Source organism: Mchenga conophoros, linkage group LG1 (genome assembly GCF_057382185.1).
Source record: "Mchenga conophoros isolate Kocher_MC1m ecotype Shallow Benthic linkage group LG1, M_conophoros_male_GT1.1, whole genome shotgun sequence".
NCBI lineage: Eukaryota > Metazoa > Chordata > Actinopteri > Cichliformes > Cichlidae > Mchenga > Mchenga conophoros.
In genome coordinates, this window is record NC_140526.1 from 2,912,842 (window position 1) to 3,053,742 (window position 140,901).

At 43.5% G+C, this 140,901-nt stretch overlaps 6 protein-coding genes and 4 long non-coding RNA genes across 28 annotated transcripts in view; 5 read left to right on the plus strand and 5 right to left on the minus strand.

Moving 5' to 3' along the window:
• The first annotated feature begins 3,335 nt into the window (after window positions 1–3,335).
• kifc3 (kinesin family member C3) lies at window positions 3,336–42,249 on the plus strand. 11 transcript variants are annotated; one of them, XM_085279990.1, is made up of 24 exons: window positions 3,336–3,594; window positions 24,380–24,500; window positions 28,332–28,474; window positions 28,926–28,961; window positions 29,157–29,313; window positions 29,428–29,513; window positions 30,202–30,267; window positions 31,124–31,267; window positions 31,349–31,630; window positions 31,791–31,964; window positions 32,346–32,432; window positions 33,855–34,002; window positions 34,523–34,653; window positions 34,845–34,956; window positions 35,477–35,658; window positions 35,832–35,936; window positions 36,073–36,203; window positions 36,752–36,875; window positions 37,115–37,244; window positions 37,661–37,890; window positions 37,982–38,128; window positions 38,265–38,394; window positions 38,956–39,113; window positions 41,147–42,249. In XM_085279990.1, the coding sequence occupies exons 2-24, from the start codon at window positions 24,419–24,421 to the stop codon at window positions 41,153–41,155; spliced, it is 2,994 nt and encodes a 997-aa protein (XP_085136116.1). In that variant the 5' UTR covers window positions 3,336–3,594; window positions 24,380–24,418; the 3' UTR covers window positions 41,156–42,249. The 11 variants fall into 11 exon arrangements, with proteins under 11 accessions (XP_085136116.1, XP_085135368.1, XP_085135587.1 ...); XM_085279242.1 differs by lacking the exon at window positions 3,336–3,594 and adding an exon at window positions 14,884–15,833; XM_085279461.1 differs by lacking the exon at window positions 3,336–3,594 and adding an exon at window positions 14,885–15,833 and having other exon boundaries at window positions 39,067–39,113.
• A 1,570-nt stretch (window positions 42,250–43,819) lies between these two features.
• On the minus strand, window positions 43,820–61,106 carry katnb1 (katanin p80 (WD repeat containing) subunit B 1). 3 transcript variants are annotated; one of them, XM_085280200.1, is made up of 22 exons: window positions 60,963–60,996; window positions 59,638–59,733; window positions 59,456–59,539; window positions 55,931–56,064; window positions 55,708–55,838; window positions 53,462–53,579; window positions 52,784–52,884; window positions 52,662–52,703; window positions 51,878–51,961; window positions 51,035–51,150; window positions 49,893–49,964; window positions 49,672–49,822; window positions 49,394–49,587; window positions 48,817–48,965; window positions 48,338–48,388; window positions 48,071–48,135; window positions 47,440–47,658; window positions 47,209–47,358; window positions 46,951–47,027; window positions 45,673–45,747; window positions 45,129–45,245; window positions 43,820–44,346 (listed from the first exon to the last, which is right to left on the minus strand). In XM_085280200.1, the coding sequence occupies exons 4-22, from the start codon at window positions 55,977–55,979 to the stop codon at window positions 44,205–44,207; spliced, it is 2,103 nt and encodes a 700-aa protein (XP_085136326.1). In that variant the 5' UTR covers window positions 55,980–56,064; window positions 59,456–59,539; window positions 59,638–59,733; window positions 60,963–60,996; the 3' UTR covers window positions 43,820–44,204. The 3 variants fall into 3 exon arrangements, with proteins under 3 accessions (XP_085136326.1, XP_085136243.1, XP_085136410.1); XM_085280117.1 differs by lacking the exons at window positions 59,456–59,539; window positions 59,638–59,733 and having other exon boundaries at window positions 60,963–61,106; XM_085280284.1 differs by lacking the exons at window positions 59,456–59,539; window positions 59,638–59,733; window positions 60,963–60,996 and adding an exon at window positions 60,574–60,592.
• LOC146582713 (conserved oligomeric Golgi complex subunit 8-like) lies at window positions 60,806–67,624 on the plus strand. 3 transcript variants are annotated; one of them, XM_085280403.1, is made up of 6 exons: window positions 60,806–61,004; window positions 63,577–64,019; window positions 64,474–64,681; window positions 65,218–66,042; window positions 66,129–66,297; window positions 66,832–67,624. In XM_085280403.1, exons 2-6 carry the CDS (start codon window positions 63,691–63,693, stop codon window positions 67,089–67,091), a joined length of 1,791 nt encoding a protein of 596 aa, XP_085136529.1. In that variant the 5' UTR covers window positions 60,806–61,004; window positions 63,577–63,690; the 3' UTR covers window positions 67,092–67,624. The 3 variants fall into 3 exon arrangements, with proteins under 3 accessions (XP_085136529.1, XP_085136610.1, XP_085136685.1); XM_085280484.1 differs by lacking the exon at window positions 63,577–64,019; XM_085280559.1 differs by lacking the exon at window positions 60,806–61,004 and having other exon boundaries at window positions 63,537–64,019.
• A 1,121-nt stretch (window positions 67,625–68,745) lies between these two features.
• Window positions 68,746–72,693, minus strand: LOC146582714 (RNA-binding protein NOB1-like). Its single transcript, XM_085280801.1, has 5 exons — window positions 71,535–72,693; window positions 70,694–70,933; window positions 70,454–70,551; window positions 69,501–69,645; window positions 68,746–69,361 (listed from the first exon to the last, which is right to left on the minus strand). Exons 1-5 carry the CDS (start codon window positions 71,766–71,768, stop codon window positions 69,092–69,094), a joined length of 987 nt encoding a protein of 328 aa, XP_085136927.1. The 5' UTR covers window positions 71,769–72,693; the 3' UTR covers window positions 68,746–69,091.
• Window positions 72,694–75,361: 2,668 nt separating this feature from the next.
• On the minus strand, window positions 75,362–78,067 carry LOC146582715 (uncharacterized). The gene has a single exon (XM_085280677.1). It carries the CDS (start codon window positions 78,013–78,015, stop codon window positions 76,453–76,455), a length of 1,563 nt encoding a protein of 520 aa, XP_085136803.1. The 5' UTR covers window positions 78,016–78,067; the 3' UTR covers window positions 75,362–76,452.
• A 12,650-nt stretch (window positions 78,068–90,717) lies between these two features.
• Window positions 90,718–99,285, minus strand: LOC146582716 (uncharacterized). Its single transcript, XR_014893267.1, has 2 exons — window positions 98,267–99,285; window positions 90,718–98,140 (listed from the first exon to the last, which is right to left on the minus strand). It is a non-coding gene; the product is annotated as an uncharacterized LOC146582716 (long non-coding RNA).
• A 9,911-nt stretch (window positions 99,286–109,196) lies between these two features.
• Window positions 109,197–140,901, minus strand: part of LOC146582717 (uncharacterized) — a 59,926-nt gene continuing 28,221 nt past the window's right edge. For 3 of the 5 annotated variants that reach the window (XM_085280914.1, XM_085280996.1, XM_085281073.1), the window contains 23 exons: window positions 138,440–138,523; window positions 137,597–137,712; window positions 136,450–136,521; window positions 136,229–136,379; window positions 135,951–136,144; window positions 135,439–135,587; window positions 134,961–135,011; window positions 134,694–134,758; window positions 124,800–124,883; window positions 123,957–124,072; window positions 122,810–122,881; window positions 122,589–122,739; window positions 122,311–122,504; window positions 121,764–121,912; window positions 121,285–121,335; window positions 121,018–121,082; window positions 113,286–113,369; window positions 112,443–112,558; window positions 111,296–111,367; window positions 111,075–111,225; window positions 110,797–110,990; window positions 110,227–110,375; window positions 109,566–109,798 (listed from right to left, as the gene is read on the minus strand). In XM_085280914.1, the coding sequence (XP_085137040.1) occupies window positions 109,566–109,798; window positions 110,227–110,375; window positions 110,797–110,990; window positions 111,075–111,225; window positions 111,296–111,367; window positions 112,443–112,558; window positions 113,286–113,369; window positions 121,018–121,082; window positions 121,285–121,335; window positions 121,764–121,912; window positions 122,311–122,504; window positions 122,589–122,739; window positions 122,810–122,881; window positions 123,957–124,072; window positions 124,800–124,883; window positions 134,694–134,758; window positions 134,961–135,011; window positions 135,439–135,587; window positions 135,951–136,144; window positions 136,229–136,379; window positions 136,450–136,521; window positions 137,597–137,712; window positions 138,440–138,523 (2,763 nt within the window). Of the gene's footprint in view, window positions 109,546–109,565; window positions 109,799–110,226; window positions 110,376–110,796; window positions 110,991–111,074; window positions 111,226–111,295; window positions 111,368–112,442; window positions 112,559–113,285; window positions 113,370–118,005; window positions 118,776–119,157; window positions 121,083–121,284; window positions 121,336–121,763; window positions 121,913–122,310; window positions 122,505–122,588; window positions 122,740–122,809; window positions 122,882–123,956; window positions 124,073–124,799; window positions 124,884–134,693; window positions 134,759–134,960; window positions 135,012–135,438; window positions 135,588–135,950; window positions 136,145–136,228; window positions 136,380–136,449; window positions 136,522–137,596; window positions 137,713–138,439; window positions 138,524–140,901 lie in introns of those variants that run through there. The other 2 variants (XM_085281135.1, XR_014893203.1) reach the window with 2 other exon arrangements.
• Window positions 109,788–110,475, plus strand: LOC146582718 (uncharacterized). Its single transcript, XR_014893341.1, has 2 exons — window positions 109,788–110,053; window positions 110,229–110,475. It is a non-coding gene; the product is annotated as an uncharacterized LOC146582718 (long non-coding RNA).
• LOC146582719 (uncharacterized) lies at window positions 129,576–135,687 on the plus strand. The gene is made up of 3 exons (XR_014893322.1): window positions 129,576–129,597; window positions 134,322–135,266; window positions 135,441–135,687. It is a non-coding gene; the product is annotated as an uncharacterized LOC146582719 (long non-coding RNA).
• Window positions 138,522–140,901, plus strand: part of LOC146582720 (uncharacterized) — a 6,490-nt gene continuing 4,110 nt past the window's right edge. Inside the window, exon 1 of the long non-coding RNA XR_014893293.1 lies at window positions 138,522–138,921. This is a non-coding gene — a long non-coding RNA (uncharacterized LOC146582720). The remainder of the gene's footprint in view (window positions 138,922–140,901) is intronic.

Here is a 140,901-nt window from a genome sequence, read left to right on the forward strand (position 1 = left end):
CAGCACTGATGGAAAAACTATGAAACCCTTCAGTTTACCTTTAAAGAGGCTGCTGTCTTTAACTGCTTCACTGTTTGAGGCCTTGATGTGTTTCACGTGTTTGTGTGAGGTAAGAGGTGCTGCCTTCAGGGTCCATGGGTAAACATAAACTCTCTTAACTGAAACTAAACTAAAAACTAAAACCAGATGTGAAAAAAATACTTTCTTAGTAGAAATAGAATATAAACTATACTTGCAAAGTAAAATGGGCGATCGTGGCTCAAGAGTTGGCAGTTCGTCTTGTAATTGGAAGGTTGCCGGTTCTGACAGTCTCAGTCGTTGTGTCCTTGGGCGAGACACTTCACCTACTGCCTACTGGTGGTGGTCAGAGGGCCCGGTGGCGCCAGTATCCGGCAGCCTCGCCTCTGTCAGTGCACCCCAGGGTGGCTGTGGCTACAATGTAGCTGCCATCACCTGTGTGTGGATGTGTGGATGACTGAATGTAGTGTAAAGTACTTTGGAGTCCTTAGGGAATAAGTAAAGCGCTATACAAATACAGGCCATTTACCAAAATCTAACATGTCAGTTTTAGTTTCTGTTAGTTTGATCAAACGTGAAGAAGCTGAAACTCAAAAATGAAACTGAAACAAACAAACCTGCACGTCCTCAAACCAAAGTGAACAAATGAACAATACAAACATAAAAAGCTTCCTTTAAACGTGGGTGTTGTGTGAAGTCTTTGGCTTCTTTAGACAGAAAACGCTGAGTTAGTTCAAAGGTTTAATTGTGCTTTGATTAAAATAAGACGATTTTAGATTTCAGACTTCTTGCTGGATCGCGGCAACTATTTCTAAGTGATTTTTGAAGCTTCCTGATGGATATCAGTGAGGAGACGAGGACAGGAAGTGGAAATGACTCTCAGCCCAAACACATGCGCTTCACATGTTCAGCTCTGACTGAGTAATGGTTTCATAACCTCAGAGAATATGGAATTTTTCTCACAGCAGAGACCTGCGGGTCATCCTCGCACGTCCTGATTGGCTGCAGTGTTTGAGACTCAGCCCTATAACAGACCCACAGGCCTCCAGCCTCCACGTCGCCGTCTTTTTCCACGAAGCCTGAGGTGGAAAATCACCAAAAGTCTGAAGCCACACAGACGTCTGTGGGATATGATGAAACTTCCACCACCAGTAAAATGAAATGCAGCAGCAGCAGAACAGACTGGGAGGCTTCCAGTTGCTGGATGAAACTGGTGGGAGGTGCATTGGAGAGCATTTTCATGTGTTCATCAGTTTTCCTGTGAATCTTGAAACCTGCAGCTCAGCAACAGATGTGCCTGCTGACAGATGCTGAAAGATTTTTACACAAAGCAGCGACTGAAATAGCCGCTGACAACATTTTAAAGGTTAGTCTGATAAAACAGAATATTCAGGAGGAGGCGTCACGCTGCTGTTTGCATCTTCTCCCTGTGCCTGTTTGGGCTGTTAGATAAACTGCTGCTGGATCCAGAGAACACGTGGGTCAGTTTGCTGCTCGCTCTGCCTCATGGATAACTGTGCGCTCACCTTGGTAATGACAGGTTTCTGCTGTGGCGACAGTCTGAGGACCAGCTGCTTGTTTCGGTGCACACACGATGCATTTCTTTCTCCGAGGCTTAAAGATGAAGCTCTGCGTGACCTCAGGTCCTTTCCGTTTACTTGCATGGACAGGAAGCGACACATCCAGATGTTCAGAATGAACGTTCTCCTGTTCTCCTTCATATTGATTTGGGGATTTCTGCATGAAGGTAAACCTGGCCTCCTCATAAACCCCATGGCAGCACTGAGCCAGAGGAGCAGCACTATGCAGCGCACCGTTGCAGGGCAGGTTCCTGCATCTTTTTTCAAATGGTTAACATAGTGCCAGTTCAGTTCAGTTTCATTTACACATCATCAAATCACAACAACAATCACCTCAAGGTGCTTTATATTGTAAGGTTAAGATGCTAATAATACAGAGAAGACCCCCAAACTCAAACATCCTCCTATGAGCAAGCAGGAAAAGCCCGATTTAAACGAGAATCCTAAATCTTTAAATCTGCTTCCTTCACCAAGATGAAGGATGAAGATCACTGTGTCACTTTTTTTCAAGTGAAGAAGTTAGAAACACTTTCTAAATTTGACTTTTTTGCATTTAGAATTATATATAAAATTCGATTTATCCTCAGCAGCAGAGGTGACTCCTGGTCTTCCCTTCCTGGGGCGGTCCTCATGTGAACCAGTTTCCTCGTAGTGCTTGATGGTTTTTGGGGACACATTCAAAGTTTTCTGGACTGACTGACCTTCAGTTCTTAAAGTAATGATGGGCTGTCGTTTCTCTTTACTTAGCTGATTGGTTCTTGCCATAATATGAATTCTAACAGTTGTCAAGTAGGGCTGTGAGCTGTGAACCAACCTGACTTCTGCACAACACAACTGATGGTCCCAACCAGATTAAGAAATTCCACAAATGAACCCTGACAGGCTCACCTGTGAAGTGAAACCATTCAGGTGACTACATCATGAAGCTCACTGAGAGAAGGCAGCGAGGTTTGCAGCGCTGCCAACAAAGCAAAGGGCGGCTACAGGAAACTAAAATCTAAAACATATTTAGAGTTAGTTGTCATTTTTTTCAGTTTGTGTTTACATTTTAGAGAGAAGTAAAAATAAAGAAAAACCATTCAATGAGAAGGTGTGTCCAAACATTGTGCTGGTGTGTACATTTACAGTGATGCATTCAGGAGGGTGGCACTGAGGTCCAAAGTCCGGATTAAGTCACACCCCCACACCTGTTATTTCTTCCTTTCTTCAAGCTTCCCTTAATGTGCCGCTCACCTGCATCTGCAAATACTGCATAAATAGATGCATTTATATAAAGTCTGAAGTCTTATTGTTGTGGTTTTATCTCACAAAGTGAAAACATGTCTCGCGCTCTCTTTGCAGGTTTTATGTAAAAATATGTCACATTTGCCCAAAAACACCAAGATGAGAGCTTCTGTTATGTAAACAGTTTCAGCTGCAGTGGGTCAACGTGACACACTGGCCACTTTGTACTGTCTGTAAAGATGTCTGTATCAGTCATATTACTGACATGTTGTCACCTGTTTGACTCTTTGCAGTGATACATACTGACACATGTGCGGGTCATGCTGATGTTTTAGAAAACAAAAAAGAATAATCATGAAATAAAGAAAAATCTAAATTTTAAAGAGCTCATCTGAGCTGATGACGTGTGTGTGCCAGATCTTAGCCTGATGTTTTTCACTGACAGTCTCACAGTCAGACCCGCCCTCCGTCTATAAAAGTGCCATTTTTTCCACTCCGCCCATGCGCGCTCAAACACACACGCAACCACAGAGTCACCGCATATCCCACAGTCCGTGAAGGCAGCAGCACCAAGCAAGCAGTCCGGAGTTTCCAGCGGCGCAGGGCAGGAGGCGCACACGGATTCGGGGCCTCGGAGATCCGCAGGTTTCACTTTGAATCCGCGTCTGGTTGCTGGAGAGTCTGCCCGAGTCTGCAGAAGACTTCACTGCGAGGAAGGAGCGGGAGAAGAGGAGGAGAAGGAGGGAGAGGAGGCGCTGCTCGGGACCGGGAGGTAAGGAGAAGTCTGCTTCCTCTAAACTTTTCCTTCCGTCGGGCTGTCAGCTGTTCAGAGTCTGGGTTCTGGGTGCTGTCCTTCACATGACCCGGGTCTGACCCGGCTCGGCCCGCCTGTTTCTGCCTCTTTTCATCCGGCCGTCCAGCAGCTTCCACCGCTTCAAAGCTCTTTTCTTTCTCAGCGGTTTTTACGCGGACAAAAGCCCCGCGGCCTCACCTGGCCAGCTCTCCACGTGTTAGTTTCCATGGTGATGATGACGACAGGCCCGCCGGCTGTCAATACCGCTCCATCAGTTCATGCCCTGATCGATGGCAGGGGTTCAGTTTGACCTGCAGCACAGAGGTCCGAAACCTGCGTTTACGCAATCCCGCTGATCAGAGCTCAGCTTCACCATCAGCAGACGACCAAGTTTCTGTCAGCAGCAGCTTCTTTACCTCACAGGAGCAGAAAGCAGCAGCTCTCTGCTTTACTGCTGGGAAAACACGTTTTCAGCTCATCGGAGTTTCAGTAAAAAGTCAGAAAAGTGAAATATTTGCACGCACGTGTTCTCGGACACTTTGTCCACATCACAGAAAACTTCTGCTTCGCGTCCGGTTTGTTTTTAGAGTTTATTCTCAGAGTGGCAGCAGATGCATGCTCGTGGAAATGACACAGACGGTGTCCACCTCATCGACTAATCGATTAATCGTCTGCCCTGCTGTTAGCTTTGATCAGCAGATCGCAGGTTTAGTCTGTGAGTGTACAAACGCTGAAGAGGGAGAGATGCAGGAGAACAAATATCTGGATTTTCTCCTTCAAAGATCTTAAACTTATTTTCAAACTTGATCTAAACGATCATCGGAGCAGAAAAATAAAAATGAATATTTGGTTCGGTTTGTCGTTGCTGTGGTTTCGTGTCCTTGAGCAGCAGCTGTGCAGAGCGGAGGAGGAACAGCGAGGAGTTTATTTACTGAAAGTTGCATTTAAACAGCAGCAGGAGAAACAGTCACATTTAAGGCAGTTTACAGACGGAGGGAATAAATTTGCCTTCTTTTATCTGATATCCATCAATAACTGGAGCAAGAATGAGCAAAATGGTCATAAGTCAGAACAACTTTAATTCATTTTTAAATATAGTGACGCGTTTAAAGAACTTCTGAGGAGAACAGTAGACCTACAACCTCACGTTTAGGACCATCAGGTCCGCCTGGGGTGGGATGGTGATCTATTTACATTTATTTCTGGAGAGCAGGAGTCTTCTGACTTCTGTTAAAAATGATCGATTATCGTTTTTGCTGAGACGCATCAATGAGAAATGTTCTGGATCTTCATCATTGATGTTCACAGTTAAGTCTTAGAAAGCAGAACCAATAAAGGTGTCACGTTTTCACATCTGAGCACCTGTAAACGCCGAGTCAGCTGACTGTTACCACTCTGTGGTCGTTGCTGTTGTTGCTTTGGTTGCCGTGGTTGCAGGAGTTGCTTCAGCGTGTTGGTCTTGCTTCCTGGTCTTTTGCGGGTTTCTTTCAGCTGAATAAACTGTTTAAACCTGAAGTCAAACATTCGCCGTCGCGGCGCTTTGAATCGGGCCGAGAGCTCGGCTCAGGAAAGATGCTGGAAACTTTTCAGCTGAGAGGAAGGTGTGTGTGTGTGTGTGTGTGTGTGTGTGTGTGTGTGTGTGTGTGTGTGTGTGTGTGTGGTCTGAAGCGAGCTGCACGAGAAGCTGCTGAAGTTTTTCCTCTGGAGTCAGACGCTTCCTGTTCCTGCAGCAGTGATGGAGGAGGTTGGCCTGCAGGGTGTGTCTGCACACGCTGACCACCGCAGCACAAAACCTTCTATAAATACAGTCTCCTCTCCGAAGAAGCCTCGTCACACTTCACTGGCGTGGACAGACTCCTTCTTTAACCCTTAAACTTCCAGGTTTCCAGAGTTCGGAGCTTCTTTCTCTCTCTGGAGCTTTCCGGTTTCTCCTGTGATAACTGAGAAAATGTCCTTTAACATGAGAGCAGGAGAAGCAGGAACCCCACACAGTGTCACCACAGGAGCCCGACTATGACCGGTCTCTTTTAATTTCACCAACAGCTCCAAATATTTCACGTAAAAGCAGGAAAAGGAACAAATTAAACCGTTTTGTTGTCGGGCGTCTTTCAGCACACGTTCTTCAGAAAACTGTGTTTTTCTGTTCTTAGTGTTCGATTCCCCGTCACGTCTGACGTGACGTGTTTTTAGTCTGCGGCGTACACACAGCACCGCTTTTATCCAGCCGGCTACGACCGAAGCGTGGCCTACAAAAGGTCGATTGTGAAAGCTTCGCCAGGTGTGCTGCGTCACTGTGCTGCCACAATTCAGACAAGAGTGACCACAAAGCTTTGTTGGGTTTTGTAGCTTCCAGGTAACAGGGAGTTGCACCTTGTTTACTGCACCGTTCCCAGGACGGCCTCTGCAGGCTCACATGTGTTTACGCCGACTTCCTGCATCAGCCTAACTTCCACGTTTCAGAGCGACCGTCTCTGCGTGGATCCTTTTACGGCGCCCGTCAGAGCCAAAAAAAAGAGCTCGTCATTTTCCTTCTTAAATCTGTTTTTATGTTTTACTTTGTTGCCTGAACTCGCCCGGCCTCACAGCTTGTGTGTCTTTCATATTCAGGCTGCTTACAGGACGAAATGATTGGGCGTGCATCAGAAGTTGGTGACGGTGAGCTCTGCCCGTGCAGCTACCCATCAAAACATCTGGAAACGATTCTAATGGTCATCAAAGCACAACTTTATTGATATACACAGAGGTGTCAAAACTCGTCATTGAGGGCACAGAGGAGTTGGTCAGATGTCGTCTTTTTGGGGTAGCAGGATAAAGGCGGGAGCTGCAGATGTGTCAGTGAACATGTTGGCAGGTCAGCAGTGATTTTACACTTCAGACTCTGAACTCAGCAAACAGCCGGTTAACCTTTAATGAGCCGAGCGGCTGAAGCTGGTTCCTGTAAAGCTGAGCAGCTGGAGTCAGAGCTAGTGTGATGCTCAGTTAAACCGGATACCAGCGAACGCCTCGTCTCAGCAGCTGTTAGCACATCTGCTTTATCAGGAAGATGACTTAAATGAAAGCTCACGTTTGCTCCTGTTTGGTGTCTTTCTATTGGTTTCTGCCGTCGCTGCTTCGGTTTGGTTCTAAATCTGATTTCTGACAGCAGAGATCACAGAGGAGTCGTGAAGGCAGCACGAGCTCTTCTGTTGTGTGAGGAAATTTAGTTTACTGCCGTTTGACTTGTTCGTGGACTCGATTTACTCGTCAGATGTGACGCTGCTGTGAGACGCCCGCGGGCCTGCAGGGAGGGTGTGGTGCTTAATGTGTAACGTCTTTTCAAGTATGGTGATGACGACGATGATGATGATAGTTATTATGTCATCTTGACTTCACGCTGAGAGACTGAACCCAGCATGAGAGGGGGAGTGTGTGCACTCACACACTCCCCCTCTTGTTTGTGTGTCTTAGTGGGGACTTGAATAAATTTGAGACATTTTGAGGACTTTTTGTTGAGCAAGACGGAGTCCAGATTCAAAAATGTAGTAGTTGTTTGTTTTTTTTTTTCTTGTCATTTCTAACTTTATGTGACTCCATCACTCTGTATGCATTGGGGTGTCTTGCTCTGCACTATGACCAAAATCTCATATCCCGATATAACACTTCTTATCCCGATAACGATATATATCGCACAAATTTTACATTTTTGGTAAATTCTGTGGATCTCGGGCAGCTCGACCTGTGTGAAGTGTTTTCAGCTGTGCGTCGTGTACCTGGAGTCGAGTGTTTTGTCTGATGCCTAAAGCAATACGTTTTTAGACAGAAGTTGTAACCGCCGTCATTTTCTTTGTATTTATTACATGGCGTGCGTCGGGGCAACGCCCGTTTTAACGTTTGAGTCTGAGGTTTATTTGGAGCACCTGACAGCTCGTTTTTGCTTTCATCCGTAAACTCTCTACAAACTCTTTCACGTGATTCTTGCGTCGGTGGTTGAAGAGGTTTGCCGTGTTTGAGTCTGTGGTGGGGGCCGGTTTGCGGCGTAATTTACGGAGTACAGTTTTCTGGTCCGTGTCAGACATTTCATAACCAACCCATGTCCGTGCTACAGAGGCAGCCCCTCGTTTAGGAATAAGGTCCTCGATTTGCTTGGACTGGTCCTTCTGTTTGGAGCTCCCTGGTTCTGCCTCGTCGTCACTGGCTATGCTGGGATTCTCTGTGCGTGCATCCACGTGGTGACTGTAAGCGCCATTTATAGTCACGTCATGTTTGTTTGTTTGATGCATATTCTGAAATTTGATGATTGAGAATAATGTATTTTTCTGTCATTTCAGTTTATTTTGAAAAGTCTCAACAGGATCTTGAGCTTTATTGTGAAGGGTTTATATGGAAAATAAACAAGCGGACTCCGGAGCCACACGATAGTCTTACTGTCATTGTTGCTAACGACAACGCGTAAAAACAGTTGCTTGTCTGTCTGTAATGTGGTTATTTAAATCTTAGAGCGAAGTTTAAGAAATGACCAAGCTGCTACAGTGACCATCAAAACCATGAAGCAATATTCTGTAAACAGTTTATTTTCTGACACCACGAAACAAACGGTCGCGTATAACATGAAACGATAGACGTTTTCATATCGTCGTATCGAACAGCGCTATGTCCTGCCTGTGAATGCTTCAACATGCAGACTGGAGGGATCATCCACCAGCCTTCTGATTGGTCAATGATCTGTTTGACATCCTGAGCCAGAGCCACTCTCCTACTGCTGGTTTGCAAAGTGCACACTGTCAGATTCAGCGACTTGAGTTTTTCTACTGCAAAGTTTAAACAGTTTATTTTGAAAAACTGAGAATCTGAAAGACATTTGTGCTTTCTTTCAGTCTTTGAGTTTGTATTTGTTTGTTATTCACCGTTGAAAATGTTGCTAACGTCTCGTTTAGTAAATGAAGTCACTCTGCAGGACTTGTTTTTGGATGCCGGGTCCCCCTAAGCAGATCAGCCACGAGGCCTGAGAATTATGTCAGCGGCAGTGCTCACAAAGATGTGTATACAGATGTGACTGTGTTATGTAAGGCGTGTGATTAAAACCAGACGGCTGTAGCCGGGCTGAGTCCAGCAGGCGGAGCAGCTGAGTCAGATCTCCCATGATGCCTTGGGGCATCTCTGCTGTACGTGTGATTGGGTCTGGGGACTTCATTTCCTGCTCAGTGGGATTCCAATAAAACAGAAAGCGAGTGGCTTCATGTCGGCCCTGCAGAGCTGCTGAAGCCAGCACGGGTTTATTGACTGAAAACAATGACAGGAAACACACACACACACACACACACACACACACACACACACACACACACACACACACTAGTTTAACAGTGATATTTGATCCAGATGTTATTTTTTTATTTAAGTGTGACGATTTGTTTTGCTGGTGTTTGGACTTTAAAGCGCAGCAGGTGGTTTGTGGGAGATTTGAGTCGTTTTTGTTTTTTCACTTCAGATTAAATACTCCAGCTAAAAGTTTCAGGCCTGGTGAGATGAAACTGAACCATCGCAGTAAGAAACGGTCGCTGTAGATCAAAGACAGAGCTGGGCATCGTCTGGATTTCTATAATCGATTCGATTTCTGACACAGTCAGAAATATTCTAATTTGTGCCGTCGGGTGAACGATCCGCGCTCTGTGTTTACGTCTTTCTGCTCTCATTTACTGTTTTAGCTGTTTGGCAGCTGTTGAAATAGTTCTGTGAGCTTAAACTGAGATTCTGGCGTTTCTGGCAAAATTCATTTATATTTAGAAATCGATTCAGGATTTAATTTATCGATATCGCGTTATTCAAGCTAAAATAGAGTTGTTGTTTTTAAACCCAGCCCTAGTTAAAGCGGTCTCAGAGCCGTTTCTCTTATTTAGCCTAAAAGGGATGGCCAAATCAGAAACCCCTCTGTCGGGGGTCTGCATGCTCCTGCCTGTCTTGAATGACTTCTAGCCTGTCATATCCGGCTTTATCTTCCTCTGATAATCAAAATAAAAATCAGGAACGGGGGCTCCGGTGAGAAAGGAGCCGACGCCACGTATCCTGGTCCTGTTCCCGGCCTACCTTCATCCATCCTCAGAAATCAGAAAGCTCGCTGCTGAGTGTCAAACGCCTGACGAGTCTCACAGAGGCGAGAGCTGCCGGCTGTCGCTTCAGCTGTGATTCTGTTACGAACCGTTTGTGCCGCGAGTCTGAACGTCGTTCCAAAGTCTCGTCTCTCTGTGAGGACGTGGGCTGTTGGATTCATTGTTTCATATTAAATATTTCAGTGGTTCTGCCCGTGTGAGAGGAGGGTCTGTGGTGAGCTTAACCTTTTTGTGCTGTTTGATTTTTGTCCTCTGGAGAAGAAAACATGACTGAGATGAAGTCATTGTTAAAAACGGGTTCTGATCCAGAAACAGTAGTTCAGTGACCGGTTAAAACTTTTAGACGCTCTGACAGGGCAGCACACCTCGTTTTAAGGATGTTGTGGGGACTCGGTGTCAAATAAAATGTGTTTGATCAGCCTGATCCGTGCACGTCGTTGTGCAGCGCGTGTGCAGCAGCGTTCAGTTCAAATACAGACAGATTCTCAGCTGCAGGACGATCCTGGCGTTTAATCAGGAGACCTCGCGCCGAGCTGACCGCTGTCTCACATGCCGATAAGAGCCTCCAGCTTACCCAGAATGCACTTCATCAAGTTCATCAGAAAACAAATGAAACATCTGGGACACCAACACTGTTAATTCAGACTGATGGATCCTTCACACTGATGATGAAGATGAGATTGTGACAAGAACAAACCAACGACAGTCTGAAAATGTTCAGAGTGTGAAGGTGAAGCTTTACTAAAATGTGCTGAAGTTACTGCAGAACAAAAATCACCCGACGTCCTTTACTGTCATAAAAGTCTGCTGCTCTGCGTCTCTGAGGGTTGAAGTGTTTGAAGCAGGAAACATGGAGTTTAGTCTGAGGTTTGGAGCTGAGGAGAAACTCCTCCTCCTCCTCCTCCTCCTCGCTGAGTTGTTTCCTTCTCTGTTAGCTCTTTCCTTCCCTCTCCTGTTTTCCTTTTTTCAGCTGGTTGATGTCACGGCTCCGTTACTCAGACTCTGTGTGTTTCCACCCGGCTGATCTCTCTGTAATTTCCTCCTGAAATAGCTCAGAGCAGAAGAGGGCGTAAACCACCAAGCCCAGCCGCCCCCTCCCCCCTCTAAGTGCTGCTGCAGTGGTGAAAAGAGCAAAAAGGTGGGATGAAGACGGAGGGTGGAGGGAGACAGGAAGTGCAGTTCATGTGCTGGTTTCTCTGGTTTTCCTGAAACGTGTCTGATTCCTGACACATGAATAAATCATAAATGAGAGCGCACGCGCTCGGTGACAACAACACAACCGTTACCAGCTCCGGGTCTCCATCCTGAACCGAGGCTCATCCCGGTAACTTCGGGGTTAACCCCTCTTACCGTCGTGATCACCGCCGCTGCAGACCAACCTGTACGTTGTGTTTAAGGTCGCTTTGGTCCTGCTTTTGTTGCTTTAAAGCTTTAATAAGATTTAAAAAGGAGCAAAGCTGAGCGTCCTGCACACGTCTAAGGTTAATTTGAGACGATATGTAACTGCTCAGCATTCAGATCCTCCCTCTGCTTAATGACAGAGCTGTGATGGCGGGAAGGCCGTTATCTTCAGAGTCAGGTTTTTTTGGTTTTCCATCTTTTCTTTAAATAAACTGTTTATATCGTCTTTTTCTTCTTCACGCAGCTCTGTCCTCTCTCTGCAGCAGCTGTGCAGGGTGTTTATTCTCTTCATAGTTTCTAATCCTGAGACTTCGTCAGTGAATCTGTTTGTGGAAAGTCCGCCTCTCAGAGCTGAACTGATATTTCTGGGTCAGACTTCTCCGGCCGATAAGCCCGATAAGGAAAAATATCCTGGATGTGTTGAACTGGTTTCAGAATGAAGCCCATAAACCATTTATTAAAAAACTTTGCTGAAGGATTGATGTGATTGGTTCAGCTGTGTTTGTTAGGATTACTCTGAGACTTCTGGACAGATGTGCTTCAAAGTTGTCACACAAATGTCTTCCTTTAAATACTAACTGGGAGGTTTCATCTGATGTCTTCAAGAAAATATCAAACTAAACGTCACAAAAAACAAACAAACGTTATTATTTTAAGCTGAGTTTAGAAAGTCTGTGACGGGCAGATGAGCCTCCAAAGGAAAAAGCTCCTTAAATAAAAACAGCAGGTTTCCAGTAATCTGCAGCAGGTCTGAGCCTCTTACAGTCGCCGACACACCTGAGACATGAACGCATGCCTGCACTGCCCCCTACAGGACCAACACAGTAACTACATGTGTGAATCCTTTCACTCTGACCTCGCTGTTATCTGTAAAACATTCCTGTGATTCACTTGATATAAACATTACGTCTGAGCTTGATGTGGAGGGAGGGTGTGAGAATGAAACACCGGATTATTTATCCACGTTTATCTAATCAGCTGATCATGTTGCAACAGTTTGGTGTGTAAACATTTTCCATTTCCATCGTGTGTGTGTGTGTGTGTGTGTGTGTGTGTGTGTGTGTGTGTGTGTGTGTGTGAATAAAGGAGAGTCCGATCTGATAACTGACACTCCTCCGTGTTGGGGTCATTAACTCGCCACAGCCCGCTTTCTCTGGAAGACTTTATACCTCTGATTTGATCAGTTATTGTTTGATGGCGCGTTCAGGTCACCTGAAGAACAGGAAGTGGTTTCAGAGGAGCGCTGGAGGCGCGAGGCCGGGATCTCCTTCTGTAGTTTTCTCCTGTTTCTGTGACACGTCGTTTTCTCCCTCAGGCTCTGACTGAAGTTTAGAGAAAACGGCTAAAGGAAAATCCGCTCATCTCTAACACAGTTTGAGCACAATTAAATCACAATAAATATACATAAAAGCAGTCAGCCTGGTTTAAAGCCAGAGAATAAAAACTGGCTTTCAAACAGGTGTTACAAGTGTCGGCTGATGGATCGGCGGTTAGTTCTGATTTACTGCGGCGGGTATGAGATTTTGGTCATATCCAAAATCTCATATCCCGATATAAGAATTCTATCGTCCCAATAACGATATAAATCACAAAAACTTAACATTTTCTGTAAATTCTGTGAATCTCGGGCAGCTCGACTTGCGGGAAGTGTTTCCAGCTGGGCGTCGTGTAGCTGGAGTCGAGTGTTTTAACCGATGCATTAAAATATACATTTTTAGACATAAGTTGAAACGGCGCCGTTTTCTTTGAGTATTTATTACACGGCGTGCTGCGGGGAAAAGCCTGTTCTAACGTTCGAGTCTAAGGTTTATTTTTTAGCACCTGGCGGCTCTTTTCTACTTCTCATCTGTAAATAATCTGAATCACGTGAAAGAGTATGCAGTTTATTTTGAAAAGTCTCAAAAGGATCTTGAGCTTTATTGTGAAAGGTTTATGTGGAAAATAAATAAGCGGACATGCGATGGTAAAACCATCGTTGTTGGTAACGACAACGCATAAAAACAGGCGCTGGTCCGTCCGTAGTGTGGTTATATTAAAGAGAAAGAGAGAACTTTAAGAAATGAATATAGCCACTACAGTGACATCAAAACCATGAACAAACAGTTTATTTTGCGACACCACGAAACAAACGATAGCGTAAAATGAAACGATAGATGTTTTTATATGGTCATCAGATATATATGGTTATATCGAACAGCCCTAGTCTACTGTACAGTATAAAGCACCTTGAGGCGACTGTTGTTGTGATTTGGCGCTGTATAAATAAAATTGTTCAGAGGTTTTGTAAGTCTGAGATTTAAAAACTACAAACATACAAGAAAGAAAATCTGCTGATTTTCTAACTAACGGCAGAATGTTGTTTTGGAGCCGCTGTGAGTTTAAAATAAAACTACGGGTTACAAGAAGAAAGTCGTGAAAGTAACGAAGCCAATAAAAATGTGTTAAATCTGAGTGGGTTTCATCTAAATTTACAATTAAATGTCAGGATGGCATTTAAGAGTGCATGTTTTCCCAGGCTGCCTCATTAGCACAGAGCCCTGAAATCCAGGGTTTGAGTCAAGCCCTCGTTCTTTGTTTACCATCAGCTGTAGAATAAACTGCGTGTCTGCGGAGCACGTTTGGACAGTTAGAAATTAAAACTAAAGTCCTCCTTGGCTCATTGAACTTCTGCAGGAACTCTTAAAACTCTCTGAGATCTCGATGACCCCTGGGTCTTCCTCGTGAGGTTTTTTTTTTTTAACGTGTGACCCTGAGTTTGGACCGCAGCCCCGCCCTCCCCTCATTAGCGCCCTGAAAGGGGTCGGTGGACCGGAAACGCCCCCCTTTTGTTCTTGCAGGAACGTTTCCAGAAAAGGTCCCGGCTCTGTTTACAGTGAGCTGCAGGATGGATCGCTGCTATATGCAGTGAGGTCTGCAACCAATCAGAGGCGAGCATCAGGATTGGCTGGCTGTGATTCAGACCGTCAGCTCCCACTGGGTCAAAGTCCCAGCATGCCCGGCTCTGCCACATATATGGCACATATTTGGGAGAGGTGGTCGAGGTCCCCACGACATGAAAGAACGAGGTCACTCTGACCCTAAAACCCTTCACTTTACCAAAATAAAAGCCTTTGTGCCTCATCTACTTTCCCAATCAGCAGGTCGTTGTTCCCACAATAAAAGCCTTTTATGATTTTCCAATCTGCACATTCAGAATGAGACGGTGATGTCAATCAGATTGTCCCTGTCACTAAAATAAAAGCCTGTTCTGATCTAAAATTATACTTGGACATCGGGGTTTTTTTTTTTTCAAAATTAAACTTTTCTGGACTATTCTACCAACTAGAACATCACTGCTGTCAAAATAAAAGTCTTCTGTCATCTAAAATTATAGTTGGGACAGCACTTTCCAAAATAAATTCTTTTCCTCACTCTAAAAATCAGCCTTTACTGATCTTTATGACCAGTGTGCTGCAGTTATGTTTACTGTTCTCTACTTTATTTCTACTCTCTCTTTATTGAATAAAAGTGCTCCAGTAAAGTGAAAGTTAGAGATGTGATCAGTTTAAGCAATGACTGCAAACGGATCAGTGATCAAAGAACTGGAAGTAATCCCGACTGTTATTAAACGTGAAAACCGGCACGTAGCTTATCCTGAAGATATTAACATAAATCCATCGTTTAGTGTCGTGCTGTTACGTCACCGCCGATCCTCTGCAGTTTTATCCTGCAGCAATAACAACAGATGGTCCCGGGACGGCAGAGAGAGAGGAGGGAGAGGAGGCCCCTCGAGCTCTTTCTCTGATCCACTCAGTCTGATGGAGGTGAAGACGCGACCTGCCACAGTGCTAATCTGTTCCATTCACAGAGCAAGCAGTTTGCTGCACCTGCTGCTCATCCACAAACTCTGTGAGGAGAAGTTCTTGGACTCCACGCAGGAGCTGGATTCGTGCTTTTCTTGCAGGTCTGCACAACAAACTTTGTTTTTTCTTGCAGTGGAGCTCAAGGTCAGAATATCACTGCAGGGAAAACTCTGCTGAAACTTTGCATCTTGCTCTGCGTCCATGTTGCACTTCGAATCACTTTTCTCTTATCTGGGGGTTTTTGTTTTTGGTGCACGGCTCTGCAGCCTCGCTTCAGAGCAGGAGGCGTTTGCACAGTCTTGAGTTTCACTGAGAAACTGAAGCTGGCGGCTGCAGGCTCTGGTTACCTGTCTTGATAACCGTTGGCGTGACAGCAGAGAGGAGGACGGGACAAGGTTCAGAAGTTTTTATCGTCTGTGGATGTTGGCGGGGCGGGGTTCGGGACAGAGGTGAACAAACACAGCAGGATTTAAACAGCTGATCCTTTTTAGAGGAAACATTCAGAGCGAGGATCGTCAACCTCAGCGGGACCCAAACGAGACGCCTGTGAGCTCCCACCTGGGCTGGAACAACCCTGTGATGAAACCAAACACCCACCCGAAGCACCCTAGAGTCTGAGGGGTGGGGGGAGGGGGTCATGTATGTCCTGTGCACCCTGGCGGTTCTGACGCTCCACAACCTGATTAAGAACCGGAACAAACCGGAGCAAAGCCAGTCCACCGAGGCTGCGGGACTGGAAGGTCGTCGGAAGGATGGGGGCGCCGGCGACGGGTGCTGGGGGACGTCCGGGCCCCGGGATCGAGTGGATGGATCAATGAACCGCAGAGCTGAGGGGAGGAGGAGGCGAGGGGACATACGCAACCTCCCTAACGGCAGGAGGCATGTCCAGGTGAGGAGGAGGTCGGGTTCAGGCAGCGTGAGGTTTCAATTCTTGAAAATATTAAAACATAAAAACTTTAAAACAAGTTTGGGAAACGGGGGACTCACTCCTAATTTTAGAAGGAAATACAAACTTTTAGTTACTTTTAGTTACATTTTCGGTGAGTGTGAGTCTGCACTTATTAAGGATTGACCCCCTGATTTGATCTGAAGCGCGCTCGATCAGTAAAGCTCGGAGTGTAAAGCTGAACCCTTGTTTACCAAACGGGTGACGTGCAGCCTGAGAGACTTCACAAAAATGAGCATCAGGATCTTTGCAAAGGTCTTTAAAGTATTTTTATTTGACTGATTATTGTTTTTAGACTGATTTGTTTACATGTAGAAATATTTTTACTTCATTTCAGTATCGTTGGCCTCACTTCAGCTGGACCATCAGGTGCACTGGACCATTTGTAGCCTGAAGCTTTTACACCTTTAATTTGGTCAAATTACTTATACAATAGATTATAACACTGCGTTTAAACAAGTAAATCTTTTTTAAATTATGATTTTGTTTCCATGAAAACGTGATCAGTCTATTTTTAAATCAAAGAAGTAAATGTTGTTAAAACTGTAACCGTGATGATCACAGCAGCAGTTATGAGAGCTCGGTGTGTTTTTTGTCCTCGACGTTTCGGTGTTTGTGAAATCTGCTTTGGTGATTTATTATTATTATTATTTTTTTTTTAATTTGTATTTTATTAGTGAACAAGCTGCTCTTATTTTGAAAAGTCAGCCACTGCTAACCAGTTAGAGGTTAAACATTTGAAATCCACTGAGGAGAACATGATGCACAGGATGCTTGAATCTAACGCGACTTCATTTGTGAGTGCCGGTGTTGTGCCAAAAAAAGGTCGTCTACCAAAAACTGACTGCTTGTATTTAAACTGCTATAAATAACTGGTTGGACTATAATATGTGAAACATATGTCAAATGTATCCCTCATGAATGATATCAAGTCATTTTGAGCCACAAACAACATTCCTGTAACAAAGTAGAAGCTGGATCAGTTTTTGGCAGTCACTTATATATATGCTTTATTTATCCAGTTAAAAAATATCTTGTTGTTATTAAAAATTTGTTTTTTTAAGAGTAATCTGCCCAAGAGGACAGCTGACAGTGCAACAAATATACCAACAGTTATGTAAACATATTTTAAGTGGACAAGAAGGACTGGATTAGTTACAATGTAAGTAACACAGTTATAAAGAGAAACGGGTCATTTTTAAATGTTATATTCAACCCCTTTGTGAACCTGTTCACTGAAGTCTATTTACAAACACATGTTAAGATATTACACATAAAAAACACACAAACATTGGAAATCACTGTTTGACACAACACCGGCTCGGAGGCCCTGCAGGCACCAAAATGGAACGAGTCCTTTCTTTGAAGCGTCAGGTCTCGCTCATCTTTGCATTTCCTGATTAATCCTGCAAACAGTAAAACAGACATGGCTCAAACCCCACAGAGGGATTATACAACACTTACACTAACACTGCTAAAGTACGAGTTAGACTCCCGGCCGACTGTTTGGTGAGGACTTCAGTTTTCGTAATGAGCGACTCGTTGCACACGTACACAAACTGAAGGCGCTGACACACATTCACAGACGGGACTGTGATTGGCTTAAAAATCACCTGTCTGATACGAGAGGTCAGCTCAGCAGGGTTTACGCGGTCAGTGACTCAGACTTGGTGGAGCTCTGATACAAACGCAGATAACACTTGATTGTGGAAAAAGCCATTAAATGATAGCAGGGCAAACTTTTACTGCGGAGTTTATTTTGTGATGGACCGATGTGACGCATGTTTGGGTCTCATTGTCAGATTTGTGGTGTTGTGCGGTTTCTGTGAAGTTTGCTGCTATAAAAACTATAAGTGCACTTGTTTTACACTCAGGTCAGCTGGTGTGAAATATTTCACAGGTGATCAACCTGTGAGTTCACATTTATGTGTCGGCTGTCAGAAACGGCGCCACCTGCTGGTCGTGTAAACTGATTGCACTTGTGTAGACGGAGGTGAATGATGAGCTCGGGATGAACAGATGTGGAGTCTGAGCTGGAGGACGGACTGTAAGGATGATCTCAGGTCTCACTTCAGCTTCTTTGTCCCACCCTCGGGAGGCGCTAGAGAACATGGAGCAAATATGTGACTTGAACTGCCTGTGAACATGCGAACTGTGTGCGTTTATTTTAGTCCCCCTGCTTTACTGTAAGTAATAATTAACCCCAGGAGGCATATTTGTATAGTCTGAATGCAGGGACAGGCGGGCACAGTGTTGTTCAGATATGGTCACTTTTTAAATGTTTTCCCTGTAACTCTCTAACACTCTGAACATGATGAAAACCTGCATCAACAGTAGCCGCTGGGACCCATCAGAGGCTTCATGCTTCCAGTTAAATCTGATGTTTGTTTGTTTGTCACAGGACATTTGATCGCATGATATAAATGTCTGAAATCCTCTGCCTCCTTATAGAGAGACGGCATTCAGGGTCGAGCGCGTTGGTCACATCAGTTATGTAACCAAATATTCATCAGCATCCTCTGATGGTATAATCTGTGAGCTCCCGTCCTGCAGGACAGGACAAGCTTCGTTTTCCCAGAAGTTTGTATAACATATTCTGCAAAGTTCCCCAAAGATTATACTTTATGAAAGGCACAAACAGGATGTGTAATGTGTTAGTGGAATAAAAAAAGTAAAGATTTTACAGTTTAAGATGCGAATGACTTAAACAAAAACAAAAAAACAACCTAATTTGATATCAGTTAGACAAACGTCATCAAATACATTTAATAAAAGAAACTTAAAAGCATGATTTTTTTTTTTTTTTTCCTTTCTTAATTTTGATTGGGTCCTTGAGCTGAAACCCTCACCTTCCCCTCACGTAAAGCCAACCTTGTGCATTGTGGAGTCCTCGCATCTTAACTGTAAACTTCACGTCCCCACAATCTGAGTAATACGAGTACACACAGTGCTGAATATTTGAGGTGGGGGAGGAGCAGCCGCTCTCGCTTCAGTGGAGGCTCAAATATTCATCCGCTGCTGGGATGGAGCGAGGAGGAGGAGGGGCTACAGGAGGTGTGATGCTGCTGTGCTGTTGCTAAGGAAACGGAGGGAGGAAGCTGTGTGTGTGTGTGTGTGTGTGTGTGTGTGTGTGTGTGTGTGTGTGTGTGTGGTTAGGGGGGTTGGTGGGTGTCTTTGACTCTGATCCTGCTGCTGTGTGTCGGCGCGAAGCTGCAGCAGTCTGGGCGATGCGGCGATGATGATGTGGACGGAGAGGCCGCAGGGAGGTAAGAGCCGGGCGGATGGTGCAGAGAGGGAGGTGGGGAGGGATGGAGGCGCTGCAGGAGGAGGCGGACATGTTGAGCAGACATGGAGGTCTGGCTGTAACCTGATGCAGAGCAGACGCTCGTGTTTCATGACCTGAATACGAGCCGTCGGTGGCACAAAGCTTCATCCTCATTCATCTGGTTCCTCTCCTCCTCCTCGCTTTCACGCCGTTTTATCTCGCCACAAACCTCTTCCTGTCCATGGAGAGTTTACCAAGGGACCCGTAGATTGTCCTAATTGAAGCGCACGTCTGCTTTCACGCATTGTGTCCTTGCAGCATGTGTAGGCGGAGCCACTGCCAGGTATTTTTAGCCTCTTCATAATGACTTCAGCAGTTTGTAAAAATAAGTGGGTCAAAAACGTGAAGCGTCTGTGGGACGGAGCAGGTGCGAGCGTCCTGATGATGATGTCACTCATTTATCTGCCTGTTGTCTGAAGCTTTATTTAATCCCGTTTAGACACCTGTGAGCTGAAACAGCAGCTAAGGTTGTGCAGGGAGTCTGCCTCTGCTTGCAGAGAACATCCAGATGTTTCCTGCTGTTGTTCAGCTTGCTGCCTGGAACAGATAAACGCTCTTATTTTGTTTGTTCTGCTCTTTTCTGAGAGCTCACAGATGCAGATGAACAGGGACTCAAAGGGCTGCGTTTAGATGCCAAAACAAAGCAGGTTGGATACAGATGTCTTTATCATGCCATCCTCTTTGTGAGACATGAAAAATAATTTCAGGGCATCAAAGATGTTGTTGTTGTTTTCAGTTGTAGGAAATGGTAAGATTATTTGAGAGGTTATAGTCTGAACTTTGACCCTGCAGTTTTGCTCTGTGGGGCAGACTGGCTCTAAAGATGAGTGTGTGCAGCCAACGGAGAACAAGCTGACCAGACGTCCCCATCAGCAGCGTAAAATTCCCCACACAGCTAACCACAGTGAACACAGGTTAACATGGTGTTGTTAAATGTCGGGTTCCCTTTTAGCTGCTTCAGCTTCAGGTTTGAAAAAATGAAAGATGTACTTCCTGTGTAGAATGTGTGTTTGTGGGGTAGCGATGATGATGATGAATGATAATGAGATCTGAGTCTGAGTACAGGGAGAGAAACGTAAAGATTTGACCCAGTTTGGAGGAGGCGGCTCTTAAAGTCTCTCCAGGAGGTAAACTGAGCAGGATGCTCACTTTGTTACTGTGACACTGAAGAGAAGCCGAGGATGCCATCCTTCTCCTTCATGCTTATTTCTTTCTAAGGATGTAAACGTTTGCAGCATAAGAGGATAGAAAGTAATTCAGAGGTTACAGTTGACAGAAACTGTATCTGCACGGTGAAATCTGAGGGTTAAATTACAGGTTTATCATTTTTTGTCTCCGTTATGACAGGATCAGTGTAAAAGCTGAGAAACGTGAAGATTTTCTTTCTGCTTTTGTCCAGTTTAATTACAAACTTTTTTAAAATCACGTCTGAATCTTAGATTAAGGATTTTTATTTCCCGTCTAATTCGGTTCACTGTGAATTTGTTTTTTTAGAGCCAAAAGTGAACGTGAGGTATCAGCCGATGAGGGAACGTTCACATTTTAAGAAGGTGCCTTGGTTAACATAACCATAAAGTGGCATTAGCCTAAGGTTATATTAGCACATTGTGGTTAAAGTAAGGTTAAAAGTGTGTGTGTGTGTGTGTGTGTGTGTGTGTGTGTGTGTGTGTGTGCGCGTGTGCGTGCGTGTGCGTGTGTGTGTGCTCATTGTGATAACTGGCAGTGTGAGAGGTGAACGTGAGCTCTGCTGTGTGCAGGGAAAAATGTGTCAGCAGCTGTCAGCATTAATAAAGCTTTGATATACTGTGTGTGTGTGTGTGTGTGTGTGTGTGTGTGTGTGTGTGTGTGTGTGTGTGTGTGCGTGTGTGCGCGCGCACACGCGCTAATCTGCACTTTCACCATACATTGCATGAGTCAGCAGCTCCAGCCGTGTAATTCCTTCCTAACTTGTAGGTTTGAAATATCAGCTCCACACACCAGGCAGCTGGAACATCTGTCTGTACGTGCTCTGCTGCTCTCTGTGAGCGGGAAAGCGTCGGCCTGGCTGCTGTCAGGAAACGGAGCTGTGGCCGGCTCTGGATTGGTCAGCCGCACGCCGGGATGAGTAAAACGCTCTCGGCCTAAGTGCTCGTTTATCGACCGCGTTTCCGCTCCGAGCGTCTCCTGCTGGCCTTTGTCCTGCAGTTTAACTTCATGTGTCCGAACATATGCTCCTGCCCAGATGGTTTCCATGTTCTTTTTGTTTTGTGTCTTTTCTATTCTTGGCGTTGATTTCTGGTTCGTGATCGCCTCTCTCTCCTCTGTCTTCACTTGGCTCGATTTACCTTCGAAAGGATCCTGTGATCATCAGCCTCTGTTTTCTCTGGACTTTCAGGCCTCTTCGTGCTGCTGAGCCTCTCTGTGACGATCAGCTGTGGTCCTGCTAACGTTCACGTCTCCTTTGGTTGCATGTTGTGGGTTCAGAGAACCATTACCAAATCTAAATGCCACAGTCCAAATCCCCTTCATACGGTTTACCTGCTCAAATGATGAAGAAATAACAAAAGCAATGAAGCCCACCTGTGCAGGTTTTTGGGATCCTGCCCAGCTTTCTTTTGTGTAATGCCCTCAAATTAAAGCGGATAATCTGCACTGCGAGCCCACGTATCTGTAACTTAAATATATTTTTAGCAGTTTTACTCTGATGACCTTCCAGAGATGGGATTTGTGTCTGGCTGGAATCGATCCAGCGGCCTTTTGCTTTCCAAGAAGGTGTGCTAGCCGCTGCCAAAATATTATTTTTTAATATTGTACATAATTGTAATAAAGATCTGTTAGTGATACCAGGTGCATCTAACCTTCCCCATGGTAGAATTAATCCATCACAGTGACCTTGGGCTATGAACGGATTACTGAGCAGGGTCAGAGGACCTGTGGACTACAGCAAGGGGTCCTGTAGAGTCTGTGCTGGAGACGGCAGGTAGTTTGTAGTTTAAGTGGACTTGAGTCCATTGAGTGGATGAAGTTTCTCCTGATAATGTTCGTCATCTCTTCATTCCTTGTAAGCAGACAATGTCGTCCACTCGATACTGAATCCAGCTGGATCCACATTAGTTTGTTTTCTTTAAACTTTTCCTTTCGATGCATTTGTGGTGAAAAAGAATGAAAAAGCTCGGCTATAACGTTCATGTAGAACTTTATGTTTAACTGCAGGATTCTCAATCAGGTAATAATCACAGAACCGGTTTGTGAGGTGGAGGCAAACCTGTGGTGTAAAATTTCTCCTGGAAGTTTAACGTAAACGAGCTGAGGTGTGATTGGTGCTAACGACGTGTGAGTCGCGGTCACTCGAGGGTTAACGAGGCCATCTGCTCTCAGGATTAACAGATTACGCTCACGCTTGGCTCATCCTGACCAGAGAGACTCCCGATCAGCTGTTCTGGGATCAGCTGCTGGTAATCCTGCAGGTGATGTGGCGGTGAGGCTGTAGGTGGGTTAACTGACCGCCGTGCAGCAGGAAGCTCTGACCACCTGTCTCACATGTCCCACCTGAGACTGCGGCCGGTCGCTGGTGCAGAGTGAATGGGTGACTGGGACCAGCTGTGCGGAGTGGCAGCATGCTGGGCTGGGTGGGAATGCTGATCAACAAGAGCTGGCTGGACCGACAGCGCTACATCCAGCCTTCAGAGAGAAGAGCTCGCTGTGGACCGGAGGCTGTTAGAGAGGGAGGCTGTCGGCTGATTGGTGGAGTGCTGCAGGTGAGACGGGACGGGACACCGACGGGCTGTGATGTCGAGGTCTGAACTGAGAATGCTAATGTAAGCAACTTAGCTTAAGCCTCAGGATGTTACCTAAACGAGTCAGCCAGGTGTGTGTTCGTCGTGTGTCGGCATCGCTGATATTTCCAGGAAGGATTCACTCAAAGACGTTTCCTGCTCGGCTCTGTGGAAGTTGCCAGGTGTGTTTCTGCTTTAGTGGTCATGACCCACTACACGTGCTCATTAGTCTTTTCTGGTGTTCATCCTGTACTGACGTCCGGATCGGCTGCTATCCGGCAAAGATGAAGTAAACTGACGTCACAGCTGCTGTTGTTAGCCACCTTTTCTGCTCGTCGTGCAGATTCTCGATTCTTGTCGCTGCAGCTGGATCGACGACACGAGTGCACGGCTGTCGGATTTTACTGCAATTCAGTGATCATTAAAGAAGTTCGGAGATTCACAGATCAGTGTTTCAACAGTTTGAAAAGATGAGACTTTGTGGAAAACTCCCTGCAATTTCTGTACTTCCTGTTTCTGATGAATCCTCATCCTATATCAGCACTGATATAGATTTTGTCTGAGTGGCGACACCTACTGTTCAGGAGAATACTGCAGCTGTAACAGCAAGCATAAATGGAGGTGGCTGTGCGATGGCGGCAGGTTTAGTCAGACCTTCAGTATTGGGTTAGTTTGGTTACTTTGGAGTTTTCCACAACTTTTCAGTGGTTGGTGCCACTTGTGAACCCAAATACGCCACGAGTCACGCCACGCTGGTGAAGACTCAGGTGGGTGGTGATTGGTGACACAATGAGAGTCTCCACCTGTTGTTACAACCAGGTACTACAGCCAACCGGCAACTGCCGTCTGTTTGGCTCTCACACATAAACAGACGATTAAAGTCCGCCTACCTGCTGCCGTTTCTTGAAACGTCTGGTTTTAATCCCAAAAAGTTGATTCTGTTCATCTGGACGTAGCGTTTCAGAAACGTTTCGTCACTCATCCAAGCGACTTCTTCAGATTCAGTTTCACAGTTTTGAGATATTCCTTGCCTGCATGGTTGCTCCTGCATCAAGACGTCTGGTTTTAACGTGTGTAATATTAAATAATATTTGCAAAGTTGTTTCACATAAACGTTCGTATCTACTAAAGCAGGAACGATGGAGCGTTTGATGGAGAGGCTCTGATGGTGAAGTGGCAACTAAAGCGCTTAACATGTGGAAACGATGTGTGAGAAACGTTATGTGAAAGTGTTTGGCTCATAACCTGTTGGGTCAAACAAAAGGGGGTGGGGCTTATCTCAACCAGCCACCAGAGGGCGCTGTAGTGTAATCCATCCATCAAGAATAAACTTCAGCAGCAGAAGCTGCTCTTTTTATCTTCACATCTTCTTGTTTTTAACCTTTCTGTTTGTCCCTCTGTGCTTCCAGCCGGTCCAGCGGTCCAGCGCTCTGGTCAACCCGGCGGTCATGTTCGGCACACGAAAGACCTGGGACCTCGGCCACGCCCCCTGCCTGCAGGATCTCTGGAAGAAAGACCTCTCATTGGATGGTGAGTCAGCCGCCTACCTCGGGAAAGAAACAGCAGCGTGGCTGCATATTTTCTGTGTGTGTGGAGGAGAGGTGAGTCATACCTGTGTGTATGATTGAAGCTCGGCGGTCAGAGGGATCCTGGGACTGTCAGTGGGGGGGACAGGTGAGCTGAAACCGTCACGTTTGCTTTATTGACTGCTGCTCGCTGTGTTTTTCTCAGCTGCTCGTTTCTCAGCGCGAGTCCCCGGAGAGCTGGATCAGGTTAACAAACACTGCAGCTATTGTTTCTCCTGTTCACTCGTCAGACTTTCATTCTGCCCCCTCAGCCACAGCCGTGTGTTTAAAGAGGCTCAGGGCTCCAGGTTTGTTTGAACGAGGGTTTAGGCGATTACAGGAAAGGGCAAACCTGCAGTTATTTTCATAATGTTGGTAAAACTTGTGTCTGAAACTTCAAGTTTCAGTTTATTGTGAGTGAAACCGGGTGAGCAGGTGGAAAAAGCTGAGGTAAGCTGCTTCACATTCCTGCTGCATAAAAACTTAAATGTCCTCTGGATTAAAATTAATATCAGCTTAAAACTTTTCATTCTACCTGCTCGCAAGTTTCATCACGTCCTTGGCACTGCTGCAAGAAAGTTTGGTGAATGACTTTTGAGTCATTATTGAACTGCTTAAAATAAAAGTGTGTGTGTGTGTGTACATTTCCTGCACTCTTCTGAATTGTTATGCACCATTTTGATTTGTATCCCTGCTGAGTCGACACATCCAGGCGCTTCATTCGTCTGTCGCCTCCTCTTTGTGATTTGCTGACTTGAGTGTAATGAGTTGATCATTTGCTCTGATATCGGGGCGATTTTCAGTCCTTTGTTCGGGGAATCTCAAATGAAGAAATATTCTGCACACAGCATACGTCACATATTTAAGACGTGCACATCTGAGCTCATTGAGACTTTAGAAGCCACTTCTTAGAGTTTTCTGTTTCATGGTTTGTGCAGTGCTTTCACTTTTAAAACTTTGAGAATCTTCATAAATTACTTTGGTGTCTGGGTTCTCCCTTAGAGATGTTACTCCTGCAGTTCAGTTGGTTGTTCTGAATGGGATGCTTCACGAGTGCCTCCTAGATGAGGTGTTTAACTGGCAGGAGACCTCAGGGCAGATCTATATCTTGGCTGGTCTGGGAACGCTTCAGTGTCCCTGCTGGAAAGCTGGAGGAGGTGGTGGTGGCTGAGGGGAGGCAGGTCTGGGCATCTCCACCCCTGAAAGCGTAAAAATGGATGGATGGATTTCTGTTGTTGTTTTTTTAAGGCTGGCTATGAAGACAGGGGAGGTATCATGTAAAGCACATCATACTTTTTTGGGGAGGGAGGCATTTTTACTTTAATGAGTCAGTAACTTCACCTTTTGTCATCTATTGAAAGATAAACCTGCAGTTTTTTCTCTCTCTGAAAGTCCCAAGGAAAGGAATCTCCTGGTGATGAAACTCTCTCCCCGGAGTTTCATTTGGACTGTGGGTTCCTCCTGTGGTGGAAATGCAGGTTGTCTGTTGCCAAACAACAAAGGCTTTAAACAAAGTGGTGACGAGCCGCCGTCTGTGAAATTCAGGGTGGATACTGACGTGGATTTGGTTACTGTGCAATGTCCTCTTCAAGGTCTCCATTAAAACTCTTTTGATTATTTAGCCAGAACAAAACTGGTCAGTGGGATCTTCTTTGCTGAAACGCTTTATAGAGGCTGAGGGATATTGAGGTGAAGGCAGTGACGCTGCAGTATTTCCCTGTCAAACTGGGTCATACTCAAAATCGCAACCAAGTGATGAAATATGAAAGTGTAACTGGAGGCCGGAGGAATGCGGACTGTCAGACATGTAATTTTCTAACACGTCAGCAGCGTGTTGGACCTGTGAGCTGAGGTTTCAGCATTTTTTTTTTCTTCCATGTGTAAACATTTACTGTGATGCAGGAAAAGCAAACGTGCAGTACTTCTGTGTAATCCTGTTTTCTAATCCGTCATTATTTGGTTTAAAGCAGGTTTTCTGCTCAGTTTGAGTCCACGATGCAGCTCTGAATGTTAAACTTGGACAAGAAAACACAAAAACAATGTCTGAAGGTCGGCGAACAGCTGACTTACAGAAGATAAGAATTAAACGGTTTTATGGGCCCTTTGTTCACCTGGAGCAAAAGCACAAATAAGAAAAACAATTCAAACAAAATCAGGGAAAAGAGACGAATAGCTCGAGACTTTAGTTTCTGTTGTTTTCTATTGTAATATTGGGCGTCACACTGACCATCAGTGCCCAATATTGCAATAAAGGAATACACAGTTTCAAATCAAATCAAATCACTTTTATTGTCACATCACATGTGCAGGCACACTGGCACAGCACATGCGAGTGAAATTCTTGTGTGCGAGCCCCACAAGCAACAGAGATGTGCAAACACAACAACACAAACGAGCAAAATACAAGAATGGCCAACCTGAAACTAATAAATATATGTACAATATATAATAGTGTATGCATTTCTGGATGTGTATACTAAATATTTTCGTGTGTGTGTGTGTGTGTGTGTGTGTGTGTGTGTGTGTGTGTGTGTGTGTGTGTGTGTATACACATTTTTACAAATTAAATAGTAAAAAAAAAAAAATAATAATAATAATAATAATAAAATATATAAAATATACAGAGTTGAATATGTGCAAAACAAGTGGCATTTATATACAGTGTGGAGTGCATAATGTTTCACAGCACACTTGTTTTCATGTCTGCCAGCTGGAGTCATGTGAGTGATGAGTGCCATTATATTGTCAGATGGAGGCGGTTTGAACATAGCTTTGCTTTGCAGTGAGCTCGGTTTTACTTCCTCACAAACGACGTTTGGTTAACACACCACGGGCGTATTGTACGAGGTGTTGCAGAATAAGCAGAAATCTTCTGTGTCTTTCATTAAATAAGCGGCACATAACTTAGTTGTTTAACTCAACCGTCTAGATGTGTGAAATTCTCATCCCTGAGGAGCGGCCAAGTCAAGGTGTGACTAAGGGTTCTCACAAAGATGGAAAAACGGGTTTGTGTGTATGTTTGTGTACCTGTTTAAACATATTTGTGGGGACCAACAGTCCTGTCCTCACAAGTTTTAAGGCATTTTTGAGGCTCAAAATGTGGTTTTACTTTCAGGGTTACACTAGGTTATGGTTAGGTTACGGCTGAGGGTTAGCGTTAGTGTTAGGCATTTGTTTTTGAGGGTTAGGAAAGCATTCTCCCCATTAGATGTCCTCACTAAGATATGAAAACGTGTGTGTGTGTGTGTGTGTGTGTGTGTGTGTGTGTGTGCGCACAGAGAGCGGATTGTTCTCAGGTTGATAAGATTTGAGGCCTCACACACTTAAAGAAACTTGTGGCGACGTGTACACACACACACCCCTCTGTGAGCAGGTTAATGTGTCAGTGGCTGTTATCAGTAGTTATCTGGTTGGACTGGTTTCCATGGAGCTGCAGGTTTACTCAGGAGGAGAACGGGAGCTGAGAGAGAGGAGCTCAGCTTGTTTCTCGCTGTGACCTCAATAATCACTGATCACTTACAATCTGCTTATAGATTACCTTACACCCACTCAGAAGGTGCTTTCTTCTGAGCTTATCAAGGTGGGCCCATAGTTTAATTTCACAATGAGGTTTTAACACGTGAACTTTAACAATCGAGCCATTGTTAGATTTTTCCACGTTCAGTCGGAGGATCCGTGTCTTCTTCTTTTGGAAGATGCACTTTTAATTTTAACTTTAAAAACATTACTAAATGGAAATGATGCTGAGTAACACGTGACGTCGTATAACTAAGCTGTGTCTCCCGTGTCTCCGCAGCGAGCTCAGTGGACTTCCTGATGAGTGATGGTGAAGACGACGGCTCCTTCCTTTCTCTGCCAAGCACCGCCTTCTCGCAGCGCCCCTCTCTGACCGCCGAGCTCAGTGAAACGAGCGCAACCAGCCAGCAGCTGATTATCCAGGTAAACGACCAGCACAGACAATCGACTAATCAGGAGACTTAAAACGACCGTAAAAGCATGAACTGAGGCTCGACTGAGCGCGCTCACTTCATGCTGCACGGCGGCATGTCTGCAGCGACGGCGCTGACTCGCAGCTGACATCAGCAGAAAGTGACAATGTTCAGCTGACCGAGCCTCTGTCTGTTTACGCCTCGGGGACGCTTCCTGCCGTCCTGCTCGTCACATCTGTGACACGACTGCTGACGCTCTCTGAGTGTTGTTGCTCCGTCAGGTGACGTTGGCGACACGCAAACGTTTGCAACAGACTGACGAATGAGGGCTGGAGGCCCAGACTATAAAAGATGTTCACTTTTATTCTTTGTCTTCCACCTGTCAGATTTCTGGTTTCCCTCGTTTATTGTCCGTCCATCATTCCCTCCGTTTTTGTTTTTCATGCCGTCTTCATCTGCAGAGGGTCACCTGGTCGTGCTGGTGGACTCCTGCCAACGTAAAAACCTTCACTGTCCTTGTTGCTCGCTGTAGATTCTTCTTCTTTTGTATTTTTCTGTAGCGTTTCCCTTTTTGTCTCTGACAGGCAGAGGTCGTAGTGACCGTGTAGACGTTGTTGTGAGCTTCTAGAATCAGTTGCACAGCCTGGATAATTGTTGCCGCTGATTGATTTGTGCTTCTCGTGTGTTTTCAGACCCTACAGGACAAAGTTTGCGAGTTTCAGGCTCGACTTCACTCTGAAGAAGTAGCCCGCCACCTGCTGGTCCAGCAGCTGCAGCAAAGTGTCAAAGAGAAGACGGGTGGAGGCGTTAAGACGCTACAGGAGGAGCAGACGTCAGAGACGCCCAACGGTCAGTGTTTGTAGAAAGACGATTCCATTCGATGCGACTGATCTTTCATTTTATTCCAAGATGGCAGGCCCTGCAGTCCTCTGCAGTGACGTAAACGCGTCTGTGTGTTTGTAGGTGTGAGGGTGGTGCAGCCCAGTGACCCTGCGGATCGTCTCAGCTGTCCAGAGGAAGAGCAGCTCGTTACTCGGCTGCGCACACAGGTACGTCTGCAGGAAACCCGCCGATCAAACAAGGCAGGCCTGACACTTCCCACAATGCTTTAGGGGGACACAAACATACGATATCAGCTAGCTTGTAGTCGTGAGTAACACGACGGTCTGCAGCTCTGATATTTGTTTAGAAGCTCCTGTTTGCAGGATTTGGTGGTGTTACAGACAGCTGTTAGTGAATCTGCTGCAATACTGAACACATGAACATGAATATTCAGGCGAAGGATCTTTAAGTTCTAATAGTTTATTCTGATCAGCGATGAGATTATTCTCAGGACAGTAAATCCAAAGCTGTGTGTTTCTGTGTGTTCAGACTCTGAACACTCGAAGGTGTGTAACTGAATATTTCTTTGTGTTTTCTTTGCTGTCGGGCTGACATCTGCACGTTGGCGTCAAACGTAAAGCGAGTCAGAAACGTTGACAGATTTGTTACATCAACAAAATGAAGCTGCCGGTCCGATCTGCAGCTTCATGCTCAGCGACACGTCACGGTGCAAACGCAAAGATCCCAACTATCGAATCAGTGTGGTGACATTCAGCAGAAAGCTGATCCGAATGCGATCTGCAGCTGAGCCGGCGCGTTTTGAAATGGACATGTTTAACTGAGACGTGCAAGATATAAAAACAGGGTTAAAAGTTTGTTTTTTACCTTTTTAATGATGTTCTTTGGCATCTGCAGGTGGAGGAGCTGGAGGAGAAGCTGTTGGATCAGACCCAGGAGGTGGAGAGACTTCGCTCTGAACTGGTGAGACCCTGCTGGACCATGTTGGACCATGTTCCTCAAAAACGCATGCGTCTTTGTTCTGTGTGGGGACACTTGCATGCTATAGTCGTAGGACCCACATCTTAAACTAACCTGACTCAAAACCTGAAGCTCGTCTGAAGGCTGTTCCAAAACGAGGGCTGGATGCAGTTTCCCTGTTGCTCCTGTTTGACAAAAACGACTCATTTTCAGTAAAATGTCCCAGTTTTGCAACAAAAGTGTTTGACTTTATGCAACAACATCCTGACTTTGGAAAAAATGTTCCTGCTTTGCAGAACAAATGTCCTCATTGTCCAGCCAGGAAAAGTGAGACAGCACTCGGTCATGTGGTCATGATGTTATCGATTAATGGGAAATTTCCCCTCCTGATTTATTTATTTATTTATTTATTTTAAAACTCTCCAACATTCAGGAGAATGTTTACTTCATACGTCTCAGTAAATGGAAGTGGAGCTTAATGAGAGAAACACTTTCCTAATAAAACAACTCAATAAGTGGTCAGCTTTAGAAGAAGGTCGGGTTTCACGTACAGGAAAAATGTTTTTCACTTGTTTCAAATCACTTTTATTGATTGCCAGGTTAATGCGTCCCTCCTGAGGACTCTGCAGTGCTGCAGACATGCAAACATCAAACAAACGTCCTACTACACAGCACCAGTTTCATTTTGCCCAAAAACAGTGGCCACAAACACACAACTTTATTTTTCACATTTTTACACCATTTCAAATTTTGCCAGGAGGCTGGGCTGGCCTTTGTGAGGACCCTAATGTGCAGCTGTGTTAAATGTTGGTACACTCTGACAGACATTAAGGTGTTTGTGTGTCTTTGTGTCCTTTAGGGGGCGACAGACCTGGAGAAGCAGCTGGAGCTGCTGGTGGTGGAGAATGAGCGTCTGAAGCAGGAGCTGAAGTCATGCAGGAGCTCAAAGCTTCAGAAGCTCGATGCTGCCGCAGAGACCTGCAGCCACTGCCCCCACAGCCAGGTAACGTGCATGTGCGCGGGCTCGCTCAGCAGCCTGCTCCAGGTGTGCTGACGAGTTTAAACTCCTCTCTGTGTGCTGCAGGATGCGGAGGCCCTGCAGAGGGAGGTGTCCCGCTGGGAGACCCAGGCCCGGCAGAGGGAGCGGCGGCTAGCTGAGCTGGAGAGAGAGCTGCTGGAGAAAAGCTCCAGGACGGAGGCCCTCCAACGGCAGCTGGACGACTCCACCCGGCAGCTGGACGACAGCCGCAGGCAGCTGGAGGAGTCGAGGCGGAGGCAGGGGGAGGCTGAGCAGAAACTCACCCTCCGGCTGCAGGAGTGCAAGGAGGAGCTCGCCAGACAGGCAGCGACGCCCCCCAGAGTCAAAGTGAGGATGCTGGTCAGGTTGAAGGAGATTAGATTCATGCCTTCAGTTTTTCAGGAGTTCCATTAGATCTGAAGTAGCTGAGTAACTCTACCATGAGAATGCAGCATCGTCTTGGGTGGAAACTAAATCTAATCGGCTCTAATTGTTTGGTGTTCCTCAGTATGTGACGCAGACGGTGGAGGTGGAGTCGGCGGACTCTCAGAAAGCTGTGGCCGAGTTGCAGGTGAAGAACAACGCCCTGCAGGAGCAGCTTTCCGCGCAGAGGCAGCTGCTGCGAGAGCTCGAGACGCAGCTGCACGAGTCGCAGAGGACCTGCGCTCAGCTCAGGACGCAGGTAAGTTCACCTGCAGCCGCACGTCAGCTCGTCCGGTTACCGTAGAGGCTCCAGAAGTGCTGCATGACCCAACCTGCAGAAGCCAGCTTTGCCTTTTCCTCGTCTTCCTCTTTAATGTCACCGGCAGCTCTATGAACGTGAAAGAGGAGACGAGCTGGAGAGGAGCTACGAGCAGAAGTCGTTTTTGTTCAGTGCTTTTCTAACTACGCATAGATGATGTTGGGTCAGAATAAATCATTTTGATGTGAACCAGACGTTTTCTTCACCTGTGGTGTGGTGAGGCAGGTGATGAGGTTCTCCTATGAGCAGACCTCAGATCAGCCAGTTTCCAGGTTAACCCCTACGCTTCACCTTTTCCTCTCCGCATGCATCCGGTTGCAGCTCCTTGCAGATCGAGGCCGTCTGTGCGGCCTCCTGTCCAAGGCCGGCGGCCGGCGCAACAGCGAGGTGGTTCGCAGGTTATCGAAGGTTGGCCACCCAGTCCTTTTCCCCGCCTACCCCGTGACATCATTAATGTTCAGAGAACAGAGGTCACAGCGAGCGACCGCCCCTGACCGAGAGCGCCGGCACTGAAGCTGCCAGATAAACCAGACACGTCAGCCACTGACGCCATCGTTTGTTACGATGCAAAGACACGATACACAAGTTTTATTAAAACATGATTACATGAGGGCAAAACGGCTGTGCAACGATGTGATGGCAGAAATAAAGATCTTGTTTAATTGGATAAAAATTTAAATATGAAGACAGTGTGTGTGTGTGTGTGTGTGTGTGTGTGTGTGTGTGTGTGTGTGTGTGTGTGTGTGTGTGTGTGTGTGTGTGTGGCAGCTTATGAGAGTTTCTCAAATCTGTGGTTTGAACTGGTTTAACTGGGACGCTTCAGAGCCTCAGACCCTGTGTGATCACCCAGTGTGTGATTTTTAAACCATCCCAGTAACTGTCCCAGTGCTCCCTGGTTATTGCAGGCTGTGTTCACATTAAAATACAAAGCTTTTATTTTGGTTGTTCTAGTTTAGCATAAAGAAAGCGTTAGCCCAGCTCCAGGTATCAGCCAACCTGGCGAGCAGCTGCTGGATGAACCATTAGTCATCAGTGTGAAGAAGCCTTCCCGTATGTTCCTGTTCCACCTGTGTGATACACCTGTGTGTTCTCCTGTGACACTAGCTTTTGTGTTAGCTGTTCGCTTTGACAGTGTGTTAAAAAAAAAAATTTACTAACTGCTGCTTAGCTAACCGATGTTAGCTGATGTTTGCTGGTGATCCTGAAGGTTTTTTTCTCCTCGCTGCATTTGAAGCGTCACTAAAGTCTGAGATGTTTCCGTGGTCTTGTTAGCTTTGTGATCAGCTGTGTCTGGTACAGCTGATGTAATGTTATTCTGAATATAACTTTAATTAAACATGAAAACAGTCTGCTAATGGAAGTTATCCTCTAAGAAATTCCATGTTTGAAATGTAAAATTAAATTCTGAGTTCTTGTGAATCCAATAATTTTAGCTGTAAATGTGAAATTATATTTAAAATTTGAGTTTCCAAGTAACATCTGTAAGTCATTTTAGTCCAATCCTAATTAAAGATGCCTACAGTTTATTTTTCACTAGCAAAAACATTCATTTCTTATTAGTGAAACTGTAGATCTGTAATTAATGTATTTATATTTTGAAATAACTAAATGTAATTTGGCCTTTTTGTAATTTATGTTGATATTATCTGCAGCAGTATCAACATTTCACATAATGTTTAACGTTATGGAAACAAGTCAAACTTGAATCGGGGATATTTAAAAGTTTTCCGTGAGGCTCGTCGTACAGATGAACGCAAAGGCAGAAACTCGATGATGTGCTCGGGTGTGTATTCTGACACTGGCCTCCACCTGTGTGCATCCGCCCTCCAGATCCTGGTCTATGAAGGAGAGATGGAGCGAGCTCAGGGTCAGCTGGAGGCGGAGATGCAGAACCTGGAGGAGGAGAAGAACCGTGTCATCGAGGAGGCGTTCATCCGAGCCGAGAGCGAGATGAAGGCCGTCCACGAGAACCTCGCAGGTCAGACGCAGTTTCCTGTTGGTCTGAACCGCAGACTGTGTATATGGACTCTGTGACCATTCCCATGTTGTGTGTATCCATCACAGAGACGCAGGTATCCTGTGTTCTTGGTAACATCCAAATAAAATCACTCGGACATCTTGGAGAGTCTGTTAGCACAGTAACCTCACTGCAGCCATATTGGTCACCTGAAGACATTAAAAATGCTCCAACAGCACAAACATGGTCCAGTTCAGGGACTCTGGTTAGTTGAGGTGAAGTCAGCAGAAAGCTACACAGGCCACACCCCTAATAATGCAAATTTTAATGCAGGCGACTTACCAGGCATTATAAAGGAGGAAATCATCTGCAGAGACCGAACAGTTTGTGTATCCGGCTGTAAACACGTTTATTTCTGCTGCAAAGTTTTAACTTGGGAGTCTATAGGGACCGACTCACTGCTGCCTCTGCTGGATGTTGGAGGAACTGCAGGTCTTGATGCTTCCTCGTTAGCTTCATTTGTTGTTGTTGTTGTTTACAGGTGTGCGTATGAACCTGCTGAGCCTGCAGCCGGCCCTCAGGACTCTCACCTCGGACTACAACTGTCTGAAGAGGCAGGTACAGGACTTCCCCTTCATGCTGGACAAAGCAATCACGGAGGCCAAGCAGGAGGTGAGTCAGAGCCCCGCCCTCATGGTTACGCTCAGAGATGGGTCGAGTCAAGACGCCCTTTAAATGGGAAAAAAAAAACTATAAGTGTTAATTCATACAAATGATTTTGCAGTCATTTTATAAATAGTGTGTGTGTGTGTGTGTGTGTGTGTGTGTGTGTGTGTGTGTGTGTGTGTGTGTGTGTGTCTCAGATCTGCCAGGTGATCAGTGAGGTGAGCAGCACCAACCAGGAGCTGCTGCGTAAATACAAGCGAGAGATGAACCTGAGGAAGAAATGCCACAACGAGCTGGTTCGACTCAAAGGTCTGAAACAAGCTTCGTGTTTTCTGTCCGAACGTTTCATAGCTCCCGCTCTCACCTGCTCGCTCACACACCTGATCACAGATTTTAATACTTTAGTAAAACAAAAATCTTCTATTAAAGAGCTTTAAAGAATCACATATTAGTCTGCAACATGGAGCATATTGCTGCATTTTATTTTGAAGGAGGTGAGAACCTGCTTTTCCTTGTTTCCTGTCATGTCTTACTGACGAGCTCATACCAAAAACTTAAGCATCAGGCTACTCAAAACATCAAACACAGGTACAGAGGGGCAGCCAATCAGAATAAAGTTGGCATAAAGAGGGCGGAGCTCTAAATCGGCTTGTTTCAGATGGAGAATGAACTCCGCGGAGGATAAAGGATTATTTTGAGCCATGATTCATGCAAAGCTGCTCTGGTAGAGACCGATAATCTCACCTGTGCAGATGCAGGAAATGATCTCGTCTGTTTGGTCAGAACAAAATGTTCTAAATTCACCGTGCTGCTGTGTTTGGTCTCCAAGGTAACATCCGTGTGTTCTGTCGTGTCCGGCCGGTCAGTCAGGAGGAGCAGGACTCCGCCGATGCCAAAACCATGCTGAGCTTCGACTCGGACGACGACGCCATCCTCTACCTCTCTAACAAGGGCAAGGTCATGACCTTTGAGCTGGATAAAGTCTTCCCCCCTCACGCCACGCAGGAAGAGGTGAGCGTCCTCGGAACGTTTAGATTGTTGAACTTCAAAATAATGAAGCCCGAAACGACCTCCAGGTCAGAGGCTCGTCTTGTGAGCAGATACCCCATCGGTCATGATTTTTGTGGTCATTGTGAATAAAGGTGTGCGTCTCATCTGCTGGTTCTCTCTGATTGGCTCATCAGGTGTTTCAGGAGGTTCAGGCTCTGATCACTTCCTGTATTGACGGCTATAACGTCTGCATCTTCGCCTACGGGCAGACCGGCTCCGGGAAAACCTACACCATGGAGGTAGGACATTTATCCGCTCAGAAAAGCTCAGTTTTTGCTCCAATAACAAGACACAAATTCAAATGTAAGTAAAATTTAATCGAGATGTCGCTGAATACACCTGTAAACTCCGCCTCCTCTGCCTGTGGACCTTCAGGGTGTCACTGATAACCCCGGCATTAACCAGCGTGCTCTGCGGCTGCTGTTCTCCGAGGTATCGGAAAAAGCTCCAGACTGGGACTATAAGATCACCGTCAGCATGGTGGAAATCTACAACGAGACGCTGCGGTGAGGAGAGAGCTGTCCCGTCTGAGGGCCTCTGACCCTGTAGACTGATGATGGCTTCATTTACATGTAAACTACAGTGTTTGTGTTTACAGCGATGAGGAAACATGAGGATGTGTTTCAGGGTTTGAAGTGTGGAGGTCTGTTATCACAGGTTTTACTCCCGCCTCCTCGTATGGGAGCAGCTGCAGAGCAGTTATGTAAAGCTGGACCACTCCATCTGTCCAGCTGTTGTGTAACAAAACATCTGTGCAAAGAGTCAGAGCTCAACATCTGGCGAAAGGTTTTCTTGGCAGAAACATTCAGAGCTCTGAAGGTCAGATTAAACTCAGATTATCAGACTGAACAACACGAAACAGAAAAACGCAGAAATGGGAGAAAGGCTTCACGAGCTGCAGTTGGTGAAAGGTTAAAGATTTGTTTCATGCTGCAAATTACGGATCTCTTCAGACCCCTGAGGGCCCCTGAGTTCTGTTTTAATCAGCCTTCGTTGTTGCACTCAAGCCCTGAGTCGAAACCTGCAGGCACTCAAACGCCTCTGTTGCCTTCAGGGACCTGCTCGGGGAGAATCCGTCTGACAAGCTCGACATAAAGATGAATCCCGACGGCAGCGGCCAACTCTACGTCCCCAGACTGACCGAGATCACGGTGCAGAGTCCTGAGGACATCAACAAGGTGAGGACTTCCTGCTTGTCCTTTAGTGTAACATGCCTGATGATCATTTGTCTTCCTGTGATGATGGATGACGGCTTGTGTTTTAAATGTAAAAAAACAAACAAACAAAAACAACAATCAACTTTTGTGGATTTTTTTTTTTTACTGTTTGCAAATATGTGGATCTAAAATTCATCTTGCACAGGAATGATGTGTTTAGCTCCCAGCGGCTCATGGTTACTCTGTTTACCTGTCTGCAGGTGTTTGAGTTGGGTCACGTCAACAGAGCGACAGCCTGCACCAACCTGAACGAGCACAGCTCGCGGTCACACGCTCTGCTCATCATCACGGTGTCTGGATTCAACACAGCCACTGGCAACCGCACGCTAGGTACACACACACACACACACACACACACACACACACACACACACACACACACACACGCGTTTGTTAGGGTGTCTGTGTGAGGACTTGTGTTAATGCACAGTATTACCAGGACACCAAACCATAAACAGCCCTTAAAAGGTACCAGAGTGTGGATCAGATCAGCTGCCTCCTCTTTCTAAAAAGAAAAGCCTGACTTACCAAATATTTTGTCTTTTATAAAAAAATCATTTCCACATAAACTTTACTCTTCCTGTCCCAAAAATGTCTTATTTCAAAGATTATCTTTACAACATAGCTGTATTCCCCAAAACTTTCAATAAGGGGTCCAGATTTCATCAGTTTGCCCTCTGAAGAAACATCCTGGTTCGATTCAATGACTTTCCATGTGGTACTCACTCTGCTGTGCTCCGGTTTAGGGAAGCTGAACCTCGTGGACCTGGCGGGCTCGGAGCGGATCGGTAAGTCGGGGGCGGAGGGCAGTCGGCTCAGAGAAGCTCAGTGCATCAACAAATCCCTGTCGGCGCTTGGCGATGTCATCAACGCGCTGCGGAGCAAACACTCCCACGTCCCGTTCAGAAACTCGCGCCTCACGTACCTGCTGCAGGACTCGCTGAGTGGAGACAGCAAAACCCTGATGATGGTGCAGGTGAGTCCAGGAGCTGGCCAATAAAAGCAGCAACCTGAACAACCCCACAGGGCTTTGATGAAGGTGACGACTTCCTGTTTATCATCATCAGGTCTCTCCGTTGCCCAGCAACATGAGCGAGTCGGTCTGCTCGCTAAAGTTCGCTCAGAGGGTTCGCAGCGTCGAGCTGAGCTCCTCGTCCTCCAGGAAACACGAGAACTCGTCCACGTCATCCTCGCCCACCCACGACAGCATTGAGGTAAAGACGTATTTCTTCTTCTTTGGTTTATTCACGATCAGCTGTTGAATAAGGGCGGGGTTAACGGTGTGATGTAGGGTAGAAATAATTGGTTTTATGAGACAATTAACAAAAGTTACCTTTGACCTCTCTCTAGCTGGACTCCCCCCCGGTGACCCCGGTCCCTCTCCCCATCTCTCGGGCCAGCAGCGCCGGCTCCACCCTCTCCTCCGCCTCCAGAACTCCCAGCAGCTCCCGCAGGAGGTCCCAGTCGCAGCTCTCCACAGGTACACTGCGCTCAGAGGTCACATGATTAATTGGGATTGTTGCTAATAAATTATTTCAGCTGTAAGCTCAGTGTTGTAGTTTTAGCAGCAGCTCGGCTCTGTGAGGACGGCTGCTTCCCGTCTGAACTGAACCCTGCTTCTTCCTGAAGTGCCCCAGAGCGGCTTTGCATGATTCAGAGTTTAAAATAATCCTTATTTGTCTTACACTGAGCCTTGGTGCAGCTCATCCCCTTCTGCCTGAAGAAGGCTGTTTAGCCCCTCCCCTTTTGAGCTTTTGACTTTCTACTGATTGGCTCTATTTTTTTATTTTTTTTACTGATGGTTTGAAAAACCATCTGTCTGAGATGACCATATGAGGATATCTTCTTTATGACATCACACAGTGCCAAGAGTTACAACAAAACATTTTTTTTTTTTTTTTTTTTTTTTTTTTTTAACACTGAGCAACCTTCATGCCATTTTTCTGCAGTGCATTGTGGGAAATGTAGGGCGCTGGTGCCTGAGCAGGGGAACAGCGGCAGCGTAAATAATAATAATGATGATAACTCCTGAACATCGCAGGTCTGAGCTGTAAGAGTGGAGGAGGAATTTTCCAGGAACGCCCGCTGTCAGTCTGTCCTCCTCCTTCTTCTTCTGTGTCCTCATTCTGTGGTCTGATTGGTTGGTTTGCAGACAGACAGGTAGACAGAGCCAGCCCATTGGTGGGGGACGGTGGGCAGGTAGGTGGGGGTGTATTCTGATTGGTGGACAGCTTGGCATGGAAGCTCTCAGCATGGCATGGTGCCCCCTCCCCCTGTCTCCTCCACCATCCATCTAATGCTCCTCACCTCTAACCACAGAGTGTGTGTGTGTGTGTGTGTGTGTGTGTGTGTGTGTGTGTGTGTGTGTGTGTGTGTGTGTGTGTGTGTGTGTGTGTGTGTGTGTGTGTGTGTGTCGCCTGTTCGGCTGCTGGAGTCTTGTATTATCACTCATCAGCTTCTTTTGGAATTCAAGTCACCAGAAATTTACACGTTTGAGGTTTCATCTCATCCCAGGACAGAGAGGTGCAGGACGAGTTGGATAAATTAAAGATGAGAAATGATTCTTACATTAACATCTGGGAATAATAAAGAAGGTAAACGATGAAGGCACTGAGTGCAAAAGCAGCTTAAACCTGCATCCTTTCTGATGACCTGCAGGGGGCGACTCCTCAGTTTGAAAAAGAAGTGCTTTGAAAATATGATTTGTATCCCAGGTAAATACTTTCCTGGTGAGTTTATGGCCTCGGTTGCTCCTTTCAGGTCTTATCAGGTGTTTAATTTTTAAAATAAAGTTGTCTTTAGTGTCCAGAAGGACGGACGATAAAACCCCACGTGACGATCTCCAGTTTCAGTCAGGTCTGGTTACAAAAAGCCATTATGGAGACGTAAAAGCACTCAGAGGCTTCGGAAGCAGCTGGAAGGTTTTTTATTTTATTTTTATAAAGCATTTAGTCCTTAATGGAGCGAGGCCAGCAGTGTGATCCCGTCTCTAATCCTCCTCCTCTCTGTGCTGCTCTCAGATGAAACTGATAAAAACACCTGCAGCTTTTTTTATTTACTCATATTTCTGAATCTGCAGCAGCTAAAACCAAACGAGCCGCCTCTCTCTGTTACGGTCTCGTGACGTCCGACTGTTGGTGGGTGTTTGAGTGCGCTGGTGTCCGGATAAATCCCGTCCCTCCCCCTCGCTGCTCTGTGGCCTGGCTGAGCGTCCTCGCTGATGAGCAGAGGATTGTGGGATTGCTTCCTTCCTTCCATGTCTGCACTGATAAATCTGAAAACACTGTTTGTGTCAGTTTGATAGGAACACTTCTGGTTGTTGCTCGTTCACACTGCAGTCAGGCTCAGTCTGAGGTTTCAGCCTCGGTAGATCGACTGACTCCTGCTGGTTTTTCTGGGACCACGTTTGACAGAAATGCTCGGTGAGAGATCGTATTGATTACCAGAAGCTAATTGAACAAATGTGACATGAAGACTTGGCCTCAGAGTCGATCTTCAGGTAACGTTAGCAAAGGTGCTGCTGTTTCCTGTATTAGCAGCGACCCGATGACTGTGGAGTAAAATCCTCCATGTTTCTGTGTTTTTGGTTAGAACAGGAAGTGTTATCATGAGGTTCTTGAACCATGACTGTAAAAAGCATGAAATTGGCCAGATTTAACTCTTTAACTTTAATTGTACGTTTCATGTAGAAGTTGGAGGAAGCCAGTGTGCTGAGCAAAGATCACGTCTGTCGGTGTTCAAACGCAGACGTGATCTTTGCTCAGGACACACAACTTATCTTTAAAAACACACCTGAATGATTCTTTGACTTGAAGATTTCTGTGGTGTAGATGGAGACTCTGCTCTGAGCACCAGTAATAATTCTCATCTAAAAAGTTTCCAGACTAAATTCCTGGTAAAAACTGGGAGGTGGTTTAAAAAAATGTCAGCGGTACACAAGAGAAATATTTAAAGCCAGTTTGTTTTCTTCTGAGCAGAGGTTAGTAAGGGCAGCACAGGTGTCTGTTTTATTTGTGGTCCGTGCAGAGGCGTTAGAGGAGAGTCTGCAGGAGCTGTCGGGATGCTTTGTAAACTGCTGACGAAGTCGCTTCACAGTGTAAGAACTTTGTGATCAGCTCTAGAAAGAGCGAAATGAAGAGAAACAACATGTTTTCACATTTATTGTCAGTAGTGTGGACATGGTGAGTTAAAGGGTCACATGACTGCTGGCTGACGCTCTCGTTTCTCTGCAGGACGACTGAAGCTGACGGCCTGACGGACGCCGCGCCGTCGCTGCAGGGTGTCAGCCAGCACCCTGAGGCCTCTGCTGCTCTTCCTGGATTTATTTCCTTCTTAGCCAACGACAGGAGCGGCAAAAGCGATCAAAGACCGATGGAAACTTTACAGGACAGGACGGTCTTAAATCTGGACAGACTGTTATGAGACGATGGCCAAACGTCTGGACTGCTGTGACGTCTGATATGAGCTGACAGGACTCGCGCTCCTCCGTCGGGACTCAAAAAAATCCTTATTAACCCTGAAATCAGTATCTGCTCTCCAATCAGTATTTCTCATTGTTTCTTTGTTGCACTTTAAACTTTTAGATCATTTTCTAACCCGAACGTGGCTGATGATGTGCATAGATGCATAATGTGTTTGTATATTTATGTTTGACATGCTTTAATTTTTTTCTTTTGGAGAATACGGGCACATGAATTTTTCCGCTTTTGTTTTTTTTGTGATCCAAATTTAATTTTTTTTGTCTCCATCTGTTTTTAATCTTTTTTTCTCTGCACCGTGTTCGATGGAGGATTTTCAGGCTGAAACCTTAAAGTGTACTTTTTTTCTTCATAAAGTTTAGATAAATTTTAAGGTTTTTTTTCATGTGTGTTGTGTTCCCATCTGTAGTTTCTGGAGGCTTTCCTCCTTTATCCAATCAGGGTACTCCACTGATCCCAAGCTGTCCAATAGGACGTGAGCAATACGAGGAAATCTGTACGTCGCGTCTCAGTCTTCTGCTCCGGTGGACGTTCCTTTTATTTCAAACTTCCTTCAGCTTGAAGAACAAAAAGACTCGAATCGTATCTAAACTCATTTCTTCTCTGTGTGCTTCTGCTGTCGTCTCTTCACCTGTTTGGAGAAAACAAAAACCTCCAGGAAGTCACTGGTGACCTTTGACCTGAGACAGAACACGTGTAGCTGTTGACTTGGTGCGAAGTGGACTGTTAGCTGTAGCTGTAGTAAACAGGAATGCTTAGAAACGCGATGAGCTGCTGTGTGTTGACCTGATGATCAAACTCTGCTTGCTGTTTTTGTTTTGTAATTACTTTTTAATAAACGCTCCAGAACAAACGCACACGTCGGCATCGTGTGGACACAAATATTTAAAAGAGCAGTAAAAAGGAGTGTTTGACACACCATCACTGTAGATTTGAAAATGACATGACCAAGAGGTGAGTTGAGTTAATCTAAAGGGCGTTAATAAAATGACTGAATTAACCACTTTTTTCCCCTAGCACCACTTTCAGACTCAAATAACTGGACAAACTGAGCTGAGTTTGTGATTAAACCTCATTTCCTGTCTATGCTTCCAAAGTTCCCACACAGCTTAAATCACATTTAAGGATCGCATCAGTCAGGAAGGCTTTAGACAAAAGGTGAATGATCATTTCTACCTGCAGTAATTGGCTCCGACTTGATGTCACCTGTTGACACCTGCTCAGTTCCTCAGGCTGGCGGAATAGGAGAAGGTGGGCTGCAAAGCGGCTTGCAGGTGCAGAGATTTGTTTAGGATGTGTAGATTTGCCAGGGCCGTCACAGAGTTTGGCTCGACTGGATTAATTAACTTTGAGGTGCTTCAGGATGTTTCAGCTCTCACCCAAAAGACTTTACTCCTAACCGCTAACGGGGAGTCCCACGTATTTGACCCCTACTGGGGTTGTCCCCTTGGAGCTGGTCCTGGGAGTTTTCATATGACTCATTGTAGACACGTGGTTAAGGTGCGAGTCTGGTTGGTTTGAGGAATCTGGTAGCTGATAGCTGGCACTTGGAAATAATTTCAGGTGGACACGGAGAGACCCAGGCGTTTAATCTCTAGTGTCAGCTGCTCTATCTATAGAGACGCCATCGTTCAGCGTCTAGATTTGAAAAAGTTTTTTAGATGTGAGACGGGAAAACCCTGAATGATCGGGAACCTACAGACTTGTTTTAATAATTCAATTCAATTTTATTTATAAAGCATCAAATCACAGCAGTCCTCTCATTGGAAGAGAGCCAGAGAGAACTGAACTCAACCATGCTAACCTTCCCTCCTTTGCTTTAGCTGGCACTGGGTCTATCACCAACCCTCAGTTTGTGTTCAGGAAGTGAAAAGCATGATCAGCTGATTTGGGGTCAGCTGATCGACTCGACTGTTGAATATTCTGGGTCTTGGGTTGCTTTCACAGAACGTTTTTGGTTGTCCAGTCAATGATGCTGGAAATCTGTTTGTCCCAGTAATAAACACCGGTGACTCCGCCCACACGTCACACTCGGCTGTGTGCAGTTTTCAAACCTGTGCCAAGCTGTTATCTGTATTTCAGTCACATATTTTACTATTTTAAATAAATTGTAGTCGTTTACAGAAGCAAAAGAATAAAAACTGCCCAAACACTCATGACCTGACCGTACACTCAAGAAAAGATCTTCAAATATGAGTCAAAGTGGTCTTATGTTGTAGAAATAATGCTCGATCATGTCTTTCCACAAGCTTCCTGTGCAAATGTCTAATTCTTTACAGACTTAAATCTGTGAGCAGATCACCCGACATGACTTTCACACGCTTGGCTCTAAACTGATGTAGAAATGCATGTTGCATTTGAGGTCTGCAGGAAATCTGAGAGACAGCTTCTGGTGCATTCATGAGTCACTCTGAAGAGTACAGTAACTAACTTCATTTTGTCTTTATTTAAATAAACAGAGCTGTACATGAACACAGTGGAGAAAGTGAACAGTAGAAAAGTGAAAAGTCCGAGCCTTTCATGAATCGCTCGTGTGGTGCAAACCTGTGAGCACTTTTTAAACATCCAAACCTCTGAAGGCACATTCCCGTCAGCGCCTCCATACGAGACCGAGACTCCTCCCCGATTCGAGTACCGACCCGCTCGTTTAGCAGCGGCGGTTTAATTTCTCGACTTCCTCTGAGTGTCACTTAACGTCTTCAACATTAAAACATTTCTTCTTCTGTGACGGAGGCCTCAGGAGAGAGTCGTGACAAAAGAAGGACACACAAAGTGCGGGGTCTTGGGAGTCAGCTGATCCACGGCGCCGCCCTCAGGGCGAGTCGTCGAGCGGCGACATGAGCAGCTGCAGCTCTTTGAAGGTGCTGCCGTGACGACCGACCTGCGTCGCCTTGTTCTTCACGATGTTGCTCAGGTTCTTCAGCTGCTCGCAGCACACTCGGCACTTCTGGTGTCTGGAAGCACAAAAACATCAGAGGCTCAAACGCAGAGGACAAAGACGTTGGCGAGTCTGTCCGATTAAAATGGTTTTCCTTCAGTGATTGAACAAACCGCCACTGATGATGTGTTGCTATGAATTATGGGACATCTTTGCTCCAGTGTCTCATCTGATTTACATCATCTCTGCACAAACCTTTATAAGAGAAACTGACTGTCGCTGGTTACAGTTCAATTCATTTTATTATGAAGGTTCCTGTCGTCTGAGTACTACACCAAAGGTGGTTTAATGTTTCCTTTTTTACCTCCCTTGGAGGAGGAGACACTGAAGCATCCTTCATTCACAACAAATGCAGTGAGGCGCAGAATGAGTGCTGCCCCACCGCACTAACATGCTGCTCTCTCTGAAGCTCATCTCAGGAATAACGTCCGTTAACCTCAGCAGCCTGTGTTGCTGCTGGCGAGGACGCAGGCCCTCGCCAACAGCACAAAGGTGACACCTGCTGGACAAACAAACCTACTACAGTCACTAAAATACAGCTGTGGCTCCTGCAGATGCAGAGTGCAAAGAGGAGACCTGGAAGGGAAAAGCAGCCGGCTGAGGAGCGATTACAGCAGGAATCAAGTCTCTGGGTTCGAACACGTGTCAGACATCTTTAAAAACGTCCCACACAGAACGAGAGGTGGAGTCAGCCGAGGTTTGGGGCATTTCCTCCTCAGAGTAATCTGAGTAATCAGCAGATTGATTGACGGTGCTGCTAAATCAGTCAAGCAGCTGTTGGACAGATGTGAGACTCACCGCTCCTCTCGTGTGATGTCGACCCCGACGGACGGCGTGGCCTTTAGAGTGTCCGAGATCAGCGTCCAGAAGTGCTTCATGACGAGTTTCAGAGACGTGCAGCCGGTCTGTATGTAGCTGAGGAAACGCACAGAGAAGGAAGCTGATTGGATGATGGAATTACACGACATACCGACACACTGACGGCATCGGGGCAGGTTCAGGTTCAGGACGGGAGGAAGCGGAGATCTGCTCCACCTCCTGACAATCAAAGTACTCCGGGTGACCTCAGGTTACCAAACAGGAAGTGATCTTTCTTTTTACGTAAAATCCGAATTAGAGTTTTAAATTCACTTTGAGAAGACGAAATCATCTCTGATGCAACCCGAGCTGCCTCCCGGCAGTTCGTCTGAAGCATCATCAGAACTCATTTCTCTCATTGTAATGGTGACACTTGATGAAAACGCCCACAAAGATGCTGACGTTGTTTTAAAACGTACCCTCTGCCGCTGAACGCTCGCGCGCCATCTCTGGACAACAGAAACTTTACCTCTGAGCCGCTCACCTCTCGTACTTGCTCTGCAGCAGTTTGTCGAGCTGAGGAAGGACGACCATGCACACGTCCAGCTTCCACAGAGATCTGGAACAGCAGCGCAACATCTGGTTTTATACGTTCATAAAGGTCAGCAACCCGCAAACAACTGCAGGTCAAACTCTTCAAAATGAAACTTAGAAGACAGATGCAATCAAATAAACAATAAAAACTTTTCAGTGATTGGAAACAGAACAGACTGAAAATAATAATAATAATAAAGCTGCGTAGAACGATTCGTCTGTCATCAATCGTCAGCTTCTGTCACTGTTTTTAGATTTTTTGGGTTAAACTAACAAAGAAAGGTTTTGTTTTTGAACTCCAGTGTAAATAAAGGTTTGTACTTGTATAAAATCAGAATTGTGTGTGTGTGTGTGTGTGTGTGTGTGTGTGTGTGTGTGTGTGTGTGTGTGTGTCTCCACGCGTGTGTGTGACATCTTTGTCAGGACAGGAAATTGGCATGCTACTATAATTGTGGGGACAAAATGGCCTATTGTTGCAGAATAAGCAGATTTCTTTGTGTCTTTAATTAAACAAGCGGCGCACAACTTTAGGCTCTAAAGCATAGGTGTCAAACTCTGGCCCGTGGGCCAAATTTGGCCCACAGACTAATTACATTTGGCCCGCGAAGCCATACCAAATTACTATCAGAGCTGGCCTACTGGTATTATACAGCTAATATATATATTGTTTAGTATTAAGCTTTGCTTGTTCCATATTCAGTTTTTCAGCAAAACTTGTTTGAGTCCATAAGAAAAGATTCATTCTTATATCTGGAGGAAGATTTTTTTTTTTCAATAAATATTAACGTTAGCCCGCGACCTTGTTCCAGTTTTGAATTTTGGCCCACTGTGTATCTGAGTTTGACACCCCTGCTCTACAGTAATTAGTCATTTAACTTGACTGGATAGATGTGTGAAACTCTCCTCCCTGAGGAGCAGCCAAGCCAAGGTGTGACTTAGGGTTCTCACAAAGATGTAGAAACGGGTTTGTGTGTGTGAGTGTGTACCTGTTTAGACAGCTTTGTAGGACCGAAACTTGAAATGTTACTATACTTGTGGGGACCAACAGTCACCTGTGAGGACAAAGTGCCTGTCCCCACGAGCTTGAATGCATTATTGAGGCTCAAATCCTCAGGGTTACGAGTAGGCGTTCATTTTTCATGGTTTGGGTAAGCGGCTCTCTAAAGCATGATGTCAATGAGATGTCCTCACTAAGATATGAAAACGAGTGTGTGTGTGTGAGACTCACGGCTGGGGGTTGATGATGTTCAGGATGTCCACGACTATGGACGGATCACTCATGGAGACGGCGGTGTCAAGAGCGATCTGCACACAAACAAAGAGCAGTTTGAAAATATTTTGATTGACACAAACGAACTGAAAACAAAACAATAAAAGAAGGAGCTGCATGAATGAGCTGCCCGGCTGTATCCGGGCAGAAGACCGCCAAACGGTCATGACCTTCTCACACACGTGCGAGCTGCTGGTACCGGTGTGTCAGCCTCACCTTGATGCCGTCTCGGGTCCACACCCCTCGGACCGTCTGCAGGTTCTTCAGTCGGCTGCTCAGCATCACACACATGGTCTCGTGACCCTTCTTCATCTGGGTCAGGGCCTCCTCGTCACTCAGGGCTCCAGATCTGTGGTTGGGTGAAGACTGACCGACCACACACGTTCAGCTTTATTCTCATCATCAAAGCTGTCGCGAGAATCTAAAAACACTGACGCGTGCACTCACGGGCAGGAAGTCGGCCACGTTCAGCCCGATGGGCTCGTTCCGGGCGCTCGAGATGATTTTGAGCTGCGGTTTGGATTTGGCCGCGGTGACGGGGGGCTGGGTGGGAGCGGGGTGGCTGGAGGACACTGTGCCCGCAGCTGGAGGGGACGGACGCTTCACAGCGGAAATGACCGTAGGCTCCACCCTCACCACGGGAGTGGAGGCAGCCAGCGGAGGACCCTTTAAAACAACAGACACGAGCAGTCACAGCCTTTATTCTCTGATCTCAGCTGTTTTTATGGGCATTTGATTTTTGGAAAAACTGTTAATAATGACAGAAACAAGAAATTATTACAAAATAATTTCTCACACATCATTTTAGTTGTTAATTTAGACTCATAAAACCTCTCATATAACCGCACTCAGACCAAAGTCACACAGCTGTTAAAGGTTTTAGATGGTTTTGAATTAAACTGATTTTCTGAAGACAAAGAAAAATCTTTAACTAAAGAAAGAGAAAACCGAGCGGCTGGAGGACTACTTTGTTGTAAACAGCAGGTATTTGAGCTCTGATAGGTTCGTTGCATTTATAGTCCGCTGTCCTAAGGCGTCCATGTTTCCACACAGACACACGGCTGCTGCGTTCACTGACCTGCTGTTTATCAGGAAAATTAGACTTGATGTCCTTCAGCTGCCGGCTGATCGCCAAAATGGACTCTGAGCAGAAGAAGAAATCATCAGGAAACGACCCAGTAACCACAAAACAGGAGCTGAAACACCTCTGTCGTGTGTTTTTGTGTCGTGTGTTTTTCACTGTCGAACACGTGATTTATTGTTCGTGTTTCATCTATAAACTGAAACGTCGGAGGCGCGTCGTCTCCTGATGTCTCACAGAAACGTGAAGCTGTGCTGGACTCACCGTCCTCTGGAGGAGCGGGAAAAGGCTCCGACATCTTAGGAGGAGTGCGAGCTGGAAGAGAGGAGAACGAGGAGCTCAGACTGCAAAATAAATGTGACGACATGAAAACAAAAGAAGAAATGACGAGAGTGTCTTTGTCCTCATTAGGATGAATATTTTAAAAAGGCACAAAGAACCAATCAGATCCTCCCATCCTGTTTGGCTCTTACAGCGAGTAATGTTTACTCCTCTCACTTTTCAAATATGGCCTGCTTCTCAAAATCAGCCAGAGCAGAACTGATGGCGATGCTGCAGGTGGATCAACAGGTGAGGAAATAGAAGCTTTCGGGGAAACTAAACACAGATTTTGTTGGTGCAGTGTTGATTAAAGATGAACTCAGCGTCCTTTTCAATAGCAATATTTCACAGATCTCGTTGTATGTACGTATAACTGTATTCGTTATTCAACATCTGAGCTGCGATGCTCCGGGTCCACCTACAGATGGCGCTCTTTGGCTGGAAGATGGCCTTGTAGTCCTCGGCGTTGTGGATCTCAGCAGACGACAGCTTCTCGTCCGCCTCGTCCTCGCTAGGGCTCCGCCTCTCCCCTTCGGGGCTCCGCCTGTCAGACTCTGAACGGTGCTTCAACCTGATGACATCACAAACATTTGTTTGTTTGTTTTTAGAAGAAAAACTGCAAATTTTTTACTTTATTTACTTTTATTAAAGAATCTGGAAGCGAAACTTTTCCACTGAAGTCAAATAAGATTTTATATATATATATATATATATATATATATTATATATATATATATATATATATATATATATATATATATATATATATATATATATATATATATATTTATTATTATATATATATATATATATATATATATTTATTATATATATATATTTATTATATATATATATATATTATATATTTATTATATATATATGACATGTGATCTGAGTGTTTGATGAATGAAACCAGTGGCTCAAGTATAAAACTTTAAATCCAGGAGTCAGTACTTGCAGTATCTGGAGTATTTTCTCCTGTCTCTCAGTGTGCCGTACCTCTGCGATCTGCAGGTGGTCGTGGGTCTCTCGTAGTTCTTTCGCAGTGCCGCTCCTTTGGGGTCCTTCTTCGGCTCTGTGAGCGGCTGGTCGTCCTGGATGATCCCCTGGATCACGGCGCCACCGCTCTTCTTTACCCTCTTCAGATCGACCACGTAGGACGACACACTCGACAGGTGATGAGACACGCCGATCTGACATGTGGAGAAGGTGGAAGATTAAGATTACCTAAAACTTCTGCACAGTACTGTTACTGAGCGGTGGGCGGAGCTACACACCAGCTGCTGGTTGCAGATGGCGAGGTCAGACACCTTTCCCCAGCTCACCGGCACCGCGTCAAAGCAGCGGTCCGGTTCCCAGCCGAAGACCCGCAGCGAGTCCGTGGCGCCGCTGTACAGGCAGGAGCCATCTGGGCTAAAACATATACACCTGAAACCACAGGGACAGGGGTCAGAGGTCACATTCCAGTTACACCCTGCTGCAACGGGGAAAAACTCACCTGACCGGAGTCGTGTCGCCCTCCAACGAGCCGATCATCGTAAACTTCTCCAGATCCCACAGCTTGATGGTCCTGCAAGCACATGCAGAGTTCATACAGCTGCAGCTCATTAGAGACACCTGTAGGTGTTTTATAGTGTCAGGTGAAGACGCTACAACACGGCTGAGGAACAGGAAGAGACCTCCAACAGATCCACGGTCAGCAGTGACAAGTCAGTAAATGAGGAGAAAGAGAAAAGAGGAACGAAACACGAACAAAAGAGGGAGTGGAGGGCAAAGTGCACCTCTCAGTGCATCATGGGAAGTCCCCAGGAACCTGAGGGATGGTTAGGGTCGCCTAACCCAGCTCTAACTACAAGCTAAGCTAAAGACATTTTTATAATTAATTGAAGAAAGTATGTGTTTGAGTCACTTCTTATTCTCATAAATGAGAGTAAGATTTATTCCATCAATAAACTGTTTGAGATAAAAATGACCCTGCTCCCTGTTCTGTCACTAAAACAGGCCAAAACCTACAAAATGTCTCATTTCTTTGAAGTGACACATTCAAAGCTTTAACGGCTCCATCACGATCACATGACAATCGGAAAATCAGGCCACAAACTACAGCTTTGCTTGCTGGTGTAACTTATAAACTGTCTCTAACACCAGGTCGATGTCCTCAAATTAAACATAATAATCAATTTAAGTGATTCATGTTGGAATACTTATTTATACTTCATATGCAAAAATAAAGAAATGATTAAATACTGAGTGCATTTGCTGGTTGTGTTGGAGAAAGGATGAGTTATTATTTCCATTTTATTATATTTATATTTCCTGTTTACTTTTAGTTATAAATGTATGATTTAGTGGCACATGCAGAGGACATGTAGAAGACACAGGACATGTATGTGAAAAAAAGTAAAAGAATTTCAGACTAAAAGAAATGTTACATTTAAAAAAATGCCACAAACAATCAAACTCAGCACCAAAATAAAATCTTGGCGGCACAGAGAGAGGACAACCTCGCGCAGCCTCTGAGCTTCATGAAACAGAAAAACTAAACGAGCCACAAAGTGTCACAAACACTGATTCCACTCATGAGTCGCTCCTTCAGCTCCGAGCTGCTGCGTCTCGGGCGCTCGGCCTGCGGCGACGTACCTGTCGGAGCTTCCGGAGGCCAGCAGGTACTCGTTGGGGTGGAACTGGACGATGTTGACGGCGGCGGTGTGAGATTTGAATTCCGTGATGGTTTTCCCCTGAGCCAGGTCCCACAGCTGATGGAGACAAGAGGACAGGGCTGAGGTCATCGAACAGGAAGAGAGCAGAGCTCACCTCCTTCAGCCAATCAGAATGAGCGATTTTATTACAGGATGCTGCCGGTTTGATGCTTTCACAGCATTTACAGAATAAACACATCATGTTCACACTTTTAAATTCCCAAGATGCTCTCAAACACCCGAACATCCGACCGCTGCAAATGAAATGAAACTTAATTCTAAACATCGATGAAATGTTAGCCTAACGAGTCGTTACACATCACCAGCTTATTACTTTATTTAAATAAATGTAACTGAACCTGGGTCAAGAAGTGTCCTGAAAACTATTTTAATAGAAAAGATGGATCTTAAAAATCCTAAAACACTGAAGTGATTCAACAGACGGACCTTTTAAAACCATTTTAAAATGTAGAAGAATCTAAAAATGTTGCGATTCAATCGCTCGTTTTATTTTATGGGAACACGTGACTACCAAACATGAACCAGGACCAGCTGGAACATTTTAACGTCTTCCAGCCTTTCTGCACAGTTTCCTGCTGCTGATGTTCTGCTTCACAGTTTACATTCACAGCATCGTGTAACTCCTGCAGGTTATAGTTACTCTGAAGGTTTCTCAGCATCTACTGTTACAGAGTCAGAGTTACCACAACATGTAAGTACCGGGAAAAACAATCCTTAAAATATATTTTTTACATTAAAGGTGAGACGTCAGATCAGGTCGTACCTTGACGGTGCAGTCGTCGCTCGCTGAAGCTAACCACTTCCCATCAGGACTGAAGGCCAAACTCCTCACAGCCTGAGTGTGACCCTGCAACACCAACACTGGTCAGATTTTTGCTATCGAGACTCATGTGAAGCTTTTATTTTGAAGGAAAGTAGAAGCTCTGAGCCTGGTTCTGGAGTTTTTCCTTCCCACTGTCGCCAAAGTGCTCATAGGAGGTCATATGATTGTTGGTTTTTCTCTGTATGTAGATCTTAAAGTATAAAGCGCATTGAGGTGACTGATGTTGTGATTTGGCGCTGCATAAACAAAATTAAATTGAAGTCTCTCAGTTCTTTTAAATGCAATAATCCGTTTACTGTAAGACTCCATAAAAGCTCCGACTGACACAGTTTAATCCGAATCATTCTGAGCGTCCTCGGCTTTGGCGCACAGTGACCACGTGTCTGTGTGTGTTTGTTTTGTATGTGATGGTACAACTGTGGAAAACAAGCATCAGAATGTAGAGCGGGGCTTAAACATCTGAAAAACATCAAAAATCTGTCAGAAACCTGAAAACAATCAGGATTTAGCTTTTCACACGGTGCTGTTTCCAGGTCAGATGAGGTCAACTCATTTGCATAAAAGATCAGATTCCACTGAAGCAAATGTCCACATCACACTTTGTTAGGTCACCACAGGTGTGTTTACCAAATCCACCTGCAGCCACTGTCCACCTGTTAGAAACGTGCACCTGGATTCGAGCAGGATATTAGGAGCCGGCCTGTCATCCTGAGCACATACTTACCTTATATCTGAACACGTATCCTTTCCTCCGCAAGTCCCACAGCTGACAGCAGAAAAGAAGAGACATTTCATTAGAGCGGATTAAGACTTCAAGGATGTTCTCACACAGGAAAGCACGCCTACCTTAATGTTTGTGTCCATGGAGCTGGAGGCCAGGAAGTCTCCAAAGGGATGGAAGCCCAGGCTGGTGATGTTGGCTTTGTGTCCCATCAGAGTCCTTAAAACTGAGCACAGGAAGCAGCAGGGTCACCTCTTTGCATCTCTTTCTAACTAAGACCCAGCTTAGGTGCATTAAAACGCCTCCGCATGATGGGACGGACGATTATTCTGACTGCGGGGTACAACGTCCTCCGTTACAGCCTGAGACTGAACACTGAGGAAGCTGTATCAATTTTCAAAATAAGAGTAGATGGAAAAATACTACTAATAATAACATATACTCAATCAGACTGATGTACTATATTACAGAGGCTGACATCATGTGGTATGACGGATGTCCTGTGTCCTCGAGGCAGCAGAGGTGGAAGAGCTCATAGCTCAAACTTTGCACTCAGAAATTTAGAAAAAACTCACCACACTAATAAAAAAAAAGCAAGTTGATTTTAACATGTTTCAGCTCTTTGTGTGTCATATTTCTAATCGACTGGTTCGCTCACTTCACTTCTCTTTGTCAGTGTGAACCTTACGCTGTCCACCGCTGATCTAAAGCACCTGTGCAGATAAATTACGCACACAGACAGTTTAGAGGCGGTGAAGCTTTGACTAAAAAGCCTCGTAGCCACAGAACAGACAGAGTCTTACTCTTGGCAGCCTCCAGGTCCCAGACTCGTATTGAACCTGACTGCGACCCGGCGGCGACCTGCTCCTCCGACACGTTGAAATGGATAGACTCCACTGGGTTCTTGTGACCAGTCAGACTCTGAGAGGAAACAGTCAGAACAGACATCATCACCTAAAACTGCACCTCGCTCCTTTCTCAAAAACTCAAAACACAGACTGTATATCAAAATGTTAGTGTTAGTGAAGCTGCTGAGGGACACCACGTCACCTGTCAATCACAAAATAAGCCCACCTTCATCTCCTGCTTTATCGTCCCCTGAACACTAATGGAAACCATCATTTCCAAAATGAGCTTCATCTTTTATTCAATAAGACCTGAAAACAGCGACTGAGACCATAAAGCCGTCAGGAAACTGTTTACTGAGCTCAGAGATCAGGTGAGGAGGCGGCTCGTTTTCTCACAGACTTCTATTCACAGTCAGAGGAGTCGCCCCCTGCTGGACATCCATGAAAATCGCAGGTTTAAGCTTCACTTTTCAGAATTCAAATCTACACCCATCCTTTATACAGGGAGTGCAGAATTTCAATGATTTATTTTTACCAGTGAAACCAATATAACATCTCCACATTCACAAATATACATTTCTGACATTCAAAAACAAAACAAAAACAAATCAGCGACCAATATAGCCACCTTTCTTTGCAAGGACACTCAAAAGCCTGCCATCCATGGATTCTGTCAGTGTTTTGATCTGTTCACCATCAACATTGCGTGCAGCAGCAACCACAGCCTCCCAGACACTGTTCAGAGAGGTGTACTGTTTTCCCTCCTTGTAAATCTCACATTTGATGATGGACCACAGGTTCTCAATGGGGTTCAGATCAGGTGAACAAGGAGGCCATGTCATTAGTTTTTCTTCTTTTATACCCTTTCTTGCCAGCCACGCTGTGGAGTACTTGGACGCGTGTGATGGAGCATTGTCCTGCATGAAAATCATGTTTTTCTTGAAGGATGCAGACTTCTTCCTGTACCACTGCTTGAAGAAGGTGTCTTCCAGAAACTGGCAGTAGGACTGGGAGTTGAGCTTGACTCCATCCTCAACCCGAAAAGGCCCCACAAGCTCATCTTTGATGATACCAGCCCAAACCAGTACTCCACCTCCACCTTGCTGGCGTCTGAGTCGGACTGGAGCTCTCGGCCCTTTACCAATCCAGCCACGGGCCCATCCATCTGGCCCATCAAGACTCACTCTCATTTCATCAGTCCATAAAACCTTAGAAAAACCAGTCTTGAGATATTTCTTGGCCCAGTCTTGACGTTTCAGCTTGTGTGTCTTGTTCAGTGGTGGTCGTCTTTCAGCCTTTCTTACCTTGGACATGTCTCTGAGTATTGCACACCTTGTGCTTTTGGGCACTCCAGTGATGTTGCAGCTCTGAAATATGGCCAAACTGGTGGCAAGTGGCATCTTGGCAGCTGCACGCTTGACTTTTCTCAGTTCATGGGCAGTTATTTTGCGCCTTGGTTTTTCCACACGCTTCTTGCGACCCTGTTGACTATTTTGAATGAAACGCTTGATTGTTCGATGATCACGCTTCAGAAGCTTTGCAGTTTTGTGACTGCTGCATCCCTCTGCAAGATATCTCACTATTTTTGACTTTTCTGAGCCTGTCAAGTCCTTCTTTTGACCCATTTTGCCAAAGGAAAGGACTTTGCCTAATAATTATGCACACCTGATATAGGGTGTTGATGTCATCAGACCACACCCCTTCTCATTACAGAGATGCACATCACCTAATATGCTTAATTGGTAGTAGGCTTTCGAGCCTATACAGCTTGGAGTAAGACAACATGCATGAAGAGGATGATGTGGACAAAATACTCATTTGCCTAATAATTCTGCACTCCCTGTATACAGTCTGCGCTCTGCCATGATGTGGTGCACTACACACAACGTAAGAGGTCAGGCAGGTTAGTTTAGTTGGAGGAAGATGGCGAGCAGTGGAGGGGAAACATGAGTCTGTTTAATTCCCATGGAGCGAACTCTGTTTTCATCATTTAACAATCAGAAATGAATCAATAATAAAGATAAAAGCGTGAGGTGGTGACAGGAGAGAGGCAGGTGTGGGCATCATGACCTGCAGACTGCAGAAGAGCAGTAGGTAAAGGATGGGTTCCTTTGAATCTGCTCATGTTTCAGGCCTAAAAAACCTCGACGGAAACCTTAAAAATTAGAAACCCATCGCATTTTGCATTGCGGGGGACTCACCATGATGCAGTTGGCCTTGCTGACGGCCCAGATGTTGACCCTGCAGTCCTCTCCTCCTGTGGCCAGCAGGCGGCCCGAGCTTTTCCCCAGAGCCAGACAGGAAATGGAGCTGGATTGAGCCTCGAACTCCTCTGTACGGCAACAAAGGAGGAACAAATTCAGGTCGGGCTGGGCTGCTGGACAGGAAGGGTGTGATGATCGTTTGAGTAACTTTAATACTCACGAAGGCGCCATGCGATCTTGGTTGTGCTGGAGGCAGCCATACTGGTCATACTGGGAGACTGGCTGCTGTGTTTGACGACCCCGGCTGAGGTTAATTCATGAGACGGACATCAGCTCCTGGTTTAAAATGGAGCACTGTAACAAAAAATAATTTCCCCCAGGGATCAATAAAGTATTCTGATTCTGATTCTGATTTAGTGTTTGCACTGAGCGTCAAACACCTGCAGGAACACAACACAGTGATAAATAAGTGATAGAAGAGATAAGACATATAAAACCGTCTCAGTCTCGCCTCTCTGACGCTGAGCTCTCATTTCTACTCCCAGTGAAGATACCATCGTCTTCAGCTCGGCCTCCAAACCACACAGGTGTCACTACCACCCTGTAAACCCTCCCTTTCATGCTGGCTGCCGTCCTTCTGTCACAAATCACCCCTGAAACTCCACCAAGCCTGCACACTTCTTCATGTCTCTTGTGTGCTGTCCCTTGTTTTGGATGGTTGACCCCAAGTATTTAAACTCATCTATTATTGGAAAACACTGTATACAAGCCAGAAGCCAGATGATATAAGTTAGTTAAACTGCAGGAATGTCTTAAAGATATAAAAACCTTGATGACCGTTAATTTCCTACAAATATAGTATCTAAGCAGATTCTTACTCTGGATGGCATTACCTTGGCCTCCAGTAACGCTGTGAGGAACCTTGGAGTCATTTTTGACCAGGACATGTCCTTCAACGCACATATTAAACAAATATGTAAGACTGCTTTCTTCCATTTGTGCAACATCTCTAAAATTAGAAATATCCTGTCTCAGAGTGACGCTGAAAAACTAGTTCATGCATTTATTACTTCCAGGCTGGACGACTGTAATTCATTATTATCAGGATGTCCTAAAAACTCCCTGAAAAGCCTTCAGCTAATCCAAAATGCTGCAGCAAGAGTCCTGACAGGGACTAGAAAGAGAGAGCAGATTTCTCCTGCTATAGTCTCAGGCTGCTGAAGGATTCCCATGATGCACTGAGTGTTTTCTTTTCCTCCCCTCACTCCCATACCGGCCCCTCCCCGAGCGTGGTTCTTCTCGAGGTTACTTCCTGTGACAATAAGTTTTTCCTCACCACTGTCACCAAGTGCTTGTTCATTTTACCTTTATTTATACAAATAGTCCTGAGACTCAATGCCTCATTTACAAGAGAGACCTGTTTCAAACAGGCATAATAAAATAACACCAATAAAATATTGAATATTTTACCAAGTGTCTACACAGTCAAACTAAAAACAAGATTCCCAGTGATGATTTCACAAAACCATTTATGCGTCTTTTAAAGTCTACGAGCAAAATCAGCTGAGAGCCTGAAATCCTTCTGTCATGTAATCCATGAGGACGGGACAGAAAAGGAGAATACCTTCTCTCTGAGGTCTGAACAGTGAGTGCAAAGAAGTCCTGAGACCGCAGATTGTGACTAAACTATTTGTCAGATTACAGGTAATCTGACAAATAGGAGACGAGTAAACCAGAAATGAATTTAGAGACAAAATGCTATCAATGAACCATCCTGCATGAGGCTAATGAGGACTAATCAACCAGTGAATATAAAGTACAGTGGTGTGCTAAAGGTTTTGAGCCGGTGATAAATCTTAATGCCGTGATAAACAAAGTCCAACGATCCATTTCTAAGAAAAACAAAACTCCAGCTTCAGCCTAGCTTCAACAGGAACTCGATGTTTGTAAGACTCCACAGCTTCATTGTTAATACATGTACCTTGAGAAGATACAAGAGAGGGAAGTTAGGATTAGGGTTAACCGAACCCTCTGAGAAGAACACAACCGTGGTTTTTTTTATAGATGCATTTCAAAGACAGCCTTAGCAGAAACAGCTGTGACTGTGTACGATCAAAAGCTAACTGCAAATGTTCGAAAACCATGTCGATACCAGGGTACCAGATTATTACCACAATTAATCATCTGCGTAAAAATAGGCAGTTGCACTTAGATTTTGTCCCACAGCACTGACATAAATAGTAAATAACGCAGGTCCCAAGACAGAAACCTGTGGCACTCCATCAGTCACATTTAAAAAACTGGAAGAGAGACCATTAAACTGCACACACTGCTTATGGTGAGAAAGGTGCTTAGCTTGGTCTGGACGGCCCTTTTCCAATAACCTCTGACATAAAACCCCACGATCAACAGTGCCGGAGGCTTTCGATCAATAAAAAGAGGGGTGCAGTATTTCTTTGCTTCCAGGGCCTCGTAGATATCATTGAGAACTTTAAATTTTAAACCTTTAAGTTACAGTACTGGAGAGATAAAATATCATTTTCATTCTGATAGCTCTAAGGTTGATTATTCCTCAGCCATTAAAGAATCTCAGCTAAAATACAGAGTTTGCAGATTGGTTCATATTATTACCATCCAAGAATCATCACCTTTCAGGAGGGCAGTACAAAGGCACACTGGGATCTCTGCTGAAGTGTTCAGTTGTATGGAAAGATTAAAAATATAAGACGCTGGCTCATCTATGATGCTTGCAAGCAGACGCAAGAAAAACGGAGACAGACTGTCTGGACCGGTGACTTTTTAATGTTAATGCTCTTCAAAGCTGTCAGAGAGAGAATTTATAGTCTGCCAACGCGTCCCAGGGACTTTGAGACTGTCAGTGGTTAAGATCAGAAAGTGATCACATTTGGATTTCCTAATAGAAGCAGCGAAGCTATTACGCAGCTGCCAAACCTTAGCCATTGGCATCAGTGTCGGACTTTCTTGAAGCTGCTCAGGGCTGCTTCCTGTCCCGCCCTTTCACTCTGACCTGGCTAAAAGCAGCATGTTTGTCCACAAGGCAGATAAAACTCTCAGAGTAATATTTACAAGCTAAGTTAACACCGTCCATCAATGTAAAACTGACCCAATGTAAATTCATGAAGTCGTGACAAAAGGCTTGCTCATGTAAAAGCTTTAAATTTCTGTTTGTGATGATGCTCAGAGCATGAAACTGTTCCTCGCAGCACCAACCACGCAGCGATCAGTCAAGTCGCTGGTAAAAACTGCTGTGGAGAAATGATGTGGCACATTAATCAAAGATGATTTATCTGGGGAATAAGGTGTGTGGGGCTTTAGTCATTTGTGTTAGATTAAAAACAGTGTGCCTTAAAATAATCAGACACAGGAGAAAACCGATCCCAATTAAAATCACCTACCAGAATGATTTCATTATAATAGCTGAGCCAAAGAGGAGAACGTGCCAGGGTCAAAGTCAACAGCAGTTAAAGACCTAGCTTTATAAAAAAACTGTCACACTTCTGCCTTTCTGAGGCTGCTTGAGCGATAAATTTTAAATCCATAAATTCCCACATCTCACGTCTCAGAAACAATTATTCATTTGGCACTACCTCCGGTGCTTGCATGTTAACCTTTCCACTCGTCTCTCTCATTGTGTGAATGAGAGTGAGACGAGTGGCACGTTATCCTCTTCGGTTCAGCTATTTTCCTCCTACTGACTTTCATTCCTCTTGTGTTCAGAGCATACCTCGACCTGCTCCCACTGCAGCTCACGGTGTCATCTGCAAACATCACGATCCACAGAGACTCCTGCCTGGCCTCGTCTATCAGCCTGTCCCCATCACCACAGCAAACAAGAAGGGGCTCAGAGGAGATCCCTGATGTAATCCCACCCCCATCTTGAACCCATCTGTCATTCCTACCACACACCTCACCACTGTCTCTCTCCGTCCTCATACATGTCCTGCACCACCCTCACATCCTTCTCTGCTACTCCCGACTTCCTCATGCAGTACCACAGTTCATCTCGTGATCCATAAAGACACGGTGCAGATACATCATCAACAACCTCAAAGCAACCGCACAATTCAAACTCCTTGAATTTTTTTCTTAAATAACATAATTCTTCACCTGCAAACACAAGATTTCACAAATGAACAAACAGAATAAATCTTGTTTGGTGTTATCAGGTGATGTCGGTTGGTGTCTGATATTCATTTCCTGCTATAACAAAAGTCTCCCAAATATGGGATAAATAAGATATTTCTCATCCTCATCAGCACCTTCATCTACATCCAAACTGTTAGATAATATCTATTTTTCTAACACAAAAATAATACTTAAAATCTGCAAGAACCTTCATGTGTTACTGTCTGCAGACTGAAGCGAACATTTCTGTTTATGGAAACTGGCGCATTTTTCTCAGATCATAACGTGTATGAAAACACCGGTAAACTAACTGAGCAGTGCTGTTGTGGTCAGGAGTGTTTGCTCTGCTCTCCTGGAGCTTCAGCTAACTTCAGGTAATCTCATTAAGGTTCTTCATTAAGCTCATTAAACCACAGACGAGCTCATGTTCAGACTAACACAGCAGAGGAGGTCCGTCTGCTCCCCACTTTAACCCGTTAACTCTGACTCTGTGGCGGGTGTTCCAGATCAACTGGCGTTTAGATCAACTGGCGTTTAGATCAACTGGCGTTGGTCGAACAGATGTGTGGCAGTCTTGCGTTTCAGGAGCTCCTACCGACAAACCAGCAAAAAAACGCCAAATGTGTCATCTGTGACACTTGTGAGGTTGTCTCAAACACACTCCGTCAGTCTTGATGCTGTTGAACAACAAAATGTTTAAAAATGTGGCGAGTTTACCTGGTGATATCCTCATGCGCGACGCGATCAACTGGCGTTTAGATCAACTGGCGTTTAGATCGCGAAAACAGCAAACAAGTATGTTGTTCACAGGACACAAAGAGTAAACGATCGTTTACTCTTTGTGTCCTGTGAACAACATCGGCGTGGTGTTACTTGTTTGCTGTTTTCGCGATCTAAACGCCAGTTGATCTAAACGCCAGTTGATCTAAACGCCAGTTGATCTAAACGCCAGTTGATCTGGAACACCGGTGCTGACCTAACCACCCGCCGTACCGAGCTCCGGGCTAACGTTAGCCGAACACTGAGGCCGGGCATCGGCGTCAGGAGCAGCGGCTCCCCGGCGGAACTTGGACCGAGCAGACGCAGTCTGGCGTTGGGCAGCTTACCTCGGTCTGTCGGTCACCGACGGACGGCTTAAAGTTGATCCGGTGAGGCGGCGACAGCAACTTGTCGACGGTCCGTTTACTGCTCGGCTGCAGCTTAGCAACTGAATCACACACCTCACTTCCGGTGACGTCATTACCCTTTTCCCCCAAACAACTTTATTAACAAATACGCTTCGAAGTCATGACTGTAGAAAACGATCACTAGGTTGAACTTTTCAGTAGCGCCGTTAACTTAGCGGTATTTATCTTAAATTTCCATTTCTCCAGATTTGACATGTTTCTCTTTGTTTTTATTTTTGTTACGTTTGCCAAACTTTTCCCTTTTTCTCAAATCTTTTCTGGTAAATTTAGATTTTTTTCCTTATAATTTCTCCTAAATGCATCTTTTATTTTCTTGTGATTAAGTATTTTCCCCCTCACATATCTGTCCCTTTTCTAAATTTGGTTTTTAGTTTCTCATAAACCTGGTTACCCGCCCCCTCTAAATTTGCCTCTAATGATTTAAGCTGCACTGAAAGAAAAGCAGCTTTGTAAGAAAATGAAAGCTATCTAAAATGACATTGTGTATTTACAAAACTAAAATAAAACAAAATTAATTAGGAAATTAATTCATTAGTTCAGGGCTGGATTGGGACAAAAAATCGGTCCGGGCATTTTGACTAGTGACCGGCCCACCAGGTATTACAGGAAAAGCCATAAAGCCTTTGAATGAAAACAAACGCTGTTGTGACAGTGATGTACAGTCTTGTTGGTATATGTAGGATTTCTATACATTGTACATCAGATGAAAACTTTGGTTGTAAGATTCAGATAATTATTTATTAAAAGCGAGACATTTTAAATGAGAATAAGAAAGAAAAGTATTTCTTTGTGCCCCCCTCTCCCTGTTAATGCCCTACCTGCCCCCCTGGCAAAACTTTGCTAGACCCGCCCCTGCACAGTTACCAGCTGTCAGCTACATAAAAAAGGATCCTGGTGTTATTTGTCTCTCAGAAACAGTTGATAACTTCAACTCATTCATGTCACCTAAAAGGTAAACCTGTTTCTCCATCACCTGTTCAGCTCTGATGATCCAGTAAGGACATCTCCTGGTTTCATGTTTCCCTCTCACATAACCAAACCGACATCATGACCAGCAGTTTTAGAGCTGTGGCTCCAGCAAACATCAGCTGATACTAGAAATTAATATTAAATAAATTCTAACAACAGCTGATCCAGCTTAAACGTGCTGCTGTTGTTTAGCGCGACATCTGCTGGTTTCCTGTTTCTGGCGCAAAGTGGGCGATCAACAAACGAGAGAGAAAAGCCGATCAGTTGATCATTGATCAGTTTCATGATTGAATGAGCGAAGAAGAGGCAGCTAACAGCGTAAAGACGCAGAATAAATCCAGCTTTGTGTCTTTTTCATTATAGCTGAAGTCCGGGACAAACTGCGTCTCTTCTCAGCTCAACACGAAACGCGTAATATTTTCTCTGATGATTCCGTTTTTACAGGACGGTTGGCAACTCTACTAACTAACCTTATGAATAAAGTAAAGTTCACTATCAGTAACATCATAGCACCCACCCAGCTGTATAGGAACTCTGTCAGTACAAGTTATTGTAACTGACTGTAAAAAGTCAGCAACATGAAAATAAACTCCACCTAAACTTGGTTCATATCTGACCCAGATAGACTGCAGGTCATAACTTCTTACCTGAAGTTCAGTTCACCTGACACTCGGACCGGCGGCCGCCTCGGGGCTCTCCTCCTCCTCCTGCCTCCCCTTTCCCTCATCCACCTGCTGGCCTCAGTGGGAGCTCCGCCATAGCCACCACCAAACAACTTCTTACACATCTGCCAGCATCTGGCCAATCCACCACCTTTCATTGTTTATACTGTTACAAACAAACAAAAAACCATCGGCCCATAAAAACGAAAAATCACCAAATGCCCGGTATGCCCATGGCCAGTCTATGCATTAGTTGTAATAACGTAATTCGTTTAAATTAATTTAGGCTATTTTTAGCCTCACTAGGCTTTGGTGCAGAGGTTCACTGAGAGGTTAACGAGTGTGTGTAATTTTTCTATTACAGTATCATATATACTTACTGTACTGTAATGTACTTAGAATATTATTATCATATTATTATACAGGTAAATCAGTATCCTAGTAATTATTCATATTGGTGTTGGTGATATTTGCAAAAACATTTAAACAGTCATAAATTAATTGTTGCCCTGTAATCTGTGAAAAAAGTGTTAGACATCTCTCTCATGAATAATTCATTCACTTTCCACAAAAAAAAAAGAAATCCTATCTCAAGGCAGAAGCTGCCTTGATAATAGCTGAGTTATCAGTTTTTAGCAACAGAAATGTCTTTTTCCAGAGAGACGTGGCCAACAAATGTAACGTCACAGTTATAGAAACATGATTTAAGTGACCAAAAAGGACAAAATAGATATAATAACTCAATAAATCAGAGTCACAAATATATTCTATGTATTTCATATATACCTATTATAGTATACAGTCAAAACAAAACAAAAACAAAGAAACTTCGGAAATGACTTTTTGGCACAACACCGGCAGGTGGCAGTATTTCACCTTTAAGCTTTTTTGACACGCGTCAGAAGGAGAAGAAGAAGAACCGGGACGTGTTCGTCAGCACTGGATGTTCCGGTTGTTTACAACCAGGAAATCTGTCAGTTTGTGAACCGGGACTCCGTGAACCTGCAGCGGTAAACATGGCGGCGGTGGACGTGGAGGATGAGAGCATCCTGGCGTCCATCTTTAAGGACAGCTTCCCGGACAGCTGGAGGGACAACCCGGACTTCGCGGCCTACCTGTCGGAGCTCAGCTCCTTCGGGGTGGAGAAGCTGGGTCGGGAGCCGGAGAGGCTGGCGGAGGAGCGGGCTCAGATCCTGCAGCAGACCCGGGAGCTGGCCTTCTCCAACTACCAGACCTTCATCCGCACCGCCGACTGCACCGAGCACATCTACCGGGACTTCGGGCGGGTGGAGAGCAGCGTGTCCCGGCTGCTGGACAAGCTGCCCCGCTTCGGAGAGAATTGCAGGTCGGTGGCTCCCTGTGGAGGGGATGTCAGCAGGAGGAAACTGGGGTCTATAAAAGTGTCATCATTTACTGTTAGGTTAATAAAAACTTTAGATATTTTTTAAAAAGCACACAGGATGAACTGATCAAGGAGAGAGATGCAGATTATTATTATTGTAGCTCACTGTAGGATCACAAAGTGAATAACTTAGTTATTTTCTTAGGAATATGCCACAGAAGGTGAATTGACTGGGAATAAAACAGCAGCAGATTAATTTCCCTTGAGCTGGCTCGTCAGCCTCCTTTCAGAATAAAAAACAGGCAGCCAGACTTTAGCCACAACCAGAACAAAACTACAGACTGGGAACATTAATGAAAGATAATAAAAGGTTCTTAGAGCTATAAAGTGTTACACATAGTTGTGTTTTTGCTGTTGTGCTGTCTCTCTGAGCTTTGGGGGCTCATTTTGTTTTCAGGCACTTCATGAAAGAGGCGGAGGAGATCGGAGCAAGCCGCCGGATGAACAGCCTCACTCTGAACCGCCACACGGAGATCCTGGAGATTCTGGAGATTCCTCAGCTCATGGACACCTGCGTCCGCAACGGCTACTACGAAGAGGCTCTGGAGCTGGCGGCATACGTGAAGAGGCTGGAGAAGAAACACTCGTCGCTGCCCGTCATCCAGGTGAGTCCAGACCAGGCTGACCAAAAAGCGGGTGTGTTTGGGGTTTTTTTACTGCCTGAATTAAACTCTAAATGTTATTTAGGAAAATGAACTGTTAGGGCTAAATAAACGTTACTTTTCTTTGATTTTCTGTCGTGTGATGTTGGAGAAAAAATGTTCAAATAAACAATTACACGTGTGAAGAGAATTAAAGAGCTCAGGCTCCAGACCGCTCTGAATACTCAGTTTTCTTTTGTTACGTGCACAGCTAACAAGCTCTGGGTGTTGCCCCTCAGCAGGCTTCCAGGTGTTGGCCAGCTGGAATAAAGCAGGCTTTCAGAGAAGGTGAAAAAGCTAAAATGTGACTGCGGGAGGTTGTTGATGGGGCTCAGGTTCAGGTACAGGCTGGAAATCGCTAGTTTAAACTCTAAATTGACAAAAACTGGAGAAAAACAGTTGAGAAACTTTCTCTTTGCTGAGATATAAAACAGAAAAGGTCACTGTGGAGAACATCTAATGTTTCGGCTCCTCTAACCTTTGACCTTCTCCATCTTTAGGGTATCGTGCGTGAAGTGCGTCAGTCGGCTCAGCTGATGCTCAACCAGCTGTTGCAGCAGCTCCGCAGCAACTCCCAGCTTCCCGTGTGCCTCCGCGTCATCGGTTACCTGCGGCGTATGGACGTGTTCACGGAGGCGGAGCTGCGGGTGAAGTTCCTGCAGGCTCGCAGCACTTGGCTGCACTCCATCCTCGCCGCCATCCCTGAAAACGATGCTTACTTTCACATCACCAAGACCATCGAGGCCTGCAGGGTGCACATGTTTGACATCATCACCCAGTACAGAGCCATCTTCTCTGACGAGGACCCGCTAGTGCCCCCCGCCGGTGGGCTCATGGCTGTGAACGAGGGCGCCATCTTCCACGGCTGGGTGGTGCACAAGGTGGCAGAGTTCCTGGAGACCTTAGAGAGGGACCTGCAGCGGGGTGTGGGCAGCCGCCTGGACTCCCTGCTGGGTCAGTGCATGTACTTCGGTTTGTCCTTCAGCAGGGTGGGGGCGGACTTCCGCGGGCAGCTGGCGCCCATGTTCCAGCGGGTGGCGGTGGACACGTTCCGCGGAGCCGTGAAGGAGGCGGTGGAAAAGTTCCAGGAGGACATGAACCTGTACACCCTCATCGCCCTGCCCTCAGTGCTGGCAGGGACCATCCCCGTCGTAGCCCCCGCCCCGCAGCCCGGCACCCTGCAGCCCCCAATGTCCCTGCTGGACTTCCAGCCGCTCGCCTGCTTTCTCAACAACATCCTGACCACCTTCAACGACCTCCGCCTCTGCTGCCCCATCGGAGTGGTGGAGAATGTCACCAAATGCCTGGAGGAAGCCCTGAAGATGGTGAGCAGCTGGATCTTTGGTGTAATCTGGGTTAAAGTCAGACTGATGCTGGATTAACAGCTGCTGACGGTGTCGTTTTTTGTCAGGTGACCCGTCAGATTCTGGTGTTTCACCGGGCGGAGGAGACGGCCTTCAGCAGCCGGGAGAAGGAGCTGTTTATTCAGTTCTGCTGTGCGTACGCTGAAGACCTGCTGCCCTTCCTGAACCGCTGCCTGCAGGTCCTGTTTCCACCGGCTCAGCTCGCTCTCATCCTGGGTGAGGACTCGCAGCAACGTCTGAGTTTGTTTCTTCGTTTAAAACGGACGCGGTGATGCTGAAGACGTTTAACGACGGGCCTGGAAGTGAAGCCGTTATTCCAATAATGCGGTCTCAGTTTAAACTGTTGTCCTTGCGTTGTTGTTCTTGTTGGTCACCTTCGGTCTCGGGCTGGAAACCGCATGAACGTACATGGTAGACTGTACATAAAAGATGGGCGTAGCCACTGGGACATTTGTGAAACCATGGTCTGAATTTGGAGTAATGACCGCTTCAGCCTGTAGGGGGCACTAATAAAACCACAAAATCACCACACAAGCTTTTTTTGTGTAGTAAAGTTAAACTTTTGGTCCAATCAGTCAATGAGAAGAAAACTTCACAAAATTAGTTTAAAAGAGAAAAAAATCTTTAACCTCTTTTTCTTTTTTTGCCCTGGACTCTCTTCTCAAAGTTATTCTTTGTAATGGCTAAAATAGCTTAAGAAGTGCTGAGCAGCAGAGTTTGGTCTGAATCAAATCTGTTGTCTCTCCGCAGGTGTTCCTCCCACCCAGCTGCACAAGTACGGCCATCTGGGCTCCATCGACCTCGCCACAGTCCTCGAGCCTCTGGACTTCCTGCTTCCTCAGAAGGAGCCGCCGGTGCCAGAGGTCGACATTACGGCAGAATTGAGCAGCCTGACGTTTGACATGGAGCCCAAAGAACCGGCGCCGACCCCATCCGATGTCAGAGACTCCAAACCCGGAGCTGAACTGACAAAGACAGAGTTTAAAGAGCCGAAGCAGGACGAGGAGTGAAGGCGAGGAAACGCTGGCTCTAAACTGTATCCTGTGACGGACATCTGTCAAAACTGAAGCATTAAAATATTTTTATATATGTGAGAAAAAGGCTTTAATGGTGACATTTCTTCTCTTATTTAAAGGTTTACTCACTAACGTAGAAGGAAAATAAGCAAATAGTTTAGTTTGCTTCTTTTTCCATCGATGATGGAGTCCACCTGATTTTAACTCTGCTCCCGGAGATCTTCAGCTCGTTCTCGTCCTTTAAGAAGGAAAAACTGAATGTTTGTGTTTTCCTGGTAACGTGTCAGAAATGTGAGAAAACCAAAAGTTTGGTTTATTATAGGAAAGTCCTGAAGGGCAGAAACTGACTCTGCATTTTCATCCAGCGTCGGCCTCATCTTTGAGCTTTTTCTGCTGAGGCAGCTGGGAGTTGTAGTCCGTCAGCTGTGTCTGATTTACATGGTGGGTTTGTTAAACTGTCTGGACACTTAAATCTTTCACTTTGATTCAAAGATTCATTGGAAATCAATAAAGATCAATTATATTGACGAGTCAGTCTCATGTTTAAAGGAGCGTACTGCAGTTTCTGCACAGTCACGGTCAGTCTGAGCTGATCTCCACCTGTCTGGAATATCTGAAGATAAACTCAAGGATCTCCACCTTCACAGATCTACAGGTGAGCACCTCGTGGACGCTACTTCCACCAACTAACAGCCTTACTACACCTGCCTGTTAGGTCTTATTTTCCTGTTTAAAAATATAAACCTTCCAGTGATCATGTTCTCCCTCTGCGTCGTGTTTGAATCGTTGGTTTTTGTGTAATTTTACTGTCAGACGGCGACGGGACAATTCAATGATGTAATGCTGTGTTACCATAGAAACACAGCATTTCTGGCACAACTTCAGTGACTCACAAGGTGCAACGAGAAGATAAAGGCGTAAAAGGTCCAGCACTATGCGGCACACAGTGGTGTTACCGTTTAACCACACGCCAAAGCATGAAATTGTAATCAATAATAAAGTTTATTTATGTCGAACATGTGGCCCTCGGCCCCAGAGGCAGCCCACTGAAGGGTCACGTTTGGTCCGGCTTTACAAAGTGAAAACTGCAGAGAAGTCGGTTTGCGTTTTTCAGTGCAGGACCCCGACGTTACAGGACAGTTAGAAATGTTTCTCATGATGATGTTTTTATCATAAAGATGTAAAATACTGAAGATCAGCCATAAACACTGAGCTGGAAACTATAACGTAGTTCAAGCAGACTCGCTGTGAAAGGTTTCACTGCTCTCTAAAACAAATATTTTAATAAGAATATTACGTCTGGCAAAATTTGAAGGAAGGAGGATTTACACCTTAGTCGTTGTTTAAACCCTGAACCTGATGTGCACCTGCACGCTGTAGCCGTGTAACCCAGAGTGACCGTTATTGGTCCGTTCAGTACTGCCGTTTGCTCTTACAGATGTTCATCCACCTCTGCCATCCTTCATCTAATCGACTGGAGGAGAAACGTCTCCAGCAGCGAGTGTTTAGGAGCAGAGCTTTATTTCTTCCTTCTTCACTCACAGAAATCCTGATATGTAGCAGAATCTCTGTATCACGTCGCCGCCCTGCAGACCGAGCGCGCTCCTGCCTCTGTGGTGGAGGTAATGAGCAGAAACAGACACCGATGTGAAATTTCACACACTTTTAATGTATTTATTATTCTGGCTCGTTCCATAAGGGATGCTATGTAATCTGTAATAATCTGGAGCTGGTATTGTTAGAGTCACTCGTGCTGCCAGCAGTTAATTCGCCCGTGTGTCGCCGAGTGTCGACTTCCTCTGGCTGTCACGCGCGTCTCTTCTGCTTTGAACACCGTGTTTAGAGCTGTAGTTAATCCTCATGTCTTGGATGTCTGACTGTCCATGAACGCACCAGAAGACCTGGTGAGTTAATCTGTCGCACGTGAGCCGATGGATGATTTGGGAAATGACGGTCCGGTCCTTTAATTTAAACACGATGCATGCTCGCCATCTTTACTTCTTCTTGATGAACTTCCTGCGGGTGGCGTTGGGGTTGGCCCGCCTCCTGCCGCCGCCACACTGGCCGTCTCTGATCTGCAGGTTGGCGGCTCGGCTGTAGATGTCGTTCTCACAGAACGGCGACGCTCCGGCCACGTAGTCCGGGTTGAAGACATCGGTCTTTTGGCGAGCCTTCCGGGAGAGCCTCTGCTGGGGGAAGCGCTGGTCCTCCACCAGCTGGGGGTTGGTAGAGTGTTTCCCCCCCTGAGGCAGAGGCAGCGTGTGCTGAAACACAAGACGGCAGCGATCATGTTTAGGACGTTTAGACCCGACTCAGGCAGAACTGAAGCGGTCTGAAAAAACGATTTACGCTGCAGATGCGAACGCAGAGTCATTTTAGAAGTGATAAAACGCCGCGTCTCACCCGGAGCCCTCTGGGGTTCAACACTTTGGGGTTTTTGGAGAAATGCATCTGCATGCTGCCATCCTCGTTCACCGTCACCGCCAGCTTCTTCAGGGTTCTGTTCCCGCAGTGAGGACAGAAAGCTTTGTTCATGTCGCTCGTCGTCCTGGAATCGAAACATTTAACAGGTCAATGCTCCTGGACGGGCAACCCCTCGCTTTATTCTCCTTACAGCCTCTAAGAACAGGACAGGTCACTAACATCTGTCCGTCTGAAGAACATCTGTCCTCTCATGTTAGGTTTGTTCCAACCCTGCACTCCACGCTCCATCGTTCTGATCCACTTTAACATCTGTGCTTTTTCTTAAAGCAGGCGTGGGCGAACTCCAGGCCTCGAGGGCCGGAGTCCTGCAGGTTTTAGATCCAACACAGCTGATTTAAATGTCTAAATGACCTCCTCAACATGTCCTGAAGTTCTCCAGAAACCAGGTAATGAACTAATCATGTGATTCAGGTGTGTTGACCCAGGGTGAGATCTAAAACCTGCAGGACGCCGGCCCTCCCACCCCTGGTGTAGAGCCACTTTAATGGATTATATTCAGATTTTTACATGATGTTTTATTTTGACCTTATTTACATCTGTATCTCTGGAGCACCTTTATTATATTTTTCTATGTAAGCATCATTTTTACTGTGTTTTATTATTTTTATTTTAACCTACTCAAGCAGCAATTTAATACATTTATTTATTTATTTTATTCCTTTCATTGACTTTGTCCATTTTATTTATGTATTAATTTATCTTTATTCTTTTAATAAAGCAGTCCTGACATTTTCACTTGTTCAGCACCTTTATTCTACTCTTGATATAAATTTAAATGTTTTAAATGTCGTGTTTTGTATTTTTCGCTGGAACGGATTCGAGCTGCCTCCCTTTCAGCCTGAAGAGGTTTTGTTAACTTTGTTCGGACTCACTTGAAGCAGGCGTGACATCTCAGGATGTAGTTCCTCGCCTGCTTGATCAGCATCCCGTTCACAGAGAGAACGTGAAGTCCGATCTGAATGAGAACGTTCTGGGACACAGACAGCGAAAGCTTTTTGAAGTCCGGCGTAAAGCAGGAGAATATTTATTCACGCAGCGGTTTACTGAAACCATTCACACAAACCTTTAGACAGAAGGTGAAAAACAGCGAATGCACCGTCTGCATCCGTTACCTGCATGGCGAAGTCGGTGGTGAGACAGCCGACTTTGATGTCAGCTGGAGCCGTCCAATCAGCGGAGTCCATTTTCACCTCTTTGATGTTACCGGGTGTGATCCATCCTCCTCCATCGTCATCGTCCTCCTCGTCATCTTCGTCATCAGGCTCGTTCTCTTTGTCCTCGTCGTCCGATTGGCCCGCCGACGCCCTTTGCTCCGCCCTCTCCTCTGTCTGTGGTGATTCGTTGCCCTCTTTCTGTAAACAAACATCATCATCATCATCATCATCACTGCAGTCTGACAGGTGACAGAAGTTATGACTCAGTGAGAGATGTAAAATTCCTCCTTTGTCTCCTTGCTTCCTCTCACATGCATCCTTTCCTACGGGGAGATGTTGAGGAGGAAACCCTGTTTATCCCACGCCATCAACGTCAGGAACGTTTTCCACACGATTCACTATTTACACATTACAAGAATAAGACCTCAGATCACACTTGAACTACTTTTTCTCTTGAAATGTGCTGCAGGAGGTGGAGGTGGTGGGCATGCACATGAAGTTCAGAGGCTGCAACACAACAACAGAAATAAAAGGGTAATGCACTGATGCACTAGAGTCTGACTGGCGTGTGAAACCATGCAAACACAAAGACGCCTGCAGCCCTCAAAGTCTCATGGAGGCTCCTTTAAATATGAACGAGGTCTCCTGCAAACTGCAGCCGGTCACACTCAGCCACAAGCGCTCACTGAGGGGCTGAACCGAGGCTCAGAGGAACACAAAGGATTATTCTGAACTGTGAATCATGCAAAGCTGCTCTACGAGACTCCCAGCATGAAAACATTCTTCCCTTTCAACTCACCAGTAAACCCAGCAGCTCATCGCTGAAGGTCAGGAGCGGATCCCTCCAGAACAGAAAGCTGCTGAACTGGTCTCCGTCCGAAGTCGTCCGTGTGTCCGCTTGTTTCTGTCCGCCGCTCGATTTTAAACCCTCCGCTGGACCCTGACAGAGCAGCAGCGATAACACACACGCTGTGTTTACGTGCACAACCTGGAGACACAATCTCTTTTCCAACAACACGGCACCCAACTCCATTCATCCACCCATGCCTCCGTCCATCCATCCACCCATGCCTCCATCCATCTGTCTGTCCATCCATCCTTAGTGGCCGGGGAAAACAGATGTTCCTCTCTTCAGACATTTTCTCGGGAATTTCCACCCAGCTGCGAGCTTTAACCTCTCCAGTGTGTCCTGGTTCTGTCCTGGGTGAAACAGTTAACCTGCAGCGCTGCAGGTTTTCTGGTCGGACCCCCAAAGCACCCTAGCTGGCTCCCTTCAGTGTGGAGGACTAACAACCACTGCACGATGTTCCAAACCAGTTCCACATGTTTTCACAGGAAAAAACCCAGTAAAGACACAGCACCACAAAACCTCTGTGCTCAGAGGTGGAACCACGCCACTGGCTGTGGGAGGGGACAGACATTCACACATGCAGCTCACAGAGTCCGTCCTCCATGATTTTATTCTGTGGATGTTACTTTAAACTCTGCTTCTTTGGTCTTAGAACAGTCAGAATAATGGAGCTGGTTTCATCAGTGGCAGAGAGATTGTGTATGTGTTTGTAACAAAGGCAGCTCGGCTCGGTTTCTGAAGCTTCTCGCCTGTTTTCTACGATCGCTTTAAGACACGTTCACAGAGGAAAGGTTCTGAGCATTGAAACTATCTGTGCAAACACAGACGTCTGTGTCAGCAGAGGGATTTAAAACCCTCTGAGGAAGTCGTTACAGCGAGAGTCGGTGAGACTGTGAGGTCCAGGTGCTCCTCGTCCTCTCGCCACGGCATGAAGTCTCAGACCGTCACTTATCGTGCTTTTAATGTTTGTCGCATCAAAAATACAAAAGAATAGAAAAAGTCTGAGGAAATGAAGACGAGCTCCGAAACAACATCAGAACAAAGCTTAGCGTAAACAAAGCGTAAATAATAATAATGATGATAACTCCTGAACATCGCAGGTCTGAGCTGTAAGAGTGGAGGAGGAATTTTCCAGGAACGCCCGCTGTCAGTCTGTCCTCCTCCTTCTTCTTCTGTGTCCTCATTCTGTGGTCTGATTGGTTGGTTTGCAGACAGACAGGTAGACAGAGCCAGCCCATTGGTGGGGGACGGTGGGCAGGTAGGTGGGGGTGTATTCTGATTGGTGGACAGCTTGGCATGGAAGCTCTCAGCATGGCATGGTGCCCCCTCCCCCTGTCTCCTCCACCATCCATCTAATGCTCCTCACCTCTAACCACAGAATGTGTGTGTGTGTGTGTGTGTGTGTGTGTGTCGCCTGTTCGGCTGCTGGAGTCTTGTATTATCACTCATCAGCTTCTTTTGGAATTCAAGTCACCAGAAATTTACACGTTTGAGGTTTCATCTCATCCCAGGACAGAGAGGTGCAGGACGAGTTGGATAAATTAAAGATGAGAAATGATTCTTACATTAACATCTGGGAATAATAAAGAAGGTAAACGATGAAGGCACTGAGTGCAAAAGCAGCTTAAACCTGCATCCTTTCTGATGACCTGCAGGGGGCGACTCCTCAGTTTGAAAAAGAAGTGCTTTGAAAATATGATTTGTATCCCAGGTAAATACTTTCCTGGTGAGTTTATGGCCTCGGTTGCTCCTTTCAGGTCTTATCAGGTGTTTAATTTTTAAAATAAAGTTGTCTTTAGTGTCCAGAAGGACGGACGATAAACCCCACGTGACGATCTCCAGTTTCAGTCAGGTCTGGTTACAAAAAGCCATTATGGAGACGTAAAAGCACTCAGAGGCTTCGGAAGCAGCTGGAAGGTTTTTTATTTTATTTTTATAAAGCATTTAGTCCTTAATGGAGCGAGGCCAGCAGTGTGATCCCGTCTCTAATCCTCCTCCTCTCTGTGCTGCTCTCAGATGAAACTGATAAAAACACCTGCAGCTTTTTTTATTTACTCATATTTCTGAATCTGCAGCAGCTAAAACCAAACGAGCCGCCTCTCTCTGTTACGGTCTCGTGACGTCCGACTGTTGGTGGGTGTTTGAGTGCGCTGGTGTCCGGATAAATCCCGTCCCTCCCCCTCGCTGCTCTGTGGCCTGGCTGAGCGTCCTCGCTGATGAGCAGAGGATTGTGGGATTGCTTCCTTCCTTCCTTCCATGTCTGCACTGATAAATCTGAAAACACTGTTTGTGTCAGTTTGATAGGAACACTTCTGGTTGTTGCTCGTTCACACTGCAGTCAGGCTCAGTCTGAGGTTTCAGCCTCGGTAGATCGACTGACTCCTGCTGGTTTTTCTGGGACCACGTTTGACAGAAATGCTCGGTGAGAGATCGTATTGATTACCAGAAGCTAATTGAACAAATGTGACATGAAGACTTGGCCTCAGAGTCGATCTTCAGGTAACGTTAGCAAAGGTGCTGCTGTTTCCTGTATTAGCAGCGACCCGATGACTGTGGAGTAAAATCCTCCATGTTTCTGTGTTTTTGGTTAGAACAGGAAGTGTTATCATGAGGTTCTTGAACCATGACTGTAAAAAGCATGAAACTGGCCAGATTTAACTCTTTAACTTTAATTGTACGTTTCATGTAGAAGTTGGAGGAAGCCAGTGTGCTGAGCAAAGATCACGTCTGTCGGTGTTCAAACGCAGACGTGATCTTTGCTCAGGACACACAACTTATCTTTAAAAACACACCTGAATGATTCTTTGACTTGAAGATTTCTGTGGTGTAGATGGAGACTCTGCTCTGAGCACCAGTAATAATTCTCATCTAAAAAGTTTCCAGACTAAATTCCTGGTAAAAACTGGGAGGTGGTTTAAAAAAATGTCAGCGGTACACAAGAGAAATATTTAAAGCCAGTTTGTTTTCTTCTGAGCAGAGGTTAGTAAGGGCAGCACAGGTGTCTGTTTTATTTGTGGTCCGTGCAGAGGCGTTAGAGGAGAGTCTGCAGGAGCTGTCGGGATGCTTTGTAAACTGCTGACGAAGTCGCTTCACAGTGTAAGAACTTTGTGATCAGCTCTAGAAAGAGCGAAATGAAGAGAAACAACATGTTTTCACATTTATTGTCAGTAGTGTGGACATGGTGAGTTAAAGGGTCACATGACTGCTGGCTGACGCTCTCGTTTCTCTGCAGGACGACTGAAGCTGACGGCCTGACGGACGCCGCGCCGTCGCTGCAGGGTGTCAGCCAGCACCCTGAGGCCTCTGCTGCTCTTCCTGGATTTATTTCCTTCTTAGCCAACGACAGGAGCGGCAAAAGCGATCAAAGACCGATGGAAACTTTACAGGACAGGACGGTCTTAAATCTGGACAGACTGTTATGAGACGATGGCCAAACGTCTGGACTGCTGTGACGTCTGATATGAGCTGACAGGACTCGCGCTCCTCCGTCGGGACTCAAAAAAATCCTTATTAACCCTGAAATCAGTATCTGCTCTCCAATCAGTATTTCTCATTGTTTCTTTGTTGCACTTTAAACTTTTAGATCATTTTCTAACCCGAACGTGGCTGATGATGTGCATAGATGCATAATGTGTTTGTATATTTATGTTTGACATGCTTTAATTTTTTTCTTTTGGAGAATACGGGCACATGAATTTTTCCGCTTTTGTTTTTTTTGTGATCCTGTTGGGGGAAAACTCTGTAAAAGACCCAGGAGAAATAAAGACACAATGAGACAAAGTTACTTTCTTTATCAAACGTGTACACGGGTGAGCTGCTAAGGACAACTCACACCATGCACAGTGGCTTGGTAATTTTTATAGGAAAGACAGTGAGAACAGGATAAGAAAATACAAAACAAATAAAATAAACAACTCCATATGTGGCGCTAGTCTCGTCAGCAGAGAGCTGGGAGAAGGCTGTGAGAGATAAAACAATCTAAAACAATATGTCCCAAAACAGTATGTCTTTGCTGAGAAAGTCTAAAAAGATAATTCTAAACTAATCTAACCATAGACAAAAGGGCATGCTTGCACATTTAAAAGAAGGTAAAGAAACATAGAAACATTTTTCCTGTAACATTCCCTCCTGTTTAACTTATTTTAAATGTATACAACAATTGTCTGTGAAGATTATTTATTAAGTATCTTAAACAATTTTAAATTTTTCAAAATGTCAGCATAGCAGAAATGGCAGTCATTTGGTCTAAAGAATAAAACAAAAGAAAATAATAAAAAGAAAAACATAGGAAATGAAAATCATAGTAAATGAAATAACAAGTGGAAAAAATAATAAAACTAAAACTACAAAAAAATAAAGGATAAAAACCTTATATTTTAAAACGAAAACTTACAAAAAATAAAAGAATGAAAAGTAAAATGAAAACTTTATATTTTAAAAATGATGAAAACCTAATATGTAAAATGAAAACTTCAAAAAATACAAGGATGAAAACCTTATATTATAAAATGGAAACTTCAAAAAATACAAGGATGAAAACCTTATATTATGAAATGAAAACTTAAAACTTCTAAAAGTACAAGCATGAAAACCTTATACTTAAAATGATGCAAACCTTAAATTGAAAACTTTATGTGTAAACTAATGAAAACTTCATATTTAAAATGGAAACTTTATGTTTAAAACTGAAGACTTCAAAAAATAAAATAAAAGCATGAAAACTTTATATTCAAAATGAAAAACTTTATGTTTAAAAGTCAAGACTTCAAAAAATAAAAGTATGAAAACTTGCATAACCTACTAATGTGTTAATCAGTGCATGATCACTTGACAAGTCATTTTTAATCACCACGTCATTTATTAGCAGCTAGTACAAGTTCTCCTCTAACAGAATTGCAACGGGATGTTGTTCTTCTTCAGGCACGGCAACATAAGCAGTCATTGTAGTTGTTATCATCTGTGAAATCATTACTCTTAGGCATGGCAACACACACAACACTAATATGAGCAGTGCTATCATGATGAGACCTAGAAGGAAAAATGGCTTTGCTACAGTAGCCAGCCATGAACCGCTGAACAGCCAGTCCAGCCAGCCTTGTGCTGTAGCTGCTCCAGGTGTGTGTTCAGTGACATATTTTTGCAGAGCGGTCAAATTCTGCAAAGCTTCATAAATGTCTCCTCCAGTTTCGTATCCATCAGGGATAAAAGTGCAACATGTTTCCCCGATCAGCTTGCAAACTCCTCCTTGTGATGCTGTTAGCAGGTCTAGTGTCAGTCTGTTCTGCAGCACCATCGTTCTGATGGCCTGCTGTTCTCCTGCTAAGGCGGTTCCCAGGGTCTTAGTCAAGTTGATGTGTCGTAGCAGAGCATATCGGTTGATTTCCACATGATCTCGCACCTCGGCAACTCCAATGCCGGGGATCAAGCTCTGTAAGAATTTCACTCCTCCTCCCCAGATGCGAAACTCTCCCGGCACTCCAGTGTCCACGGTAATGCCGAAAGAATTGGGGGAGGCGATGTCCACTTCACGTCTCTGCCGGCTGCTTGGGTGATGTGCAACACTTTGCATGAAGAAAACGTGATCTGATAATTCCACCAGGGTGCACAGACCTCCCCAACCTTCAGGGAGTGACAGATAAGCCTTGTTGCCACATAGGAAGTACCAGTCAGCCAAAACTCTGGTTCCTCTGCTGCTGGGTGCCGTCCGTGCACATCCTGTCTGGTACTGAGTCTTTGTTTGTAGTGGCATTCGGTAGCTGTAGTCGGAGCGACAGTTTAGGCCCATCAGCGTCGTGTTACTGGCACAGGTGGCGTTGATTGAACAGGCCATACACTTCCTCTCGTTCCTTGGTGGGCAGAAAGTGTATATGGACTTACATAGGTGAGTAGGCAGCTCCCCCACTGCCCGCGATCCATTGTTCATCACACATACTGGCAGTTGTGATGCGTTCAGTTTGTTCAGTAGAATTACATCAGGCAGTGGGTCTGAGACTTGGGGCCAGGTCAGTAGGTAGGTCTGTCCGGAACAGTTCACATTTGTGAGTGATGATGACCTCCAGGTTGCTTTTGCTGGGATGCTGTAGTTGGCTTTGGACCAAAGAGTACCGTAGCCTGGATGTGTTGCCAGGCCCAACAGACACCAACTGCGATCTTCAGGTATGCTGTACGGCCACAGGCCAGACGTCTGTGAGGATAGGGGCATATGGGTACATGCATAGCAGTCAGTTTTGTTATTCAAATGAGCTGTAGTGTTCATAAACTGCCACCAGAAGTTAGTGGCGTATCCATGGGGAAACTTGGTGTACTTTCCTTTGTCATACAGTGTCTGCCTTTTCTCCATATAGCGTGACTTGTTGTCCCTCACGGAAGCAAAGGTGAGGAGCCCGGCCATGGTCAGGGCCGCTGCAGTTGATAAGAGCCACCACCTCATGACGACGGAACACGCCCTCCTGTCGCGAGTAGACCCCCCGGCCAGGAAAGCTGACCCCTCCACCGGGCGAGATCACAACAAGTAGGCAAGCCTGCCGTCAGCTGTGTTTAGATGGCTTCACTGACTCGCCTGCAGTGACTCTGATGGACCCAGGATGGTCGTTCCGCAATTTTGCAAGCGGTCGGTGTAGTGAGGAGGACTTGGTATGGCCCCTCCCACCTGGGTGTGCTCCAGTTTTTCCTTTGGAGCACCTTGATCAGAACCCAGTCACCGGGCTTTAGTCTGCAAGACACTGGAGAAACATCATCAGGTTGTTGATTATGTACAATGATCTCTTTGTTTTCTAACAGCTTAGACATCCATTCTGCTAATGTGTTTTCTCTGATTGCTTTGTCTATTGGTTGACTGGTAATAGGCAGTGGAAACGGCCTGCCATGAATGATTTCAAATGGAGTTAGTTTATGGGAGCCTTGTGTTAAGCGCATCCACATCTTCACTAAACCCAAACATTCAGGCCACGGCCTTCCTGTTTCTGCCATGCATTTCCTGAGCCTTTGTTTTATAGTGCCGTTAGTTCTCTCTACAAGGCCTGCGCTCTGAGGGTGATAAGCACAGTGGTGTTTTATGCTGAAACCGAGTGCTTCAGAGACCTTAGTGATGACATCATTTACAAAATGAGTGCCGTTGTCTGATCGTATCAAAGCTGGAATGCCATATGTGGGTATGAAGTGATTGCACAGGCACTTTGCTACTGAAATTGCATCTGCCTTTTTCACTGGATAGATTTCCGGCCACTTTGAGAACACGTCTATAACCACTAGGGCGTATTTTGACCCTTGACATTCGCTTAGTTCAATAAAATCCATATGAATTGTGTGAAAAGGATGAGGCGGAGTTGGAAAACGGCCTCTTCTTGGTCGCAGGTTACCTTGAGCATTATATTTTTGACACGTCATGCACGTTCTGACAAATTGTTTTGCTGAAGTTTCAAAATTTACAGTGTAGAAATGAGAGTTGACAATACAGGTCATTCCCCCCGATGACAAATGCGTACAGCCATGAGTCACTAATGCTGCCATCTTGTGGAGCGATTTTGGCAACACTGGCTTGCCATAACACATCATTAAATCGTTTGTCAGAACTGCACCGTGTTTTAGCCATTTTGCCTGCTCTGCTGTGCTTGCTGCTTTTTGTTCACTTTGCAACACATCCAGTGGAATCTGATGCGTGTTTACTGCCATTAGTGTCATGTTTGTCTTTTGTGCCGCCTGTTTTGCGGCACTGTCAGCAAAATTGTTGCCTGTAGTAATAAAAGAGCTATCAGTTTTGTGTGCTGCACATTTACACAATGCGAGTTGTTGTGGTAAATTTATTACAGTCAGCAGTCGTTGTAAGAGGCTTGCATGCTGGACTGGTTTACCGGTTGATGTAATCATTCCTCTGTTTTGCCAGAGCTTTGCAAAATGATGCACAGCAGAGAAAACATACTGGCTGTCTGTATAAACGTTTATTTGTTTATCTTTGTGTATTTCACATGCACGAATAACAGCTATCAGCTCAGCGCTCTGTGCAGAATATGAAGAAGAAAGTGGTTTTGCTTCTATTATTCTACTGTCTGTGGTTACTGCGTAACCTACACAATTACGGCCTGTGTTGTCTTTAGAGGCCGATCCGTCCACAAAGACATCACGAAAACCAGCTTGTGGCTCAGCATGGATGTCAGGGCGGGGTTTGGTGTCTTTGTCTAATTCTGCATGGCAGTTGTGCACATCCCCATCAGCTGGTGTGCTCACTAGAGTCCCTGGATTCAGTGTGCCACATTTTTCCAGTGTGATGTGAGACTGTGGTAGTAAAATGCCTACATACGATAGCTGTCTGGCATGAGTCAGGTAAGAGAGATTGGCTTGCAGCAGTATAGATGTGACAGCATGCGGGACCTTCACAACTAATTTGTGCCCTAAGACAATGTCTGCTGACTTCTTTACTGCTTCTGTGGCCGCTGCACAGCTTTGGACGCAAGTCGGCAGGCCCGAAACTACAGCGTCTAACTTACACGAGTAGAATGCTAAAGGGCGCTGTTTGTCACCAAAAGCCTGTGTCAGAACTGCCTTCATGTAGCCGGCCCCCCCATCAACATGCAGCACGAAAGGCTTGTCATAATCAGGCAGGGCCAGGACTACATTTGTTTGTAAAGCCACCTTTAGGTTAGTAAATGCTGTGTCTGCCTCTACCGTCCACGTTATTGTGTCGCGCAAAGCGAGGTTTTTGCCATAAATCATGTCTTGGAGTGGCTGAACTGTTAGTGCATACTCTGGAATCCAAGCTCTACAGAAATTACACAAACCTAAAAAACTCATCATCTGTTGTTTTGTTTTAGGTTTGGGTGTGTTTTGCACTGCCAGCTTTCTGGTTCCCAGCAGTGTTTTGCCCTGGCCTGTGAGTGTGTGTCCGAGATATGTAACGTTATCACTCCACAGCTGCAGTTTGTGTTTTGAGACTTTGTGGCCCTGTTCAGCCAAATGCTGTAGCACAGCAAGTGTGTTGTCTTTGCACACCTGCTGTGTGTGACCGGTTATTAAAATGTCATCTACATACAGCAAGTATTGACCTAGCTGTGGGAGCTTACAGCTAGACATTGACTTCTTCAGTGCTTCTGCATAGAGGGTTGGGCTATTCTGGAAACCCTGGGGCAAACGAGTGTATGTGTACCTCTGACCCTCAAAGGTGAAGCCAAACAATGGCTGTGAGTCTGGATGTAGTGGAACTGAGAAAAAAGCGTTTGAAAGGTCGATTACTGAGAACCACTGTTCGTTCGGTGTGACCTGATTTAAAACAGTGTGTGGATTAGCAACCACAGGTGGGATTTGTTCAGTCACTTCGTTTATAGCTCTCAGGTCATGTACTAGACGGTATGCACCCGTGATAGCTTTTTTAACAGGAAAGATAGGAGTGTTACAGGTGGCTGTCTTTGTTTTTATTAAAATTCCTGCCTTTTCCATGTCTGCTATCACTGGGCGAATGCCATGTCTAGCCTCAGTAGTGAGTGGGTATTGAGATATCAGTGGTCTGTGTTTTGAGAGAGGTTTTACTCTTACTTCATCTGCATTTTTTATAAGGCCTACATCAGCAGGGCCTGTAGACCAGAGAGTTTTAGGCAGCTGAGCTAGTGCTGCCTGATGTCATTCAGTTAATTGTGCATGTGTTTCAGCGGCATCGGCTAGGTGTACAGCGGGCCTGACTGCGACCAGCCAACCCAGTGTGTGTCGGAAACAACCCGTCCGGCGGCCTTGAAGCCAGCCTTCATGAGTGTCTTCCGTTTTTTCATAAGTGTCTGCTTCAACCCTGGCTAACACATTTCCTAAATCCTTCCAGTCTGAATGATAGTCATGCGCTACAGACACGTGTGGCTTAGGCATGCGGTTCAAAGCCTTCACGGCTGCTGATTGGATTACTGAGCACACTGCATTTCCCGACTTTGTGACATACAGGTGTTGTAAAGTCAAACTCTGTTGTCCTAGCTTCCACACTTGCTGATCGTAAAGTGGGTCTGGGCCTGGAGTTTGTTTAAATCTCAACGTGTTGTGATAGTCAGTGGGTTTCTGGAAATAGGATGTGGGGGGGTGTATATTTGCGGGCCACATTGTGTAGCTTTGTGAGCTCGGGCAACTCAAGAGTCCAGTAATAATGTGGGACACCGTAGCCTTGAGAGAGACACACGTTGCTGCTGTGTGCCGTGTTAATGCTATCTGGCTCTGGAGTGTTGTCATTTAGCATGCATTCAGCAATCATGCCATTCTCTTCCGGTACCACGCCTATCTTGAGTTCTGTCAGAGCATCTCTTCCTAGTAGGTTTACTGGGCATGACGGGTCATATATGCATTTAATGAAGCACCTGCGGCCACTTTCGGTATGCATTAGTTCTAACGGGGCAGTTAGTTGTTGTACAGTGGTGTGGCCTGTGGCTGACTTCACAACTAATGTGTCTTTTGAGTACTGTAAGTTTTTAGGCGGCTGCCTTAGAACCGTTTTACATGCTCCGGTGTCACACAACATTTGGATTGGTTGCCCGTTCACATGAATTAGCAGCATTGGTTTGTATTCTGACCCTAATAGCAATTGTTCTATGTTAAAAACTTCCCCTCCCTCATCAATGTTCATGTCTTGTGTGTTTTCTAGTCACATGTCATTGTTTACCATAGATTCGCCACTGTTTTGCCTGTCATTGTTCCTCCTACTATTATGTGTCTGTGGCTTACTTCTGCACTCTCGTTCAAAGTGACCTCGTTTTCCACAGTTGAAACAGGCATTGTCTCTTTCATATCTGCTGTCTCTGTTTCTGTGTCTGCGGCCTTGCTGTCGATTACCTTGCTTCCCTTTCTGTCTCTGATAGCCTCCCGAAAATGCAAGGAAACCTGTCTCTGAATCTATGGTGAAGACGTCAGCCTTATTTTTCTGTTTGTGCACTTTTGTGGCGTGCTCAGCATGTAACAGGGCATCTGGCAGGTTGCCAGTGTTCATTGTGACCCAATGTTTCTCTACATGTGCTCTGATTGGTGGGAGCAGGCCATTTAGAAACGCATTTTTTAATTGCTGCTGGAATGGCGTTGCATCGCCATCGGCATAATCTAAACCTGAATGCTGCCTAAAAACTGGGCGCAGGCGGTCTAAAAAATCTGATGCAGTTTCATTTTCTTTCTGTTTTACCTCTCCTATTTTATTGTAGTTTGGCTTGGGGGCCAGCTGTAGTTTCACACGTTCATAGAAATTATGTAGTTGGCCTTCTAATTCAGGGTCACCTGCACGCAGGGGTTGTGGTCCGTTGCCGACCACTAAAGAATCTAAAGGATTATTAATTGCCCCCCCAGTGAAAGAGCCTTTCACTGAGCCAAACTTCAAACCTAAAAGATCTTGAAGTACCTGGTACATTTCATGACCGTTTAAATACCACTGAGTCCTAATTGCTTCAACTGCTCTCTTCCATGTGTCAAAACCGTCATGCAGGGGCGGGACATCTTTAAGAACATTTTTGCGATCCTCATGTGACCATGGTCTAAACACAAGAATTGTGGGGTGTGCGTCTTGATGCCCCATAGGTCCAATCGGCTGACCATATCTGGGGTTAGGTGAACTTATTAATGGAAATACTCCTGGGGGGCTTGGGGGGTCAGGCCATGTTTCCCTGCCTACATGATCTTCCCCTATATCTGCTTCAGGTGCATGTGTTAATGACATTTTAGCTAAATCTGCCTGCACTGAACCGTAAGGGTTATTCACAGCTGCATCTTTGTCTGTTTGCTTGGGAGTTGATGCAGAGGCAGTAACATAGGGGGGAGGGGCTGCAGCCGTTGCTTCAGGCACCTCACAGCTTTGCTTTTGTTTTTTATTCTGTCTCTTTTCTCTATTCTCAGCACGTCTCTGTTGCTCTTTTTTCCATGCATCTAGGAAAGTTAATTCACTTGTGCGTTTTCCTTTCTTTCTAAGATTTGTGGTTGCACTTATTTCCTTTAATAAGCTATCTTTGAGCTGTGTTAAAGCTGCGGGGCTGCACGTACCCTCCCACCCAGGACATGACGTCTTTTTAGGATTACGCCATCTCCTTGCGCTGATTTTTCCTGCACCTGGATATTTATTTTCTATCCATTGTTCGTCATTAATGAACTTTTGTGTATACTGCCCATTATTGGCAAGAGGTTTAGAGGTTTTATTCCCCATTTTTCAATTTTTATTATTTAGTGTATCTTACTTATGTATTTATTTAGTTATTTATTTTTATTTATACACTGGCAATACAGCTGCTATCCACCTTCGCTGATATGAGGAATGAGAGTGGTTGCTCACACGCCCTTCTACTTTCGGACTATTTCCAAAAGCGGTGTGAACTTTACGAGGCGAAACTCGACCGTTCTCCCAAACCACCAGCACTTCAGCGAACAGCAGTGAAAGAAAAACACAGTAGGAGCGGCTCAGTCTCTTATTGGACCGTGAAAAGTCAGCTTGCTCCGTTAGTTACAACAATACACACATACATTCACATTCACACTTATTCGCGCGATCGGAACCCTTATAATAAGGGGAGCTGCCAGTCTTTCTGTAGACGAGCTACTTATTCCCTTGACCCAGCTGGGGGAGCTACTCAGAGCTCCAAACCTAACCCACAAGAGTGGGGAGCTTCCAGTCGACGAGCTCCAAGCTACCAGCCGACGAGCTACTTTAAACCCACAGAAGTGGGGAGCTTCCAGTCGCGACGAGCTGCTTTCGCTATTTTAAATTCCCTGAATTTAAAATACGATTTTACGCAAGATTGTGTCAGTGTGTCTGTATCTACCTGGTCAGTGTCGCCGGGTCTGGTCCACCTCGATCGGGCCCCACCACCGTGGGTCGCTTTCTAAGAACGTTGGCCAAGACTCGAATTTAACGCCCTTGGTCTTTGACCACACACCTAGTGTGTGGGCTGTCGACAGACGAGCAACGTGGACTGGTCACGGAGATGGGACACGATGGAGGCGCTCCGGCTCGAAGGACCAAGAAATGTTGGGGGAAAACTCTGTAAAAGACCCAGGAGAAATAAAGACACAATGAGACAAAGTTACTTTCTTTATCAAACGTGTACACGGGTGAGCTGCTAAGGACAACTCACACCATGCACAGTGGCTTGGTAATTTTTATAGGAAAGACAGTGAGAACAGGATAAGAAAATACAAAACAAATAAAATAAACAACTCCATATGTGGCGCTAGTCTCGTCAGCAGAGAGCTGGGAGAAGGCTGTGAGAGATAAAACAATCTAAAACAATATGTCCCAAAACAGTATGTCTTTGCTGAGAAAGTCTAAAAAGATAATTCTAAACTAATCTAACCATAGACAAAAGGGCATGCTTGCACATTTAAAAGAAGGTAAAGAAACATAGAAACATTTTTCCTGTAACAGATCCAAATTTAATTTTTTTTGTCTCCATCTGTTTTTAATCTTTTTTTCTCTGCACCGTGTTCGATGGAGGATTTTCAGGCTGAAACCTTAAAGTGTACTTTTTTTCTTCATAAAGTTTAGATAAATTTTAAGGTTTTTTTTCATGTGTGTTGTGTTCCCATCTGTAGTTTCTGGAGGCTTTCCTCCTTTATCCAATCAGGGTACTCCACTGATCCCAAGCTGTCCAATAGGACGTGAGCAATACGAGGAAATCTGTACATCGCGTCTCAGTCTTCTGCTCCGGTGGACGTTCCTTTTATTTCAAACTTCCTTCAGCTTGAAGAACAAAAAGACTCGAATCGTATCTAAACTCATTTCTTCTCTGTGTGCTTCTGCTGTCGTCTCTTCACCTGTTTGGAGAAAACAAAAACCTCCAGGAAGCCACTGGTGACCTTTGACCTGAGACAGAACACGTGTAGCTGTTGACTTGGTGCGAAGTGGACTGTTAGCTGTAGCTGTAGTAAACAGGAATGCTTAGAAACGCGATGAGCTGCTGTGTGTTGACCTGATGATCAAACTCTGCTTGCTGTTTTTGTTTTGTAATTACTTTTTAATAAACGCTCCAGAACAAACGCACACGTCGGCATCGTGTGGACACAAATATTTAAAAGAGCAGTAAAAAGGAGTGTTTGACACACCATCACTGTAGATTTGAAAATGACATGACCAAGAGGTGAGTTGAGTTAATCTAAAGGGCGTTAATAAAATGACTGAATTAACCACTTTTTTCCCCTAGCACCACTTTCAGACTCAAATAACTGGACAAACTGAGCTGAGTTTGTGATTAAACCTCATTTCCTGTCTATGCCTCCAATGTTCCCACACAGCTTAAATCACATTTAAGGATCGCATCAGTCAGGAAGGCTTTAGACAAAAGGTGAATGATCATTTCTACCTGCAGTAATTGGCTCCGACTTGATGTCACCTGTTGACACCTGCTCAGTTCCTCAGGCTGGCGGAATAGGAGAAGGTGGGCTGCAAAGCGGCTTGCAGGTGCAGAGATTTGTTTAGGATGTGTAGATTTGCCAGGGCCGTCACAGAGTTTAATTTTGAGGTGCTTCAGGATGTTTCAGCTCTCACCCAACCCAAGCTCTGATAGGTTCGTTGCATTTATAGTCCGCTGTCCTAAGGCGTCCATGTTTCCACACAGACACACGGCTGCTGCGTTCACTGACCTGCTGTTTATCAGGAAAATGAGACTTGATGTCCTTCAGCTGCCGGCTGATCGCCAAAATGGACTCTGAGCAGAAGAAGAAATCATCAGGAAACGACCCAGTAACCACAAAACAGGAGCTGAAACACCTCTGTCGTGTGTTTTTGTGTCGTGTGTTTTTCACTGTCGAACACGTGATTTATTGTTCGTGTTTCATCTATAAACTGAAACGTCGGAGGCGCGTCGTCTCCTGATGTCTCACAGAAACGTGAAGCTGTGCTGGACTCACCGTCCTCTGGAGGAGCGGGAAAAGGCTCCGACATCTTAGGAGGAGTGCGAGCTGGAAGAGAGGAGAACGAGGAGCTCAGACTGCAAAATAAATGTGACGACATGAAAACAAAAGAAGAAATGACGAGAGTGTCTTTGTCCTCATTAGGATGAATATTTTAAAAAGGCACAAAGAACCAATCAGATCCTCCCATCCTGTTTGGCTCTTACTTTTTTTTTTTTTTTTTTTTTTTTTTAAATGACATCAGAAACAGCAGTATGCGACATTACATGATGGCAGAGCTTCAGTTCATCCTTTGTCATTTTTTTTTTTTTTTTTTTTTTTTTAATAAATAGGACAGGGGGAATGAATGAGAGAGAGAGGGGGAGAGAAAGAAAGAAAACCCAAGGGGAGAAGAGACGGTGAGAAGGGGGGGGAAGAGAGACAAAAAAAAAAAAACTCCTGGGTCACCTGTATGGAGAGAAAAAAAAAACAAAAACAAACAAACAAACAGAGGAGACAGCAAACAACAAAGAGCAACATAATAATAGAGAAAACAAAGCACCATCACAATAAACTAGCTAGTCATAGATATCAGTATTTACTAAGTAATAAACGATATTGTGCAGCACGCAAGATAGACAGCGCACAGTGTGCTTTGAGGCAGCAGCCAAGAAAGCTTTAGTCCGCGTCTGTGAATACCCATGTGTGCATACCTGTGTGGGTCAGCATGCTTGCATTCCAAAGGTTTCTCCATGTAATGATCTGCTAGGGAGTGTGGGGGGGCCACAGCCCCGTCCTCCAGGGTGTGAAGCGGGTATGGAGGAGATCAAAACTCCAGACATCCAGAGGCCCCCAGAACACAAGAGACCATGGAAGACCAACAGAGGGGCAGCCGCGCCACTGTTCCAGTAAGAGCTGAGGAGAGTCCCAGATGAGGGCTCACTCAGCAGCCGCGGAGCAGAAGCCAGGGGGGGTTGCAGTGACGCGCCCGTGAGCTCCGCCGGCCCCCAGCTGCGCCTGAGTGACCGAGCCCTGGGCCGAGAGGCCGGGGGCACCCCACCTCCAAAGGGGCCCGAGCGAGCCCCAGGCCCCAGGCCCCGACAAGCGGCCGCCAAGGAGTGAGCCGGTGTGTACCCGGACGCCCACCCCCAGACACAAAGAACCACCAACACACCGACACCTGAGGGAGTCCGCCACCGGCAGGGGAAGTGGTGGTGGGTGGAGATAGGCCTCCAAACCTTGGAGGGCCTGAGGTGTCCCCAGAGAGGTGGCGTCTGATACCCAACCTGACATATAGACACAGACATACAGGCACACACAGACACAAACATCCATTCCCACCCTCATGCTCTCATATGCACTCACTCCACACTCAACCAACGTGGAGACAGACATAAAGAGACGCTGTACACACAATCACACTCCCCAAGCGTACTCTACAAACCGGGTCTAGGTACCCTTGCCCCTGGAGGGGGGAATTGCACCCAGACCCAGGTGGTGTTACCCTTTTCCCTGCGGTGGGGAGAGGCAGACCACCCCGACTCCGCAGCAGCAGGGAGGCCCCACACCCCAGACCGCAGTCGGACGGCCAACTCCTCCTACTAGCCCTCCCGCTCCAGCAGGCCGCAGAGAATGGGGGTGGGAGAAGACTCCAAACCTCCCTCCACCCGCTCATTGTAGTGTTGATGCATATGTGTTCTAAGGTGCAATTAAAACCCAGGAGGGCATGGAGCTACCTGCCAAGGAGCAGCAGGTAAGCGCATAGTCCCTCCTGCTAACCCTCAATGACTAAGTGTATTTAAAATTGAGAGGTGGGCAACGACGTCAGGGGTGAGGTATACACCCTGATGGTGATTTGGACTCCGTGATTGTGCCCACCCCCAAGATCCTATATGTATGTGTAATGAGAGTGTGAATAATGTGAATGTCTAAGTTGTGGGATAAAATTGAGGCAGAGGCAGCCAGAAGGGGACAGGGGGGGGGGGTAGCCTCCTCTGCACCCTGGTGACATACCCCCACTCCAAGGCCCTGCATGTGTGGGTGGTTGTGGAGGAGCGGGAAGAGGGAGGCAGCTGGAGATGGGGAGGGAAGGAAGGGAGGGGCAGGTAACCCCTCCCTGGGGCCAGCTCCCCCGCTGACCCCAGTAGGCACTCCCACCCTCCGCGACCCGCCAGGGAAGGGGGGCCCAGGCCCATCAGACCGGGGCCCAGTGCAGTAGCGCCCCCCGGCTCCACAGAGCCCTGGACAGTCCACCCAACCCCACCACAGAGAAAACTGCACCCACCCCACCAACCACACATCTTCCAGACTACATAAGACGGTAAACGCCCAGGCTGAGATCTTCCTCCACCTCTCCTGTATCTCCCCCTCCTGCAGAGAGTTCCTGAGAGAAGAAAGCTCCTGCCAGATGTGACCATCCCCCCCACCAGTTGAAGAGCCCCCCAGGCGGCTCGATGCACCGGCGGCACCCTGCTCCAGGGCCGGGCCCCCATGCACCCACCCGCCCACAACCCCGGCAACACACCAACCAGGACCCGAGGCCCGGCCCGGGCCCCCGCCCAGAGACGGAGCACCCCCAGAACCTCACGCCCATCCCGGACCCACCCAGGGGCAGCCAGGTTGCCAGGTCAGTAACCCACGTCCGTCAGCACAGACCCTCCCCCTCCCCAAACTATGACCCCCCACCCCCACTAGGTGATGGAGCTGATAAAAGGGGCCCAGAGCAATTGATCTGATGTGGTGGCAGAGGCTGTGTCAAGACTAATGTAATCTAATAGATAATTTCTATATTGGTTAGAATTAAGATTATTTTTATTTTTCCAGTTCATGAGGACTGTTTTCTTGGCTATGCATAGGGCAGTGAAGATCATATGGGCTATATTCTTTTCTGAAGTGACATTATCTAAGCTGCCCAACAAACACACTAAGGGGGAGGTTGGAATGTTACATTTCAGACATTTTGATAAGTCTTCACATATCTCGCGCCAAAACTTTTGCACTGGTGGACAGAACCAAAGAGCGTGGATGTAATTGTCTGGTGTATTGCCTTGACAGTGTGAGCAGTTGTTGGAAGATGTAAAGCCCATCTTGAACATCCGATGACCTGTATAGTGCACTCTATGAAGTATTTTGTATTGTATTAATTGCAGACTGGGATTTTTAATTAATTTAAAAGTTTTTAAGCAAATCTGAGACCAGAAGTTTTGGTCTAGGTTGACTGATAAATCTGCTTCCCACTTTGCAGTAGGAAGGGATATTGATTCATCTAATTTAGAAAGTGTTCTGTATATTTTAGATAATAATTTGGGGGATTTAAGAGTAAGAAAATGTGCCGCACTTAGTGGTGTTTGTAATTCAACTTGACTGAGGTTAAATTTCTTTTTTACTATGGATTTAATTTGTTGATATTCTAAAAACCTTGTCTTGTTGATCCCATATTGTTCAACTAGTCTGTCAAATGGAATAAATTCTGTTCCCTCTAATATATGTTCTAAGTATTTAATTCCTTTACAACTCCATTCTGGGAAATTAATCATATTATTGTTTTGTAATATGTCAGGGTTATTCCAGATAGGTGTACGTTTGCATGGGATTAATGAAGACTCCGTTATTTTTAGAAACTCCCACCATGCTGTTAGAGAAAAGCTGATGTTGATACTTTTAAAGCATTCATGTCTTTTGATGTTTGAGCTAATAAATGGTAGGTCTGAAATCTCTAGATCCTTGCATAGTGCCTGTTCAACATCTAGCCAGGGCTCAACTAAGAAGGTATGTTTTAACCATTCTGAGATGAACTGAAGCCTGTTGGCTAAGAAGTATTGGTGAAAATTAGGCAGATCTAATCCTCCTCTATCCTTGGTTCTTTGTAGCGTTTTTAAGCTAATACGCGGGGGTTTATCTTTCCAAAGGAATTTGGAAATATATGAATCCAGAGATCTGAACCAATCTTGTGATGGTTTGTTAGGGATCATCAAAAATAAGTAATTTATTTTTGGCAAGATCATCATTTTTATAGTGGCGACCCTTCCCATGAGTGATATGGGTAAAGATTTCCATCTAGTCAGATCGCCTTCTACTTTCTTTAGAAGTGGGATGTGGTTTAGTTTAGTTAAGTCTGAAAGCTTAGGAGAGATATTAATACCTAAATATTTAATATTTCCGGATTGTGAAGGATATAAAAAACAACAACAGCAATAGAATAATATTAAACACAAAGTGAACCGTCTTCCTTCATTAAATAGGTTCTTTTAGATGTTAAGGAGGAATTGACTTAACCAGGCTGGCGGAGAATGAAGACAACCGGACACCTGCAGCAGATGGGGAATCAGTGAACTTTTATTAAGACAGAGACAAACTCTCAACGCAGCTCACATCAAGAGATTCCAAAGATTTGCTGTGAGGATGAGTATATATTCTCTAAAACTTACAGGAGGGGGTTGTGAGGAAAGTGCTGCATTAGCAGAAAAACAACTCCATAAAAGGAAATCGGCCTTGGGTGTTCTAGTCTGTTCGCTTGCAGATATCTTGCACCTGCAGGCTGAGGCGATCGCTTCTTATCGCTCTCAAGGCCAAAGTCGTGAGCACATTTTTATTACACAGTTGCACAGTAACTTTAAAGCTGAACAATATTTAAAGCTGAACAATGTTTAAAGCTGAACAATATTTAAAGCTGAATAATGTTTAAAGCTGAACAATATTTAAAGCTGAATAATGTTTAAAGCTGAACAATATTTAAAGCTGAATAATGTTTGATCAGATTATATTTTCTTCAAATCCCCCTTTTGACCCATCTTAAATGGGTCAACACACAAAAATAAGTAACATTCAAAGGAACACAGAGACGTGTCGAAGCCTGGCTCGAAAAACTCCTCGGGTCTTATCATTTGTCTTTATATGTATGAGGAGAAAAGAGTCCAGGCACCACCCTGCCCAGGGGTCGGCTGCAAGCAGTCTCGGTTCCCGATGAAAGCAGTAACAGCTGTCCTGCACAAAAGGATACAACGAGTCAGTGCAACCAGGGTAGTGACACAAAATTAACAGTTCCTGTAACTCAGCAATCAAAAAGCATAAGTAATGATAAAAATGTGGAGAGTACAGAGTATACTATAATAATGAGAGATATAAACGTGAAAATGTGAAAGAATAAATCAACCGTAAAATAAACTCAGAACGGTAACTGCTAAGGACATTCAAAAGTGAATATGGTAAAACGTTAGGAAGGGGTTTGGAAAAAAACAATTTATATCCAGTGGTGGGAGTACACATTCGCTCAGGCTTAAGTCCGGAGACCCTGAGAACATCGCTTAACCCTCACAACCCGACCAGACACAGTTCAACCAGATATATCCTTCAAGAGGAAGTGGGTGAGGGAAACAATTAATAACAAACCTAATACAAAACACCACAGAGAAACAACCAGTCTAGAAGCATTTAAACAAGAGAAAGACGATAATGTTCGTCACCCTCACGATCAGGATTATGCCAATGGGAATGAGACCCAGGGCCAGGAAGCAAATAAAGACGCAACATCTTTGCCTGCCTGTCATTTCATGGGGAAAGAGCCAAGACATGTTTACTTAGCTTGGATGTCGTCTAATAGAGGATGATGGGGCACAGAAAGGTGGTCCAGTCCCCCCACCTCGCCAAGGGCGTGTTCTAGGAGTCAAAGAGCAACAACCTGCAATCTGTACCAAAAAATCTTCATAGTCCCACCGGAAAATCATAAGAGTAATAAACGATTCAGCTCAACAGACAAGTATCATGTTCAGGTTTCTCCAATCATTAAATCACTATTATTGCCACAATTTGCTTTATTCACCCTTTGGGCAATGTTATTTCAAGAGAGAGAGAGAGAGAGAGAGAGAGAGAGAGAGAGAGAGAGAGAGAGAGAGAGAGAGCGAGAGAGAGCGAGAGAGAGAGAGAGAGAGAGAGAGAGAGAGAGAGAGAGAGAGAGAGAGAGAGAGAGAGAGAGAGCCCCTAATGGCCAGTTAGTGGGCTCTAGGTCAAACTGTCCCCAAATTTGTTATTTGTTATTATTACTTGTTTTCATGTCACTTGTCTGTTTTCTACTGCACCCCTCTCACCAAAGCAAAGCAAACATTAGCAGCACATTGACCGTAGTCAGGCATCCTCATTCCATAGGTGCTATAAAACATTTCCTGTAAAAGAATCACAGTTTTCAAGACAGGGTGTGTCTCCCCCAACACTCCCACCAGAATACAGTGTAATAGCATCCCCAACTCCTAACCCATAAACACCGTTTCTTCACACATCCGCCCAGAAATCCTGTAATAGAAAAACATTAAAACTGTAACCCTGTAGGGAAGAAAATGTAAATGGTAACGCTGCGCAGTTACCTCTGTAAGCAACACAAGACACAAAAATGGCATTTACAGGTTCACTCATCCTCGAATATTTTGTCATCCTTCTACTCCTGTAAAAGAAACCCACATAAATTCATCCACCCTTTTATCCTATCTAGGTGGAGGTGGTTAACCTTGAGTCATGGTCAAGTCTTGTCATCTTTTACCAGTCAGTCCGTTTGTTTTTATTCCCAGTCTTTCATCCATTCATCCGTTCTTTGCTGATAGTGAAACCTGTCGTCGCATCTAGTTTCCACACTCAGCAAAATGACGTCATCTCAAAAAGAAACAAGAACTTGAGTTTGGATTACCTCGCTGAATCCTTTTTTAAACAGGGACTCTCGTTTCTAATTGTCCCCACAAGTGTTTCCTCCAGAACCCATTTCAATGCGGAGAAACTCACTTACAACAATTTTCTCGCCGACGTGTAATGCTTGTAATTTCCGATGTGCAGATCTGCTTAAAGAAAAGATTCACAAACAAAAATCAGTAAATATAAAACAAAATAAAATGAAAAATAACAAAAACAAAATGCAGACGCCCGGGTCTTAGGACTTGTCACTGAATATTCTTCCCATCAATAAAAATACCAACCTAAACCTACACAGAGTCAATTCAACACCACCTCAATCTTTTCATATTCATAAACCTATATGTTTTGCGTTCGTGAAACAAAATTGAACCATTAAGTAAGTTGAGCTCTTGAAATGTTTTAATTCTCTTAATTCTGCCAGTTTATTTCAACACTTATTCAATGACTTTTATTCAACTGCTACTTGGTCACTCGACTTTTACCTGTTCAAATTGCCTAGGGTTCAACAAAGTCTAGATCCCCGTTTTCATGAAACTTGAACGGTGTACGATGGTTTACTTACAGTAATTTAGAATCATCACTCAACCTAGCTCTACTACTGGCACTGCGTGACCTTTCTCACACTGGAAACCAGAATTTAGTACAGAACTTTAATGCCTCAGGCAATCGCGTTCAAGGGCTGCCCCCCCTTCTCTTCTTCTTTGTCCGTGTGTTCCTCCTTTATTAAATCTCCATCACAATGACGTGGCGCTCTGAAATAAAACTCACACTGTTAATTCCTCGTTTTCACTCTGCACCACTGCTCAGAGTGTTTTCTTTTCTTTTTAGTGTAGAGTAAACAATTAAGTCGAGGCCTTAAGCCCCAGATATCTCGCACGGGCATCATTTTCATAACCAAACCGCTCCGGACTCTGCTCCCCAGACCACACAAATGCCCTCCGGGCTTATTATTATAGCAAATTCTGTATTTGACTTTGTTGTGTGCAGCATTGAGCCTTTGTCAGTAAAGCATTCTTCATTGCAGCAGCTGGAGCATTGTGTGTCACTTCTTAGTAAATTAAATCAACATTTTGATTTTAGTGCATGGGTATGTATCAGTTTTTACTCCCTCAACAAGTGCATAAGTGTTCATGTGTGTGTTTCCCTTCATTCTAAGTAGGCGCATGCAGAAGTGTGTGTTCGTGTGTTGGTATATGTTTGTGTTCATCACCTTCCTGTTCTGTAGTTTAGGTAAACCAGCGGCCTGACGCATGGCCTAGGGTCCTCCCCTCCTCTTTGGGTCTGTTTTCATCCGTTGTTGCAGCTGCCTGCATCTTCTCCTTGTACCTTGACCCTTTTGCTTCTGTATGGTCCACGGCCTTCTGCAGCTCTGCTGTTCGGCTCTTCTCAGAGGTCAGCATCCTTCTGCTCACCGTCCCTTTTCCTCCGGGCTTAATGCGCGTCTCGTCACAGCTCTGTCAGCTGACGCAGCCTGGGAATTTCCCCCGTGTAGTGAAACGGGCTTTAGGTTTAGTGCTCTCCGTCTCTGCTGCATGAGATCACTCTTTTGCAGCACTGTTGACATCCTCAAGTTGTTGTTGTGAGTCCAGCTGCTGTGGCCTTCAGGGGTCAAAGGGTCAAAGATGGTCGCGGAGAGGGCAACGATGGTAGAGGGGAGGGTAGGAGTCCAGGTCAGCTTCGGCTCTCAGAAAAAACAAAAACAAAACAAAACAGGCGAACAGGAAAATGATGTTGTGTTGGCTGTGCTGTGTTGGCTGTGTTATCCCGAGAGGGGAGAAACAACGAGATCTCGTCTCCCCCCTTTTTTGTTTTTGTTTTTTTTTTTTTTTTTTTTTTTTTCACCATATAATCAACTCATAACCCCGCAAGTTGACAGGACAACACAGGTACGTGTTAAAATTCTTAAGATCCTGTTTAGAAACCTAAAAAGGAATTTCCTATCATTCAGTAGTCATTTGTCTTAAACAATCAACAAAAACATGTCCCAAGTCGACCCTTTTAACCACTAAATTTGTCGTGTCCTCACTTAATCCTCAGACCAGTGTCTTTGTCTTTTGACGTTACGTTGTTGTCCTGCAACCCAAAGCGTTTAATTGTCAGTAATGTATAAACTATATCATTTAAAAACAGGTGTATGTTAAGTGTCGCTACTTTAACCTTGCATGTACGTGCACATGTATGTAAGCTGTTTCTTCATTGCATGTATGGGTGCGTCTGTCTATGGGTTACTTTAACTTTTTCTCAAACGAGGCATTTCTCTAACACGCACATGTGTCTGTTCCTCACCCTTCTCATATCTTTCTCTGGTTGTGTGTGGTTTTATTTGTTTCAGTGATTTACCAGGAACATCTTTTCCTTTTCTCCATGTCTTCCGCCAGAGGTTAACACGGGTGAGATTCAGGGACACAGCACCCAGAGCAGTTCAGCGAGAAAAACCCGCCTCAAACTACATTCTCTCTTTTTTGTTTTACCGGGAGGGGTGAGGACAACTCTGGTGTCCAGCCGTGAATTTTAGCCAAAGCTTGGCCTGTCTTCTGCTGCCGTACTCAGGCTTCCAGGTTAAGAAAAAACACCTGTATGAAGACACTAAACATACATTTAGTATTTGTATAAACATAACTGCCTAAATCATTGAACTCTTGAGGAGGGTGTATTTCAGAATCAGAATCAAAATCAAAAACTTTATTGTCATTGTCATGAGACCGACGACATTAAGAATGGTCCCCGATCATTGCATCATCCCTAGTAATATCAAATATAAAAAAACAATAAAATTCAATCAATAAAATAGATAGAATACTTAAAATACTAAGTATTCCCACCGTCATGCTTCAGACCGTGCATAGATTAACACAAGAGTGGCATGGTGGACATTTTTGTAGTATTCAGATGTGTTATTGCAGTTGGATAACAGCTGTGTTTGAGTCTATTAGTCCTTGCTCTGATTGCCCTATACCGTCTGCCTTAGGGCAACAGTTCGAACAGGGAGTGGCCAGGATGTGAGGTGTCTTTTATGATGTTTTGGGCCTTTTTAAAACAGCGGGCGTTGTTTGACTCTTTACTAACTTTAAAACCCCACCATAACAATTTCTCACTGACAAACTTCTATGCATCCATTTAAACATGCGAAGCCAGCACAAAATCACACACATACCCCTACAGCAAAGCTTTAACATAACCACAATGCAACTCCTCCCTTAAACGGGAGAAATCACCCTGACTCAACCAACTCTATATAAAACGTCAAACAAAGATAAACCACAAACATTTCTACACTTCTGTGTCTTCCACGCAGCACAATAGGCAGAAAAACACCGATTACTCACAGTCTACAACAAAAGAAAAACCTGCTCTTTTCACAACTCTCACAGCTAAAGTCAAAACTCTTACCCAGTGCCTCTGAAATAATAAAAAAATCACCAAATACTCGGTTACTCTTTTCACTCGCTCCCTCTCACTCCCTTCTTCCTCATACAGCATACACGCTCGCTCCCGCGGACCCGCTCGGCCCCGCGGGCTCACTCGGCCCCCACCTTTTTCCTCTCACAGAGACAGAGAGAGAGACCCTTTTCCTTTTTTTTTTTTTTTTTTACTTCGGTCTATCTGCACAGAGTTTACCTCATCTCTTTCCTTCTATGGGCATGCACACTTCCTGTCTCACACACACAGCCCCTCTCTCAGAGAGAGCAGAAAAGAGTTTTTCCTTTTTTTCAACACTCAGGAGAAATTCAACAGACAGTTTATACCACTATTTTACACTTTATTTACACACACCGGTAATTTATGTTCTATTTACACACGGGCCCGCATAGACATATGCCAGAAGAGGTTACCCCTAACTTTTTGACTAATTTAAAAGCATCTTTCAGCTGTTTTGCTTCTTTAGGCTGGTGTGTGGAGTTGATGACTGTCTCAACACATGTTAATTGTTCTCCCAATGTGCTAAGAATAACACCGGGACCCCAACCATCATCATTAGTTTCTCGATCTAATTCTCCATCCATTTTACTGTCAATGGAGGAGTGTTCTTTTATTGCTTTTAAAGGAGAATTTGGGCCAGCTGGGTTTCTGCCTCTGTTAGGCACTAATCAGCTGGGGCGCTGCTTTAAAGGTGAGTCAGCACTGAAATATCCCTTCAGGTGTTACCAGGCTTCTACCAAACCGGAGTCTGGCGGGTAACCTTGCCTAGAGCTTCCTGATAGGGGTGCTAGTTGGTTGTCACCTTGTTCACACGTCTCATTCACACTTCATACATTACCTGCAGTCACTCATTACCCTCCTTATGTATGTAATAAATGTGTAAAAAAATTCTATGTGTGGTGTATTATTTTAACCAAAAGAGGAACCTAGTTCCTTTAATTGTGTAATCTGTGAACAACGGAGAACCAAACTGTCCTGCCCAGTGTTCCACAGCAAGCATTCAGCGTGTATTTATGTGTGTCCAATATCAAACAGAACATCAAAACATTTAAAACACTAAAATCATCGGGGTTTTAAGAAGAGATCCGTTTTCTCCTATTGATCAAAGGGACCTCTCCTTTTGGACTCCAACCAGTACTTCTCTTTTTTAAGTTTTAGAGGATCTTTTCTAATAAAGTCCTCTGGGCCTTCCTAACCCTTCTGTAGTTTAGAGAATATTACTAAAAAATATTCTCAAGGCCTTTAACCTTTTAATTTGTTTAGAAAGGCGTTACTAATAAACCCTTTCAAGGTCCCAGACCTGCTGAGGTATGTATCCGACACCGGAGAGCAAACCCGTCGGCTGCAACCGTGGTCAGACCTCAGTTCACTCTTATCTTTATTCACTTATTCACTTATTTCTTATTCACTTATCTCTTATTCACTTGTCTGATTCTCAACAAGCCTTAAGTAAGCCAGACAATTTTGGTTATGAATTACTAGGAGTTTGGACACTAAGTATTTTTATAATGTTCAATATAGCAGAAATAAAAGGTCTGCTTACCTTGTTTTTTGTGTGTACACAGCTTTTGTCCAAACTCCGTTCACTCAGACCACGGCCGATGTCCTCCCTCCCGTTCCAGTTTGACCTGGAGCGGATCCTGTTCGTGACGCCAATTGAAGGATATAAAAAACAACAACAGCAATAGAATAATATTAAACACAAAGTGAACCGTCTTCCTTCATTAAATAGGTTCTTTTAGATGTTAAGGAGGAATTGACTTAACCAGGCTGGCGGAGAATGAAGACAACCGGACACCTGCAGCAGATGGGGAATCAGTGAACTTTTATTAAGACAGAGACAAACTCTCAACGCAGCTCACATCAAGAGATTCCAAAGATTTGCTGTGAGGATGAGTATATATTCTCTAAAACTTACAGGAGGGGGTTGTGAGGAAAGTGCTGCATTAGCAGAAAAACAACTCCATAAAAGGAAATCGGCCTTGGGTGTTCTAGTCTGTTCGCTTGCAGATATCTTGCACCTGCAGGCTGAGGCGATCGCTTCTTATCGCTCTCAAGGCCAAAGTCGTGAGCACATTTTTATTACACAGTTGCACAGTAACTTTAAAGCTGAACAATATTTAAAGCTGAACAATGTTTAAAGCTGAACAATATTTAAAGCTGAATAATGTTTAAAGCTGAACAATATTTAAAGCTGAATAATGTTTAAAGCTGAACAATATTTAAAGCTGAATAATGTTTGATCAGATTATATTTTCTTCAATTGCAGTGGGGCAGAGGAAGAATTATGGAAGGAGCAGTTAATGGGGAGAACTGTAGATTTTGGCCAGTTAATTGAATAATCTGAAACTCTTGAAAACCAGTTTATTAAAGTAATTACCTCAGAGAGGTTGGTTTGTGTGTTTTGCAGAAAAAGCAACACATCATCCGCATAGAGACTGATTTTATGTTCTATGTTCTTACATTTTATGCCCTTAATTGTTGTAGCCTGTCTAAATGCTGCTGCTAGAGGTTCGATAAAAATTGCAAAAAGTGAGGGGGAGAGTGGGCATCCCTGTCTGGTGCCCCTCAGGAGACAGAAGCTGGAGGATGTCTGGTCATTTGTTCTGATACGAGCCGTTGGGGAATTGTATAATATTCTTATCCAGTTTATGAAAGAGTTTCCAAAACCAAATTTGTGTAAAGTTGCGAATAAAAATTTCCAATTAACTCTGTCAAATGCTTTTTCTGCATCTAGAGATAATATTATGGCTTCGATGTTTTTATCGTATGAGTAGTCTATTAAATTAAGTAATCTACGAGTGTTTGTTGAGGAGTGCCGACCTTTTATGAAACCAGTTTGGTCAGGATGAATTAAGAGGGGGGTCATTTTCTCTAATCTCTTTGAGAGAGCTTTGCAGATTATTTTAAGGTCTACATTTAAAAGAGAAATTGGACGATAGCTTGAGGGAAATAAAGGGTCTTTGCCTGGTTTTAGCAGGAGACTAATGTTGGCAGAATTCATATTTGGTGGTAGTCTGCCCTTTTCCTCGATTTCCTGCAACATGCTGTGGAATACTGGTGCCAAAATTGTCCAGAATTCTTTGTAGAATTCTGCAGGGAAGCCGTCTGGACCTGGAGCCTTATTATTGGGCATACTTATCAGGGCTTCCTGGAGTTCACTTGGCGTCAGTGGCGAATCCAATTCCATTGCTTGACTGTCTAGTAATTTTGGAAGAGTTACGTTGTCAAGAAACAGATCAATTTCATTTTTAGATGGGTTTATTTGTGGTGAGTATAAAGTTTCATAGAAATCCCTAAAAATGTTGTTTATTCTTCCAGGATCATATATTGTGTTCCCCGATAAATCTTTAGCAGCACATATAGTTGTTTTTTCTTTATTTATTTTTAGCTGGTTAGCTAGAAATCGACCTGATTTGTTACTGTGTTCAAAATTCTGCAAGCGAAGTCTTTGTATAAGGAATTGTGTTTTTTTATTAATAGTTTCATTTAATTCTAGTTTTGTTTTGCATATTTTGTTCAATGTTTCCTGATCTTGGTGGGACGCGTAGGCTTCTTCTAGTGATTTGATGTTTTTTTCTAATTCCTGAATATTTTTGTTTTCTTCTTTCTTTTTGTGTGATGAGAAAGAAATTATTTTACCTCTCATCACAGCTTTCCCTGCTTCCCATAGAACAGAAGCAGATATTCCGGGAGTGTCATTAAAGTCTAAATATGAAGTCCATTCCTTTTTAAAGTATTTAATAAAGTCTTCATCTTTAAGTAGTGATATATTAAATCTCCAGTTTTTACTTGGCGTAGTATTATTCTTGTGCATTAGTATTAAAGATACAGGAGCATGATCGCTGACAGCTATAGGATGAATCTCAGTGTCTGAAATGTCACACAGCAGTGAGCTGCTGACCAAAAAATAATCCAGACGAGAGTAAGAGTGATGAACATGCGAGAAAAAAGTATATTCCTTACTGGTGGGGTGAAGAGAGCGCCATGCATCGCAAAGACCAAAGTCGTTCATATACTGTTTGATTATATTTGTGGACTGCCAATTACGCTGAGTTCCTGTTGTGTTGAGCCTATCCATTTCTTCATTTAGTCCAAGGTTGAGGTCACCGCCAAGAATGAGTGTGCAATCAAGGTGTTCAGAGAGTGCACTAAAAAAACCGTGGAAGAATGAGGGTTCATCAACATTTGGACCATATATACTAACAATACATAGTTTTTTGTTCAATATTGATAGTTTAATAATTAGAAATCTACCCTCTGGATCTATAACTGTATCGAGTACTGTAAAATTAACATTTTTATGTATTAAAATTGCTACTCCCCGTTGTCTAGAATTATAACCGGCTGCAAACACGTTAGGAAACTCAGGTGTTTTAAGTTCATTTAAACCTGTGACAGGTTTGTGAGTTTCTTGTAATAAAATAACATCTGCCTGTAGTTTTTTAAGCTGGTTAAATATTTTTAACCTCTTTCCTCTGGTGCCAGCTCCATTTACATTCCATGTGACAAACCTCAGCATGCCCTTAATTGTGCGTGTATGTTTAATGATGTATGCTGGGTGTTTCGTTTAGACAGGTGGAGAGAATATGGAAACATCCCTTGTTTGTAAATAGAAAGAGAAAAAGAAGTGTGGTGAGAGACTCCATAAGTCTGACTATGTGTGTGAATATTCACTAATATGAACAAGCGTGGCTTGCTTATGTGTCCTGCAAGTCTGTGCGTGCTGTGAGGCTGTTGTGAATGTGCTGCCGTTGAGCTGATGTGTTTGCGTGATCGTGTTGTGAAAATATGGAGAAATAGAGGGTGTTGTTTGTAGGTGAGTGGGGAAGTAGGTGACCACAGCAGTGAAAGACAAGAGAAAGAAAGAAACCACATGAACTGTGAGCGACAACAAAAAAAAGGAAATGAAACGGAAACATTCCAATTAAAGCAATGACGGAGGGTGACGGTGTTATATCTGCTATGACATCCTACTGATATTACTAGGTTAAACACATTTTAAAGGAGAAAGTGTGAATGAATAAGAAAAGAGTGTAGCGGGTTCTTATCTGGAGTGCAGTCAGTATAACCACGGTGTGGTGCCGGGGTCGCGGTACAGCTGTCCGTCCACGTAGAGCCGGTCCACAGCGATGACAGCACGGGAGCCTTTCTGGATAAAGCTACGTCGAACTGGGAACAGGACCTTGCGTCGTTCCAGGATCTCTTTGGGGAACTGGTCGTTCACGCTGAAGTCCGTTCCTTTCAGCTCTCTGCCGCGACTCTTCACCTGTTCCTTTTGTTTGAATTGGCTGAATTTGGCCACAATAGGCCGTGGTCTCCCGGTCCGCGACCGCGCGCCCCCCAAGCGATGTACTCTATCGAAGTCGATGTTCTTTACGGTGTCCTCCGGCAGCTTCAGGTGGATTTTAATGAAGCTTTTCACCGTTGCCTCTGCGTCCTCTCCGGCAGTTTCTGGAATACCAGAAAACACAAGATTATCTCTCATGCTACGGGCTTGTAAATCGATAACGGACTCTTTTATTTTTTTATTTTCAATGTTTAGCTGGGTCACGTTATCGGTGAGAGATTTAACCGACTCCCGTAGCGTGGCATTTTCAGCGGCAAGCGTTTCCACCTGCCGCTGGCTGAATTCCAGGGATTCTCTCAGAGATTTAAATTCCCGGTGTAAGATCTCCACCAGGGACAGCCTCGCATCGAAACTGGACAATCGCTTGTCGATGGACTCCAGGATTTCTGCGATGTCTTTGCCGGCAGGCGATGTTGTACCGGGGGAGTCTGCCTGGCGACTTCTCTTCGATGACGGCGTCTCGATTTTGGCCGGGGAAGATGCACTCTGGGCCTTATGCATTACTAAATCTTGAAAACAGCGGTCGATGTAATCTTGGAGAGCGTCTAAACTCTCCCCGTTGTCCTCCAGGGTGTTAGAGATGATAAAACAGATGTTGTTAGTTATATGACAATTGATTAGTATATTTGGAAATACTGAAGCTTGGAAAACCTTTGTTAAACTCTATGCTACCATTTGCTTTTTCTCCGCCAAAATCTCCGGCGTCTGACGTCACCTACAACATCACTTCCGTCACTTACCTCTCACTTCCGTCACTTACCTCCACCTCCTCTCCATGAAAACTGAATTTATGACATTTAACGGAGTTAGAAGTTAGCAGGAAGTTAGCTCGCTAGCTTCTATCTAAATACAATATAGCATGTCCTGAATGCGGGGTTTTGGAAACAAATTAAAACGTACAGCTCTGTTATCACTTCCAGCATAAATGAAGACAGAAAACTAAATAGCAGTGACGTTTGTAGGGTTACTGAAGTTTGGCTAGCTGGTATATAATGATGTGCTACGTGATTGCGACACAGCTATGTTAGCATAATATAAACAAGCTAACTTTTTTTCCCACTCGATAAAAGTTAACGTGAGTGTTCTCGGTGGTCAGGAACAAATGTAATCGCATGGCAGGATGCTGTAAAAGGACCAAACTTCAGCCAGGAGAACAACTGAGATAATCCATCCACAATACGAGGTTAGTCATTCATATACTGCTGCATGGGCTGGGCTGTAGTTACATCCTAAGGTTTTAAAAACTGAGCTTAAATAAATGATTAGTGGTAATAAAAGCCGAGGGAGGTCAACAGTGATCACTGACTGTTTTAGGAGCTTTTTGAGATTAAATAGAAGAAAATACATAACATTAAACATGTTAACAACACAAAAGCCATATTAAACACAGACTACTTTAGACCCGGAAGTAGGATTCGTCGCGTCATCACTGAACAACCGGATAGTAATCATCCACAACTATACTCAGTTGCAGATGATAAAGGATTCAGAAAGTTCATGCATGACAGAGAATATGCATGTTCTTTTTGTTTTCATATTATAAGTTATATTTAATTGTGTTGTGGTTTGCGGTGTTTTGTGTTGTTTCACTTTAAATTTGTAAAAGGAAAAAGCTGAAAATTTAAATAGTTAAAAGTTGAAATGTGAATAGTTGATTTTTGTATTATGATTTATTTATTACATTTTATGTGGAGTGAATAAATAAAAGTATATTTACGGTGGCCCCTAGAGACAAAGCACGTAAAAACTCCAAAACACGTATGAACTCTGAAGCACGTACAAACCCTGAAGCACGTACAAACTCAAAAACACGTAAAAACACGTACAAACTCCAAAACACGTACAAACACGTACAAAACTCCAAAACACGTACGAACTCTGAAGCACGTACAAACCCTGAAGCACGTGCAAACTCCAAAACACGTAAAAACACGTACAAACTCCAAAACATGTACAAACACGTACAAAACTCCAAAACATGTATGAACTCTGAAGCACGTACAAACCCTGAAGCACGTGCAAACTCCAAAACACGTAAAAACACGTACAAACTCCAAAACATGTACAAACACGTACAAACTCTGAAGCACGTAAAAACTCAGGAGCACATAAAAACTCAAAACACGTACAAAATCAACAGAAGTGCTCCAGGATGCTGGGCGCAGTGTTGAGCTTTTGTTACCTACTGGCTACACAAGCCAGCAAGTACCAACGACCGGATTTGGTGTGTGGTAGTAACAGGTAAATGAACTTTTTTTTTTTTAAATTATTTGAATATATATGAGTGCCTGTGTATAAATACACAAATACACACATGCTTTCAATTGTGTAATTTAAGTGATCTAGTAGCTCTGCTTTGGAAGTTCAGTTCATGCTAGAAATGTGTTTTGGAGTTTGTACGTGTTTTGTCTCTAGGGGCCACCGCATATATTTATATATAAATAAAACCACTTTTTTTTACGTTAGTAATTCCTTTTGTGCATAATTTTATATTATTGTTAATAATAAATTAACTAAAGCAACAAAACAACCTGAAGAGCCGGTTCGGAGCCGAAAGAGCCGGCTCTTTTTAGTGAGCCGAACCGAAAGAGCCGGATCTCTAAAAAGAGCTGGAAATCCCATCACTATTTTTTTCAAATTCTGTAATTCTCACTCGCTTTGGCAACTTTGTACTTTTGTGTTACTCGGAGCAACAACTCCACCTCATTGTTAGTCCATTTAAAAAACTCGCTGCTTTTCCTCAACATTTTGCTGCGACGTTTCAAAGAGCCGGAAAGTAAATAAGCGGCAGACAGAAATGAGGCAGGTCGAATCTTCTTGCATTTTACACATGCGCAGGACTGGAACCGTAAGCGTTTTCAGCTGTTTCAATGTGGACGCACAACTCTGTGAAAACGATTGAAAACACTAGTGTGGACGCGTTTTCAAATCTATCCAGGCTAGCTAGCTATCTAGGCTCAACTTTTTAAATTATGCAAAATGTTTAACTGTATCTCTAATAGAAACTTCTTTAACTTTGCTCTGCTTCACTTCAGCAGCATCAGGTAATGTTCAGATGTTGATTCATGGTTTTCTTCCGTTTCTGTTCGTCTGCAGAATATTTTTAAGGTTATCTGTTAGAAAAAGCCAGACCAGGAAAATTTCCTTCATGTTTTTCTGTTTTGTCTTCAGTTACTTTGACACAAAGGCATCTGCTGTGATGCTCACAGCTCTGATAAAGTCTCACAAATGTCAGCTTTCTTTTTATATATGTAAAATATGTATATGTACTGATTAGTGTACACTTGGGTTTTAAGGGGTATTTATTTATTATTTTCTTCTTTTTTTTTTTTTTTTTTTTTTTTTTTTTTTTTTTTTTTTTTTTGGGGTGTATGGAAGCCCCAAACGCAATTTCATTGTTCTTGACAATGACAATAAATAAATAAATAAATACTAATACTAGTGATCAGAATTATAATATTTCTGACTGTCTGAGGCAAAATTTCCCAGATTCAAATCCATTTGAATTGAATTGATTCAAGAAATCAGTGATGATACACAGCCCTATAGTTAATATAATAAAATACGCCTTTCAGCTTTTTATATATTTAGTTTTTTAGGAGAGCTGGAACGTAATTGTGCCCGCCTCTGAAGCACTCTGGGTCAAATGTGCTATAAACAAAACAGATGTAACAGTCAACACAAAAAGGTTCAGACACTTTCCATGGCAATGTTTCATTTAAAAAACAAAAACAAAACGTATTTAACCCACTCAGTGGGCTACATCTGTTCATGCCAGTATCGATATTATCGATATTTGGTTCAATCTCTCCACCTCGAGTCTCGAGTTGAAAGATAGAGGAAATCCCCAAACAGCAACAACACACAAAGGTTTTTATGTTTAACAGCCTGACGTCTGTCCAGTCATCAGGTTAGCATTAGCTGTAATCTAACCTACGTTTCTGAGAAATGCTAGTATTTTTTCGTGCTATCCGGTTGTTCAGTCTGACGTCACTAGCCGTGTCTGGGTCTAAACTCCGCTGCAGGTCCATATATCAAACGATCACTATGGGATTACTGAGAGTTGAAAAACTGTCTAAAGTCTTTCATCTTTAATAAAATGATCAGCGTTCTGCTCTACCAGGTGTAACAATTGAGTTTAACATCCAGGCATCCATGAAAACGGAATTTATGACATTTAACGGAGTTAGAAGTTAGCAGGGAGTTAGCTCGCTAGCTTCTATCTAAATACAATATAGCATGTCCTGACTGCGGGGTTTTGGAAACAAATTAAAATGTACAGCTCTGCTATCACTTCCAGCATAAATGAAGACAGAAAACTAAACAGCAGTGACGTTTGTAGGGTTACTGAAGTTGGGCTAGCTGGTATATAATGATGTGCTACGTGACCGCTAGCGACACAGCTATGTTAGCATAATATAAACAAGCTAACTTTTTTTCCACTCGATAAAAGTTAATGTGAGTGTTCTCGGTGGTCAGGAACAAATGTAATCGCATGGCAGGATGCTGTAAAAGGACCAAACTTCAGCCAGGAGAACAACTGAGATAATCCATCCACAATACGAGGTTAGTCATTCATATACTGCTGCATGGGCTGGGCTGTAGTTACATCGTAAGGTTTTAAAAACTGAGCTTAAATAAATGATTAGCGGTAATAAAAGCCGAGGGAGGTCAACAGTGGTCGCTGACTGTTTTAGGAGCTTTTTGAGATCAAATAGAAGAAAATACATAACATTAAACATGTTAACAACACAAAAGCCATATTAAACACAGACTACTTTAGACCCGGAAGTAGGATTCGTCGCGTCATCACTGAACAACTGGATAATTAAAACGATCACAGAGGCCGAAGTTCAGGCTTCATTTTGGTCCTTTTTTTTTACTGAGATGTCATACACTTGCACACTACACTTACCTTTGCGAGCGTAGTAGGCAGGCCCAGGTACGTCCGTTCTTTTAGAGCAGAGCTACAGATTAAAAATGCCCAAGGCGAAGCGGTCAAAGTCTGGCTGTATTTCACAGCAAAAGATGCAAACTCAGCAGCCTGCAACAAGTGCTTTAAGCTGATACTGTGATACTGTCAAAGGAGGTAACACCTCAAATCTGATGAAACACCTGGCAACGCATAGCGTTTTTTTTAAAAGCCGAGAAATGCGCCGTATTTGATAGCTTGCTGCGAGACCTCACACCGAGCACATCTACTGCGGGTGTGGTGCCTGTTATCGGACCCGGAGTTTGCAACATCCCCCAAAAACCCGAAAAATAGAGTCCTGGCCCCTAGCCCTGCCAGTGTAGCAGAAATGATGAGGATGATGATGCAGCAGCAGCCGTTCTTCTCTGCGTGAGTAGCTTAATGTTGTTCGTGTGTAATTTACGTTGAGTAGGCTAACCACGTTATTACATTAATGCATGTAAGGTGAACTAGCAAACATCATCATAGCTACATGCGGCTGTCCTCTTGTTTGATGGCAGATACTCCCTGCACGCTGGCCAAAAAGGCTAAAATGACCAAAGAAAAATTGGGAAACAGTTAAACATGAGGTTTTTGGACAAAGTTTGTGTTTTTTCCATTGTTTAAGCACTGCTTCCAGCCAAGAGTGATGCCATAAATCCCCCATAGCTGCAGAAAAGGCTAACATTGTTATCTTTTTACAAAAAAACAGCTAAACATGAGAGGTTTTTGGACAAAGTTTGTGTTCTTGATTCTTTAAGCACCGGCACCGTTTCAAAAGTACCGGATTGGTACTGGTATTGGATAAAACTTCAACGATACCCATCCCTATCTATGGGGACTGACTCAGTGCTGGAGCCTCCGGTGGACGTTAGAGGAACTGCAGAGTTTGGCACTTCATCGTTGGCTTCACTTTTTTGTTGGTTTTACATAAGATAAATATCATAATTAAAGTGAAGCTGCTGTCTTAGTAATGATTATAGTTAGCAATAAAGACCCGAGGCTGTGCTGCGTGACCTCTTTGGACACTTTGATCACAAAAGCATTAAAAAGCCTGAACACTTGAAAAACCAGCCAGCTGCACATCACTACAGGACTGGCTTTAATAAAGTGAAGAACATATGAAACATTCAGCAGATTTGAGCATTTCCTCTGTATTATAATAACCACACTGCCTTTACAGAGTCGAGGGCGACTGTGTGAACAGCGCGTTACAAAGTGCTGTTTCCTTAAATCACCTTTGAACCTGCCATGTTGGAAGACTCGCTGTTGTTCTGTTTATTTGCTCTGTTGTCTCTCGCTTCGTCTGCTTGTAATGAACTGACTGAGGGCCCAGAGGTTAGCTTTAATGCTCCCTGTTGTTTTTCTGTTTTCCGCAGGCTGGAAACAGGCGACACACGAGTGCTCGCAGTCTTTATATTACAGGCGATTAAATATTCATGCAGCTTCCTGCGTGAGTAAAGTGTCAACAGGGTGTTTGCATTCTAACGACAACGACATGGCAAATATTGAAAGCTGCAGTCAGACAGATGTTTATGAGGGAAAATGTAAAAACACGATCCTTTTCAGGAGGATTTCAGACGCTTCGATCCCGTAAACGTCTCTGTGTGGCGATCAGATCAAAGCCGACCAGCTTCATTAGCTCTTCGGCCTCTAATTGACAGCATGCAGAGAAACAAAAACCCAGAAACAACAAAAAGATGTTAGAGAAGCTCAAGCCTCAGTTTCAACTGTTTGAACATCATGAAGATTCATATAATTTTTACTTACTTAACTCGAATTTATTTAATATAAAACACTTTTAACAAGTTATAAAAGCACTTTAAAACAGATTGATACCCTTAAAACACAAACTGAAGGGACTACAAAACTAAAATCAGCTAAATAACTGTTGAAATTACAACAATTAAAATGGAGCTACTGTGTTTTTTCTATATGCTGTGTAATGTAGACGATCTCTGGTTTTAGACAGAGGATTATATGAGAAGCTCTACAAAAAGCTAGAAAAAAAAGACTTGTGGAAACTGAATATGTCCTTACTAGAAGAGAAACTAGCTTTACTGGCCAAGTGCTGGAAGCCTACGTCGGCATCGTGTGGACACAAATATTTAAAAGAGCAGTAAAAAGGAGTGTTTGACACACCATCACTGTAGATTTGAAAATGACATGACCAAGAGGTGAGTTGAGTTAATCTAAAGGGCGTTAATAAAATGACTGAATTAACCACTTTTTTCCCCTAGCACCACTTTCAGACTCAAATAACTGGACAAACTGAGCTGAGTTTGTGATTAAACCTCATTTCCTGTCTATGCCTCCAATGTTCCCACACAGCTTAAATCACATTTAAGGATCGCATCAGTCAGGAAGGCTTTAGACAAAAGGTGAATGATCATTTCTACCTGCAGTAATTGGCTCCGACTTGATGTCACCTGTTGACACCTGCTCAGTTCCTCAGGCTGGCGGAATAGGAGAAGGTGGGCTGCAAAGCGGCTTGCAGGTGCAGAGATTTGTTTAGGATGTGTAGATTTGCCAGGGCCGTCACAGAGTTTAATTTTGAGGTGCTTCAGGATGTTTCAGCTCTCACCCAACCCAAGCTCTGATAGGTTCGTTGCATTTATAGTCCGCTGTCCTAAGGCGTCCATGTTTCCACACAGACACACGGCTGCTGCGTTCACTGACCTGCTGTTTATCAGGAAAATGAGTCTTTATGTCCTTCAGCTGCCGGCTGATCGCCAAAATGGACTCTGAGCAGAAGAAGAAATCATCAGGAAACGACCCAGTAACCACAAAACAGGAGCTGAAACACCTCTGTCGTGTGTTTTTGTGTCGTGTGTTTTTCACTGTCGAACACGTGATTTATTGTTCGTGTTTCATCTATAAACTGAAACGTCGGAGGCGCGTCGTCTCCTGATGTCTCACAGAAACGTGAAGCTGTGCTGGACTCACCGTCCTCTGGAGGAGCGGGAAAAGGCTCCGACATCTTAGGAGGAGTGCGAGCTGGAAGAGAGGAGAACGAGGAGCTCAGACTGCAAAATAAATGTGACGACATGAAAACAAAAGAAGAAATGACGAGAGTGTCTTTGTCCTCATTAGGATGAATATTTTAAAAAGGCACAAAGAACCAATCAGATCCTCCCATCCTGTTTGGCTCTTACAGCGAGTAATGTTTACTCCTCTCACTTTTCAAATATGGCCTGCTTCTCAAAATCAGCCAGAGCAGAACTGATGGCGATGCTGCAGGTGGATCAACAGGTGAGGAAATAGAAGCTTTCGGGGAAACTAAACACAGATTTTGTTGGTGCAGTGTTGATTAAAGATGAACTCAGCGTCCTTTTCAATAGCAATATTTCACAGATCTCGTTGTATGTACGTATAACTGTATTCGTTATTCAACATCTGAGCTGCGATGCTCCGGGTCCACCTACAGATGGCGCTCTTTGGCTGGAAGATGGCCTTGTAGTCCTCGGCGTTGTGGATCTCAGCAGACGACAGCTTCTCGTCCGCCTCGTCCTCGCTAGGGCTCCGCCTCTCCCCTTCGGGGCTCCGCCTGTCAGACTCTGAACGGTGCTTCAACCTGATGACATCACAAACATTTGTTTGTTTGTTTTTAGAAGAAAAACTGCAAATTTTTTACTTTATTTACTTTTATTAAAGAATCTGGAAGCGAAACTTTTCCACTGAAGTCAAATAAGATTTTTTATATATATATATATATATATATATATATATATATATATATATATATATATATATATATTTATTATTATATATATATATATATATATATATATATATATATATATATTTATTATATATATATATTTATTATATATATATATATATATATATATATATATATATATATATATATATATATGACATGTGATCTGAGTGTTTGATGAATGAAACCAGTGGCTCATGTATAAAACTTTAAATCCAGGAGTCAGTACTTGCAGTATCTGGAGTATTTTCTCCTGTCTCTCAGTGTGCCGTACCTCTGCGATCTGCAGGTGGTCGTGGGTCTCTCGTAGTTCTTTCGCAGTGCCGCTCCTTTGGGGTCCTTCTTCGGCTCTGTGAGCGGCTGGTCGTCCTGGATGATCCCCTGGATCACGGCGCCACCGCTCTTCTTTACCCTCTTCAGATCGACCACGTAGGACGACACACTCGACAGCTGATGAGACACGCCGATCTGACATGAGGAGAAGGTGGAAGATTAAGATTACCTAAAACTTCTGCACAGTACTGTTACTGAGCGGTGGGCGGAGCTACACACCAGCTGCTGGTTGCAGATGGCGAGGTCAGACACCTTTCCCCAGCTCACCGGCACCGCGTCAAAGCAGCGGTCCGGTTCCCAGCCGAAGACCCGCAGCGAGTCCGTGGCGCCGCTGTACAGGCAGGAGCCATCTGGGCTAAAACATATACACCTGAAACCACAGGGACAGGGGTCAGAGGTCACATTCCAGTTACACCCTGCTGCAACGGGGAAAAACTCACCTGACCGGAGTCGTGTCGCCCTCCAACGAGCCGATCATCGTAAACTTCTCCAGATCCCACAGCTTGATGGTCCTGCAAGCACATGCAGAGTTCATACAGCTGCAGCTCATTAGAGACACCTGTAGGTGTTTTATAGTGTCAGGTGAAGACGCTACAACACGGCTGAGGAACAGGAAGAGACCTCCAACAGATCCACGGTCAGCAGTGACAAGTCAGTAAATGAGGAGAAAGAGAAAAGAGGAACGAAACACGAACAAAAGAGGGAGTGGAGGGCAAAGTGCACCTCTCAGTGCATCATGGGAAGTCCCCAGGAACCTGAGGGATGGTTAGGGTCGCCTAACCCAGCTCTAACTACAAGCTAAGCTAAAGACATTTTTATAATTAATTGAAGAAAGTATGTGTTTGAGTCACTTCTTATTCTCATAAATGAGAGTAAGATTTATTCCATCAATAAACTGTTTGAGATAAAAATGACCCTGCTCCCTGTTCTGTCACTAAAACAGGCCAAAACCTACAAAATGTCTCATTTCTTTGAAGTGACACATTCAAAGCTTTAACGGCTCCATCACGATCACATGACAATCGGAAAATCAGGCCACAAACTACAGCTTTGCTTGCTGGTGTAACTTATAAACTGTCTCTAACACCAGGTCGATGTCCTCAAATTAAACATAATAATCAATTTAAGTGATTCATGTTGGAATACTTATTTATACTTCATATGCAAAAATAAAGAAATGATTAAATACTGAGTGCACTTGCTGGTTGTGTTGGAGAAAGGATGAGTTATTATTTCCATTTTATTATATTTATATTATATTTCCTGTTTACTTTTAGTTATAAATGTATGATTTAGTGGCACATGCAGAGGACATGTAGAAGACACAGGACATGTATGTGAAAAAAAGTAAAAGAATTTCAGACTAAAAGAAATGTTACATTTAAAAAAATGCCACAAACAATCAAACTCAGCACCAAAATAAAATCTTGGCGGCACAGAGAGAGGACAACCTCGCGCAGCCTCTGAGCTTCATGAAACAGAAAAACTAAACGAGCCACAAAGTGTCACAAACACTGATTCCACTCATGAGTCGCTCCTTCAGCTCCGAGCTGCTGCGTCTCGGGCGCTCGGCCTGCGGCGACGTACCTGTCGGAGCTTCCGGAGGCCAGCAGGTACTCGTTGGGGTGGAACTGGACGATGTTGACGGCGGCGGTGTGAGATTTGAATTCCGTGATGGTTTTCCCCTGAGCCAGGTCCCACAGCTGATGGAGACAAGAGGACAGGGCTGAGGTCATCGAACAGGAAGAGAGCAGAGCTCACCTCCTTCAGCCAATCAGAATGAGCGATTTTATTACAGGATGCTGCCGGTTTGATGCTTTCACAGCATTTACAGAATAAACACATCATGTTCACACTTTTAAATTCCCAAGATGCTCTCAAACACCCGAACATCCGACCGCTGCAAATGAAATGAAACTTAATTCTAAACATCGATGAAATGTTAGCCTAACGAGTCGTTACACATCACCAGCTTATTACTTTATTTAAATAAATGTAACTGAACCTGGGTCAAGAAGTGTCCTGAAAACTATTTTAATAGAAAAGATGGATCTTAAAAATCCTAAAACACTGAAGTGATTCAACAGACGGACCTTTTAAAACCATTTTAAAATGTAGAAGAATCTAAAAATGTTGCGATTCAATCGCTCGTTTTATTTTATGGGAACACGTGACTACCAAACATGAACCAGGACCAGCTGGAACATTTTAACGTCTTCCAGCCTTTCTGCACAGTTTCCTGCTGCTGATGTTCTGCTTCACAGTTTACATTCACAGCATCGTGTAACTCCTGCAGGTTATAGTTACTCTGAAGGTTTCTCAGCATCTACTGTTACAGAGTCAGAGTTACCACAACATGTAAGTACCGGGAAAAACAATCCTTAAAATATATTTTTTACATTAAAGGTGAGACGTCAGATCAGGTCGTACCTTGACGGTGCAGTCGTCGCTCGCTGAAGCTAACCACTTCCCATCAGGACTGAAGGCCAAACTCCTCACAGCCTGAGTGTGACCCTGCAACACCAACACTGGTCAGATTTTTGCTATCGAGACTCATGTGAAGCTTTTATTTTGAAGGAAAGTAGAAGCCCTGAGCCTGGTTCTGGAGTTTTTCCTTCCCACTGTCGCCAAAGTGCTCATAGGAGGTCATATGATTGTTGGTTTTTCTCTGTATGTAGATCTTAAAGTATAAAGCGCATTGAGGTGACTGATGTTGTGATTTGGCGCTGCATAAACAAAATTAAATTGAAGTCTCTCAGTTCTTTTAAATGCAATAATCCGTTTACTGTAAGACTCCATAAAAGCTCCGACTGACACAGTTTAATCCGAATCATTCTGAGCGTCCTCGGCTTTGGCGCACAGTGACACCCATAAAATCGGCTAGTCTGACAGATAAGGAGAAGACGACGGTGGTATGTAAACTGTGTTTTTGTGCTGCGTATTGTTTGTTTGAACGCAGTTTGGATTCTGACCATAGAAGATGTTTTTGTGACACGCCCACCGCTACGTTTGCTATTCGGTTTGGTGTGTGTGTGTGCTGTGGCTCTGCAGGCGTTCACCTGAGTTTGAAGGAATTGCTGTTGCCTTTGTTTTGGATTTTGGCATGCTGCTTATGTTGAATGCTTAAAATGAGTGGATCACAGGCTGCATCTGTTGTTGGATAAACTGAAATTGGATAAGATTAAGGAGTATGCTAGAAGAGAGAATAAAGCGATCAGCAAAGAAGGCACCCACAGCTGTGGCCAAACAGACTGCAACAGATCGGTCTCAGAAGGAGCACCCAACAAACTCCAATGCCACCTTCCTCCCACTATCTGTTAAACTGTTTAAATGGAGTGTGAGGCAGACATGCTAAAACAGTGACCTAAAAGCATTACCAATAAACAATGGGATCAATACATAAATGAAAGAAATGCAGCTGATAAAAAAGCCATAAACTACTTTCATTTGTTTAGTGGTGATTGCCAGTTTAGTTGGGTTTTTTTTGAGACACAGAGAGTGAGAGATCCTGTCCTACATTACTTTAAAAAAGAAGATATTTTCAGAGCTGTTGATATATGAAGCTCTGAGCATTGAGTGTTGCATTGTGAGAGTTTCAGTAAAAAGCCTGCAAATTATTGCATTTATACTGGAGAGCAAAGAAAAATTAAATTCTACTTGTACTATGGAAAATCAGTTTCATAAAAGCTACATAAACAGAGCTGAAGAAGACTGCGTTTGTAAAACTAGCGGTAACGTGTGAGAATTATAAGTTATAAGACTGTTTCTGCTATCGATACAATTTGTGTTGTTAATCCTAAATGATTCACGGTGACAACATCATAAGAACAAGGTCATTTTACTCCACACACACACACATTTGGAAAATCACATAGTTTGACCATAAAAATTCCCAGAATAATTAGTATTTGAGATTGCTGAAGCAACATCACTAAAGAAAAATATCCTTGCATGTCACTTTCGTTTAAAAATATAAAAAATGTGAAGTTTTTTTTTTGTAAAACATAAAAACAACAAAACTTAAGACCTTAAGAAAGAGATAAAGGATTGAGAAAGTTTATTCATGCAGGTCCATATGACAGAGAATATGCATGTTCTTTTAGTTTTCATATTATTATAATTTATATTTAATTGTGTTGTGGTTTGCAGTGTTTTGTGTTCTTTTCACTTTAAATTTGTGAAAGGAAAAAGCTGAAATTTAAATAGTTAAAACTTGAAATGTGAATAGTTGATTTTTGTATTATATGATTTATTTATTACATTTTATGTGGAGTGAATAAATAAAAGTATATTTACGGTGGCCCCTAGAGACAAAGCACATACAAACTTCAAATCACGTACGAACTCTGAAGCATGTACAAACTCCAAAACACGTAAAAACACGTACAAACTCCAAAACACGTAAAAACACGTACAAACTCCGAAGCACGTAAAAACTCAGAAGCATATAAAAACTCAGAAGCATATAAAAACTCAGAAGCATATAAAAACTCAAAACACGTACAAAAGACAACAGAAGTGCTCCAGGATGCTGGGCGCAGTGTTGAGCCTTTGTTATCTTGTGGCTACACAAGCCAGCAAGTACCAACGACCGGATTTGGTGTGTGGTAATAACAGGTAAATGAACTTTTTTTTAAATTATTTGAATATATATATGAGTGCCTGTGTATAAATACACAAACAATACACACATGCTTTCAATTGTGTAATTTAAGTGATCTAGTAGCTCTGCTTTGGAAGTTCAGTTCATGCTAGAAATGTGTTTTGGAGTTTGTACGTGTTTTGTCTCTAGGGGCCACCGCATATATTTATATATAAACATATATAAATAAAACCACTTGTTTTTATGTTAGTAATTCCTTTTGTGCATAATTTTATATTATTGTTAATAATAAATTAATTAAAGCAACAAAACAACCTGAAGAGCCGGTTCGGAGCCGAAAGAGCCGGCTCTTTTTAGTGAGCCGAACCGAAAGAGCCGGATCTCTAAAAAGAGCCGGAAATCCCATCACTACACTACACCCATAAAATCGGCTAGTCTGACAGATAAGGAGAAGACGACGGTGGTATGTAAACTGTGTTTTTGTGCTGCGTATTGTTTGTTTGAACGCAGTTTGGATTCTGACCATAGAAGATGTTTTTGTGACACGCCCACCGCTACGTTTGCTATTCGGTTTGGTGTGTGTGTGTGCTGTGGCTCTGCAGGCGTTCACCTGAGTTTGAAGGAATTGCTGTTGCCTTTGTTTTGGATTTTGGCATGCTGCTTATGTTGAATGCTTAAAATGAGTGGATCACAGGCTGCATCTGTTGTTGGATAAACTGAAATTGGATAAGATTAAGGAGTATGCTAGAAGAGAGAATAAAGCGATCAGCAAAGAAGGCACCCACAGCTGTGGCCAAACAGACTGCAACAGATCGGTCTCAGAAGGAGCACCCAACAAACTCCAATGCCACCTTCCTCCCACTATCTGTTAAACTGTTTAAATGGAGTGTGAGGCAGACATGCTAAAACAGTGACCTAAAAGCATTACCAATAAACAATGGGATCAATACATAAATGAAAGAAATGCAGCTGATAAAAAAGCCATAAACTACTTTCATTTGTTTAGTGGTGATTGCCAGTTTAGTTGGGTTTTTTTTGAGACACAGAGAGTGAGAGATCCTGTCCTACATTACTTTAAAAAAGAAGATATTTTCAGAGCTGTTGATATATGAAGCTCTGAGCATTGAGTGTTGCATTGTGAGAGTTTCAGTAAAAAGCCTGCAAATTATTGCATTTATACTGGAGAGCAAAGAAAAATTAAATTCTACTTGTACTATGGAAAATCAGTTTCATAAAAGCTACATAAACAGAGCTGAAGAAGACTGCGTTTGTAAAACTAGCGGTAACGTGTGAGAATTATAAGTTATAAGACTGTTTCTGCTATCGATACAATTTGTGTTGTTAATCCTAAATGATTCACGGTGACAACATCATAAGAACAAGGTCATTTTACTCCACACACACACACATTTGGAAAATCACATAGTTTGACCATAAAAATTCCCAGAATAATTAGTATTTGAGATTGCTGAAGCAACATCACTAAAGAAAAATATCCTTGCATGTCACTTTCGTTTAAAAATATAAAAAATGTGAAGTTTTTTTTTTGTAAAACATAAAAACATAAAAACAACAAAACTTAAGACCTTAAGAATCTCCTTATGAATGTTGTGAATATCTAGATCATTGGTGTTTGGATTTGAGGGTCAACAGGGCGAACACTGAGGCTGGGTATTAGAAATACAACATGGCAACATGAGACATGTTAACTCTGAGAACACTAACATCTAGATTAAGGTGTGAGAGGTAAATACATAACAGAAGCTAAAAAGGAGTTGCTTGTCTCTAGTTAAAATAAATTGAAAATAAACTGATTTGAACACGTTTGATGCATTATACAAAAAAAGGTTCATGATATAGTTCACATGATCTAAGCAAGAGTGACTCGGAATCTCAAATGTTAAAGTACACTTACTGATTGTACTTTTACTACATGAGCTAATGTAGATGCTCTAAAAGCACGCTGGCTGAAAAAGAACCACACGTTTGGAGAAACTGTGCTGTAACTTCTCATACTGTGAAGTTTTCTGACAAAAGTGAATTGAAAACTTATGCTGTACAGTTTACTAAGGGGTCCTTTGCTGGGCCATGTGCAATTACACAAAAGAACAAGTTAAATTTCACCATAACACTGACTGGAGAAAAGCCAAATTGGGATTCTAATTGACATTACAACTGAAATCAGTGCTGTGATAGTTAGTTTAAGATCACAACCTGATTTAAAACACAGTCTAACATCAACATTCTTGCCCCTGAAAATAGGTCAGGATGGCCGAAAAATGTACTTTAAAAATGAGATTTTCTTTTTGTTTCATTGGAACAGTAAAGTACCATTACAAAGAAATGAGTACACCTTTGTAGTTAAACCGGGTTTGGAGTTTTTCATGTTTTACATACAGACTTTCTCATTTAAACCATGGTGACTTAAAAGTTTAGCAGCAAGACACTTGTTTCCTTTGTTCCATCAAACATTTCTTTCAGCCATCTGTGTTTATCAGAGCGATATGTGACTAATTTTTTATTGAATCACCAGAAAGTACACAAATACAAGATTAAATATTTTATTTATTTATCAAAGATACATAATTACACATTGATACAATGAATAAGGTGTCTATAAAAATTACACATGGTGTAAGAAAAACATTATAACATACAAATAAGTGTTTTAAGATAATCTGACATACTTTAAAAGCATAAGAATAAAAGTTTTTTTTTTTTTAAAAATCATGTTCTTTGATGATCACATTACATGTATCACATTTTTTAAAGCATAACGTAGGGTGTTCACAAAAACAGTTTTATGATTACTTTTTCCACAGTGCTTGTATGCCTCTTGCAAAACTATGTACTTATCACCATATGACATAATAACTCACGATTATGCAAGACCAGCCATGAAATGTCCGTCGCTTCATTACAATCATTTGTCCCCGCTGCTGCCCTCAGACCCAGTCTGTGGGGTAAAATTGCTTTTTTGGTGGTTCATAAAAAATATCTCAAAAAGCGATGTTAGTGAGGGGACCAGAAACACTGGGTTGCAGAGCAGTTGGTAAGGACTTGTATATTTCTGGAGAGTCTGCAAAAGCTGTCTTGCTCATGCTCCTGATTGGATATGTGGAGCCCGGCTCTGATATCTCACTGGTGGCAGCTAAAGGTAGGCATGCCTTGGAGGCGGAGTTGGTCTCGGGCGCAATCTTTCAAACGAGCCTCACGGCATTTCAGGCAACCTCAGGCCGGAAACAACATCCGGTCACTCGCGGTCAAAATCCACGCAGAGCTGGTGTTTCGCAGGGATCAGGTTAACACATCTGGGTCTAAAAATATAAAGAAAAACAAAAAGAGTTTTAAAACACGCAAACTAGCAAAATATCAAAGGAGCATAACATAACAATAACAAGATGATATGAGATACCCGATGAGGCCATGATAGGTGATGTAGACATGTAATGTATAAACTTTTACGGGAGTTAAAAGTGGAGCTTATATATAGTTTAAAGTGTATTGTACGTGGGATAGGCTCCAGCGCACCGCGCGAGCCTGAGAAAAGGATAAGTGGAGGCGAATGGATGGATGGATGGTGTATTGTACCTGTTACAAACCATTGTGATATTTATTTATTTTTTTAAATGAAAGGATTGACAGAATGGTAAAAAGGAAAATGCAAAAATGTAGTTAGAGAGGAAGATTAACACTTACCGAATGATATGCGGATAAGGAAAGAGACGCAAGTTGCTGTTGAAATCGGCCGCTCCCTATGCGAACTCGCAAGCAGTCTGAGCGGCGCCAGTTGTTGATACGTCTGAAGTCAGATCTCTTCTGGGGTTCGAAGATAGTCTTAACATCAGCGGGAGATCGTAAAATCAGAGCTGGAGCGGATTGGCTAACCGGGGTGCGAAGGGAGCGGTGCAAGGGTTATGTGATTGGCAGCGGGGCGCAGTGAGGCGGAGTTGGTCTAAGGGGGGAATTTTCAAACGAGGTAAGCAGCGCATTCGGGACCAGAGCGGGGAGCGAACAAGCAGGAAAAAATTGTGCTCTGGAAGCTGTTGCGGGTCGGTGCGATTAAGAGCGAGGTAGAACTTAGACTCTGCGTAGAATTTTAGAGGTAGCTAGCAAGAGGCAAGTTTTTGAAGAAAAAAGAGTAAGGAGCTTTCCCAATGTTTTTGGATTATAGCGCTTTTTTTTGGGGAATAGAGGGGTAGCTAACAAGTTATTCTAGGGGTTTTGGAGAAATCGCGGAGAAATTTTTAAAAAGGAGTTTTGGCTTTGTTTGGCTGAGCATGAAGGGAGCCGCGGGGCGCTGAATTTCAGAAAAAAGACTAAGGATTTTTTCAGGATTTTCCCTGTTATCGAATATAAGGTTTTGGGAATAGAGGGGGTACCCTAACAAGTTATTGTAGGGTTTTGGAGAAATAGCGGAGGGTTTTTTAAGGAGTTTTCCCTGCTTATGTATCTAAGGAGGGTTAGGGGATCGCGAATTTTTTCTGAGTATGAGTTTTATTCTAAATCTACAAATGCATATAAATCTAAATAAAGTTTTCCCCCAAGGCATGCAGCATGTGTTTGTGGCCATACTGAACGTTACAAAAGCACAAGTTTAACTAAACAATTTTAATATGGTTTAATACATTTTTAAACACATGAGCACGGAGCCCGAGAGAGCACGGTCCGGAGACACGGGCGCACCCCGCGCGCCCAGACACACAGCCTCGGGCGCGCGCGCGCGCACACACACACACACTGACCCGCCACCAGATGGCGTTTTTTGAGCATAAAAAAAAATAAAAATAAAAATTTAATTGCTTAAAGAAATAAAAGAATGCTATTTTGATATATAAGAAACTTTCTAAATAATCAATTATATTTTTATGAATATCATATTTTTATGAATATCATATTTTTATGAATATCATATTTTTATTATTTAATTACTTCCTACTTCCGGAGCTCATGAATAATTTAATTAGGGGATAATTTAATTAGGGGTCATAAATCAATTAAGGGGGTCATAAATCACTGCGTTTGACGAAAGGGGTATAATATCACTCTCTTTTGACACCTAACTCTTTCTCAGTCAATTAGCATCAATATTATAGAGCCTAATTACTGTGTAGCTGTGCTTGCTTTCTTTTAGGTGTGACTGATGGTACTACTGTCAGTAAAATTATTGTCCTTGCGTGTCCTAAGGTTTCTGTTGTGGCAGAGATCAGAGGGAGCACTGTTGATGAAGCCACAAGAAGAATGATGGCCTTCATTTATTACAAAATAATTTCTCACACATCATTTTAGTTGTTAATTTAGACTCATAAAACCTCTCATATAACCGCACTCAGACCAAAGTCACACAGCTGTTAAAGGTTTTAGATGGTTTTGAATTAAACTGATTTTCTGAAGACAAAGAAAAATCTTTAACTAAAGAAAGAGAAAACCGAGCGGCTGGAGGACTACTTTGTTGTAAACAGCAGGTATTTGAGCTCTGATAGGTTCGTTGCATTTATAGTCCGCTGTCCTAAGGCGTCCATGTTTCCACACAGACACACGGCTGCTGCGTTCACTGACCTGCTGTTTACCAGGAAAATGAGTCTTTATGTCCTTCAGCTGCCGGCTGATCGCCAAAATGGACTCTGAGCAGAAGAAGAAATCATCAGGAAACGACCCAGTAACCACAAAACAGGAGCTGAAACACCTCTGTCGTGTGTTTTTGTGTCGTGTGTTTTTCACTGTCGAACACGTGATTTATTGTTCGTGTTTCATCTATAAACTGAAACGTCGGAGGCGCGTCGTCTCCTGATGTCTCACAGAAACGTGAAGCTGTGCTGGACTCACCGTCCTCTGGAGGAGCGGGAAAAGGCTCCGACATCTTAGGAGGAGTGCGAGCTGGAAGAGAGGAGAACGAGGAGCTCAGACTGCAAAATAAATGTGACAACATGAAAACAAAAGAAGAAATGACGAGAGTGTCTTTGTCCTCATTAGGATGAATATTTTAAAAAGGCACAAAGAACCAATCAGATCCTCCCATCCTGTTTGGCTCTTACAGCGAGTAATGTTTACTCCTCTCACTTTTCAAATATGGCCTGCTTCTCAAAATCAGCCAGAGCAGAACTGATGGCGATGCTGCAGGTGGATCAACAGGTGAGGAAATAGAAGCTTTCGGGGAAACTAAACACAGATTTTGTTGGTGCAGTGTTGATTAAAGATGAACTCAGCGTCCTTTTCAATAGCAATATTTCACAGATCTCGTTGTATGTACGTATAACTGTATTCGTTATTCAACATCTGAGCTGCGATGCTCCGGGTCCACCTACAGATGGCGCTCTTTGGCTGGAAGATGGCCTTGTAGTCCTCGGCGTTGTGGATCTCAGCAGACGACAGCTTCTCGTCCGCCTCGTCCTCGCTAGGGCTCCGCCTCTCCCCTTCGGGGCTCCGCCTGTCAGACTCTGAACGGTGCTTCAACCTGATGACATCACAAACATTTGTTTGTTTGTTTTTAGAAGAAAAACTGCAAATTTTTTACTTTATTTACTTTTATTAAAGAATCTGGAAGCGAAACTTTTCCACTGAAGTCAAATAAGATTTTATATATATATATATATATATATATATATATATTTATTATATATATATATATATATATATATTTATTATATATATATATATATATATATATTTATTATATATATATATATATATATATATATATATATATATATATATATATATATATATATATATATGACATGTGATCTGAGTGTTTGATGAATGAAACCAGTGGCTCATGTATAAAACTTTAAATCCAGGAGTCAGTACTTGCAGTATCTGGAGTATTTTCTCCTGTCTCTCAGTGTGCCGTACCTCTGCGATCTGCAGGTGGTCGTGGGTCTCTCGTAGTTCTTTCGCAGTGCCGCTCCTTTGGGGTCCTTCTTCGGCTCTGTGAGCGGCTGGTCGTCCTGGATGATCCCCTGGATCACGGCGCCACCGCTCTTCTTTACCCTCTTCAGATCGACCACGTAGGACGACACACTCGACAGCTGATGAGACACGCCGATCTGACATGAGGAGAAGGTGGAAGATTAAGATTACCTAAAACTTCTGCACAGTACTGTTACTGAGCGGTGGGCGGAGCTACACACCAGCTGCTGGTTGCAGATGGCGAGGTCAGACACCTTTCCCCAGCTCACCGGCACCGCGTCAAAGCAGCGGTCCGGTTCCCAGCCGAAGACCCGCAGCGAGTCCGTGGCGCCGCTGTACAGGCAGGAGCCATCTGGGCTAAAACATATACACCTGAAACCACAGGGACAGGGGTCAGAGGTCACATTCCAGTTACACCCTGCTGCAACGGGGAAAAACTCACCTGACCGGAGTCGTGTCGCCCTCCAACGAGCCGATCATCGTAAACTTCTCCAGATCCCACAGCTTGATGGTCCTGCAAGCACATGCAGAGTTCATACAGCTGCAGCTCATTAGAGACACCTGTAGGTGTTTTATAGTGTCAGGTGAAGACGCTACAACACGGCTGAGGAACAGGAAGAGACCTCCAACAGATCCACGGTCAGCAGTGACAAGTCAGTAAATGAGGAGAAAGAGAAAAGAGGAACGAAACACGAACAAAAGAGGGAGTGGAGGGCAAAGTGCACCTCTCAGTGCATCATGGGAAGTCCCCAGGAACCTGAGGGATGGTTAGGGTCGCCTAACCCAGCTCTAACTACAAGCTAAGCTAAAGACATTTTTATAATTAATTGAAGAAAGTATGTGTTTGAGTCACTTCTTATTCTCATAAATGAGAGTAAGATTTATTCCATCAATAAACTGTTTGAGATAAAAATGACCCTGCTCCCTGTTCTGTCACTAAAACAGGCCAAAACCTACAAAATGTCTCATTTCTTTGAAGTGACACATTCAAAGCTTTAACGGCTCCATCACGATCACATGACAATCGGAAAATCAGGCCACAAACTACAGCTTTGCTTGCTGGTGTAACTTATAAACTGTCTCTAACACCAGGTCGATGTCCTCAAATTAAACATAATAATCAATTTAAGTGATTCATGTTGGAATACTTATTTATACTTCATATGCAAAAATAAAGAAATGATTAAATACTGAGTGCACTTGCTGGTTGTGTTGGAGAAAGGATGAGTTATTATTTCCATTTTATTATATTTATATTATATTTCCTGTTTACTTTTAGTTATAAATGTATGATTTAGTGGCACATGCAGAGGACATGTAGAAGACACAGGACATGTATGTGAAAAAAAGTAAAAGAATTTCAGACTAAAAGAAATGTTACATTTAAAAAAATGCCACAAACAATCAAACTCAGCACCAAAATAAAATCTTGGCGGCACAGAGAGAGGACAACCTCGCGCAGCCTCTGAGCTTCATGAAACAGAAAAACTAAACGAGCCACAAAGTGTCACAAACACTGATTCCACTCATGAGTCGCTCCTTCAGCTCCGAGCTGCTGCGTCTCGGGCGCTCGGCCTGCGGCGACGTACCTGTCGGAGCTTCCGGAGGCCAGCAGGTACTCGTTGGGGTGGAACTGGACGATGTTGACGGCGGCGGTGTGAGATTTGAATTCCGTGATGGTTTTCCCCTGAGCCAGGTCCCACAGCTGATGGAGACAAGAGGACAGGGCTGAGGTCATCGAACAGGAAGAGAGCAGAGCTCACCTCCTTCAGCCAATCAGAATGAGCGATTTTATTACAGGATGCTGCCGGTTTGATGCTTTCACAGCATTTACAGAATAAACACATCATGTTCACACTTTTAAATTCCCAAGATGCTCTCAAACACCCGAACATCCGACCGCTGCAAATGAAATGAAACTTAATTCTAAACATCGATGAAATGTTAGCCTAACGAGTCGTTACACATCACCAGCTTATTACTTTATTTAAATAAATGTAACTGAACCTGGGTCAAGAAGTGTCCTGAAAACTATTTTAATAGAAAAGATGGATCTTAAAAATCCTAAAACACTGAAGTGATTCAACAGACGGACCTTTTAAAACCATTTTAAAATGTAGAAGAATCTAAAAATGTTGCGATTCAATCGCTCGTTTTATTTTATGGGAACACGTGACTACCAAACATGAACCAGGACCAGCTGGAACATTTTAACGTCTTCCAGCCTTTCTGCACAGTTTCCTGCTGCTGATGTTCTGCTTCACAGTTTACATTCACAGCATCGTGTAACTCCTGCAGGTTATAGTTACTCTGAAGGTTTCTCAGCATCTACTGTTACAGAGTCAGAGTTACCACAACATGTAAGTACCGGGAAAAACAATCCTTAAAATATATTTTTTACATTAAAGGTGAGACGTCAGATCAGGTCGTACCTTGACGGTGCAGTCGTCGCTCGCTGAAGCTAACCACTTCCCATCAGGACTGAAGGCCAAACTCCTCACAGCCTGAGTGTGACCCTGCAACACCAACACTGGTCAGATTTTTGCTATCGAGACTCATGTGAAGCTTTTATTTTGAAGGAAAGTAGAAGCCCTGAGCCTGGTTCTGGAGTTTTTCCTTCCCACTGTCGCCAAAGTGCTCATAGGAGGTCATATGATTGTTGGTTTTTCTCTGTATGTAGATCTTAAAGTATAAAGCGCATTGAGGTGACTGATGTTGTGATTTGGCGCTGCATAAACAAAATTAAATTGAAGTCTCTCAGTTCTTTTAAATGCAATAATCCGTTTACTGTAAGACTCCATAAAAGCTCCGACTGACACAGTTTAATCCGAATCATTCTGAGCGTCCTCGGCTTTGGCGCACAGTGACACCCATAAAATCGGCTAGTCTGACAGATAAGGAGAAGACGACGGTGGTATGTAAACTGTGTTTTTGTGCTGCGTATTGTTTGTTTGAACGCAGTTTGGATTCTGACCATAGAAGATGTTTTTGTGACACGCCCACCGCTACGTTTGCTATTCGGTTTGGTGTGTGTGTGTGCTGTGGCTCTGCAGGCGTTCACCTGAGTTTGAAGGAATTGCTGTTGCCTTTGTTTTGGATTTTGGCATGCTGCTTATGTTGAATGCTTAAAATGAGTGGATCACAGGCTGCATCTGTTGTTGGATAAACTGAAATTGGATAAGATTAAGGAGTATGCTAGAAGAGAGAATAAAGCGATCAGCAAAGAAGGCACCCACAGCTGTGGCCAAACAGACTGCAACAGATCGGTCTCAGAAGGAGCACCCAACAAACTCCAATGCCACCTTCCTCCCACTATCTGTTAAACTGTTTAAATGGAGTGTGAGGCAGACATGCTAAAACAGTGACCTAAAAGCATTACCAATAAACAATGGGATCAATACATAAATGAAAGAAATGCAGCTGATAAAAAAGCCATAAACTACTTTCATTTGTTTAGTGGTGATTGCCAGTTTAGTTGGGTTTTTTTTGAGACACAGAGAGTGAGAGATCCTGTCCTACATTACTTTAAAAAAGAAGATATTTTCAGAGCTGTTGATATATGAAGCTCTGAGCATTGAGTGTTGCATTGTGAGAGTTTCAGTAAAAAGCCTGCAAATTATTGCATTTATACTGGAGAGCAAAGAAAAATTAAATTCTACTTGTACTATGGAAAATCAGTTTCATAAAAGCTACATAAACAGAGCTGAAGAAGACTGCGTTTGTAAAACTAGCGGTAACGTGTGAGAATTATAAGTTATAAGACTGTTTCTGCTATCGATACAATTTGTGTTGTTAATCCTAAATGATTCACGGTGACAACATCATAAGAACAAGGTCATTTTACTCCACACACACACACATTTGGAAAATCACATAGTTTGACCATAAAAATTCCCAGAATAATTAGTATTTGAGATTGCTGAAGCAACATCACTAAAGAAAAATATCCTTGCATGTCACTTTCGTTTAAAAATATAAAAAATGTGAAGTTTTTTTTTTGTAAAACATAAAAACAACAAAACTTAAGACCTTAAGAAAGAGATAAAGGATTGAGAAAGTTTATTCATGCAGGTCCATATGACAGAGAATATGCATGTTCTTTTAGTTTTCATATTATTATAATTTATATTTAATTGTGTTGTGGTTTGCAGTGTTTTGTGTTCTTTTCACTTTAAATTTGTGAAAGGAAAAAGCTGAAATTTAAATAGTTAAAACTTGAAATGTGAATAGTTGATTTTTGTATTATATGATTTATTTATTACATTTTATGTGGAGTGAATAAATAAAAGTATATTTACGGTGGCCCCTAGAGACAAAGCACATACAAACTTCAAATCACGTACGAACTCTGAAGCATGTACAAACTCCAAAACACGTAAAAACACGTACAAACTCCAAAACACGTAAAAACACGTACAAACTCCGAAGCACGTAAAAACTCAGAAGCATATAAAAACTCAGAAGCATATAAAAACTCAGAAGCATATAAAAACTCAAAACACGTACAAAAGACAACAGAAGTGCTCCAGGATGCTGGGCGCAGTGTTGAGCCTTTGTTATCTTGTGGCTACACAAGCCAGCAAGTACCAACGACCGGATTTGGTGTGTGGTAATAACAGGTAAATGAACTTTTTTTTAAATTATTTGAATATATATATGAGTGCCTGTGTATAAATACACAAACAATACACACATGCTTTCAATTGTGTAATTTAAGTGATCTAGTAGCTCTGCTTTGGAAGTTCAGTTCATGCTAGAAATGTGTTTTGGAGTTTGTACGTGTTTTGTCTCTAGGGGCCACCGCATATATTTATATATAAACATATATAAATAAAACCACTTGTTTTTATGTTAGTAATTCCTTTTGTGCATAATTTTATATTATTGTTAATAATAAATTAATTAAAGCAACAAAACAACCTGAAGAGCCGGTTCGGAGCCGAAAGAGCCGGCTCTTTTTAGTGAGCCGAACCGAAAGAGCCGGCTCTCTAAAAAGAGCCGGAAATCCCATCACTACACTACACCCATAAAATCGGCTAGTCTGACAGATAAGGAGAAGACGACGGTGGTATGTAAACTGTGTTTTTGTGCTGCGTATTGTTTGTTTGAACGCAGTTTGGATTCTGACCATAGAAGATGTTTTTGTGACACGCCCACCGCTACGTTTGCTATTCGGTTTGGTGTGTGTGTGTGCTGTGGCTCTGCAGGCGTTCACCTGAGTTTGAAGGAATTGCTGTTGCCTTTGTTTTGGATTTTGGCATGCTGCTTATGTTGAATGCTTAAAATGAGTGGATCACAGGCTGCATCTGTTGTTGGATAAACTGAAATTGGATAAGATTAAGGAGTATGCTAGAAGAGAGAATAAAGCGATCAGCAAAGAAGGCACCCACAGCTGTGGCCAAACAGACTGCAACAGATCGGTCTCAGAAGGAGCACCCAACAAACTCCAATGCCACCTTCCTCCCACTATCTGTTAAACTGTTTAAATGGAGTGTGAGGCAGACATGCTAAAACAGTGACCTAAAAGCATTACCAATAAACAATGGGATCAATACATAAATGAAAGAAATGCAGCTGATAAAAAAGCCATAAACTACTTTCATTTGTTTAGTGGTGATTGCCAGTTTAGTTGGGTTTTTTTTGAGACACAGAGAGTGAGAGATCCTGTCCTACATTACTTTAAAAAAGAAGATATTTTCAGAGCTGTTGATATATGAAGCTCTGAGCATTGAGTGTTGCATTGTGAGAGTTTCAGTAAAAAGCCTGCAAATTATTGCATTTATACTGGAGAGCAAAGAAAAATTAAATTCTACTTGTACTATGGAAAATCAGTTTCATAAAAGCTACATAAACAGAGCTGAAGAAGACTGCGTTTGTAAAACTAGCGGTAACGTGTGAGAATTATAAGTTATAAGACTGTTTCTGCTATCGATACAATTTGTGTTGTTAATCCTAAATGATTCACGGTGACAACATCATAAGAACAAGGTCATTTTACTCCACACACACACACATTTGGAAAATCACATAGTTTGACCATAAAAATTCCCAGAATAATTAGTATTTGAGATTGCTGAAGCAACATCACTAAAGAAAAATATCCTTGCATGTCACTTTCGTTTAAAAATATAAAAAATGTGAAGTTTTTTTTTTGTAAAACATAAAAACATAAAAACAACAAAACTTAAGACCTTAAGAAAGAGATAAAGGATTGAGAAAGTTTATTCATGCAGGTCCATATGACAGAGAATATGCATGTTCTTTTAGTTTTCATATTATTATAATTTATATTTAATTGTGTTGTGGTTTGCAGTGTTTTGTGTTCTTTTCACTTTAAATTTGTGAAAGGAAAAAGCTGAAATTTAAATAGTTAAAACTTGAAATGTGAATAGTTGATTTTTGTATTATATGATTTATTTATTACATTTTATGTGGAGTGAATAAATAAAAGTATATTTACGGTGGCCCCTAGAGACAAAGCACATACAAACTTCAAATCACGTACGAACTCTGAAGCATGTACAAACTCCAAAACACGTAAAAACACGTACAAACTCCAAAACACGTAAAAACACGTACAAACTCCGAAGCACGTAAAAACTCAGAAGCATATAAAAACTCAGAAGCATATAAAAACTCAGAAGCATATAAAAACTCAAAACACGTACAAAAGACAACAGAAGTGCTCCAGGATGCTGGGCGCAGTGTTGAGCCTTTGTTATCTTGTGGCTACACAAGCCAGCAAGTACCAACGACCGGATTTGGTGTGTGGTAATAACAGGTAAATGAACTTTTTTTTAAATTATTTGAATATATATATGAGTGCCTGTGTATAAATACACAAACAATACACACATGCTTTCAATTGTGTAATTTAAGTGATCTAGTAGCTCTGCTTTGGAAGTTCAGTTCATGCTAGAAATGTGTTTTGGAGTTTGTACGTGTTTTGTCTCTAGGGGCCACCGCATATATTTATATATAAACATATATAAATAAAACCACTTGTTTTTATGTTAGTAATTCCTTTTGTGCATAATTTTATATTATTGTTAATAATAAATTAATTAAAGCAACAAAACAACCTGAAGAGCCGGTTCGGAGCCGAAAGAGCCGGCTCTTTTTAGTGAGCCGAACCGAAAGAGCCGGCTCTCTAAAAAGAGCCGGAAATCCCATCACTACACTACACCCATAAAATCGGCTAGTCTGACAGATAAGGAGAAGACGACGGTGGTATGTAAACTGTGTTTTTGTGCTGCGTATTGTTTGTTTGAACGCAGTTTGGATTCTGACCATAGAAGATGTTTTTGTGACACGCCCACCGCTACGTTTGCTATTCGGTTTGGTGTGTGTGTGTGCTGTGGCTCTGCAGGCGTTCACCTGAGTTTGAAGGAATTGCTGTTGCCTTTGTTTTGGATTTTGGCATGCTGCTTATGTTGAATGCTTAAAATGAGTGGATCACAGGCTGCATCTGTTGTTGGATAAACTGAAATTGGATAAGATTAAGGAGTATGCTAGAAGAGAGAATAAAGCGATCAGCAAAGAAGGCACCCACAGCTGTGGCCAAACAGACTGCAACAGATCGGTCTCAGAAGGAGCACCCAACAAACTCCAATGCCACCTTCCTCCCACTATCTGTTAAACTGTTTAAATGGAGTGTGAGGCAGACATGCTAAAACAGTGACCTAAAAGCATTACCAATAAACAATGGGATCAATACATAAATGAAAGAAATGCAGCTGATAAAAAAGCCATAAACTACTTTCATTTGTTTAGTGGTGATTGCCAGTTTAGTTGGGTTTTTTTTGAGACACAGAGAGTGAGAGATCCTGTCCTACATTACTTTAAAAAAGAAGATATTTTCAGAGCTGTTGATATATGAAGCTCTGAGCATTGAGTGTTGCATTGTGAGAGTTTCAGTAAAAAGCCTGCAAATTATTGCATTTATACTGGAGAGCAAAGAAAAATTAAATTCTACTTGTACTATGGAAAATCAGTTTCATAAAAGCTACATAAACAGAGCTGAAGAAGACTGCGTTTGTAAAACTAGCGGTAACGTGTGAGAATTATAAGTTATAAGACTGTTTCTGCTATCGATACAATTTGTGTTGTTAATCCTAAATGATTCACGGTGACAACATCATAAGAACAAGGTCATTTTACTCCACACACACACACATTTGGAAAATCACATAGTTTGACCATAAAAATTCCCAGAATAATTAGTATTTGAGATTGCTGAAGCAACATCACTAAAGAAAAATATCCTTGCATGTCACTTTCGTTTAAAAATATAAAAAATGTGAAGTTTTTTTTTTGTAAAACATAAAAACATAAAAACAACAAAACTTAAGACCTTAAGAATCTCCTTATGAATGTTGTGAATATCTAGATCATTGGTGTTTGGATTTGAGGGTCAACAGGGCGAACACTGAGGCTGGGTATTAGAAATACAACATGGCAACATGAGACATGTTAACTCTGAGAACACTAACATCTAGATTAAGGTGTGAGAGGTAAATACATAACAGAAGCTAAAAAGGAGTTGCTTGTCTCTAGTTAAAATAAATTGAAAATAAACTGATTTGAACACGTTTGATGCATTATACAAAAAAAGGTTCATGATATAGTTCACATGATCTAAGCAAGAGTGACTCGGAATCTCAAATGTTAAAGTACACTTACTGATTGTACTTTTACTACATGAGCTAATGTAGATGCTCTAAAAGCACGCTGGCTGAAAAAGAACCACACGTTTGGAGAAACTGTGCTGTAACTTCTCATACTGTGAAGTTTTCTGACAAAAGTGAATTGAAAACTTATGCTGTACAGTTTACTAAGGGGTCCTTTGCTGGGCCATGTGCAATTACACAAAAGAACAAGTTAAATTTCACCATAACACTGACTGGAGAAAAGCCAAATTGGGATTCTAATTGACATTACAACTGAAATCAGTGCTGTGATAGTTAGTTTAAGATCACAACCTGATTTAAAACACAGTCTAACATCAACATTCTTGCCCCTGAAAATAGGTCAGGATGGCCGAAAAATGTACTTTAAAAATGAGATTTTCTTTTTGTTTCATTGGAACAGTAAAGTACCATTACAAAGAAATGAGTACACCTTTGTAGTTAAACCGGGTTTGGAGTTTTTCATGTTTTACATACAGACTTTCTCATTTAAACCATGGTGACTTAAAAGTTTAGCAGCAAGACACTTGTTTCCTTTGTTCCATCAAACATTTCTTTCAGCCATCTGTGTTTATCAGAGCGATATGTGACTAATTTTTTATTGAATCACCAGAAAGTACACAAATACAAGATTAAATATTTTATTTATTTATCAAAGATACATAATTACACATTGATACAATGAATAAGGTGTCTATAAAAATTACACATGGTGTAAGAAAAACATTATAACATACAAATAAGTGTTTTAAGATAATCTGACATACTTTAAAAGCATAAGAATAAAAGTTTTTTTTTTTTTAAAAATCATGTTCTTTGATGATCACATTACATGTATCACATTTTTTAAAGCATAACGTAGGGTGTTCACAAAAACAGTTTTATGATTACTTTTTCCACAGTGCTTGTATGCCTCTTGCAAAACTATGTACTTATCACCATATGACATAATAACTCACGATTATGCAAGACCAGCCATGAAATGTCCGTCGCTTCATTACAATCATTTGTCCCCGCTGCTGCCCTCAGACCCAGTCTGTGGGGTAAAATTGCTTTTTTGGTGGTTCATAAAAAATATCTCAAAAAGCGATGTTAGTGAGGGGACCAGAAACACTGGGTTGCAGAGCAGTTGGTAAGGACTTGTATATTTCTGGAGAGTCTGCAAAAGCTGTCTTGCTCATGCTCCTGATTGGATATGTGGAGCCCGGCTCTGATATCTCACTGGTGGCAGCTAAAGGTAGGCATGCCTTGGAGGCGGAGTTGGTCTCGGGCGCAATCTTTCAAACGAGCCTCACGGCATTTCAGGCAACCTCAGGCCGGAAACAACATCCGGTCACTCGCGGTCAAAATCCACGCAGAGCTGGTGTTTCGCAGGGATCAGGTTAACACATCTGGGTCTAAAAATATAAAGAAAAACAAAAAGAGTTTTAAAACACGCAAACTAGCAAAATATCAAAGGAGCATAACATAACAATAACAAGATGATATGAGATACCCGATGAGGCCATGATAGGTGATGTAGACATGTAATGTATAAACTTTTACGGGAGTTAAAAGTGGAGCTTATATATAGTTTAAAGTGTATTGTACGTGGGATAGGCTCCAGCGCACCGCGCGAGCCTGAGAAAAGGATAAGTGGAGGCGAATGGATGGATGGATGGTGTATTGTACCTGTTACAAACCATTGTGATATTTATTTATTTTTTTAAATGAAAGGATTGACAGAATGGTAAAAAGGAAAATGCAAAAATGTAGTTAGAGAGGAAGATTAACACTTACCGAATGATATGCGGATAAGGAAAGAGACGCAAGTTGCTGTTGAAATCGGCCGCTCCCTATGCGAACTCGCAAGCAGTCTGAGCGGCGCCAGTTGTTGATACGTCTGAAGTCAGATCTCTTCTGGGGTTCGAAGATAGTCTTAACATCAGCGGGAGATCGTAAAATCAGAGCTGGAGCGGATTGGCTAACCGGGGTGCGAAGGGAGCGGTGCAAGGGTTATGTGATTGGCAGCGGGGCGCAGTGAGGCGGAGTTGGTCTAAGGGGGGAATTTTCAAACGAGGTAAGCAGCGCATTCGGGACCAGAGCGGGGAGCGAACAAGCAGGAAAAAATTGTGCTCTGGAAGCTGTTGCGGGTCGGTGCGATTAAGAGCGAGGTAGAACTTAGACTCTGCGTAGAATTTTAGAGGTAGCTAGCAAGAGGCAAGTTTTTGAAGAAAAAAGAGTAAGGAGCTTTCCCAATGTTTTTGGATTATAGCGCTTTTTTTTGGGGAATAGAGGGGTAGCTAACAAGTTATTCTAGGGGTTTTGGAGAAATCGCGGAGAAATTTTTAAAAAGGAGTTTTGGCTTTGTTTGGCTGAGCATGAAGGGAGCCGCGGGGCGCTGAATTTCAGAAAAAAGACTAAGGATTTTTTCAGGATTTTCCCTGTTATCGAATATAAGGTTTTGGGAATAGAGGGGGTACCCTAACAAGTTATTGTAGGGTTTTGGAGAAATAGCGGAGGGTTTTTTAAGGAGTTTTCCCTGCTTATGTATCTAAGGAGGGTTAGGGGATCGCGAATTTTTTCTGAGTATGAGTTTTATTCTAAATCTACAAATGCATATAAATCTAAATAAAGTTTTCCCCCAAGGCATGCAGCATGTGTTTGTGGCCATACTGAACGTTACAAAAGCACAAGTTTAACTAAACAATTTTAATATGGTTTAATACATTTTTAAACACATGAGCACGGAGCCCGAGAGAGCACGGTCCGGAGACACGGGCGCACCCCGCGCGCCCAGACACACAGCCTCGGGCGCGCGCGCGCGCACACACACACACACTGACCCGCCACCAGATGGCGTTTTTTGAGCATAAAAAAAAATAAAAATAAAAATTTAATTGCTTAAAGAAATAAAAGAATGCTATTTTGATATATAAGAAACTTTCTAAATAATCAATTATATTTTTATGAATATCATATTTTTATGAATATCATATTTTTATGAATATCATATTTTTATTATTTAATTACTTCCTACTTCCGGAGCTCATGAATAATTTAATTAGGGGATAATTTAATTAGGGGTCATAAATCAATTAAGGGGGTCATAAATCACTGCGTTTGACGAAAGGGGTATAATATCACTCTCTTTTGACACCTAACTCTTTCTCAGTCAATTAGCATCAATATTATAGAGCCTAATTACTGTGTAGCTGTGCTTGCTTTCTTTTAGGTGTGACTGATGGTACTACTGTCAGTAAAATTATTGTCCTTGCGTGTCCTAAGGTTTCTGTTGTGGCAGAGATCAGAGGGAGCACTGTTGATGAAGCCACAAGAAGAATGATGGCCTTCATTTATTACAAAATAATTTCTCACACATCATTTTAGTTGTTAATTTAGACTCATAAAACCTCTCATATAACCGCACTCAGACCAAAGTCACACAGCTGTTAAAGGTTTTAGATGGTTTTGAATTAAACTGATTTTCTGAAGACAAAGAAAAATCTTTAACTAAAGAAAGAGAAAACCGAGCGGCTGGAGGACTACTTTGTTGTAAACAGCAGGTATTTGAGCTCTGATAGGTTCGTTGCATTTATAGTCCGCTGTCCTAAGGCGTCCATGTTTCCACACAGACACACGGCTGCTGCGTTCACTGACCTGCTGTTTACCAGGAAAATGAGTCTTTATGTCCTTCAGCTGCCGGCTGATCGCCAAAATGGACTCTGAGCAGAAGAAGAAATCATCAGGAAACGACCCAGTAACCACAAAACAGGAGCTGAAACACCTCTGTCGTGTGTTTTTGTGTCGTGTGTTTTTCACTGTCGAACACGTGATTTATTGTTCGTGTTTCATCTATAAACTGAAACGTCGGAGGCGCGTCGTCTCCTGATGTCTCACAGAAACGTGAAGCTGTGCTGGACTCACCGTCCTCTGGAGGAGCGGGAAAAGGCTCCGACATCTTAGGAGGAGTGCGAGCTGGAAGAGAGGAGAACGAGGAGCTCAGACTGCAAAATAAATGTGACAACATGAAAACAAAAGAAGAAATGACGAGAGTGTCTTTGTCCTCATTAGGATGAATATTTTAAAAAGGCACAAAGAACCAATCAGATCCTCCCATCCTGTTTGGCTCTTACAGCGAGTAATGTTTACTCCTCTCACTTTTCAAATATGGCCTGCTTCTCAAAATCAGCCAGAGCAGAACTGATGGCGATGCTGCAGGTGGATCAACAGGTGAGGAAATAGAAGCTTTCGGGGAAACTAAACACAGATTTTGTTGGTGCAGTGTTGATTAAAGATGAACTCAGCGTCCTTTTCAATAGCAATATTTCACAGATCTCGTTGTATGTACGTATAACTGTATTCGTTATTCAACATCTGAGCTGCATGCTCCGGGTCCACCTACAGATGGCGCTCTTTGGCTGGAAGATGGCCTTGTAGTCCTCGGCGTTGTGGATCTCAGCAGACGACAGCTTCTCGTCCGCCTCGTCCTCGCTAGGGCTCCGCCTCTCCCCTTCGGGGCTCCGCCTGTCAGACTCTGAACGGTGCTTCAACCTGATGACATCACAAACATTTGTTTGTTTGTTTTTAGAAGAAAAACTGCAAATTTTTTACTTTATTTACTTTTATTAAAGAATCTGGAAGCGAAACTTTTCCACTGAAGTCAAATAAGATTTTATATATATATATATATATATATATTTATTATATATATATATATATATATATATATATATTTATTATATATATATATATATATATATATATATATATATATATATATATATATATATATATATGACATGTGATCTGAGTGTTTGATGAATGAAACCAGTGGCTCATGTATAAAACTTTAAATCCAGGAGTCAGTACTTGCAGTATCTGGAGTATTTTCTCCTGTCTCTCAGTGTGCCGTACCTCTGCGATCTGCAGGTGGTCGTGGGTCTCTCGTAGTTCTTTCGCAGTGCCGCTCCTTTGGGGTCCTTCTTCGGCTCTGTGAGCGGCTGGTCGTCCTGGATGATCCCCTGGATCACGGCGCCACCGCTCTTCTTTACCCTCTTCAGATCGACCACGTAGGACGACACACTCGACAGCTGATGAGACACGCCGATCTGACATGAGGAGAAGGTGGAAGATTAAGATTACCTAAAACTTCTGCACAGTACTGTTACTGAGCGGTGGGCGGAGCTACACACCAGCTGCTGGTTGCAGATGGCGAGGTCAGACACCTTTCCCCAGCTCACCGGCACCGCGTCAAAGCAGCGGTCCGGTTCCCAGCCGAAGACCCGCAGCGAGTCCGTGGCGCCGCTGTACAGGCAGGAGCCATCTGGGCTAAAACATATACACCTGAAACCACAGGGACAGGGGTCAGAGGTCACATTCCAGTTACACCCTGCTGCAACGGGGAAAAACTCACCTGACCGGAGTCGTGTCGCCCTCCAACGAGCCGATCATCGTAAACTTCTCCAGATCCCACAGCTTGATGGTCCTGCAAGCACATGCAGAGTTCATACAGCTGCAGCTCATTAGAGACACCTGTAGGTGTTTTATAGTGTCAGGTGAAGACGCTACAACACGGCTGAGGAACAGGAAGAGACCTCCAACAGATCCACGGTCAGCAGTGACAAGTCAGTAAATGAGGAGAAAGAGAAAAGAGGAACGAAACACGAACAAAAGAGGGAGTGGAGGGCAAAGTGCACCTCTCAGTGCATCATGGGAAGTCCCCAGGAACCTGAGGGATGGTTAGGGTCGCCTAACCCAGCTCTAACTACAAGCTAAGCTAAAGACATTTTTATAATTAATTGAAGAAAGTATGTGTTTGAGTCACTTCTTATTCTCATAAATGAGAGTAAGATTTATTCCATCAATAAACTGTTTGAGATAAAAATGACCCTGCTCCCTGTTCTGTCACTAAAACAGGCCAAAACCTACAAAATGTCTCATTTCTTTGAAGTGACACATTCAAAGCTTTAACGGCTCCATCACGATCACATGACAATCGGAAAATCAGGCCACAAACTACAGCTTTGCTTGCTGGTGTAACTTATAAACTGTCTCTAACACCAGGTCGATGTCCTCAAATTAAACATAATAATCAATTTAAGTGATTCATGTTGGAATACTTATTTATACTTCATATGCAAAAATAAAGAAATGATTAAATACTGAGTGCACTTGCTGGTTGTGTTGGAGAAAGGATGAGTTATTATTTCCATTTTATTATATTTATATTATATTTCCTGTTTACTTTTAGTTATAAATGTATGATTTAGTGGCACATGCAGAGGACATGTAGAAGACACAGGACATGTATGTGAAAAAAAGTAAAAGAATTTCAGACTAAAAGAAATGTTACATTTAAAAAAATGCCACAAACAATCAAACTCAGCACCAAAATAAAATCTTGGCGGCACAGAGAGAGGACAACCTCGCGCAGCCTCTGAGCTTCATGAAACAGAAAAACTAAACGAGCCACAAAGTGTCACAAACACTGATTCCACTCATGAGTCGCTCCTTCAGCTCCGAGCTGCTGCGTCTCGGGCGCTCGGCCTGCGGCGACGTACCTGTCGGAGCTTCCGGAGGCCAGCAGGTACTCGTTGGGGTGGAACTGGACGATGTTGACGGCGGCGGTGTGAGATTTGAATTCCGTGATGGTTTTCCCCTGAGCCAGGTCCCACAGCTGATGGAGACAAGAGGACAGGGCTGAGGTCATCGAACAGGAAGAGAGCAGAGCTCACCTCCTTCAGCCAATCAGAATGAGCGATTTTATTACAGGATGCTGCCGGTTTGATGCTTTCACAGCATTTACAGAATAAACACATCATGTTCACACTTTTAAATTCCCAAGATGCTCTCAAACACCCGAACATCCGACCGCTGCAAATGAAATGAAACTTAATTCTAAACATCGATGAAATGTTAGCCTAACGAGTCGTTACACATCACCAGCTTATTACTTTATTTAAATAAATGTAACTGAACCTGGGTCAAGAAGTGTCCTGAAAACTATTTTAATAGAAAAGATGGATCTTAAAAATCCTAAAACACTGAAGTGATTCAACAGACGGACCTTTTAAAACCATTTTAAAATGTAGAAGAATCTAAAAATGTTGCGATTCAATCGCTCGTTTTATTTTATGGGAACACGTGACTACCAAACATGAACCAGGACCAGCTGGAACATTTTAACGTCTTCCAGCCTTTCTGCACAGTTTCCTGCTGCTGATGTTCTGCTTCACAGTTTACATTCACAGCATCGTGTAACTCCTGCAGGTTATAGTTACTCTGAAGGTTTCTCAGCATCTACTGTTACAGAGTCAGAGTTACCACAACATGTAAGTACCGGGAAAAACAATCCTTAAAATATATTTTTTACATTAAAGGTGAGACGTCAGATCAGGTCGTACCTTGACGGTGCAGTCGTCGCTCGCTGAAGCTAACCACTTCCCATCAGGACTGAAGGCCAAACTCCTCACAGCCTGAGTGTGACCCTGCAACACCAACACTGGTCAGATTTTTGCTATCGAGACTCATGTGAAGCTTTTATTTTGAAGGAAAGTAGAAGCCCTGAGCCTGGTTCTGGAGTTTTTCCTTCCCACTGTCGCCAAAGTGCTCATAGGAGGTCATATGATTGTTGGTTTTTCTCTGTATGTAGATCTTAAAGTATAAAGCGCATTGAGGTGACTGATGTTGTGATTTGGCGCTGCATAAACAAAATTAAATTGAAGTCTCTCAGTTCTTTTAAATGCAATAATCCGTTTACTGTAAGACTCCATAAAAGCTCCGACTGACACAGTTTAATCCGAATCATTCTGAGCGTCCTCGGCTTTGGCGCACAGTGACACCCATAAAATCGGCTAGTCTGACAGATAAGGAGAAGACGACGGTGGTATGTAAACTGTGTTTTTGTGCTGCGTATTGTTTGTTTGAACGCAGTTTGGATTCTGACCATAGAAGATGTTTTTGTGACACGCCCACCGCTACGTTTGCTATTCGGTTTGGTGTGTGTGTGTGCTGTGGCTCTGCAGGCGTTCACCTGAGTTTGAAGGAATTGCTGTTGCCTTTGTTTTGGATTTTGGCATGCTGCTTATGTTGAATGCTTAAAATGAGTGGATCACAGGCTGCATCTGTTGTTGGATAAACTGAAATTGGATAAGATTAAGGAGTATGCTAGAAGAGAGAATAAAGCGATCAGCAAAGAAGGCACCCACAGCTGTGGCCAAACAGACTGCAACAGATCGGTCTCAGAAGGAGCACCCAACAAACTCCAATGCCACCTTCCTCCCACTATCTGTTAAACTGTTTAAATGGAGTGTGAGGCAGACATGCTAAAACAGTGACCTAAAAGCATTACCAATAAACAATGGGATCAATACATAAATGAAAGAAATGCAGCTGATAAAAAAGCCATAAACTACTTTCATTTGTTTAGTGGTGATTGCCAGTTTAGTTGGGTTTTTTTTGAGACACAGAGAGTGAGAGATCCTGTCCTACATTACTTTAAAAAAGAAGATATTTTCAGAGCTGTTGATATATGAAGCTCTGAGCATTGAGTGTTGCATTGTGAGAGTTTCAGTAAAAAGCCTGCAAATTATTGCATTTATACTGGAGAGCAAAGAAAAATTAAATTCTACTTGTACTATGGAAAATCAGTTTCATAAAAGCTACATAAACAGAGCTGAAGAAGACTGCGTTTGTAAAACTAGCGGTAACGTGTGAGAATTATAAGTTATAAGACTGTTTCTGCTATCGATACAATTTGTGTTGTTAATCCTAAATGATTCACGGTGACAACATCATAAGAACAAGGTCATTTTACTCCACACACACACACATTTGGAAAATCACATAGTTTGACCATAAAAATTCCCAGAATAATTAGTATTTGAGATTGCTGAAGCAACATCACTAAAGAAAAATATCCTTGCATGTCACTTTCGTTTAAAAATATAAAAAATGTGAAGTTTTTTTTTTGTAAAACATAAAAACATAAAAACAACAAAACTTAAGACCTTAAGAATCTCCTTATGAATGTTGTGAATATCTAGATCATTGGTGTTTGGATTTGAGGGTCAACAGGGCGAACACTGAGGCTGGGTATTAGAAATACAACATGGCAACATGAGACATGTTAACTCTGAGAACACTAACATCTAGATTAAGGTGTGAGAGGTAAATACATAACAGAAGCTAAAAAGGAGTTGCTTGTCTCTAGTTAAAATAAATTGAAAATAAACTGATTTGAACACGTTTGATGCATTATACAAAAAAAGGTTCATGATATAGTTCACATGATCTAAGCAAGAGTGACTCGGAATCTCAAATGTTAAAGTACACTTACTGATTGTACTTTTACTACATGAGCTAATGTAGATGCTCTAAAAGCACGCTGGCTGAAAAAGAACCACACGTTTGGAGAAACTGTGCTGTAACTTCTCATACTGTGAAGTTTTCTGACAAAAGTGAATTGAAAACTTATGCTGTACAGTTTACTAAGGGGTCCTTTGCTGGGCCATGTGCAATTACACAAAAGAACAAGTTAAATTTCACCATAACACTGACTGGAGAAAAGCCAAATTGGGATTCTAATTGACATTACAACTGAAATCAGTGCTGTGATAGTTAGTTTAAGATCACAACCTGATTTAAAACACAGTCTAACATCAACATTCTTGCCCCTGAAAATAGGTCAGGATGGCCGAAAAATGTACTTTAAAAATGAGATTTTCTTTTTGTTTCATTGGAACAGTAAAGTACCATTACAAAGAAATGAGTACACCTTTGTAGTTAAACCGGGTTTGGAGTTTTTCATGTTTTACATACAGACTTTCTCATTTAAACCATGGTGACTTAAAAGTTTAGCAGCAAG

What these genes read in the sequence shown, in the direction of transcription:
- kifc3 (XM_085279242.1), top strand. Translation starts at nt 15,582, where the DNA reads ATGTATGTCCTGTGCACCCTGGCGGTTCTGACGCTCCACAACCTGATT. An exon ending in ATCTACAACGAGACGCTGCG is followed by an intron (nt 36,204 to 36,751) that starts GTGAGGAGAGAG and finishes TGTTGCCTTCAG; the next exon opens with GGACCTGCTCGGGGAGAATC. An exon ending in CCACCCACGACAGCATTGAG is followed by an intron (nt 38,129 to 38,264) that starts GTAAAGACGTAT and finishes ACCTCTCTCTAG; the next exon opens with CTGGACTCCCCCCCGGTGAC.
- katnb1 (XM_085280117.1), bottom strand. Translation starts at nt 55,979, where the DNA reads ATGACCAGTATGGCTGCCTCCAGCACAACCAAGATCGCATGGCGCCTT. An exon ending in GCAAGGCCAACTGCATCATG is followed by an intron (nt 53,580 to 55,707) that starts GTGAGTCCCCCG and finishes GTTTCCTCTCAG; the next exon opens with AGTCTGACTGGTCACAAGAA. An exon ending in CTGCAGAGCAAGTACGAGAG is followed by an intron (nt 45,246 to 45,672) that starts GTGAGCGGCTCA and finishes GCGTTTCCTCAG; the next exon opens with CTACATACAGACCGGCTGCA.
- LOC146582713 (XM_085280403.1), top strand. Translation starts at nt 63,691, where the DNA reads ATGGCGGCGGTGGACGTGGAGGATGAGAGCATCCTGGCGTCCATCTTT. An exon ending in CGCTTCGGAGAGAATTGCAG is followed by an intron (nt 64,020 to 64,473) that starts GTCGGTGGCTCC and finishes TTTTGTTTTCAG; the next exon opens with GCACTTCATGAAAGAGGCGG. An exon ending in TCAGCTCGCTCTCATCCTGG is followed by an intron (nt 66,298 to 66,831) that starts GTGAGGACTCGC and finishes GTCTCTCCGCAG; the next exon opens with GTGTTCCTCCCACCCAGCTG.
- LOC146582714 (XM_085280801.1), bottom strand. Translation starts at nt 71,768, where the DNA reads ATGGAGTTGGGTGCCGTGTTGTTGGAAAAGAGATTGTGTCTCCAGGTT. An exon ending in CCACCGACTTCGCCATGCAG is followed by an intron (nt 70,552 to 70,693) that starts GTAACGGATGCA and finishes TCTGTGTCCCAG; the next exon opens with AACGTTCTCATTCAGATCGG. An exon ending in AGATGTCACGCCTGCTTCAA is followed by an intron (nt 69,646 to 70,453) that starts GTGAGTCCGAAC and finishes TTTCGATTCCAG; the next exon opens with GACGACGAGCGACATGAACA.
- LOC146582715 (XM_085280677.1), bottom strand. Translation starts at nt 78,015, where the DNA reads ATGAGGTGGTGGCTCTTATCAACTGCAGCGGCCCTGACCATGGCCGGG.